The sequence below is a fragment of the Pseudophryne corroboree genome, chromosome 6 (assembly GCF_028390025.1).
Source record: "Pseudophryne corroboree isolate aPseCor3 chromosome 6, aPseCor3.hap2, whole genome shotgun sequence".
NCBI classification, from domain to species: domain Eukaryota; kingdom Metazoa; phylum Chordata; class Amphibia; order Anura; family Myobatrachidae; genus Pseudophryne; species Pseudophryne corroboree.
Genome location: NC_086449.1, coordinates 65,703,402 through 65,847,580, shown reverse-complemented (window position 1 = coordinate 65,847,580; position 144,179 = coordinate 65,703,402). Strand labels below are relative to the sequence as shown.

Sequence of the window (144,179 nt, the reverse complement as noted above, 5' to 3'; positions counted from 1 at the left end):
AGAAGCTTTGATTTACATGTAAAGCTTCTGTCACACTCAGAGCACAGATGTGGTTTATCTCCTGTGAGACTCATCATGTATTAGATGATAAACAAATTAGCTGCAGAAGGTTCTTTCTAATCAGAAAATGAAAATATTTTTTGTAAATTCTCCAAAAGTATAAGAAGAAATGATGCCTGTACAGTAGTTGTCTTGATCAGCGATCAATGTCCCTTTCCACAATGTACTGTAATATTCTTAGTGGAAATCATGCACATTTGTCCTGTAAGAAAAAAGTTTATATTAAAAAGCATAATGGTTACTGTGGTAATTCTACTTTTACAGTAATAGTTTTTTTTTTATCTGATTCAGCTTCAGTTGCAGTTATGCAGTTATGCTAAATTAGCAAAACTGCAACTGCTTGTGATCACATGCTGGGGGCTGCCTAGGACAGGGCGAGGACGGCCAGTATGCAGATGGCCATCAGCGATGTGATCACATATCAGAAATGATCCATACTGAATAGGGCCCATGATCCAGTCATTTAGCATTGTTTTTATATTTGTGTATTTTGCCAAATTGCGATATCCTTATTTCCAGTCAGATGACGCACAGAGTAATGTGGAGGAGTCTGTGGTGGAGCTGTCACATAGTTACTTCATTATAAATACTTACCTGATATAAAGAATAATATGTATCTTTAAAGGAGCTGCTACCTAGATACCCATTTATATATACTAACCTGATGCACAGTGTATTATGTAAGGTACTACACATGCAGACAACAAGACGGACACAGAAAAACAGAGACAGAACCTGCAAATTGTCCCCTTTAAATGACTATATGTGGAAAGCTGAACAAATTACTGAAAAACTCGGAGAAAGAGGTTGAGCCGGAAATTTCCCTTGTCTGTATTGTAGTGTAAGAGGGTATTTGTGAGCAAAAATCCAGACTGGGCCAGGGTTGAAAATCCCAGGTCTTACAAAGCAAAATGTTGGGACATATGTCAAAAAGTTGCATAAATTAATAGATAATACAAAATATAGAATATAAAGATAACTGTAATATATCCTTTTACCTATAATTAAATGGTTATAGTATTTAACCATATTTACGTTAAAATGTTTTAATTTTAGATAACAAGACAATATCTACATATGTTTTTTTCCTGTATCAGTATATACTTATGTATAATATATTTAACTTACTCTGGAGATTCTTCCTCAGTCTCTTTCTTACTCTTTCATCCTCCCAGCTCTCCAACCAGCAACTCATCCAGCAGCTCCTCCATCAGCTATCAGTGGCCTGATACAGCCTATTTATAGTCACTCCTCCTCATCTCTCCACATTTGTTCCCAGGATGGGCAGAAGGAATTGTTACACTGAGAGGTGACATGTAAATGAGGGTCTCATAGCATTAGTTTATATTCATTCAACACATCAGCTTCTCGTGCCCAGCTCCTTGTCTTGTAAAATAGGTGGATATATTCCAATGGTTACTGACTACAATGGTAAATGTTAATTACACCCTGGCAGGGTAACACCTTGCATTCTAATTATATCACAGCAGCCGCTGGCCTCCTGTTATGTCACCAAAGGAACCTTTTGTTTAGGAGTCACCTATTGTCTAGGCAGAGTATCAGCAGAAAGAGCTGTTCTACATATCAGCAGGAATGTTACAATGATTCAGTACAAAACTCTTTAATAAAAAAGCAAATAATTATATTTGTACAGACTAATGTTTGTACAGCCATGAAATAATTTTGTTTCTCATAATATTGAAGAAATTCTGATATAAACGATGATGAAAAGATAGAGGATATGGGAACCTGAAGGTACAGCCTGCAACTGTATACACTTGATCCAACCCAGTAACTCACATGGCACTCCTTTGTTTATATATATATATATATGTAGAGATTATGTTCTTTTAGAGAGAGGTATTCCTCCACCCACTTTCAATTCTGAAAGAACAAACATGTGGCATAACTGCACCAATGTTTCAGCACCACGCAGGGCACTTTTATGCAAGTGTCAGCCTTAATAAAAGTGCCCTGCATGGCGCTGAAACATTGGCGCAATTATGCCACCTGTTTGATTTTTTTTTGCAGAATACACTCATTTGCATCAAGTACTTGGAGTGCCGCCTGTTCTTTCAGAATTGAGAGTGGGTGGAGGAATACCCCTCTCTCAAGACCAACCGGTGGCTCACCACTTTAGTGACTTTAAACACCCCTTAGCCACAATGAGGCATAAGATTATAAACCATATCCCTATTAACATCAGGGGAGGTGATCGGAGTACACAATTATTACAGATGGATCCACTATCTCCGGACAGTGGCACCCCTGGGCCTCAATGAGACCAACAAGCTGGGATGTATTCTTTGAAGATCCATTCTCTTTTACAGATTAACATTTTACATTCTTGCCAATTAACCATTTGTCTTTTTAGGTTTAAAGTAAGGTGGTTGGCTGGGGCATTATAGCCTTTAGAACAGTTAGCCATATATAATTTACTGCATTTGGACTAATAGAGAGTTTTGTCTCTTTATACTTAGCACCAGTCTACTTTTCAGATTGCTTACTGGATATGTTTTTTTGTAACACTATTCTTATACTCTACTGCCATCTTGTGGTTCTAAATAAGTATGCACCTTTTCTGTAGGGTGTTTTCTTTCTGTGCAGGAGCGCACGCTGTGCGGGATCCCATGGTAACGACACTGGTAGGTGCACATTGTGGGATTGTGATGACATTGGTTCCCTATGTCATGGGCACAGCGCTGGGTGATAGTTCTGGTGGAGGCTTCTATCTCTTCTCTTGTTATATAATGTAAGATTTTTATGTTATTGTGTATGTCCTGGCAAAATTTTGTTGATTAAAATGAGACATTGACCAGCATTTTGTACATCACGCTGATGTTTTGAGCCAGTCTTCTGGAGACATGAAGCCCTAGGAAAGCTGTAGGGCTAACATTTGCTGCAATGCTTCCTTCCTAAAGGCACCCAGGCATTCACTAACATTTTCAAATGGGAGTGCAAGTCACCTACCGTGTTTATCTATATATTTATAGTCCCACAAACCGCCACTCCAATAATCAACCAGCTTCTTGTGTGCCTTTGTTAAATTAAAATAAAGCCAAGATAGGCAGGCTGACGTCTGTCTAAAAAAACACGGCACTCCAGAAATTTAGAATAAATATACTGGATTTAACACAGTGGTCCAAAGTATACAGGGCTCTATTTACCGTGATGGTAGTTTCCAGTTCTATCTGAATCTTCTTTAGCTCCTGTCCAACCTCCTCGACAGCTACGGTAATGAGATCTAATGAACATTTATTCAGAACCCGGCACCAGCGGCTACAGAACACAGGATTATTTCTACCCAAAGTAGGTACATTGGCAATACGGAAACCACGTGGTATTTGTTTCCATCTCAGATATTCAGATAGAAATTGACCATACAATGTAAGGTCAATTTCTCTTTGTCTGTGTTTTATTACCTTATAGAAGACATCGGCCGGTATTTCGGCTGAAAGTAATTCAAAGTCAAATTGTCAAATAATAGTTTTTCTATTTCATCATCTATAAAAGATACTATTCCTATTTCTGTCACAAAAGAAATTAACCAATCGTCATGTGTTCACTGTGTTAACCATATAAAATGGAAAAATTATTTCTAAATAGTTACGCTGATCTCTGTGAAGATGTCAGGTCTCTGTTAAATGGCTCCTAGAAGATGTCATACGTCTCGTCCAATCCTCCAGTTGTTTGAGTTTTGTTAAAAAACAATATGAACAAATCATGGTATAGTATGTTCAACAATAGAACAGAAATTCAAGGTTCTTCATATCCCGCTTGTAATCAAATGCGTACCCGACTTACACATCACAGATGTGAATTTCACTCATAAAGGTAACTTTAAATCACCATTATGTCGCCTGTGTCAAGATTCTATAAAGCCACCAACAATCTCAATTTATGCGTACCATACTCACTGATAAACAGGATGGTACACCTCATATAACGGTTTCTTTGATAAGTTTAGCATAACTCCGTCACTTCATCTATCCCAATATCAGGCTTGAGCAAGGGGGATAGTCAAAACAATTTATTAAAAAGGTTTTAAAAACACACTAATGACAGACAGGTTTTTATAAGTATTTACAACAGTGGTAAGAACCAAGAGATCATGTAGTGTTCACCAATTGGAAGCTATTCATGTGTGTGCATGACCCGGCGGCCAAAATCGGGACTGCCTACATAGAATGGAAACTGCAACACTTACCAACTGGAAACACTACACCGGTTTGATACACTCGCTTCCGATGTGTTTCGACCTGTTGTAGGTCTTTATCGAGGAAACGAAGTGTATCACATAGCCCCAGTATTTATTGTACAGATCCGGAAGCGTTTGTGACGTCAAGGGGTTGGTTGATTGGTCGCCACGTTGCTAAGCGATCATACATCAATGCCCGCACCATCATGAAAAATCAACGAACGACAGCGGAATCAGTACATCATTACACTGTCCAGCACCAACCAATCACTACATTTGGTTCATGGATGACGGCACCAAAACCCTACACAGCAAATGTATGCACAGAGAATGAACCAAAACAACATAGTTACGTCACCTCATAACTAGATTTAGTTGCTAGGTTACAAGGAACACACAATCCTGATCAAAGGGACTCCATGTAACCCCCACACTGCATGTATCCATTTGTATAATATAAACTTCATTACTAGGGGATGTTTTGATATTTACCCTCATAGTATATGTATTAATACTGAGATACTAAATGATAATATTGTAAAAACTTATTTAAAACTGGTTCCGTCATCCATTTACCATACATTACATCTCTATTGTTCGTGCGCCAATGTATTATTGATTTGTTTCAAGTTCATAAAAAGCGCACGAACAATAGAGATAAAAGATTGGCACAAGCAGAGATGAGGTGGATTTTTTATTTAGGTACTTTAGCGCCTAATGGTCTAAATCATAAGTTTAAATTAAGGTGGTTTTTATAATAACTTATTTAGTATGTTATATATTACTATGTAATGAATGGTAGATGGATGACGGAACCAGTTTTAAATAAGTTATAAGTCCGCATGTTGGTATGACAGTATGGATGACAATGTTGTACAAATGGCATCCCGTGAGGACACCTTAAGTGCATCTTTAGAATGTAAGCTCTCACGAGTAGGGCCTTTTTCCCTCAAGTGCTTAACCTTTTCTTACATTTAAAATTCTCAACTGCCCAAATACTGCAGTTTTATGTCCACCTTGAAACTTATCTCTATGTCCTTTACTGGTGTAGTTATGCTTAGTTACCCTGTACTTGTCCTATATTGTCTTCAACTGTAAGTCACTGTTTTCTTGTTTTGATTATGTGCATATGTACTCTGCAATTGGGCACTGTAGAACCCTTGTGGCACCATATAAATACAGGATAATAATAATAATAATAATAATAATAATCCATTCTCGGAATAGACAGAACTTGTTGCTTGACAGTTCTCAGGTGCATTGCATCGTAACCCCTGCTTATAAAGTGCATTGACTTCTCATCAATTCTAGCCTCTGCCTTAGCAGTGTTGTCAGAAATTCTTACTGCTCTGAAAAATTGTGAACAGGGGAGACTATTCCTAATGGAACTTGGATGTTTACTGTCCGCTTTCAAAATTTTATTTTATTCCTGTCGGTTGGTTTCTTGTGTAAGTCCATATATAAGTGACCATTTTCCTGGGAAAGCTCGTCATACAGATAGTTTACTTTATTTTCACTGATTTCAAAATGAGCGGGGTACTGCAAGTGGGGGGGCACAGGGGGAGTACCATGAGTTGGGGGGGTAGTTCCACAAGTGGGGGAGGGGAGTGCCGTGGGTGGAAAGGGGGGTGCCGCAGGGGGGAGAGCAGATGGGGGTTGGAGGTGTGTGTGAAAAGGGGTCAGTGGTGTAGCAGAAAGTGGGAGGGCAGAGAGAGCAGGAAAGTATGGGAAAGCAGAGGGGCCAAAGGGATAGATATCACTCACCGTCACTGTGTGTGTGCGCTGTGTGGCTGCCAGGAACTGGTGACTGGAGGAGCTCTGTCACGTGAGACGACAGCTTATCCTCACAATGCCAGAGCTCCCCAAGCTGTGGCCTCTTATAGGTGCTGGCAGCTGCCAGATATAATGTGAGTGGCGCTGATGCGGTACTGGATGCAGAGCTACATGCGGCCCCACACTGCTGTCAGCCTCCCAGGAACCTTCCCAGCAGCTTTCAAGGCCAATCCATCCCTGCAGCTTTATATGCGTCTCACACTATTTTAAATCTATCTATATCTTTGCACATTCTCCCCATAATTGTGTGGATTTCCTCGGACTGCTCTTGTTTCTTTCCATACTCCAAAAATATACTGATAGGTTAATTGGCTTCCTACACAAAAAATTAACCATAGGGTATGTGCTTGTATCTGTACCTGGGCAACTTAAGGTGTTTCCACACAGTGAGATCCTTGCTATGTCTGATTTTGACTATGAGATTTCCCTTGAACTCCCCCAGAGCCCAGATAACACAGATTGTACAGATTTTTACTATCTGTGCTAGAGATTTTGTCTATGTGTGATTTTGTCTAAGTGCTAATTCTGACTATACTTTGTACTAGATAGTACACTAGATGGCCCAAGTGGTTTTTATCTGCCATTACAATCTATGTTTCTATGCTTTAGTAAGTGACCTTAGGAATATTTATGTCTCACTCGCTGTTCTACCTGCTCTTTGCATTTAAATGAGTGATACAAATTTGCTAATTTTTTAGAGATGTAAATTTGAGACGTCTTAATGTCAGTAAATATTAATACATGGTTCTTGGCAGTACCCTAGGAACACATAGAATTTGTCGGCAGATAAGAACCACTTGGCCCATCTAGTCTGCCCCTTATTTTTATTTTTTTTTAATATTATTTTTTATCACTTACTTTATTTGATCCTTATTTCTTTGTAAGGATATCCTTATGTCTATCCCATGCATGTTTAAATTGCTCTACTGTCTTAGCCTCTACCACCTCTGATGGGAGGCTATTCTACTTGTCCACTACCCTTTCTGTGAAATAATTTTTTACATTTCCCCTGAACCTCCCCCCCTCCTGTCTCAGTGCATGTCCTCGTGTCCTATTGCTTCTCTTCATTTGGAAAATGTTTCCCTCCTGGACTTTGTTAAAACCCTTCATATATTTGAAAGTTTCTATCATGTCCCCCCTTTCCCTTCTCTGCTCCAAACTATACATATTGAGATATCTTAGTCTTTCTGGGTATGTTTTGTGATGTAGGCCATGCACCATTTAGTTGCCCGCCTTTGTACAGTTTCTAATGTATTAATATCCTTTTGAAGATATGGCCTCCAGAACTGAATACAGTATTCTAGATGAGGCCGTACCAATGACCTATACAGTGGCATTATTACTTCTTTCTTTCTGCTGCTGATTCCTCTCCCAATGCAGCCAAGCATCTGACTAGCCTTCCTCATTGCCTTGTTACATTGCTTACCTGCTTTTAAGTCATCTGAAAAAGTGACTCCTAGATCCCTTTCCTCCTCAGTAGTTTCCAGTATAGTGCCATTAATACTGTATTTAGCTTTAGGATTTTTGAGACCCAAGTGCATGATTTTGCATTTTTTGGCATTAAACTGTAATTGCCAGACTCTTGACCAATCCTCTAGTCTACCTAGATCCTCAATCATTTGTTTTACCCCACCTGGTGTGTCTACCCTGTTGCATACCTTTGTGTCATCTGCAAAAAGGCATACTTTCCCTTTAATGCTATTTGCAATGTCACCAATAAAGATATTAAAAAGCACTGGTCCAAGTACAGATCCCTGGGGTACTCCACTAGTAACATTTTCCTCCTGTGAATGCACTCCATTTACCACAACTCTCTGTTTTCTATCCTTCAACCAAGATCTATCCATTCAATAATCCTAATATCCAATCCCAAACTTTCAAGCATATCCAATCCCAAACACGCATAGCAGACACAGTAAAAAGTGACAGGACCATTTTTGTAGTTTATTAAATTCTACACACTGGAGTCCAATGCAATTCAAATTTAAATGTGATTGTCCGTTTGGACATTATCATTCACGCAATGCAAGCCACGCATGATATGAATATTCCAACCCCCTTTTCATCCCCTTAGGGGAGGTTTATTAAAATTCTAATTCTGTAGTTTCCAGTGGCGTGCAGTGAGGTCAGTGGCAGGTGAGGCACTACAGCTATAATGTCCGCCAAATCTGCTGATGACCCCTACCACTACCGAGCCAATGCCTGCTACTGCACCTGAGTCGATGCCTGCTGCCACCGCTACCGGTTTACAAACTCACCCACAATAAACTGACCCAGCCCTCCACCACTAATTTGTATCTCACTCCGATGCCACCAATGCCCGCTGCCTGCCTGCTCATCATACTTGTTATATATAGTACATTTTTATAGAAAAAAAATAGTGTTTGGGACAGGGAAGGGAGTGGGAGGAGGACATGAATGCAATTCTGTTGTCCAGGGCTTCCATTAACTTAATGGAGAAGGGTCTAAATGGGTTAAAAAATAAAAAATAAAAAAGCATGAGGTCCCCCCTCCTTAGTATAACCAGCTTCGGGCTCTTTGAGCCGGTATTGGTTTTTTAAATACTGGGGAAAAATTGGACAGGGGTTCCTCGTATTTATACAACCACAACCAGACTCTTAGTTCAGTCCTGGTTCCAAAAATATGGGGGAAAAAAGATGTAGGGGTCCCCCGTATTTTTAAAACCAGCACCGGGCTCCACTAGCCAGCGGCATAATGCCACAACCGGGGTACACATTTACGTAGGTACCTGCGGCCGTGGCATTACCCCCCCCAACTAGTCTCCCCTGGCCGGGATTCCCTGGAGGAGTGGGGACCCCTTAAATCAAAGGGTCCACCACTCCAGGCACCCAAGGGCCAGGGGTGAAGCCAGAGGCTGTCCCCAGCACCCCTGGGCGGTGGGTGCCAGGCTGGTAGTCATGAGTATTAAAAAAATAATATTGTTTTTTTGTTGTGGAACTACAAGGCCCAGCAAGCCTCCCCCACTTGCTGGTACTTGGAGGACCTCAAGTACCAGCATGCGGGGAAATAACAGGCTCACTGGTACCTGTAATTCTACAACAAAAACAATACCCAAATTAAAACACAATACACACACTGTGAAAGTAAAATTTTATTATAACACACTTACACACTCACACATACTTACCTACATTCCACACCGAGAATCACATCCACTTGTCCAGTAGAATCCAATAATGGCATCTGTAAAAGTGAATGAAAATAAATAGTTACAGAGGGGGGAACAAAAAGAAAGAGAGAGAGAGAGAGAGAGAAAGGGAGAGAGAGAGAGAGTGAGAGAGAGAGAGAGAGAGAGAGAGAGAGAGAGAGAGAGAAAGAGAGGGGAACACGCTCACTTGTCACTCCGGCCTGTTGCTTAGTAACGGGGCGGGATGCCTGGCAACAACAAGCAGTCTGAGTGGAGGCTGTAGAGACGGGATCTGGAGGCGGACGGATGCAGAGACGGATGGGATGGCCCAGTGTAGAGGTGAGCACTGCGGGGACATTTTAGACAAAACAAATAGAAAACTAACTCACCCCTCACTCCTGCTTCAGCCCCGACACTCCAACGCCGGTCACAGCCGCTGGGTCCCGCCGCCTCTTCCGCCTCCAGCATCGCGTGGGTGATTGGACAGCGGATCCAGCACTGGATCCGCTGCCCAATCACAGGTGCCTCGCTGACATAGGGTTGGTGTCCCTGTCAGCGATGCACTTCTTTCAGTGCCGCTTTCCCTATCTATTTGAATGGGCTTATACAGCCCAGTGCTTGGCCCCGCCCCCGCTCTGCCCCAGTTCCCATTATCTATGGGAGGCACCACTATCAGTGCCTCCCAAATGTATTTAAATGTATCAAATTATTACAATTAAATAAAGAAGATACTTATTACACAGACTATGTGTCATAAGTATCTTCTTTGTATGATTGTAATAATTAATCACAGGGGAGGCACTGTCTCCACTGCCTCCCCTGACTGCACGTCCCTGGTTGTTTCCTATTTCTCACCTGAAGAATACCTATGTTACATGTCAGCTTCCTAACATATCAGGAAGGAAGAGAATTAGTGATGAGTGAGTGAGTGAGTGAGTGAGTGAGTGAGTGAGGGCTTTTGCATTTATTTATAGCATTTATATATACATATAGTATTTTTAATTTTTTTCAAAATTTGTGCAACCTATTTCTTGGTGCTTTATATGTGTCATTTTGATTATATTTAGAGTGAATCATTGTGATGTTCCAGCTGCTGATACTGTATGTAGAAAAGATCTGTTTTCCTAAACTCTGCCTGAACAAAAGGTGACTCCTAAACAATGGACTCTTTAGTGGCATAACATAGGATGCTGTGATCTAATTAGAATGCAAGGTGTTACCCCTGACAGGGTGTAATTAGCAATTCCCATTGTAGTAAGGGACTTTAGGAATATTTACACTTCATTTACAAGACAAGGAGCTGGGCACGAGAAGCTGATGTGCTGAATGACTATATACTAATGTTATGACACCCTAATTTACATGTCACCTCTCAGTGTAAGAATTCCTTCTGGCCATCCTGGGAATTACTGGGGAGAGATGGGGGAGGAGTGACTATAAATCGGCTGTATCAGGCCACTGATAGCTGATGGAGGAGCTGCTGGATGAGTTACTGGTTGGAGAGCTGGGCAGACGGTACAGTAAGAGAAAGAAAGGATCTCTAGAGTAAGGTGATTATATTATACACATGAATATATTGATATATACATAAATATTTGTAGATGTTATTTTGTAGATCTTGACCTGTTGTCAATACTTAAAAAGTTTTATTTAAAAAATTGTTATATAGTTAGTATTACTATATAATAGAATTATATTTCATAGGTCAAACTATTGCAAACCTTATATTCTATATTTGGAATTATCAAATAAATATTTTAAAAGAAAAATATGAAGATAACACGCTGTATATGACACAGAATTATCATATAAGTCGTAGTGTAGGTAGATATTCATGAATCACTATGTAACTGAATGTAAGTCAATAATAAATGTGTAAGTATATTTATGGGCACTTACAGTCTGTCACTTATGTGTATGGGCCAGATACGTAGCAGCAGGAATAATTTAGTTGTCCCTTAATCGTGACGACCAACTTTTGGTTGAACATTTGCTTAAATTTAGTCCAAAACTGTTTAATACTCAGTAAACTCAAACTTTAAATTGTATAAACTGTAGAAAAATTATAGTGTCATGTATATATGATTATCTATATAGTCTCTATTAGGTGCTACATAATTATCACTTATTATAATTATGTTTTAAACTCAATGCAAGTTTAAAAAAGCTTTCAGGGACTATCATCATGTCTCTAACAAATGTATCATTTATGGAAAATTGCTCTTTCTGCTGAGACAGCTTTCAGAGGTGAGAGACTTTTCTCCTGCTTCCATGGTTCTTGTCATATTTATACCCACATCAGTGGATCCGGTCACCGTGACTTCATTGCCCCTTCACCCTACCCACACAGCCAACAGCTGTGCCCCTACAACCCTGGGCACACAGCTCTCTCCTTGCTCTCGACTGCTATGTTCTCATTGTGCCTGCACCCCGAGGTGGGCACGCAGCCAATAGCTAGGCACCCCTACTTCCCCTACAACCTGGACACACAGCCCTCTCTCTGCTGCCATATGCTCCCTTTGCCTGCACCCCAAGCTGGACACACAGCCAACAGATGGGCACTTTGGCACACAGCTATCTTCACGCTTGCTGCTGCCATATGCTCCCTGTGCCTGCACCTAAGCTTGACACATAGCCAATAGATGGGCACCCCCACTTCTCCCACAACTCCGGGCGCATAGCTGCCTGTGCATCAATGCTCATTCTGAAAATGTTAATTATCACCTGCTTTTGTTGAAAATAAGTGATGAATAGACTACTTATTACTGTGGGATTATGTGTGTATTAAATAAATATATATACTCTCTCAGTATATTGGTCTCATGTGAACTACTATTTTTTGTATATCAGTAGTGTGGTATAATATGTGCAATATGGACCTCATTCAGTAAAGAGTGCAGAGTCTGCTCTGATACCACTTCCCCCATAATGCTGTTTCATACATCTACACCTGTGTATTATATTAAGTATCAGTAGCTGCTACAGGAAAATAGAGTTATACATTCTGCAAAATACACAAATATAAAAACAATGGTAAATGACTGGGTTATATTTGTTAGTGTATATAAAAATATATAAAGTTCATTATATATAGTCACACTGATACTGTAAAAGTAGAATTACCCCAGTAACCTTTATGCTGTTAAATATATTTTTTTTCTTGCAGGACAACAAATTTACAGGATTTTAACCTAGAAGTTATTGTAGAAAGGGACATTTTCTCTGATCAAACCAACTACAGGCATCATTTCTCCTTATACCTCTGAGGAATCACACAAGCTGTTCTCATTTTCTGGATAGAAGAAACATTCTACAGCTAATTTGTTTCTCATCTAATACATGATGAGTCTCCCAGGAGAGAAACCACATCTGTGCTCTGAATGTGACAAAAGCTTTACATATAAATCATATCTTCTCAGACATCAGAGGCAACACACAGGAGAGAGACCATTTCCATGTCCTGAGTGCAGCAAATGTTTTACCCAAAACTCATATCTTGTCACACAGGAGAGAAACCATTTCAATGCTCTGAATGTAGCAAGTGTTTTACCCACAAGCAAGGCCTTGTTAGTCATCAGATGAGTCACACAGAAGAGAAACCATTTCAATGCTCTGAATGTAGCAAGTGTTTTACCCACAAGCGAAACCTTGTTAGTCATCAAAGGACTCACACAGGAGAGAAACCATTTACATGTTCTGAATGCAGCAAATGTTTTTCCCAAAAGCGAGACCTTGTTAGTCATCAGAGGACTCACACAGGAGAGAAACCTTTTCAATGTTCTGAATGTAGCAAGTGTTTTACCCACAAGCAAGAACTTGTTAGTCATCAAAGGACTCACACAGGAGAGAAACCATTTCAATGCTCTGAATGTAGCAAGTGTTTTACCCACAAGCGAGGCCTTGTTAGTCATCAGATGACTCACACAGGAGAGAAACCATTTCAATGCTCTGAATGTAGCAAATGTTTTACCCACAAGCAAGACCTTGTTAGTCATCAAAGGACTCACACAGGAGAGAAACCATTTCAATGCTCTGAATGTAGCAAGTGTTTTACCCACAAGCGAGACCTTGTTAGTCATCAGAGGACTCACACAGGAGAGAAACCATTTCAATGCTCTGAATGTAGCAAATGTTTTACCCACAAGCAAGACCTTGTTAGTCATCAAAGGACTCACACAGGAGAGAAACCATTTCAATGCTCTGAATGTAGCAAGTGTTTTACCAAGAAGCAAAGCCTTGTTATTCATCAGATGACCCACACAGGAGAGAAACCATTTACATGTTCTGAATGCAGCAAATGTTTTACCCAAAACTCACATCTTGTTAGACATCAGAAAATTCACACAGGAGATAAACTATTTCAATGCTCTGAATGTAGCAAGTGTTTTACCCACAAGCGAGACCTTGTTAGTCATCAGAGAACTCCCACAGGAGAGAAACCATTTACATATTTTGAATGCAGCAAGAATTTTTCCCAGAAGTCACATCTTGTTTTACATCAGAGAGCTCACACAGGAGAGAAATCATATACTGTAAATGTGCTCAATGCAGCAAGAGTTTTATAGATAAGCAATATCTTGTTATATATCAGAGGATTCATACAGGAGAGAAGCCTTTTATTTGCTTTGAATGTAACAAGTGTTTTACTAGAAATATATCACTTATTAATCATGTGAGGAGTCACACTGAGGGCCTGATTGTATCCTGTGTTTCTTAAGTAAGTTAGCTTGTATCAATTCAATATGGTTATAATTGACGTCATTTTTATTTTGTGAATGTAACTTATGTTTTATAGAAATTAATCTTGTTAAAGAATAGAGAGGAGAAACATCAATAGTTGATCCTCTGCACCAATGTGTGTAAAAAACAATGTGTAGGGTGAAACCCCCCAAAATTGCCTGATTTGATTAGTTATTTGTAAATATATATCTTCACTACCATGGCATAAGAGGCGCTACTACTGACACCTAATACAAAAGTATACAACACACAAGAGAGAGAACAGCAGTTTCTTGGTGTAGGGATCTGGATCAAAACATAACTTTAATTGTATTTTTATAAAAAGTAGATAATTCATATTAAAATATAATAGTGAAATATTAGAAAATAAATACATGATAAAGTGATAAAAAAATATCACTGGGGTGCACCATTTATCCTTTTTTATTATATATTTATTTCCTATATTAAAATTGTACTGGTCTTCCCATTTTTCTTGCCCTACAGTGACTAGTACACCAACACACATATGCCTAATTGTTATAGTGACATGAGGTTTAGTTTTTCTCATTTTGGGGCTGTTTATACTCCTGCTATTGTATGTTTAACTTTACCTTATTGTTTATTTTTGCTGTAAGCCTACTTAAAGTCAATAAAACAGATATTTAAAAATAAAATATTAATGGGGCTGGTGCAAGTGTCCTAAATAATGTGGATTGGATATATATAAAGTCTTTAACACAGTTTCAGCTTAGCAAATGTTGCAACAATTGTAAGTAAAAGTCCCAGTTTCTAAAGTAATGGCATCTAGCTGGAGCCTCACCCATGCAGAGGTGGAACTGAAATTGTTGAAGCAGGTGAATTTAACCTGGCCCCTGAGATCTAAGGGGCCCACTGCTGGCCAGACCAGCAATGAGTTATCCCCTGGAAGCGACTCCCCCATACACAATGTTTTGAGCATTTTTTTATTTATGGTCCAATGCAGTTAGCAGGGTGGGCCCCACTACCTGAGGGACTTGCCCCTTATCTTAGGTAGGCAGAGCTGACCTTGTGTGTGCTGTACAGAGTAATAGAGGAGTCCTGCCACCTATCAGTGCTGTTGATCCCAGCCACATGTACAATTTTTCTGATTCTCTGATGTCTATGAATTAAAGGCAGCTCACAACCAGTGTATCTGGCACTGCCAGAGTCTCACATATATACATATATAAGAGAGCGCATTAAGTTTTTAGAACAGTTTATTACACTTGAAAACACTAAAAAAATACTTCATCACAAGTTTAATTGATTAAAACATTGGTAAAGTGGAAATACAAGAGGCACAAATGAGGAGAAGCTGGGCGGTGTGTAGCGGCAGTCGGCTGCTGCTCTCCTTACGGAAAGACTGCTGACCGCGGTCGGGGTGAGAACATTTTATTGTTCCGGTAATCAAGCAACTCCAGCAAAGGAAAAATCCAGCAGCGCGCTGCCGCAGCCGGGCACAGCTTTTTCTGGAACTTGGTACCATCGATCCTGGTCGCAGTTTGGTGAGACCTAGTTCTCCATTAATTCACCCACTACTGGCAGGAACTTATAACACACTGTGCCATTAAGAGGATAAAGCCTAAGTGATTTATCAGCTGCCGTCCAGCGCACAAAATTGGCATACAGTCTATACCATTTAAAACTGGATTCAGACTCATAAAGTTTTGTATAGACACACGATACATATTCCATCAATATAAGTGGCATATATACAAGTTTCCCTTGTGGATAATTATCCAGAACACAGTATTGCTGGACATTATCAACTTTTGCCACACTAGTGAAAAGTAAAAGGAGCCAAAGGTGTCTATAATCTGCCAGCGGTAGCTGGGAATAGATGTGTAATAAGGACTGATATGCATATATATGAAAGGTTAATTCATTTGTACAACTGAATAGGAATATACATTGCAGTGTTTCTAATAGCTCCTTGGTGTTTTTATGTATTTAAAGGAGCAATCAATCAATTAAACTTGTGATAAAGTAATTTTTTTGTGTTTTAAAGTGTAATAAACTGTTCTAAAAACTTATTGCGCTCTCTTATATATGTATATGTGTGTAACCGTTTTATAGTATAACTTCAGATTACTATGTTGGAGCTGCTTTTAGGTTTTTTATATATAGAATTTCTGTGGTGACCAGCTTATAGTTAGGAATCTTTTTGCAAGATATCTATAGTAATTAAATATAATTTATTATTGCGCCTGAAATTATACTCACATACGGACGCATATTTAAATTTCCAATCCTTTTGTTGATTAATTGGTCCGTCTGTGTGTATATATAGTAGAGATGAGCGCCTGAAATTTTTCGGGTTTTGTGTTTTGGTTTTGGGTTCGGTTCCGCGGACGTGTTTTGGGTTCGACCGCGTTTTGGCAAAACCTCACCGAATTTTTTTTGTCGGATTCGGGTGTGTTTTGGATTCGGGTATTTTTTTCAAAAAACACTAAAAAACAGCTTAAATCATAGAATTTGGGGGTCATTTTGATCCCAAAGTATTATTAACCTCAAAAACCATAATTTACACTCATTTTTAGTCTATTCTGAACACCTCACACCTCACAATATTATTTTTAGTCCTAAAATTTGCACCGAGGTCGCTGTGTGAGTAAGATAAGCGACCCTAGTGGCCGACACAAACACCGTGCCCATCTAGGAGTGGCACTGCAGTGTCACGCAGGATGTCCCTTCCAAAAAACCCTCCCCAAACAGCACATGACGCAAAGAAAAAAAGAGGCGCAATGAGGTAGCTGACTGTGTGAGTAAGATAAGCGACCCTAGTGGCCGACACAAACACCGTGCCCATCTAGGAGTGGCACTGCAGTGTCACGCAGGATGTCCCTTCCAAAAAACCCTCCCCAAACAGCACATGACGCAAAGAAAAAAAGAGGCGCAATGAGGTAGCTGACTGTGTGAGTAAGATAAGCGACCCTAGTGGCCGACACAAACACCGGGCCCATCTAGGAGTGGCACTGCAGTGTCACGCAGGATGTCCCTTCCAAAAAACCCTCCCCAAACAGCACATGACGCAAAGAAAAAAAGAGGCGCAATGAGGTAGCTGACTGTGTGAGTAAGATTAGCGACCCTAGTGGCCGACACAAACACCGTGCCCATCTAGGAGTGGCACTGCAGTGTCACGCAGGATGTCCCTTCCAAAAAACCCTCCCCAAACAGCACATGACGCAAAGAAAAAAAGAGGCGCAATGAGGTAGCTGACTGTGTGAGTAAGATAAGCGACCCTAGTGGCCGACACAAACACCGGGCCCATCTAGGAGTGGCACTGCAGTGTCACGCAGGATGTCCCTTCCAAAAAACCCTCCCCAAACAGCACATGACGCAAAGAAAAAAAGAGGCGCAATGAGGTAGCTGACTGTGTGAGTAAGATTAGCGACCCTAGTGGCCGACACAAACACCGTGCCCATCTAGGAGTGGCACTGCAGTGTCACGCAGGATGTCCCTTCCAAAAAACCCTCCCCAAACAGCACATGACGCAAAGAAAAAAAGAGGCGCAATGAGGTAGCTGTGTGAGTAAGATTAGCGACCCTAGTGGCCGACACAAACACCGTGCCCATCTAGGAGTGGCACTGCAGTGTCACGCAGGATGTCCCTTCCAAAAAACCCTCCCCAAACAGCACATGACGCAAAGAAAAAAAGAGGCGCAATGAGGTAGCTGACTGTGTGAGTAAGATAAGCGACCCTAGTGGCCGACACAAACACCGGGCCCATCTAGGAGTGGCACTGCAGTGTCACGCAGGATGTCCCTTCCAAAAAACCCTCCCCAAACAGCACATGACGCAAAGGAAAAAAGAGGCGCAATGAGGTAGCTGACTGTGTGAGTAAGATAAGCGACCCTAGTGGCCGACACAAACACCGGGCCCATCTAGGAGTGGCACTGCAGTGTCACGCAGGATGTCCCTTCAAAAAAACCCTCCCCAAACAGCACATGACGCAAAGAAAAATAAAAGAAAAAAGAGGTGCAAGATGGAATTGTCCTTGGGCCCTCCCACCCACCCTTATGTTGTATAAACAGGACATGCACACTTTAACCAACCCATCATTTCAGTGACAGGGTCTGCCACACGACTGTGACTGAAATGACGGGTTGGTTTGGACCCCCACCAAAAAAGAAGCAATTAATCTCTCCTTGCACAAACTGGCTCTACAGAGGCAAGATGTCCACCTCATCATCATCCTCCGATATATCACCGTGTTGTACATCCCCCTCCTCACAGATTATCAATTCGTCCCCACTGGAATCCACCATCTCAGCTCCCTGTGTACTTTGTGGAGGCAATTGCTGCTGGTCAATGTCTCCGCGGAGGAATTGATTATAATTCATTTTAATGAACATCATCTTCTCCACATTTTCTGGATGTAACCTCGTACGCCGATTGCTGACAAGGTGAGCGGCGGCACTAAACACTCTTTCGGAGTACACACTTGTGGGAGGGCAACTTAGGTAGAATAAAGCCAGTTTGTGCAAGGGCCTCCAAATTGCCTCTTTTTCCTGCCAGTATAAGTACGGACTGTGTGACGTGCCTACTTGGATGCGGTCACTCATATAATCCTCCACCATTCTATCAATGGTGAGAGAATCATATGCAGTGACAGTAGACGACATGTCCGTAATGGTTGTCAGGTCCTTCAGTCCGGACCAGATGTCAGCATCAGCAGTCGCTCCAGACTGCCCTGCATCACCGCCAGCGGGTGGGCTCGGAATTCTGAGCCTTTTCCTCGCACCCCCGGTTGCGGGAGAATGTGAAGGAGGAGATGTTGACAGGTCGCGTTCCGCTTGACTTGACAATTTTCTCACCAGCAGGTCTTTGAAACCCAGCAGACTTGTGTGCGCCAGAAAGAGAGATCCAAGGTAGGTTTTAAATCTAGGATCGAGCACGGTGGCCAAAATGTAGTGCTCTGATTTCAACAGATTGACCACCCGTGAATCCTTGTTAAGCGAATTAAGGGCTCCATCCACAAGTCCCACATGCCTAGCGGAATCGCTCTGTCTTAGCTCCTCCTTCAATGTCTCCAGCTTCTTCTGCAAAAGCCTGATGAGGGGAATGACCTGACTCAGGCTGGCAGTGTCTGAACTGACTTCACGTGTGGCAAGTTCAAAGGGCATCAGAACCTTGCACAACGTTGAAATCATTCTCCACTGCGCTTGAGACAGGTGCATTCCACCTCCTATATCGTGCTCAGTTGTATAGGCTTGAATGGCCTTTTGCTGCTCCTCCAACCTCTGAAGCATATAGAGGGTTGAATTCCACCTCGTTACCACCTCCTGCTTCAGATGATGGCAGGGCAGGTTCAGGCGTTTTTGGTGGTGCTCCAGTCTTCTGTACGTGCTGCCTGTACGCCGAAAGTGTCCCGCAATTTTTCTGGCCACCGCCAGCATCTCTTGCACGCCCCTGTTGTTTTTTAAAAAATTCTGCACCACCAAATTCAAGGTATGTGCAAAACATGGGACGTGCTGGAATTTGCCCAGATTTAATGCACGCACAATATTGCTGGCGTTGTCCGATGCCACAAATCCACAGGAGAGTCCAATTGGGGTAAGCCATTCCGCGATGATCTTCCTCAGTTGCCGTAAGAGGTTTTAAGCTGTGTGCGTATTCTGGAAACCGGTGATACAAAGCGTAGCCTGCCTAGGAAAGAGTTGGCGTTTGCGAGATGCTGCTACTGGTGCCGCCGCTGCTGTTCTTGCGGCGGTAGTCCATACATCTACCCAGTGGGCTGTCACAGTCATATAGTCCTGACCCTGCCCTGCTCCACTTGTCCACATGTCCGTGGTTAAGTGGACATTGGGTACAACTGAATTTTTTAGGACACTGGTGAGTCTTTTTCTGAGGTCCGTGTACATTTTCGGTATCGCCTGCCTAGAGAAGTGGAACCTAGATGGTATTTGGTAACGGGGGCACACTGCCTCAATAAAATGTCTAGTTCCCTGTGAACTAACGGCGGATACCGGACGCACGTCTAACACCAACATAGTTGTCAAGGCCTCAGTTATCCGCTTTGCAGCAGGATGACTGCTGTGATATTTCATCTTCCTCGCAAAGGACTGTTGAACAGTCAATTGCTTACTGGAAGTAGTACAAGCGGGCTTACGACTTCCCCTCTGGGATGACCATCGACTCCCAGCAGCAACAACAGCAGCGCCAGCAGCAGTAGGCGTTACACGCAAGGATGCATCAGAGGAATCCCAGGCAGGAGAGGAATCGTCAGAATTGCCAGTGACATGGCCTGCAGGACTATTGGCATTCCTGGGGAAGGAGGAAATTGACACTGAGGGAGTTGGTGGGGTGGTTTGCGTGAGCTTGGTTACAAGAGGAAGGGATTTACTGGTCAGTGGACTGCTTCCGCTGTCGGCCCAAGTTTTTGAACTTGTCACTGACTTATTATGAATGCGCTGCAGGTGACGTATAAGGGAGGATGTTCCGAGGAGGTTAACATCCTTACCCCTACTTATTACAGCTTGACAAAGGGAACACACGGCTTGACACCTGTTGTCCGCATTTCTGGTGAAATACTTCCACACCAAAGAGCTGATTTTTTTGGTATTTTCACCAGGCATGTCAACGGCCATATTCCTCCCACGGACAACAGGTGTCTCCCCGGGTGCCTGACTTAAACAAACCACCTCACCATCAGAATCCTCCTGGTCAATTTCCTCCCCAGCGCCAGCAACACCCATATCCTCCTCATCCTGGTGTACTTCAACACTGACATCTTCAATCTGACTATCAGGAACTGGACTGCGGGTGCTCCTTCCAGCACTTGCGGGGGGCGTGCAAATGGTGGAAGGCGCATGCTCTTCACGTCCAGTGTTGGGAAGGTCAGGCATCACAACCGACACAATTGGACTCTCCTTGTGGATTTGGGATTTCGAAGAATGCACAGTTCTTTGCTGTGCTGCTTTTGCCAGCTTGAGTCTTTTCATTTTTCTAGCGAGAGGCTGAGTGCTTCCATCCTCATGTGAAGCTGAACCACTAGCCATGAACATAGGCCAGGGCCTCAGCCGTTCCTTGCCACTCCGTGTGGTAAATGGCATATTGGCAAGTTTACGCTTCTCCTCCGACAATTTTATTTTAGGTTTTGGAGTCCTTTTTTTTCTGATATTTGGTGTTTTGGATTTGACATGCTCTGTACTATGACATTGGGCATCGGCCTTGGCAGACGACGTTGCTGGCATTTCATCGTCTCGGCCATGACTAGTGGCAGCAGCTTCAGCACGAGGTGGAAGTGGATCTTGATCTTTCCCTAATTTTGGAACCTCAACATTTTTGTTCTCCATATTTTATAGGCAGAACTAAAAGGCACCTCAGGTAAACAATGGAGATGGATGGATTGGATACTAGTATACAATTATGGACGGACTGCCACGGTTAGGTGGTATAAAAAAACCACGGTTAGGTGGTATATAATACAATTATGGATGGACGGACTGCCTGCCGAGTTCCGACACAGAGGTAGCCACAGCCGTGAACTACCGCACTGTACACTGGTTGATAAAGAGATAGTAGTATACTCGTAACTAGTATGACGACGGTAAAAAGAAAGAAAAAAAAACCACGGTTAGGTGGTATATAATACAATTATGGATGGACGGACTGCCTGCCGAGTGCCGACACAGAGGTAGCCACAGCCGTGAACTACCGCACTGTACACTGGTTGATAAAGAGATAGTAGTATACTCGTAACTAGTATGACGACGGTATAAAGAAAGAAAAAAAAACCACGGTTAGGTGGTATATAATACAATTATGGATGGACGGACTGCCTGCCGAGTTCCGACACAGAGGTAGCCACAGCCGTGAACTACCGCACTGTACACTGGTTGATAAAGAGATAGTAGTATACTCGTAACTAGTATGACGACAGGATAAAGAAAGAAAAAAAAAACCACGGTTAGGTGGTATATAATACAATTATGGATGGACGGACTGCCTGCCGAGTGCCGACACAGAGGTAGCCACAGCCGTGAACTACCGCACTGTACACTGGTTGATAAAGAGATAGTAGTATACTCGTAACTAGTATGATGACGGTATAAAGAAAGAAAAAAAAACCACGGTTAGGTGGTATATAATACAATTATGGATGGACGGACTGCCTGCCGAGTTCCGACACAGAGGTAGCCACAGCCGTGAACTACCGCACTGTACACTGGTTGATAAAGAGATAGTAGTATACTCGTAACTAGTATGACGACGGTATAAAGAAAGAAAAAAAAACCACGGTTAGGTGGTATATAATACAATTATGGATGGACGGACTGCCTGCCGAGTGCCGACACAGAGGTAGCCACAGCCGTGAACTACCGCACTGTACACTGGTTGATAAAGAGATAGTAGTATACTCGTAACTAGTATGACGACGGTATAAAGAAAGAAAAAAAAAACACGGTTAGGTGGTATATACAATTATGGATGGACGGACTGCCTGCCGAGTGCCGACACAGAGGTAGCCACAGCCGTGAACTACCGCACTGTACTGTGTCTGCTGCTAATATAGACTGGTTGATAAAGAGATAGTATACAATACTACTGTACTAATATTATATATACTGGTGGTCAGGTCACTGGTCACTAGTCACACTGGCAGTGGCACTCCTGCAGCAAAAGTGTGCACTGTTTAATTTTAATATAATATTATCATGTACTCCTGGCTCCTGCTATAACAACCTGCAGTGCTCCCCAGTCTCCCCCACAATTATAAGCTTTATATAGTATATACATTGATGTGCAGCACACTGGGCTGAGCAGTGCACACAGACTGAGTCACTGTGTGTATCGTTTTTTTCAGGCAGAGAACGGATATATTAAATAAAACAAACAACTGCACTGTCTCTAAACTCTGTCTGCACTCTCTTCTACAGTACAGTATCACAGCAATCTCTCTCTCTCTCTCTCAACCCTAATCTAAATGGAGAGGACGCCAGCCACGTCCTCTCCCTATCAATCTCAATGCACGTGTGAAAATGGCGGCGACGCGCGGCTCCTTATATAGAATCCGAGTCTCGCGAGAATCCGACAGCGTCATGATGACGTTCGGGCGCGCTCGGGTTAACTGAGCAAGGCGGGAGGATCCGAGTCTGCTCGGACCCGTGAAAAAAAACATGAAGTTCTGGCGGGTTCGGATTCAAAGAAACCGAACCCGCTCATCTCTAATATATAGTGCCTGTAAAAAGGGAAATCTATATTACTGTCAGAGTCTTCCTGACCTAGAGCTAAACTAAGGAAAGCACAAGGGGTGGTCACAGACAGAGCAGAGGCTACTGTGTTCCATGCCCCCTTTTCTCCACATTACACAGGACATTGTGCTTGTGCCCCTGTCACCCACTCTCTCTCTGCATCACTCACTGACCCCCCTTATAATGCCCCAGCCAACCACCTTACTTTAAACCTAAAAAGACAAATGGTTAATTGGCCAGAATGTAAAATGTTAATCTGTAAAAGAGAATGGATCTTCAAAGGATACATCCCAGCTTGTTGGTCTCATTGACATTGCCACTGTCCGGAGATAGTGGATCCATCTGTAATAATTGTGTACTCCGATCACCTCCCCTGATGTTAATAGGGATATGGTTTATAATCTTATGCCTCATTGTGGCTAAGGGGTGTTTAAAGTCCCTAAAGTGGTGAGCCACCGGTTGGTCTTGACATTTTCTTTCCTATGCTGCTTTAATTTTCTGCTGATGCAGAGCCTTTCTCTCACAGAATTGCCTGATAGTCTTTCCAACATATAAAAGTCCACGTGGGCAACTTATGTAGTAGATAACAAAATGGTGTATGGCCTACATCACAATACATTCCCAGAAAGACTAAAAAATCTCAATATGCATAGTTTGGAGCAGAGAAGGGAAAGGGGGACATGATCTAAACGTGCAAATATATCAAGTGTTTTAAAAAAAGTCCAGGAGGGAAACATTCTCCAAATGAAGAGAAGCAATAGGACACAAGGACATGCACTGATACTGGATGAGGGGGAGGTTCAGGGGAAATTTGAGGAAAAATTACTTCACAGAAATTGTAGTGGACAAGTGGAATAGTCCCATCAGAAGTGGTAGAGGTTAAGACAGTAGAGCAATTTAAACATGCCTGGGATAGACATAAGGATATCCTGACAAAGAAAAATGGATCAAATAAGGTTTGAGATAAAAATATGGTAAAAAAGGGGCAGACTAGATTGGCCAAGTGGTTATCTGCCGTCAAATTCCATGTTTCTATGTTTCAATGACCCGAGACAAGATATCACGTGTTAAATCTTACTTGAATACCCGAATGCAGGTGCGAGAATGTGGGCCCACATTCCATGTATCGGTAAGTAGTACAATCGAGACACTTGTAACTTCCCGGTTGAGGAAAGTGTTTTACCCAAGCCCGAGATGTTAATATGGACCAGGATGTCACATAGATTTTTAGTCCTCCTGTAGCTAGGCATCAGTTTTGAATCATTTACTGCGTCAACTCCAGGGCAACCTGCAATAATAGGCCACAGTTCTTTACCAGTCCGCATGTTGGTATGACAGTATGGATGACATTTTTGTACAAATTGCATCCCTTGAGGACACCAAGTGCATGTTTAGAATGTAAGCTCTCACGAGTAGGGCCTTTTTCCCTCATGTGCTTAACCTTTTCTTACATTAAAAATCCTCAACTGCCCAAATACTGCAGTGTTTTGTCAACCTTAAAACTTATCTCTATGTCCTTTACTGGTGTAGTTATGCTTAGTTACCCTGTACTTGTCCTATATTGTCTTCAACTGTAAGTCACTGTTTTCTTGTTTTGATTATGTGCATATGTACTCTGCAATTGAGCACTGCGGAACCCTTGTGGCACCATATAAATACAGGATAATAATAATAATAATAATAATAATAATACATTCTCGGAATAGACAGAACTTGTTGCTTGACAGTTCTCAGGTGCATTGCATCGTAACCCCTGCTTATAAAGTGCATTGACTTCTCATCAATTCTAGCCTCTGCCTTAGCAGTGTTGTCAGAAATTCTTACTGCTCGGAAAAATTGTGAACAGGGGAGACAATTCCTAATGGAACTTGGATGTTTACTGTCCAATTTCAAAATGTTATTTTATTCCTGTTGGTTGGTTTCTTGTATAAGTCCATATATAAGTGAGCATTTTCCTGGGAGAGCTCGACATCCAGATAGTGTACTTTATTTTCACTGATTTCAAAATGAGTGGGGGTACTGCAAATGGAGGGGCACAGGGGGAGTACCATGAGTTGGGGAGGGTAGTTCCACAAGTGGGGGAGGGGAGTGCCGTGGGTAGAAAGGGGGGTGCCACAGGGGGGGGGGGCGAGCAGATGGGGGTTTGGAGGTGTTTGTGAAAAGGGGTCAGTGGTGTAGCAGAAAGTGGGAGGGCAGAGAGAGCAGGAGAGCAGGGGAAAGCAGTGGGGCCAAAGGGATAGATATCACTCACCGTCACTGTGTGTGTGTGCTGTGTGGCTGCCAAGAACTGGTGACTGGAGGAGCTGTGTCACATGAGATGACAGCTTATCCTCACAATGCCGGAGCTCCCCAAGCTGTGGCCTCTTATAGGTGCTGGCAGCTGTCAGATATAATGTGAGTGGTGCTGATGCAGTACTGGATGCAGAGCTACATGTGGCCCCACACTGCTGTCGGCCTCCCAGGAACCTTCCCAGCAGCTTTCAAGCCAATCCGTCCCTGCAGCTTTATATGCGTCTCACACTATTTTAGATTTATCTATATCTTTGCACATTCTCCCCATCCTTGTGTGGATTTCCTCGGACTGCGCTTGTTTCTTTCCATACTCCAAAAATATACTGATAGGATAATTGGCTTCTTGCACAAAAAATTAACCATAGGGTGTGTGCTTGTATCTGTACCTGGGCAACTTAAGGTGTGTACACACAGTGAGATCCTTGCTATGTCTGATTTTGACTATGCGATTTCCCTTGAACTCCCCCAGAGCCCAGATAACACAGATTGTACAGATTTTTACTATCTGTGCTTGAGATTTTGTCTATGTGTGATTTTGTCTAAGTGCTAATTTTGACTATACTTTGTACTAGATAGTACACTAGATGGCCCAAGTGTTTTTTTATCTGGCATTAAAATCTATGTTTCTATGCTTTAGTAAGTGACCTTCGGAATATTTACGTCTCACTCGCTGTTCTACCTGCTCTTTGTATTTAAATGAGTGATACAAATTTGGTAATTTTTAGACATGTAAATTTGAGACATCTAAATGTCAGTAAATATTAATACGTGGTTCTTGGCAGTACCCTAGGAACACGCGTAGCAGACACAGTAAAAAGTGACAGGACCATTTTTGTAGTTTATTAAATTCTACACACTGCAGTCCAATGCAATTCAAATTTAAATGTGATTGTCCATTTGGACATTATCATTCACGCAATGCAAGCCACACATTATATCAATATTCCAACCCCCTTTTCATCCCGTTAGGGGAGGTTTATTAAAATTCTAATTATGTAGCTTCCAGTGGCGTACGGTGAGGTCAGTGGCTGGTAATGCACTACAGCCATAATGTCCACCAAATCTGCCAATGACCCCTACTACTAACGAGCCAATGCCCGCTACTGCCCCTGAGTCGATACCCGCTGCCACCGCCACCGGCTTACAAACTCGCCCAACATAAACTGACCAAGCCCTACGCCAATAATTTGTATCTCACTCCGATGCCGCCAATGCCCGCTGCCTGCCTGCTCATTATACATTTTATATATTGTAATTTTTTTAGAAAATTTTAGAGTGTTTGGGACAGGAAGGGAGTGAGAGGAAGACATGAATGCAATTCTGTTGTCCAGGGCTTCCATTAACTTAATGGAGAAGGGTCTGAATGGGTTAAAAAATAAAAATGCGTGAGGTGCCCCCTCCTTAGTATAACCAGCCTCGGGCTCTTTGAGTCGGTCTTGGTTTTTTAAATACTGGGGAAAAATTGTACAGGGGTTCTTCATATTTAGACAATCAAAACCGGGCTCTTAGTCTGGTCCTGGTTCCAAAAAAATGTGGGACAAAAGATGTAGGGGTCCCCCGTATTTTTAAAACCAGCACCGGGATCCACTTGCCAGGGACATAATGCCACAGCCGGGGGACACATTTACGTAGGCCGTGGCATTACCCCAACTAGTCACCCCTGACCGGGGTTCCCTGGAGGAGTGGGGACCCCATAAATCAAAGGGTCCCCCCCCTCCAGGCACCCAAGGGCCATTGGTGAAGCCCGAGGCTGTCCCCAGCACCCCTGGGCGGTGGGTGCCAGGCGGATAGTCATGAGTGTTAAAAAAAGAATATTGTTTTTTTTGTTGTGGAACTACAAGGCCCAGCAAGCACCCCCCTCTTGCTGGTACTTGGAGGACCTCAAGTACCAGCATGTGGGCAAATAACGGGCTCACTGGTACCTGTAGTTCTACAACAAAAACAATACCCAAATAAAAACACAACGCACACACTGTGAAAGTAAAATTTTATTATAACACACTTACACACTCACACATACTTACCTACATCCCACGCCGAGAATTACGTCCACTTGTCAAGTAGAATCCAATAGTGGCACCTGTAAAAGTGAATAAAAATAAATAGTTACAGGGGGGGGAACAAAAAGAGAGAGAGAAAGAGAGGGGAACATGCTCACTTGTCACTCCGGCCCATTGCTTAGTAACGGGACGAGACGCCTGGCAACAACAAGCAGTCTGAGTGGAGGCTGTAGAGACGGGATCTGGAGGCGGACGGCTGCAGAGACGGATGGGATGGCCCAGTGTAGAAGTGAGCACTGCGGGGACATTTTAGACAAACCAAATAGAAAACTAATTCACACCTCTCTCCTGCTTCAGCCCCGACACTCCCAACGCCGGTCACAGCCCCCGGGTCCCGCACCTCTTCCGCCTCCAGCATCGCGTGGGTGACTGGACAGCGGATCCAGCACTGGATCCGCTGCCCAATCACAGGTGTCTCACTGACATGGGGGTGGTGTCCCTGTCAGCGAGGCAACTCTTTCAGTGACGCTTTCCCTCTCTTTTTGAATGGGCTTATACAGCCCAGTGCTTGGCCCCGCCCTCCGCTCTGCCCCAGTTCCCATTATCTATAGGAGGCACCACTATCATTGCCTCCCAAATGCATTTGAATGCATCAAATTATTACAATTAAATAAAGAAGATACTTATGACACAGACTATGTGTAATAAGTATCTTCTTTGTATGATTGTAATAATTAATCACAAGGGAGGCACAACCTCCCCTGCCTCCCCTGACTGCACGTCCCTGGTAGTTTCCTATTTCTCACCTGAAGAATACCTATGTTACATTTCAGCTTCCTAACATATCATGAAGGAAGAGAATTAGTGATGAGTGAGTGAGTGAGTGAGTGAGTGAGTGAGTGAGTGAGTGAGTGAGTGAGGGCTTTCGCAATTATATATAGCATTTATATATACATATAGTATTTTTAATTTTTTTCAAAATTTGTGCAAACTTTTTCTTGGTGCTTTATATGTGTCATTTTGATTATATTTACAGTGAATCATTGTGATGTTCCTGCTGCTGATACTGTATGTAGAAAAGATCTGTCTTCCTAAACTCTGCCTGAACAATAGGTGACTCATAAACAATGGACTCTTTAGTGGCATAACAGAGGATGCTGTGATCTAATTAGAATGCAACGTGTTACCCCTGACAGGGTGTAATTAACAATTCCCATTGTAGTAAGGGACTTTAGGAATATTTACACTTCATTTACAAGACAAGGAGCTGGGCACGAGAAGCTGATGTGCTGAATGACTATATACTAATGTTATGACACCCTAATTTACATGTCACCTCTAAGTGTAAGAATTCCTTCTGGCCATCCTGGGAACTACTGGGGAGAGATGGGGGAGGAGTGACTATAAATAGGCTGTATCAGGCCACTGATAGCTGATGGAGGAGCTGCTGGATGAGTTACTGGTTGGAGAGCTGGGCAGATGGTACAGTAAGAGAAAGAAAGGATCTCTAGAGTAAGGTGATTATATTATACATATGAATATATTGATATATACATAAATATTTGTAGATGTTATTTTGTAGATCTTGTCCTGTTGTCAATACTTAAAAAGTTTTATTTAAAAAATTGTTATATAGTTAGTATTACAATATAATAGAATTATATTTCATAGGGCAAACTACTGTGAACTTTATATTCTATATTTGGAATTATCATATAAATATTTTAAAAGAAAAATATGAAGATAACACGCTGTATATGACACAGAATTATCATATAAGTCGTAGTGTAGGTAGATATTCATGAATCACTATGTAACTGAATGTAAGTCCATAATAAATGTGTAAGTATATTTATGGGCACTTACAGTCTGTCACTTATGTGTATGGGCCACATACGTAGCAGCAGGAATAATTTAGTTGTCCCTTAATCGTGACGACCAACTTTTGGTTGAACATTTGCTAAAATTTAGTCCAAAACTGTTTAATACTCAGCAATCTCAAACTTTAAATTGTATATACTGTAGTAAAATTATAGTGTCATGTATATATGATTATCTACATAGTCTCTATTAGGTACTACATAATTATCACTTATTATAATTATGTTTTAAACTCAATGCAAGTTTAAAAAAGCTTTCAGGGACTATCATCATGTCTCTAACAAATGTATCATTTATGGAAAACTGCTCTTTCTGCTGAGACAGCTTTCAGAGGTGAGAGACTTTTCTCCTGCTTCCATGGTTCTTGTCATATTTATACCCACATCAGTGGATCCGGTCACCGTGACTTCATTGCCCCTTCACCCTACCCACACAGCCAACAGCTGTGCCCCTACAACCCTGGGCACACAGCTCTCTCCTTGTTCTCGACTGCTATGTTCTCATTGTGCCTGCACCCCGAGGTGGGCACGCAGCCAATAGCTAGGCACCCCTACTTCCCCTAAAACCTGGACACACAACCCTCTCTCTGCTGCCATATGCTCCCTTTGCCTGCACCCCAAGCTGGACACACAGCCAACAGATGGGCACTTGGGCACACAGCTATCTTCACGCTTGCTGCTGCCATATGCTCCCTGTGCCTGCACCTAAGCTTGACACATAGCCAATAGATGGGCACCCCCACTTCTCCCACAACTCCGGGCGCATAGCTACCTGTGCATCAATGCTCATTCTGAAAATGTTAATTATCACCTGCTTTTGTTGAAAATAAGTGATGAGTAGACTACTTATTACTGTGGGATTATGTGTGTATTAAATAAATATATATATACTCTCTCAGTATATTGGACTCATGTGAACGACTATTTTTTTGTATATCAGTAGTCTGGTATAATATGTGCAATATGGACCTCATTCAGTAAAGAGTGCAGAGTCTGCTCTGATACCACTTCCCCCATAATACTGTTTCATACATCTACACCTGTGTATTATATTAAGTATCAATAGCTGCTACAGGAAAATAGAGTTATACATTCTGCAAAATACACAAATATAAAAACAATGGTAAATGACTGAGTTATATTTGTTAGTGTATATAAAAATATATAAAGTTCATTATATATAGTCACACTGATACTGTAAAAGTAGAATTACCCCAGTAACCTTTATGCTGTTAAATATTTTTTTTTTCTTGCAGGACAACAAATTTACAGGATTTTAACCAAGAAGTTATTGTAGAAAGGGACATTTTTCTCTGATCAAACCAACTACAGGCATCATTTCTCCTTACACCTCTGAGGAATCACACAAGCTGTTCTCATTTTCTGGATAGAAGAAACATTCTACAGCTAATTTGTTTCTCATCTAATACATGATGAGTCTCCCAGGAGAGAAACCACATCTGTGCTCTGAATGTGACAAAAGCTTTACATATAAATCACATCTTCTCAGACATCAGAGGCAACACACAGGAGAGAGACCATTTCCATGTCCTGAGTGCAGCAAATGTTTTACCCAAAACTCATATCTTGTTTTACATCAGAGGAGTCACACAGAAGAGAAACCATTTCAATGCTCTGAATGTAGCAAGTGTTTTACCCACAAGCGAAACCTTGTTATTCATCAGATGACTCACACAGGAGAGAAACCATTTACATGTTCTGAATGCAGCAAGCGTTTTACCCAAAAGCAAGACCTTGTTAGTCATCAGAGGACTCACACAGGAGAGAAACCATTTCAATGCTCTGAATGTAGCAAGTGTTTTACCCACAAGCATGAACTTGTTAGTCATCAAAGGACTCACACAGGAGAGAAACCATTTCAATGCTCTGAATGTAGCAAGTGTTTTACCCACAAGCAAGGCCTTGTTAGTCATCAGATGACTCACACAGGAGAGAAACCATTTCAATGCTCTGAATGCAGCAAGTGTTTTACCCACAAGCGAGACCTTGTTAGTCATCAGAGGACTCACACAGGAGAGAAACCATTTCAATGCTCTGAATGTAGCAAGTGTTTTACCCACAAGCAAGACCTTGTTAGTCATCAATGGACTCACACAGGAGAGAAACCATTTCAATGCTCTGAATGTAGCAAGTGTTTTACCCACAAGCAAGGCCTTGTTAGTCATCAGATGACTCACACAGGAGAGAAACCATTTCAATGCTCTGAATGCAGCAAGTGTTTTACCCACAAGCGAGACCTTGTTAGTCATCAGAGGACTCACACAGGAGAGAAACCATTTCAATGCTCTGAATGTAGCTAGTGTTTTACCCACAAGCAAGACCTTGTTAGTCATCAATGGACTCACACAGGAGAGAAACCATTTCAATGCTCTGAATGTAGCAAGTGTTTTACCAGGAAGCAAAACCTTGTTATTCATCAGATGACCCACACAGGAGAGAAACCATTTACATGTTCTGAATGCAGCAAATGTTTTACCCAAAAGTCACATCTTGTTAGACATCAGAAAATTCACACAAGAGATAAACTATTTCAATGCTCTGAATGTAGCAAGTGTTTTACCCACAAGCGAGACCTTGTTAGTCATCAGAGAACTCCCACAGGAGAGAAAGCATTTACATATTTTGAATGCAGCAAGAATTTTTCCCAGAAGTCACATCTTGTTTTACATCAGAGAGCTCACACAGGAGAGAAATCATTTACTGTAAATGTGCTCAATGCAGCAAGAGTTTTATAGATATGCAATATCTTGTTATACATCAGAGGATTCATACAGGAGAGAAGCCTTTTATTTGCTTTGAATGTAACAAGTGTTTTACTAGAAATATATCACTTATTAATCATGTGAGGAGTCACACTGAGGGCCTGATTGTATCCTGTGTTTCTTAAGTAAGTTAGCTTGTATCAATTCAATATGGTTATAATTGAGGTCATTTTTATTTTGTGAATGTAACTTATGTTTTATAGAAATTAATCTTGTTAAAGAATAGAGAGGAGAAACATCAATAGTTGATCCTCTGCACCAATGTGTGTAAAAAACAATGTGTAGGGTGAAACCCCCCAAAATTGCCTGATTTGATTAGTTATTTGTAAATATATATCTTCACTACCATGGTATAAGAGGCGCTACTACTGACACCTAATACAAAAGTATACAACACACAAGAGAGAGAACAGCAGTTTCTTGGTGTAGGGATCTGGATCAAAACATAACTTTAATTGTATTTTTATAAAAAGTAGATAATTCATATTAAAATATAATAGTGAAATATTAGAAAAGAAATACATGATAAAGTGATAAAAAATATCACTGGGGTGCACCATTTATCCTTTTTTATTATATATTTATTTCCTATATTAAAATTGTACTGGTCTTCCCATTTTTCTTGCCCTACAGTGACTAGTACACCAACACACATATGCCTAATTGTTATAGTGACATGAGGTTTAGTTTTTTTCATTTTGGGGCTGTTTATACTCCTGCTATTGTATGTTTAACTTTACCTTATTGTTTATTTTTGCTGTAAGCCTACTTATAGTCAATAAAACAGATATTTAAAAATAAAATATTAATGGGGCTGGTGCAAGTGTCCTAAATAATGTGGATTGGATATATATAAAGTCTTTAACACAGTTTCAGCTTAGCAAATGTTGCAACAATTGTAACTAAAAGTCCCAGTTTCTAAAGTAATGATATCTAGCTGGAGCCTCACCCATGCAGAGGTGGAACTGCAATTGTTGAAGCAGGTGAATTTAACCTGGCCCCTGAGATCTAAGGGGCCCACTGCTGGCCAGATTTGCAATGAGACATCCCCTGGAAGCGACTCCCCCATACACAATGTTTTGAGCATTTTTTTATTTATGGTCCAATGCAGGGAGCAGGGTGGGCCCCACTACCTGAGGGACTTGCCCCTTACCTTGGGTAGGCAGAACTGACCTTGTGTGTGCTGTACAGAGTAATAGAGGAGTCCTGCCACCTATCAGTGCTGTTGATCCCAGCCACATGTACAATTTTTCTGATTCTCTGATGTCTATGAATTAAAGGCAGCTCACAACCAGTGTATCTGGCACTGCCAGAGTCTCACATATATACATATATAAGAGAGCGCATTAAGTTTTTAGAACAGTTTATTACACTTGAAAACACTAAAAAAATACTTCATCACAAGTTTAATTGATTAAAACATTGGTAAAGTGGAAATACAAGCGGCACAAATGAGGAGAAGCTGGGCGGTGTGTAGCGGCAGTCGGCTGCTGCTCTCCTTACGGAAAGACTGCTGACCACGGTTGGGGTGAGAACATTTTATTGTTCCGGTAATCAAGCAACTCCAGCAAAGGAAAAATCCAGCAGCGCGCTGCCGCAGCCGGGCACTGCTTTTTCTGGAACTTGGTACCATCGATCCTGGTCGCAGTTAGGTGAGACCTAGTTCTCCATTAATTCACCCACTACTGGCAGGAACTTATAACACACTGTGCCATTAAGGTGATAAAGCCTAAGTGATTTATCAGCTGCCGCGCACAAAATTGGCATACAGTCTATACCATTTAAAACTGGATTCAGACTCATAAAGTTTTGTATAGACACACGATACATATTCCATCAATATAAGTGGCATATATACAAGTTTCCCTTGTGGATAATTATCCAGAACACAGTATTGCAGGACATTATCAACATTTGCCACACTAGTGAAAAGTAAAAGGAGCCAAAGGTGTCTATAATCTGCCAGCGGTAGCTGGGAATAGATGTGTAATAAGGACTGATATGCATATATATGAAAGGTTAATTCATTTGTACAACTGAATAGGAATATACATTGCAGTGTTTCTAATAGCTCCTTGGTGTTTTTATGTATTTAAAGGAGCAATCAATCAATTAAACTTGTGATAAAGTAATTTTTTTGTGTTTTAAAGTGTAATAAACTGTTCTAAAAACTTATTGCGCTCTCTTATATATGTATATGTGTGTAACCGTTTTATAGTATAACTTCAGATTACTATGTTGGAGCTGCTTTTAGGTTTTTTATATATAGAATTTCTGTGGTGACCAGCTTATAGTTAGAAATCTTTTTGCAAGATATCTATAGTAATTAAATATAATTTATTATTGCGCCTGAAATTATACTCACATACGGACGCATATTTAAATTTCCAATCCTTTGGTTGATTAATTGGTCCGTCTGTGTGTATATATAGTGCCTGTAAAAAGGGAAATCTATATTACTGTCAGAGTCTTCCTAGTGCTAAACTAAGGAAAGCACAAGGGGTCGTCACAGACAGAGCAGAGGCTACTGTGTTCCATGCCCCCTTTTCTCCACATTACACAGGACATTGTGCTTGTGCCCCTGTCACCCACTCTCTCTCTGCATCAGTCACTGACCCCCCCTTATCAGGGCCGGTACAAGGGTGTTCGGCACCCCCCTGCAAGCTATAAATTTGTGCCCTCCCAAACTTTACAAAGGTACAGCACACGTCGAAAAAGGGTTGTGGTCTCACAAGGAAGGGGCATGGCCACACAATTGTACCCCCATTTAAAACGCCCCCAGTAGTGGCACTGCTTACACATAACACCACAGTTGTTGCACAGCATACATATAACGCCACAGTAGTAGCACCACTTACACATAACAACCTCAGTAGAAGCACAGCTTACACGTAATGACCCAGTAGTAGAACCGCTTAAACATAATAAACCCAGTAGTAGCGCAGTTTACACATAATTCCTCCAGTAGTAGCGCCACTTACACATAATGCCCCAGTAGTAGTGCAGCTTACACATAACACCCCAGTAGTAGCGCAGCTTACATGTAACGCTCCAGTAGTAGCGTAGCTTACATGTAAAGCCCCAGTAGTAGCGCAACTTACATGTAATGCACCAGTAGTAACACCTCAGTAGTAGCGCAGCTTACACATAACGCCCCAGTATTAATGCAGCTTACATGTAATGCCCCAGTAATAGCGCAGATTGAACATAATGCCCCTGTACCAATGCCCCAGTAGTAACGTCCCAGTAGTAATGCAGCTTATATGTAAGGCCCCAGTAGTAGAGCAGCTTGCATATAACGCTCCAGTAGTAACGCCCCAGTAGTAGCACAGCTTACATGTAATGCCCCAGTAGTAACACCCCAGTAGTAGCACAGTTTACACGTAACGCCCCAGTAGTAACGCCCCATGAGTAACGCCCCAGTAGTAGCACAGCTTACAGGTAACTCCCCAGAAGTAGTGCATCTTACACATAACACCCCAGTATTAATGCAGATTACACGTAAAGCCCCAGTAGTAATGCCCCAGTAGTAGCGCAGCTTGCACATAATTTCCCAGTAGTAACACCCCAGTAGTAGCGCAGCTTACACATAACGCCCCAGTAGTAACGCCTCAGTAGTAGCACAGCTTATCCGTAACGCCCCAGTAGTAGTGCATCTTACACATAACGCCCACAGCAGTAACGCCTCAGTAGTAGCACAGCTTACACGTAACACCCCAGTAGTAGTGCATCTTACACATAACACCCCAGTATTAATGTAGATTACACGTAAAACCCCAGTAGTAACTCCCCAGTGGTAGTGTATCTTACACATAAAGCACCAGTAGTAATGCAGCTTACATGTAATGCTCCAGTAGTAAAGCCCCAGTAGTAGCGCAGCTTACACATAACGCCCCAGTAGTAATGCCTCAGTAGTAGCACAGCTTATACGTAACGCCCCAGTAGTAGCACAGCTTACATGTAACGTCCCAGTAGTAATGCAGCTTACATGTAGCGCCCCAGTAGTAGCGCAGCTTGCACGTAACACCCCAGTAGTAACGCCCCAATAGTAGCGCAGCTTACATACAATGCCTCCACAGAAGTGCAGTTTATTCACCCCCCTCCCCTGCACACATACACATACATAAATACACATACATACATATACACACACACATACACACAAGCATGCAGGTAAAGTAATCACAGCGGCAGATGGTAATAGACTTAAATATCAGCAATCGGATAACCCAATGGAATCACACAGAGTAGCTATCACAAAGTAAGTAATAGTCCTCAATGCACAGAAGTCAGATAAATGCTTTTTGTAATATTAGGCATAAATATGGTGGCAATCATGGAAGATGCATTGCTGATAATGGAAGTTCATAGATGCAGTCAGCTAACAACTTGTACAGATGTAATGAGCTGATACTGACCAGAGAGACGTAATACTGGTGGTGCAGAGTTGATGGCGAATTACCCATGATGCTGATTCGATGGTGAAACACAGATGATGAGGGATCAATGATTGAACATCAATAGTGGTAGGAATTGTTGATGGCACACCAATGGTGACAAAAATCAATGATAGCACAACGACGGTAACAGGAATTGATGATGTCACACTGAAAGTAACCAGAATCAATGATGGGTCACTGATTTTATCAGGAATGATTTTGGAGCATTGATGGAATCAGGTGGCACAACTGGATGGAAATTGATGCATGTCTCTTTAAGTGGATAGAATCACAGTGCCTGACAAAGCCGCCCAGGTGAAACGTGCACGTCAGACCGACAGCGCATGTACACGCTGCCACCGTGATCATGATTGCGAGTATAGGTGCTGCCTAACATGAATGGATACCAGACGGGGAAGCCACATCAGATAAGTCCCGCTGGAAGTGGCAGCGCTAGTTAACAGTGAATGAATAGACACTGCAGCATTTATTGTATTCACTTGTGCTGCAGCTTTCGAACATTCAACAGACTCTGTATAGCATCCATAAAAAACAAGGCGCTATGGCAAATTTGATGCTTACATATTATCGCTTCAAGCACCTAACTTAGGGGTAATTCAGAGTTGATTTCAAAGCTGCGTTTTCTCACAGCTTGCAATCAGGTATAAACTGCGCATACGTATACACCGCAATGCGCAGGCGCGCCGGACGAATACACAGGGCATTGGGCACAGCGGCGGGCTGGTGCGAAAAAAATTGTCGCACAGGCGATCGCAAGGTGATGGACAGGAAGAAGGTATTTGTGGGTGGCAACTGACCATTTTTAGGGAGTGTCTGGAGAAACGCAGGCGTGTCCAAGTGTTTGCAGGGTGGGTGTCTGACATCAATTCTGGTCCCAAACAAGCAGAAGCGATCGCAGTGGGTGAGTACATTTTAGACTACTCAGAAACTGCACAAAATCTGTTTGTGCAGCTCTGGTACACATACGATCGCACACTTGCACAACTAAAATACACTCCCCTGTGGGCGACGACTATGCAAATGCAGGACTGAAAAAAAAACCCTACCGAGTGATCAATTCTGAATGAGGCCCTTAATCACATTTATACCATATGTCTCCATCTACATGTATATATGTATAGACTATTTTTAGGCAATAGGTAATACAAGGTTTCTGTAGCGATTTATAGGCATTATTACTACATGGTGTTCAGTAGGGTATCCCCTATCACAGACAATAGTGATCCTTTTCCACTATACACATCTGTAAATTACTGCATTTAATAGTAATAGTAATAGTAATAGTCCTCAATGCACAGAAGTCAGATAAATGCTTTTTGTAATATTAGGCATCAATATGGTGGCAATCATGGAAGATGCCTTGCTGATAATGGAAGTTCATAGATGCAGTCAGCTAACAACTTGTACAGATGTAATGAGCTGATACTGACCAGAGAGACGTAATACTGGTGGTGCAGAGTTGATGGCGAATTACCCATGATGCTGATTCGATGGTGAAACACAGATGATGAGGGATCAATGATTGAACATCAATAGTGGTAGGAATTGTTGATGGCACACCAATGGTGACAAAAATCAATGATAGCACAACGATGGTAACAGGAATTGATGATGTCACACTGAAAGTAACCAGAATCAATGATGGGTCACTGATTTTATCAGGAATGATTTTGGAGCATTGATGGAATCAGGTGGCACAACTGGATGGAAATTGATGCATGTCTCTTTAAGTGGATAGAATCACAGTGCCTGACAAAGCCGCCCAGGTGAAACGTGCACGTCAGACGGACAGCGGATGTACACGCTGCCACCGTGATCATGATTGCGAGTATAGGTGCTGCCTAACATGAATGGATACCAGACGGGGAAGCCACATCAGATAAGTCCCGCTGGAAGTGGCAGCGCTAGTTAACAGTGAATGAATAGACACTGCAGAATTTATTGTATTCACTTGTGCTGCAGCTTTCGAACATTCAACAGACTCTGTATAGCATCCATAAAAAACAAGGCGCTATGGCAAATTTGATGCTTACATATTATCGCTTCAAGCACCTAACTTAGGGGTAATTCAGAGTTGATTTCAAAGCTGCGTTTTCTCACAGCTTGCGATCAGGTCTAAACTGCGCATACGTATACACCGCAATGCGCAGGCGCGCCGGACGAATACACAGGGCATTGGGCACAGCGGCGGGCTGGTGCGAAAAAAATTGTCGCACAGGCGATCGCAAGGTGATGGACAGGAAGAAGGTATTTGTGGGTGGCAACTGACCATTTTTAGGGAGTGTCTGGAGAAACGCAGGCGTGTCCAAGTGTTTGCAGGGTGGGTGTCTGACATCAATTCTGGTCCCAAACAAGCAGAAGCGATCGCAGTGGGTGAGTACATTTTAGACTACTCAGAAACTGCACAAAATCTGTTTGTGCAGCTCTGGTACACATACGATCGCACACTTGCACAACTAAAATACACTCCCCTGTGGGCGACGACTATGCAAATGCAGGACTGAAAGAAAACCCCTACCGAGTGATCAATTCTGAATGAGGCCCTTAATCACATTTATACCATATGTCTCCATCTACATGTATATATGTATGTATAGACTAATTTTAGGCAATAGGTAATACAAGGTTTCTGTAGCGATTTATAGGCATGATTACTACATGGTGTACAGTAGGGTATCCCCTATCACAGACAATAGTGATCCTTTTCCACTATACACATCTGTAAATTACTGCATTTTTCATAGAAAATCTTTCAGACACCCAGTGATTTTTAATTCTTCACTCAATTTCTGTGCTCTCTCATCAGTTGCCTAGTTACTAGGACACCATCAGCAGAAGCACACCTTATTCCATGTAGAAACACCTGTGGGTTCTCTCATCTACAATTCAGTTTCCTATTATATGATTGTGGACAGCAGAAATCCTGGGTGTTTCCTACCTGTGAAACTTTCTCAATATCTGTCACTTTAAATGGGCTGTCTAATATAATCTAAGAGTGGAATTCTTTATGACTAGAGTCCTATTTGGATAATTATCCTTACTTTATTGCTATCCATGAAATAAATTATTATTTAATTTCAAACCAAAGTACCATTTTTCTACACAAATGTAATATTACCAATTTTCATTATCAACATTTCATTAAGCTTATACGTATTAAGCATTAATAAAAACTAATTGCACATATGACCCTCTCCCCTGTACTCTCATTAACCAGTGCCAATCTATGGGCACATCAAGAGTTAAAAGCAGATACAGGTCTTTGAAGCACAAGTGTGTACTATGTGGTTCTCTCATTGTAAATGTGATGCTTATGTTGCAGATTTCCAAATGCAGAAACCCAGTACAAGTTACATGTGTCCTTCGTCCTTCTGACATTTCCTTCTAGGATTACGACGAGACTAAGGGGGTAATTCAGACCTGATTGTAGCAGCAAATTTTTTAGCAGTTGGGCAAAACAATGTTCCAGTGCAGGTGGGGCAGATATAACATGTGCAGAGAGAGTTAGATTTGGGTGGGGGGTGTTCAAGCTGAAATCTAAATTGCAGTGTAAAAATAAAGCATTCAGAAATAACTCTGCACAGAAACAAAATAACCCACCCAAAATCTAACTCTCTCCCAAATATTATAGCTGCCACACCTGCAGTGCACATGGGCCCTCATTCCGAGTTGTTCGCTCGCAAGCTGCTTTTAGCAGCTTTGCACACGCTAAGCCGCCGCCTACTGGGAGTGAATCTTAGCTTAATAAAATTGCCAACAAAAGATTAGCAAAATTGCGAATAGACACTTCATAGCAGTTTCTGAGTAGCTCCACACTTACTCGGCATCTGCGATCAGTTCAGTGCTTGTCGTTCCTGGTTTGACGTCACAAACACACACAGCGTTCGCCCAGACACTCCCCCATTTCTCCAGCCACTCCCGCGTTTTTCCCAGAAACGGTAGCGTTTTTCCGCACACTCCCATAAAACGGCCAGTTTCCGCCCAGAAACACCCACTTCCTGTCAATCACATTGCGATCACCAGAACGAAGAAAAAACCTTGTAATGCCGTGAGTAAAATACCAAACTTCATAGCAAATTTACTTGGCGCAGTCGCACTGCGGACACTGCGCATTAGCGACTAATCGCTCTGTTGCGAGAAAAAATATAATGAGCGAACAACTTGGAATGACCCCCATGGTTTTGCCCAACTGCTAACAAATGTGCTGCTACGATCAGGTCTCAATTTCCCCCTTAAACCGTCTGAAAACGACATACAGTAGAAGGGACTCTCTATACATACCCTTACTTAATATACCAAGAGTGTCAAAACTTACCACATCCAGAGTTAATATCACATGTATATCTAACCACATTGCTTTTTGTTATACATTATCTCTAGCAGAAATGTGTATGGCAGTACATGTGTCAAAACTGAAGGCTGAGGCTAACTTAGAGAGGCCTCAGTTGTAGGGGCTGGCATGTACATGAAGTCTAAGAACCGGTAGCTCAAAGGCATGACCATAACAATGGAGTTTGAAAAAACAAAGTTAGTTTATTGACACAGGTGCACAGAGGTTGAAGTGTTACTAAAGTTGATGAAAGAACACAAGTTAGTTTATTGACACAGGTGCTCAGAGGTTGAAGTGGTACTGAAGATGATGAAGGAACACTGATGGAGCTAGACATCAATGGAGGAACACCGATGGAGCTAGAGATCGATGGCAGAACACTAATGGAGCTAGAGATTGATGGCGGAACACCGATGGAGCTAGAGATCGATGGCAAAAAACCAATGTAGCTGGAGATCGATGACGGAACACCGATGTAGCTGGAGATAGATGGCGGAACACCAATGTAGCTGGAGATCGATGGCGGACACCGATGTAGCTGGGGATCGATAGCGGAACACCAATGGTGCCAGGCAGGGCTGCAAGCAGGATGGAACTCAGGTGTCAGGGCAGAATGGAATCTCCTGGAGCAATGTAACCTGGAAGCAGCTGAGAGCTATACCAAAGCACCGCTGGAAGCTGGAAGCAAAGCGGGAAGCTGGAAGCCAGTGACGGATCACTGCAGATCGCAGAATGCAAAGCTGGAACACTGCGGAGTCAGGCTGCACCGCAGGATGGTAACTGGTGCGGGTCTCTTAGTGGAGCTGGATCACAGGAGCTGGAATACATTGAAGAACAAGCTGGAGAAACCACAGACAAGAGAGACATGTATCACTGGGTTAGACAACCAAAGCACTGACAATTAGGCATCCTTAATGCAGGATATTTATACCAGCTGGGAAGCAGGTATTGGCTGGGTAATTAGGCAGAGTCCAGAGTGCAGCTGCTGGGTAATTAGGCAGAGACCAGAGTGCAGCTGATGAGAAATTACCCAGATATTGAAAGCATACCCCCTTTTAGAAGTGGCCCCAGGACACTTCTTAGGCTCGAGAGGAAATCTGGCATGGAAAGCCTGAACTAACTTGGGAGCATGGGCATCCGATGCATTAGTCCAGGAGTGTTCCTCAGGGCCATAGCCCTTCCAATCAATCAGGTACTGAAGATGACCATACCGGAAGCGTGAGTCCAGAATCTTGGTGACCTGATACTCAGCACCATGTTGAGTATGGACCTTAGGTACGATGGGGAGCGCAGAATGAAAACAATTCAGGATGACTGGCTTGAGGAGAGAGATATGAAATGTCCTGGGAATCTTGAGCTTGTAAGCAACTGTATTGACAACTTGATCAATCTGGAAAGGTCCAACATAGCGAGGAGCAAACTTCATACTTGGGACTTTCAAGCTTAGATTTTTGGTAGACAGGTAACCAAAATCACCAGGCTTGAGGGCCGGAATTGCCCTATGCTTCTTATCCGCAAACTTCTTGTATCTTGAGGAAGCTTCTAGGAGAACTGCCCAGACATTCTTCCAGTTTTGGGAAAACTGACGATGGGTAATATCAACTTCAGGCACAGATGTTGCTGGAAGCGATTGAAACTCTGGAACCTTTGGATGGAACCCGTAGTTGGTAAAAAATGGTGTGGAAGAAGATGAAGAATGGTACTGATTGTTGTGACAAAATTTGGCCCATGGAAGGAGATGAACGCAGTCGTCTTGAGAAGAGGATACATAGATCCGGAGGAAGGCCTCCAAGTCCTGATTCACCCTCTTTGTTTTTCCCATTGGTTTGAGAGTGATAAACAGTAGAGAATTTTAACTTGACTTGGAGTGCCAAACATAGACTTCGCCAGAATTTGGCTACAAATTGGACACCTCTGTCGGAAATGATCTCTTTAGAGAGACCATTTAGTCTGAAGATCTCTTGGATGAAGATTTGAGCCAACTTGGGAGCTGAAGGAAGACCGGAGAAAGGAATAAAGTGAGCCATCTTGGTGAACCGGTCAACTACCACCCAGATTGCATTGTACTTGTTACACTCACAAAGATCTGTAATAAAGTCCATTGATAAATGGGTCCAAGGATGGTGAGGAATAGACAGAGGTACCAATTGTCCAGCATGCGACTGGCGAGGTACCTTGTGCTTCGCACACGTAGGACAGGATGCAATAAATTCAGTAATGTCCCTCTTCAGGGTCGGCCACCAGAATGATCTGGAAACTAAATAGAAAGTTTTATGATCGATGGCGTAACACCGATGGTGCCAGACAGGGCTGCAAGCAGGATGGAACTCAGGTCTCAGGGCAGAATTGAATCTCCTGGAGCAAGATAACCTGGAAGCAGCTGAGAGCTATACAGGAAGAAACCACTGAAGCTGGAAGATGAAAGCCAGTGACGGATCACTGCAGATCGCAGAATGCAAAGCTGGAACACTGCGGAGTCAGGCTGCACCACAGGATGGTAACTGGTGTGGGTCTCTTAGTGGAGCTGGATCACAGGAGCTGGAATACCTGGAAGAACAAGTTGGAGAAACCACGGACAAGAGAGACATGTATCACTAGGTTAGACAACAAAAGCACTGACAATTAGGCAGCCTTAATGCAGGATATTTATACCAGCTGGGAAGCAGGTATTGGCTGGGTAATTAGGCAGAGTCCAGAGTGCAGCTGCTGGGTAATTAGGCAGAGAAATCCGGCAACAAGAAACAGAAAAAAAATCTGCACTCTCAAATTTCATAAAGAAATAATTTATGGAGACCCCAATTAACATATCTGGGAAAATCCTGTAATTTCATGTCGGGGGTGCCACCTAAGACAACCATAAACAACACATGATACACAAAAAGAAAATGGGGTTGTACTGCTAGGTGCACAAGAAATAGGTAAAAATTGTACTTTTATTGTTATATTAAGAGACCGATAATCGGACAGCATGCAAAATATAGGGTTACAATTGGATAAGAAATCCAAGAATGTGCTTTAAGATAGAAAAGTGATAAGAATAAAATTATGTTCGCTCCTTTGAATGAATACTTGGTACTGCAGGTATTTATATCCAAACCCAGGACACAGGACCTGGAACCAAAGTATTATTTTCTATCTCAGATTTTGAAATGTATATCTTACCAATTATCAGTGTGGAGCCCGGCTTATCAGACTGAATAATACCCCTTCCTTCCGCTATATTGTTATTTTCATTATAAGTATAGTTCATTTTTTCGGAAGAAGGCAATATATATATATATTATTTATTCTTTCTAACATCAGAGACACACATATAATTTCGCCCAATAGAGCTATCAAGTTTGATTTGTATCACCAAATCTAATCAATCATATTTTATTCGGATAGACAAACCCTATGACAATTGCTGTTATCATTACTATTACTTTGTCTTTTGCCTTATAGCCATTTTGTTTATAGAGGATTACTAATAACAGTTACATTTTAAATATTACAAGGCCACATATTTCACACAAAAGTGTGCCCCAGAAGAGACTCATAGTCTTTCTTTCCCTTTTTGGCTCCTGTACTATACAAGAACCATACACTTTCCTTTGACTAGTTTACTGAACTATCTCAGGGAGCATCGCCAACCCAGTGCCAAATACTAATTATTAGTTTGCTTTATGGCCATATGTTGGTTTATGTTAGAGCTATAGCTTTAACTTACATCATTTAAAGTACCAAGCATTTAGATTGAGAGATCCTGAGCAGACTCCACCAACCCTTTTCTGGAATTCACCCTCAACCATAACTAATATCTTCCTGTTTGAAGATAAGTTCTTCAGACAGACGACGGGTTGTGCGATGGGGTCGGCGGTGGCACTGGCCTTTGCCAACATGTACATGTGTGAGGTGGAAAAGGGTCTGTTTTTTGAAAACTCGAATACAGATATATTGATGATCTGTTGGTCTTTTGGACTGGTAGTGAACAGATGCTCTGTGAAGTGATTGCGGCACAGAACAACTCCTCCAGTCCTATTAAACTTACGATGAAGTGCACCAATACACAGATTTAATTTTTGGATAAATCCATTAACATTCTGGAAAGAAAGATCAGTACAAGTCTATATACCAAACCCACAGACAGGAACACCATTCTCAGTTATAGTAGCTTCCATTTGGCTCCTACTGTTTTAGGCTTACCTTATTCCCAGTTCCTGAGGGTGTGCAGGATTACTAGTTCCATTGTTGAACGTGATAGACAACTTGATACCATTGAAAGCAAATTCCTACAGAGGGGGTACCCAAGACCACTGATAAAAACAGCTCGGGCCAAAGCAGTGGCCCTCAACATGTGCACTCTGTTATCTAACAAAACCCCCCAAAGGGTAAAGGATAGGATTCCATGGGTGAACACGTTTGACACAAATAGCCACCATACCAGCAAAAGGGCCAGAGCATTATGGCCCATGGTTACTTCAGATCCTGATCTGAAATCGCTGAAACACACTAGGATTCTGCCCAGCTACAGAAGAGGGAGAAATATCAAGGACTTGGTGGTCAAAACAGATCTTAGTAAATTCAAGAGTGACCAACCAGTGGCAGGCCACTTCTTAGAGTTTAAACATGGGATAGCAACTCTCAAATATTGGGTTATAGATCAGGTACCGGAGTCGATCCGAGGAGAGAATAGTCCCCTTAAACTGCTCCAACTTGAGGCCGTTGGATCTTCAGGCTTGACACCTTCCGACCGAAGGGACTCAACGAAACATTGGGCCTTAGTTACATTTTATAAATATGTTGGAACTGAAGGATCAGGGTTTAGCAAGTAGTGCCTTAAGTATACTTTGGTTGTAAATGAATTTATGCTATGCTTAAATGGGCTGCATTACGCTGCTTTGTTCATCTGTGTAGAGTTTACATGTATTTCACACATGTCTATTATTTTAGAATATATTGTTTTTAACAAAGGATATGTTGGTTGGTTTAGGGGTAAGTGGCAGGAAAGCCAGGGATAAATATGTCTCGTAGGTATATACATGTTCGTGACACTTTGGGTTTTATGAGGTTTATGGAAATGGACATTTTAATGTTATCTCGCGTGCTACTGGTCAAACAGCAGGTTGTCTGGCACTATACACATATATACATGATATGGTAACTTTATATGATGGTATTTCCCGCTTTGATTATAGTGGGTTCTGGTAGGGTTCACAGTTATTAAGACAGGGTATAATGTTTCAGGTTGAGGTGTGTTATTGTTTATTTTTCAGCAACACGTTTTGATGTTATTTCGTCCACCATGGGCGCTGGGCGCTCTCTTATTTAGTTTGCTGCGTGACAGCAGGAGTAGATTATTTACAGAGTGTTTGTGCCTCACCTGCTGTAAGATGACCAGCGGCACGTAGATAAATGTATTTGTTTTCGTTTTTCAGTGGCACCATGGCAACGTGACCGGGACCCCCAACGTCATCAGACGACGTCACTTCCGGCGGAAGTGGTCACTCCGGATGAACGGATCCTGGGCCCGGAACGGCGTGGCCATCGGGACCCAGGCATGGGGGCATTTTAGGGGGTGAGTGTACCTATTAATTGTGGTTGTTTTTGCACTGTATGTTATCCTGAAGAAGGGGTCTAATACCCCGAAAAGTCGATTCAGCACTTTATGCACTAAAGTCACTTTGGTTTTCAAAGTCTCTGAGTGCCGCCTTATTTGTTTGCCTTATGGATATGGGGAATCTACCCTAGTGGAGGGCACCGGAGAAAGTCAGCCCCGGGGGCAGTCCGAGTGCCGGCGGTGTGTGTGTGTATATATATATATATATATATATATATTGCGTAGAAGAGCTGGCACTCACCCTATAGTACTTGGCTCCTGTGCCATTTGGAATAATAAATATACGATGAACCGAGACATGCAGCGGCATTCAGAGTCTGATCCCAAATCAATAACGTGCAAACGGTAAATTTAATCCATAGGAAACAAACTGAGGTGACCCCACTTTGTTTCCGATGGATTAAATTTACCGTTTGCACGTTATTGATTTGGGATCAGTCTCTGAGTGCCGCTGCATGTCTCTCTTCATCGTATATATATATATATATAAATATATATAAAAGCAGTCAGGCGGCACTTGGCAGAATAATAACACAGAGGCAGGGAAGTGGTTCAACGTTTTGAGACTTTAATATCTCTTCATCAGGAGACATTAATGTCTCGAAACTTTGAATCACTTACCTGCCTCTGTGTGATTTTGCTGCTGAGTGCCACCTGACTGCTTCTATTTATTGGGTCAAAGCCGCGGACATCTAGGAGGGCACTCTACCGCATACTATTGGAGTGCTGCCTGTCAACCTAATCATACAATCATACAAAACCATTCATCACACAACACAATAGAGATTCTAATACGATAAGAAAAGTTTTAAATAAACATTGGGATATTTTGTTAAAAGACCCGGTATTGGGTCCTAATCTCCCCGAAAAACCACCTGTGGTATATAAAAGGGCACTGAATTTATAATAGATACTAGCCCCAAGTAGACTGATACCCAATAATGGTAAAGATGACTCTGTTTCTTTCCTTACAAAAACAAATGGATGATTTCCATGCAGGAAATGTATATGTTGCAAACATATGGAGAAAAAACCTTTTCAGTGGCAACTTGATGGGGGGTTTAAATATACCCTAAAGGATATGGTATCATGTAACACTGCATATGTAATATTTCGGATCAAATGTAAATGCGGTTTGGCCTATATAAAAAAAAAAAAAAAAGCCTTTAAAACTCTGAATACAGGAACATTTATGAAACATAAAGAATAATATTAAGACACATAGCCTGCCTCGACATTTTTCGGAGTTACATGGATCAGAAATAGGGGACCTCACTTTTACCCTTTTGGAACATATAAAACCGAATGTTCGAGGAGGAAATAGAGAAATTCTATTGTCAAAATGAGAGTCTTTCTGGATCTATACCCTAAATACATTAGTGCCAGGTGGATTAAACGAGGGAATAGACATAGGCCCTCATTCCGAGTTGATCGCTCGCAAGGCGAATGTAGCAGAGTTACACACGCTAAGCCTACGCCTACTGGGAGTGTATCTTAGCTTCTTAAAAGTGCGACCGATGTATTCGCAATATTGCGATCACAAACCTCGTAGCAGTTTTAGAGTAGCTTCAGACTTTCTCTGCCTGTGCGATCAGTTCAGTGCTTGTCGTTCCAGGTTGACGTCACAAACACACCCAGCGTTCGCCCAACCACTCCCACCGTTTCTCCGGCCACTCCTGCGTTTTTTCCGGAAACGGTAGCGTTTTCAGCCACACGCCCCTAAAACGCCGTGCTTCCGCCCAGTAACACCCATTTCCTGTCAATCACATTACGATCGCCGGAGCGTTGAAAAAGCCGTGAGTAAAAATACTTTCTTCATAGCAAAATTACTTGGCGCAGTCGCAGTGCGAATATTGCGCATGCGTACTAAGCGGATTTTCACTGCGATGTGATGAAAAATACCGAGCGATCAACTCGGAATGAGGGCCATAGTTTCATTCCTTTAGAGGTTTCCCCCTTCTCTGGTTTATTTTTTGTTTTCTTGGTTTCCCTTCTCTAAATTCACACTTTTGTTTATCTAAATGTGTATGAAACCTAATATGTTTCTCCATTATATCAATGCAATTTGATTATTGTAAACAATGAGGACAGTTGATGAATTCCATATATGAAATTAATTAGAATATATCAAAGTATTTTTTTTTTAAATACACTGTATCATTTAGCACTAATACATTTATGAGTGAGGATAATCGATAAATTCCCCCAAATTAATATTATAAATATATACACAGTAACACTTTATATAAATAAAATAATAAAAATTAAAATATTAATACACCATATTACTTAGCACTAATAAGTTCTCACTGGCAGTATCAGTAATTGATAAATCTTTCCTAAAGGATAAATTAGTCACATATTAGCATTAAGCACTATAATTAAGATAAGAAAGTTATGAATAAAATATATTTTATAAATGTATAATATATTGAATATTATTAATTAAATGTATTTATGAATTTATATAGAACAAAGTTATGTATTTTGGATAAAGATTAAATTTATGAGGTCCCACAACAGAAAAAAACACTAATATATATGAATATTAGGGGTATATTCAATTAGCAGTGATAACAGACTTTTCACGCTAAAAGTCCAGTTTTCGCGCAAAAAATCGGACTTTTCCCGCGAAACGCAATTACAGCCTATTCAATTTTCCAGGGAAAAAGTTTTTCACTAATTTCACTTCACCTACTCTGAAGGAGGTGAAAAGTTGGGAAAAGTCACTATTTTAAGGTAAAAATGTTTGGATATGGTACAGAACTCCTGGGACACCCCTCTTAATGACTAATTAGGCATGTTGAAGTTTTTAATTATTTTTAATTGGCCAATAATGACATGTCATTTTTGGGGTGAAAAAGTACAAAGTGATGGAAATTGGGGTTCAAGGTATGGGACAGGTATATTGGGGTGCTTTATGAGTGGGACAGGTGTTTTTAGGCTTGCAGATGGGAGTAATCGGTCTGTTTCCACTTTTTTTAAAGTACCCTAAAATGATCCAAATATATACTTATACCCATTTTCGTGTACCCCAAATTTAATGAGATCATTTATTTTGCTCAAAAAATCTTGCTTTCTATCATTTTTTTAATTAAAAAAAATGCATATAACAGCTATTTCACACAATTTAAGTCCCCAAAAACTCTCCAATGTGATCTCTAACACACTTCTCTTCGGTTTTCCGATGTTAGTTTAGCATTTTTGGGGGTACAGGCTTATTTCCCCATTTTCACCTGCACTTTTCACTGCAAGAATTTTCACATGAAACCCGTTTGGAATTAAATAGGTCGAAAAACTGAGCTTTTTCGCTGCAATTTTCGCCCGATTGCCACGAAAAAAATTTGGGTGAAAAATTGCTGCAAATTTGGAGATAATTTGCAGATAATTGAATACCCTAGAAAGTTTGCACAATCCTGCATGAAATTATGTTTTCCATTTTCTTAAAAACAACTTCCATACAGTCACATTGTATTGGGGCTTAATTAGAAGCAGCTGCTGAAATGTTCATGTCCAGCTGCATGGCTCATTTATGTTGTGCTAAATAAAAGAAGTTAGGAGTAAAGATCACACGTTATTGTACATGTTACCATGCTTTTGGCACATGTGGATATATATAATTTCATTCTTGAACATTCACATGTGATAATAAGACCATGAAGAGTAATTTCATCTCTTTTTTTTTTGTAGCAGAATGACAACTTTTATGACTGACTTATATCTATGATGCTGTTATCTGAGCATGGCACATCATATATCAAATTAAACCTCTTGGTCAGTAGATTTGCAGAATTATATTGGTGTTGTAATTAGTTGCTTCATTTTAAATTTATTTGGCATGAATTCTTGCTGCCATTTACAGTGCATCACCATTGTGCTCTTGGAAAATGTGACAGTTGGTGAACTCTCCCTGTGCACCTTCTGGGTGACTTGGAAGATGTGACCTACTGGGTGGTCTGGAAACCGTGACAGTTATTTGCAGCCACCCACTTAGCAAGGATTTTTTGACTCCTAAGGGGGTGAAAAGGGATAAAATGTTCCATCCAGCAAACCATTGCCAGGTTGTAACCGGGCACATCAGCTAGTGTCATTTCATTATTAAACAGTTACATGTGATAATAATACCATTAGGAGTAATCTCACCTGCATATCCTATATGTGTGCCTTCCTGCATGATACAGTTTATCATTGGCTGTGATGCTTCAGTCATCATTTTTATCATGTTCTGAGTGAGCCCTGAGCTATGCAATATAGTTTCACAGAATAAGTGTGTTTTCCCTATGGAAATCTGCAGTACTTCCACTGAGTACATCCATGTAACACCAATGTTTGCAGATTAAGGAGTATATTTACTAAAGTCCCATTTTCATCAAAATTAAATCATCAGAAATCAATCTAAATCAATGTTGTACTTGCTGGGCTAAAAGACACATTTACTTTCATTTAAAAATGTATATTAAAAAAATCAGTCAGTAAATATGTGTTTCAGAACCTTAAACCCAACATCTATGGAAATCTACCATTAGTATATAAACCCCTTAGTGCAGTGTTTTTCAACCACTGTAACGTGGCACACTAGTGTGCCCTGAGCAGTCTCCAGGTGTGCCGCCATAGAAGCAGAGCCAGGCCCGACAGTGTTTTGCCGCTAGTGAGGCCCTGGAGCGATCAATACTGGTGGGTTTAGCGGCTGCAGAGCCAGTTTAATTTTGGGCCCAGGCAGTATTGGCCTCTTCTGGCTTTTTCAGATGTGGATCAGGCATTACATATGGAGAAGCTGCGACATGACATCCTAGGACACGCAGCTGCACCATGTATCACCGTTATATTTAAGTGTGCCTTGGCAATATTTAAATCTTTATCAGTGTGCCGCGAGATGTAAAAGGATGAAAATCTCTGCCTTAGTGTTTAAATGGTTCAGTTACTACCAATATATGACCACTTATCTCTTTCCTTGGTATAGGTTGGTGCTATTTATTTAGTGACCGCAATGGGATACATACGATCTGGCATCAATTTGTATATGTGTGCACAGTTCTTCTCTCAGGACTGGACATACATAGTTTGCAAATGATAACTTCTAGCATAAATTCTTGTCATCTCTAAATCAGGCCCAATATCTGAATTGCAAGGTAATAGTCCCTCCATTGCTATATCATTGTGCAGTCTTCTGCTGTAAAACCAATGTATCTATCCTCCTGTTTTCAGTAACGGATTAGTTTACACAAGAAGAGCAAAACATTTTTGGGGAAAGTGTAATAAAGAACATTCCAAATCCAAACAAGACAATCTTCAGATGGAGTAAACTCATTTTATCCTATGTAGGCATGGTAGCAGGAGATATCTTTTGATCTCCCTCCCGCAACCTCTGTCTGGTGCCGGCCCCAATCCTGGACATTAAGAAGGTGCGCATGTGCAGTGCAGATTCTCCTGAGTAGTTACGCAAGTGTGAGAGAGTCCTACAAAATGTGGTGGAAGTAACTCACAGGAACAGCGTTTATCTCTACCACTGTCCCTGCAGGTCTCCCTATGTACATAGCATGGAAATTATCATTGTTATTGAAAATATCCACCATGATACAGAGTGTTAATAGTCACGGCAGTTCCGCAATTATTAATACTTATACCCCTCAATTTATACATTTGTGGTCAGTGGCCTACTGTATGTAAAGCCACCGATAAAATTGTAGCATTCTCCTCAATCTCTATACCAACAAGAACAAAGTAGCCAGGCAAGGGAACATATCTTCCACACCTGTGTTTCCCTATTTGGAATGCCTGATGATGAGGTGGTGCATAGATTTAGGCTCCCACCTATATTATCCTGAAAACACTACACATAGTGGAAAGTGACCTGAAATCACATACTGACATTGCTACAGCAATACCACAACTCACACAGTTACTTCTGTTCCACTTTTGCTCTACAGATGCCAGAATGTCTGCACTGATTGGAATACCGACTCTGGCATCCTGACATAAATAAAAAAGCTGGGACTCCTGCCTGATAAGCCTTGGGGGGGACTTAGGTTTAGGCTGCAGGGAGAGGGTTAGGCTGTGGGGGTAAGAGGGCTAGGATGCTTGGAGTGGGGGTTAGGATTAGGCACTCCAGGGGAGAGTTAGGATTAGGTTGCATGGGTGGGTGGGTTAGGTTTAGGCTGTGGGTAGGGTAGGTGAGGTTTAGGCACCAGCACGGAGGGTTAGGGTTAAACTGCAGGAGGAGGGAGGTTAGGGGTAGGTTGCCCTAAAGGAGGGTTAGTGTTAGAGGGCATACTTCTGAGGAAACAGCCACAGTCACAAGGCCGAGAAACGCTTTAAGTGTGACCCCTGCTCATGTGGACACAATTATCCTGAAAGCAGCCTCCATCTCTCCCAGTGCCTGTGAAGCTCTGTGGTATTCCGCTTACCACGGGCCAGCATCCAGCAGTCAGTAGAGTCTTCAAACCACTGACCGGAAAATCTTCTTACATCCCCAGCTATACAGCTATTTCTACACACTTTCTCCAGTGGGAGATCCCCGGCACTGGTGTCAGCGGTGAAGCCGCAGAGCGCTGTGTGGGATGAGAACGAATGCACAGCTGGAGGTGTGGCAGCAGAATGGCACTGGTGAGCTAAGCTTTGAATTTGATATGGCCGCAGTGGACACATGCTAAATTGTGAATCACGGCACATTCTCACTGAGATCTTTTACTTGCACCATTTGCTCAAAGACGGGGACGCCCATCAGAAGCTATACAGCTGGTACTAGTAGTCTCTGTTAGGAGACTTATATGACTGTTAGTCAATCTGATTCAATTTCATACAATCCAGCGTGCTTATTATCAGAGACATTGTTTATTCATTACATCACAACGCTGTCCCAGCGGGAGAATACAAGCATTCTTGAATCTATGTGCTAATTCATTCCTCTAGATATGTTAGGGCTGTGAAGTAATTGAATATTATTTGAGTATATACAAATGTGCATTGTGGAGAAATTTGTATTACACATGTCATGAGACATTGTCTCAATTAGATTAGAAGCAATTCATGTGCTAGGGTAACCACTGTGGGAGCTGAGTAAAGCAATACAATTATTGCAGGAGATCTGGATAGAGGTCCATATGAATATTGGTAATAATTAGGTGTTGTAATATTTTTATAATTTATTTTTTACATGATATATGTGATAATGTTTTTATAATATATTTTTTAATAAAAAGCCTTTATTTCGGACGGCGCTTTCAATTATTTCTATGTTAGTGTTAGAGGGGTAGGGTAAATATGCTTACCCAACCCCTGTTGAGATTCTCTTCTTCAGGATGCCAGTGTCAGTCATATGACCGCAGTCATCCCATCCACCAGGATTTTATATGTATCCTGTTGGCTAACAACAGTATATTGTCAGTTGTGCTTTAGAAGTACAGTATATGTTGCTATTGTTATGTTTGTGTAAAAACTTATAATGTTTGTAGGAGATAATACCTACCCCTGTTGGCAATGGTTCCTGACTCCATTATCATAACCTGTCCCAGGTGCAGAATTTGATTTCAGCTCCACATATACCACCACCAGGTAGGTCATAGAATATTGTTTGGGCCTTTGTTAAGTGTTTGGTGCAGTCTGTTTGCACCCTCATTTATTCAATGGAACTAGTGGTTCAAATAATTGCTCTGTGTGTGGTGTTCCCCAACAATGTAATAAGGAACCAGGTATCCTGGGACCAACCTACTGTCAAGTCAGAGGATGAGTGGGTTTGTGTCCAGAACAGCAGTTCTAGTCATATAGCCACGCTCAAAGAATCTGAGAGGCTTGGAGAAGTCCTCAGGATACTTAAATATTTGGACTACTTTTGTTTGATTAATGATCCGTAAGTTACAGCTTATAGAATAATGGATCTTATACATATTACTGATAGTATTTGGAACACTCATGTTGCTTTCTTTTATACTTTAGACACATGCTGGCAGTCCTGGTTGTCTTTGATGATATTATCTATTCCCGGAGTGGAATACTTAGAGATGTCTTCATAGTGATGAGTAGGGCTATTTTTTTTCTTGTGCGCTCAAGGGTGCTAACTAATTAAATATGATCACTTATTATGGTGAAGGTGGTATATCTGATTATTGATGAAGCATGCTATAAGGTAGCCTGACAGGCTTGTTTTATTATGTTATGTTTTGTCCTTTCTTAGAAGTTGGAATACTTTGAATTTGATATGTTGCATCATGAGACTATTTCTGAATTATGTTAGCCATTCCTGATGAAAATTCATATTTTTGGATCGAACCATTGAGAACATTTAGGCTACTTGGATTAAATAGATGACTCCTTAAGGAAATCGTGCCTTATGATCTTTTCTGGAGAGTGTACCCTCCCCCTTTGGAATACTTTGAATTTGATATGTTGCATCATGAGCCTATTTATGAATTATGTTAGCTATTCCTGAAGAATATTCATATTTTTGGATCAAAACGTTGAGAACATTTAGGCTACTTGGATTAAACAGATGACTCCTTAAGGAAATCATGCCTGATGATCTTTTCTGGAGAGTGTACCCTCCCCCTTCCAAGATGGAACTGTGCATACATATATAAAGATTCCTTAATGTGCTATTAAATATATAACCTCAAACATATATAATAAATACACCTGAACTGCAGCATGAACAGAGCTGCTACAAAACTATTGGATAATAGGACATATTACTAAAATATCTTCAAGTATAATTCATTATTTAAAGGCAAAGTCATTTCCTCTATTCTATACAGTATGAACTAAGGCAAAAACTCACCTTCATTAAGAAGTCACATAAGATCATTATATATACTATAACACACTTATTTGCAATTGCTTTTGGTGCACTAATATTACCAGTCATCTATGAATGAAAACTATGTTTAATGTGTAAAAGTCACCTTAGATTAAACGCGTTGGTTGAAAAAGCTCTGTCTATTATTTATGTGCTGAACAAAAGATAATTGACAAAAAAGGCCTATAAATTGATGTAAATCTGGTGAAAATATGTCTGTAAGAATTAATTCTTAATTGTTTATTAATTGTTTTAATTACATTTTAATAAAATAATTTTAATAGTAAATTGAAAATATATTGGGTGTATTTGTGTATAACAGGGCTGGCCAAACCGGTCCTCGAGATCTACCAACAGTTCACATTTTCCAGACTACCTAGCTGGTGCACAGGTGTAGTCATTACTAATTAAGATGTGCTGCATTCATTCCTATCTGACAATTCTACAGATCTCCAGGAGGCCTGGAAAACATGCACTGTTGGTAGATCTCGAGGACTGGTTTGGCCAGCCCTGGTGTATAAGGTGGTATTAGTCTATCCTAAGTTCATATAATTGCTAAGGTCTAGCAATAAGCCTGAGAGAATTCTAATTAAAGTGCTCCTCAAAAAACCTTTTTTGAGATATATATATATATATATATATATACAAACGCTCGGCTCCGGCACTCCAATGACAATTAACCTGCTAGGGTGCCTTCCCTGTGGGACAAACCCACATAAACATGCAGACAGGATCAAGGCGGCACTCAAAGACTTGCACAGATGGTGAAAAGGCATCCGGACCAGGATGCTGTTTTTAATAAGTGTTACGTTTCGGAGATGTATCACCTTCCTCAGACAGTGATACACTGCATTGAACAGATATAAATACAAGAATCAATTAGTGCCACTTACCCCCTTCCCCACAGGGAAGGCACCCTAGCAGGTTAATTGTTATTGGAGTGCCAGAGCCGAGCGTTTGTATATTGGGCACCACGCACCGCTGCGGCGGATAAGTTCGTTGTGGCAGCTCAGGGCACCCAATATTGGACCATTTCCCTCCTTCTGAAGATCTCTTCACGGGTCACAGCACTACAGCACTTTACACTTGATTGCACTGGACTGCATGTGGTTATTTAAACCTGTGTGATATACAAGCATTTTGCACAGTGCCATAAGCTGACATGGCTACAATGGATGGTGAAGGGGATTTCACAGCATTCTTAATTGAATGCGATAACTACGAGACGCTCAGTTTTTCAGATGTTGATGCAGAGAAAATACTGCACAAAGATATAACCTTATCGGATGATCCAGTTGATTCATGTGCGGGTATTTACCGTGAGTTGTTTAAACTAAAGAAGAGGGAATTAGATTTTCTCTATCATAGTAGAACTCTATCTGATTATTTTTGGGCAAAGCATATACCCAGGGGGTTTCGGGTACACAATACCCCGACTATCGGCCGATACAACACCACTTTCTGCAAGCGGTGGATTTCCATTCTGAACAAATGTTCGATGGACCTGATCTTACTTGTGATCGAGGAATCCACAAGAGAACTAAAACTCACTACAGATAACATTAAGCCGTTTGAATGTAAACATCTCACCAAAATCAAGGCAGATTCTTCAACTGACTGGCTTGCCAAATTTCAGGAACAATTTGATGCTTATAAAAACGATTTACTGAAGTATAAAAGGGAAAAGCATAAGAAAGTCATTGCCGATTACGCACAACATCGGGTATATACGTGGTTGAACCAGACGTCTTCATTCAATAGGAGGGGGAGAGGAGCATATACGCACAGACGCCCTCAACGTGTACATTTTTCCAGCACATCCGCAAGTGAAAATGATGATCTAGTTGAAAATAAAGCTGGAAGTAGACAGGCAACCCCTTTAGGGGTGGATACCCGGGCAGGTCCCACCGCTCGGGGATGAGGTACAATACTCAAGCAGATATTTAGCGAAATTTTCATGTATGTCATGTTTTGGTCTTAATCACTATGGTTTTTAACATAATGCACTATATTTATCTAGCATCTAGATGGTTTTATTTTATACATTGCTTATGCTTTGTTGTTTTTTACCTGACAGCTAATGGCGCGTCGTCATGGCAACCGGCCGGCCCATGTACAACACTTCCTGGCCTGTGGTGACGCAGAGACCGGAAGTGTTGGACGGGGGAAGTCTGGAACACCGCGATGTATGCAGCTGTGAGCGGGGGTAGGGGGTTAGTGGCACTAATTGATTCTTGTATTTATATCTGTTCAATGCACTGTATCACTGTCTGAGGAAGGAGATACGTCCCCGAAACGTAACACTTATTAAAAACAGCATCCTGGTCCGGATGCCTTTTCACCATCTGTGCAAGTCTTTGAGTGTCGCCTTGATCCTGTCTGCATATATATATATATATATAAAACATCCAAGAATAACGGCACTGGAGACTGTCAGCAAATATAAATACTGTATTGAGAGGTAGACGTTTCGGAGTATATACTCCGTCCTCAGTACCACATACAATCAACTAACAAAACAAATACAAACATTTAAATACCTGTGCATTGCCGCGCTGTCCTCGCCACCTCACGCCGGGTCCTCTCTTCCGGTCTTCACATCCAACATCCCCTGTTTCCGCTGATGTCACCGTTGCCATGGTCACGCACAGCGTGCATGTCATCAGCCCCGCCGCCCGGAATTACAGGGGGTTGGATGCGCGTCCGGCTATAGGAAACCCTGCGAGTTGGGTAATCGAGGGCAACTGCAGCAAAAAAAACATAAACATACAAACAAATTATATAATACACATATAGAAAGTAAACAAAAAAGATTTTAAAACAGAATCACAAGCAGCATCAGGAAACATACTGGCCGAAGGTGCCTGTATGGGGGGAACTCATGACAGCGCTCCAATGTATACACCCTAACTGGCTCACTACTAATCTCAAAAATAGCTAAATATAAATACATGTATTATAACTACTGTAGTGCCAAGGCTATAACGCATTCCAATTAATTTTGTCATTAAGCCCACCTGGGGCAAAAGTATTGAGTCGCATAATCCATCTGGACTCCCTTTCCAAAAGTGCCCCAGCCCCTTCCCCTCCTCTAAGTGACAAAGGGATATGGTCTATTCCAAAATACCTAAGATCATCAAGGGTATGCCTTGCCAACTTAAAGTGGCGAGCCACTGGTTGGTCAATGACCTTGCCCTCCAAAGTTAACTTAATGGCAGATCTGTGCACCGCCATTCTCTCACTCAACTTACATGTAGTCTGACCAACGTAAAAAAGACCGCACGGACAGACTACAACATAAACGACAAAAGAAGTACACGTAAATTGAGCTATTTTTGAGATTAGTAGTGATCCAGTTAGGGTGTATACATCGGAGCGCTGTGATGAGTTCCCCCCATACAGGCACCTTCGGCCAGTATGTTTCCTGATGCTGCTTGTGATTCTGTTTTAAAATCTTTTTTGTTTACTTTCTATATGTGTATTATATAATTTGTTTGTATGTTTATGTTTTTTTTGCTGCAGTTGCCCTCGATTACCCAACTCGCAGGGTTTCCTATAGCCGGACGCGCATCCAACCCCCTGTAGTTCCGGGCGGTGGGGCTGATGACACGCACGCTGTGCGTGACCATGGCAATGGTAACATCAGCGGAAACAGGGGATCTGTGATGTGAAGACCAGAAGAGAGGACCCGGCGTGCGGCGGCGAGGACAGCGCGGCAATGCACAGGTATTTAAATGTTTGTATTTGTTTAGTTAGTTGATTGTATGTGGTACTGAGGACGCAGAATATACTCCGAAACGTCTACCTCTCAATACAGTATTTATATTTGCTGACAGTCTCCTGTGCCGTTATTCTTGGATGTTATGTCATTGCTTTCATCTGGCACGGGGAGAAGTTGCTACATTTGTTGCGGAGTGCCGGCTGCTATGGACTGTTTGCATTGGTGTCGTTTGGACACCATTTGCAGGGCACCCACATATACTATTTCTACAAGCCTTCAGATACCTGTTCTTTTACAGAAGCAGCACAGGTCTGGTGTGTGCGAAGGTTGCCAAGTGGTGAGCATTCATCATAATCCTTTTGGTATATAGTGCTGTATTTTTGCAAGAAAACATTGACAGACTATATTGACCATCAGCAACAGTGGTATATACGAGCTGGTGATCACTTTGGCTTAGTGGACATCATGGAAAGACAATCCATTGCAGCTCTCAACCCCACAGGATGCAATATTATGCAAGCAATGACCCCTGGTGAAACCTTTGGCTATACGCCAGCCCAAATTGAAAATATTTTATTTAAAGACACACCATCAACCATGGACCATACCATGAAAGCGGATGATTATTTCTTCCAGCTGATGAAGCTTAAACGCTGTGAGATCGATTTTTTTCTACATGACACATCCCTGTCTGAATATTACATGGAACACAAGATACCACGTGGATTTAGGGTATGGAATGTCCCCACAATTGGGAGACATAATCCTGATTTTGTGAGAAAGTGGATTGGGATATTGAATCGGTGCGGATTTGACCTTATGATTCTGGTCATTGAAGAATCGTATCGAGAATTAGAGCTGACGCAGAACAAAATTGCAGCTCTGGAGAGGGAAAAATCCATATTGGAGAAAGATACCTCCCAAGATTGGATACAAAGATTGGAGAAACAGTGTGTCCAATATAGATGTGAACTGTTGAAATTCAAACGCAACAAAAAATCTTTAGTGGACCAAGATTATGAAGAGAACAAAGTCTACCATTGGCTTATGGGTACTGAACCCACTGGAAAAACAAGACCCACGGGTAGACGAAGGCCGTGGCAAAACCCTAGAAAGAAGGGTGATAAGGGTGGAGGCTCTAGTAGTGACAGTGAATTCATCTTCTCTGAATCAGAGGATAATACCCACCAGAGAGCGGTCCCTTTAGATCAGAGTGGCCGAGATGGGGCCCTGTGCACAACAAGCCTCCCACGCGCAGGGGTGGCCAGAACAAAAGGGGTAAGAGCCGTAACGCTCAAGAAGAACCCCTAGTCTTCAATTTATCTAAAAGATCATTTTCAGCCCTTGAGATGCAGGTTCTCAATAAGGGCCTTAGTTTTGTTCCTACTAACACACATGATTCCTTCAATTGGTCTTGCGATTTACATAAGTTCACACGCAAACTACGTCTTAAAGAACATTTCCAAAACTCTGTGTCAACCAATTGTTCTTCAATTTTTGCCCCATTTCTTGGCAAGGTCTCCAGGTCTAAGTTTGATCCCAGCTCACAGAATGCATCAATAAAGACGTTTAGTCGATTAATGGATGATTCGGTTACGAGATTCCTGGCAGCGACAGGTAAAATTAGGTTTAATCTTTCTCAAAGTGAAAGGGCGGCATTGGATCAACTTTCTTCATACCAGGACATAGTTATCAGGCCCGCCGACAAGGGCGGGGCCATAGTGATCCTTGATCTAGAGTATTACAGAAATGAAATTAGATCACAATTGTCTGAGGTTGGGGTATATAAGAAACTAAAGGTGAATCCCGTTTTGGAATATCAAAAGGAGCTGTTTGGGATCCTTAAACAAGCTTCTGATAAGAACTTACTCCCTGAGAAAATATTAAAGATTCTGTGCGTGAGTCATCCAAAAAATCTTATACTCTATACGCTCCCTAAGCTCCACAAACATGAAACGCTTCCACCTGGGAGACCGATCATCTCCGTAAGAGACTCCCTATACCAACCAGTGGCTCAACTCCTGGATAGTATATTACAGCCCTTGTTGGTCAATCAAAGGACATTCCTTAAAGACACTACTTCCTTTCTTATAAAGTTACAGGAATTTGGAGAAATTTCAGCCCATACCCTTCTCTGTTGTCTGGACGTGTGTAGTTTATACACGTCGATACCACATGAGGAGGGGTTGCGGGCTATGAAGGCCTTTTTGAATTCGAATTTGTCTCCACAATTATTCGACCACAAATTGTTTCTGACTTTGCTTGAACTCACACTGTGTAGAAATTACTTCCTGTTTGATGGTGATTTTTTTCTTCAGCTACGAGGGTGCGCGATGGGATCATCAGTCGCACCCTCGTATGCAAATGTGTTCATGTTTGAACAAGAGAACAGGATGTTTTTTAGCAACCCAACAGTCAGTGCCAACATCTTAATGTATACGAGGTACATAGACAATGTGTTCCTGTTGTGGGTTGGAGGACAGGAATCCTTTGAGTCTCTTATGTCATAGATCAATGGTTTGGCGTCTCCTATCAAGTTCACATATACTTGTAGCAGCTGTGAAATTAACTACCTTGACGTCAAAATTAGATTAAAAAATTGTAGGATTCAGACTGAGATCTACTCCAAACCCACAGACAGGAACACACTTCTTTTAGCCTCTACTCACCATCCAGAGCCCTTAAAGAGGGGGCTACCAGCATCTCACATGATGCGGGTGGCGCGTATTACTAGTGAGAGTGCAGACGTACCTGGATTACTTGACAATATGATTGCTAAATTTGTGTGTCGAGGCTATGATAAAACGCTATTAGAAGAGCAGAAACAGCGGATTTTGCACATGCCCAGAGCAGATTTATTGCAATCTAGATCCAAGAGTAATAGGAACATCTTGCCTCGGGCTTGTGACTATACCACGGCAAGTCCCATAGTCCGCAGAGCATCTAAGGGTTTGTGGCCTATTGTAGCCTCGGATCCAGATCTACCAGTGTTTAAGGATACCAGGCCTATAATAGCGTTTAGGCGTGGTTGTAATCTTAGAGACCGTTTAGTGAAGTTGGATATTACTGGGATGGGTGGCAGCGCCATTCCAAATGTGCATTATAAGGCGCCAGGGTGTTATAGATGCCCTAAATGTGCCACATATCGATATATGGTAGTATGTAAAGAGTTTAAGCACCCACATATTGATAAAATGTACACCATTAGACATGTTATTACATGCAGTACTTCTTTTGTCGTTTATGTTGTAGTCTGTCCGTGCGGTCTTTTTTACGTTGGTCAGACTACACGTAAGTTGAGTGAGAGAATGGCGGCGCACAGATCTGCCATTAAGTTAACTTTGGAGGGCAAGGTCATTGACCAACCAGTGGCTCGCCACTTTAAGTTGGCAAGGCATACCATTGATGATCTTAGGTATTTTGGAATAGACCATATCCCTTTGTCACTTAGAGGAGGGGATAGGGCTGGGGCACTTTTGGAAAGGGAGTCCAGATGGATTATGCGACTCAATACTTTTGCCCCAGGTGGGCTTAATGACAAAATTAATTGGAATGCGTTATAGCCTTGGCACTACAGTAGTTATAATACATGTATTTATATTTAGCTATTTTTGAGATTAGTAGTGATCCAGTTAGGGTGTATACATCGGAGCGCTGTGATGAGCTCCCCCCATACAGGCACCTTCGGCCAGTATGTTTCCTGATGCTGCTTGTGATTCTGTTTTAAAATCTTTTTTGTTTACTTTCTATATGTGTATTATATAATTTGTTTGCATGTTTATGTTTTTTTTGCTGCAGTTGCCCTCGATTACCCAACTTGCAGGGTTTCCTATAGCCGGACGCGCATCCAACCCCCTGTAGTTCCGGACGGCGGGGCTGATGACACGCACGCTGTGCGTGACCATGGCAACGGTGACGTCAGCGGAAACAGGGGATGTGTGATGTGAAGACCGAAAGAGAGGACCCGGCGTGCGGCGGCGAGGACAGCGCGGCAATGCACAGGTATTTAAATGTTTGTATTTGTTTTGTTAGTTGATTGTATGTGGTACTGAGGACGGAGTATATACTCCGAAACGTCTACCTCTCAATACAGTATTTATATTTGCTGACAGTCTCCAGTGCCATTATTCTTGGATGTTATGTCATTGCTTTCATCTGGCACGGAGAGAAGTTGCTACATTTGTTGCGGAGTGCCGGCTACTATGGACTGTGTGTGTGTATATATATATATATATATATATATATATATAACAACCAAAATGCTCCGGCACTCCAGAAATCCCGCAGGACCGACTTGCTCAGGTGCCCTCCCCTGGGGGGTCACCCCAGGATACACACAAAGACAAAAGAGGCGGCACTCAGAGTCTTGAAAGCAGTGTCAAACTTGTATTAAGTGCGATCTACGTTTCGGGGACCATCTCCCCTTCGTCAGGATAACTGCACAAGTGATTCAAACAGACATAAATAACAGTGAACTTACCCCCGTGTCAGATTCCCCACGCCCGTTCTCCCCTGGCCACGCCACTCAGGCATCCCGTCCGGCGTCACTGCTCACTCCGGCGAAACCGGAAGTGACGTCGCGGCTCCCTCCTGTGTGACCATGGAGACGCTAAACAACAACAACAAAAGCAGGTGTAAAAAACATCGTGTCTAGCAATAAGACTGTAGCATTAGCAGCAATACAGATAAAGTGCATCCAAATAATAACATGACAATACATTAATCGTGTTAAACAATCTAAAAATATCTGGTCATGAATGATCTTTACGATTATTTAAAAAGAGCAGTGTCACTATTTCCATGTGAACACCTTCATGTGTATAGTAGATTAAAACTCAGCAAATGTAGATAACGACATCACGGTGCGCCTAGATCATTGGATATGAATACTCAATGCCACTTAGGAACTTCCATATAATTAATTAATTGGTAAAGTAACATCCTGCAAGGGCTTCCTGAGGGCCAGACTTACCAGGAAGCCCTTGTAGGTGTCAGTGCAGGATGTTACTTTACCAATTAATTAATTATATGGAAGTTCCTAAGTGGCATTGAGTATTCATATCCAATGATCTAGGCGCACCGTGATGTCGTTATCTACCTTTGCTGAGTTTTAATCTACTATACACATGAAGGTGTTCACATGGAAATAGTGACACTGCTCTTTTTAAATAATCGTAAAGATCATTCATGACCAGATATTTTTAGATTGTTTAACACGATTAATGTATTGTCATGTTATTATTTGGATGCACTTTATCTGTATTGCTGCTAATGCTACAGTCTTATTGCTAGACACGATGTTTTTTACACCTGCTTTTGTTGTTGTTGTTTAGCGTCTCCATGGTCACACAGGAGGGAGCCGCGACGTCACTTCCGGTTTCGCCGGAGTGAGCAGTGACGCCGGACGGGATGCCTGAGTGGCGTGGCCAGGGGAGAACGGGCGTGGGGAATCTGACACGGGGGTAAGTTCACTGTTATTTAAGTCTGTTTGAATCACTTGTGCAGTTATCCTGACGAAGGGGAGATGGTCCCCGAAACGTAGATCGCACTTTATACAAGTTTGACACTGCTTTCAAGACTCTGAGTGCCGCCTCTTTTGTCTTTGTGTATATATATATATATATATATATATATATATAAAATTTCAATTGCATACACACGGTGCGATTTTCCATGCGATATGGACTATATGGTCCATATTGCATGGAAACAGTGCATATCGCACTGTGTGTATAAGCTTGCAATGCTGATTCACGGTCCCGTGGGATCAGCATCGCAATAAAATATAGTGGGTGCAGGCAGGGCCGATACTTAATACATGCCTCCGGGCACAATATTGCCAGTATCATCAGTTAGCCTGCATCACACCATGTGTACCCACCTCAATCTTAAAGTGGGTACACACTAGGCAATGTGCTCCATGAGCGACATCACTTAGTGTGTCCCCCTCCCTGCTCGTGCCACCCAAGTGGGCATACACACTGTGCAATATTGCTAGCTATATCACACAGTGACGTTATGCCGTGGACGTCCCAAGCATGCTAATTTGGATCATGAGTCCAAATTGAGCTGCCTGGCCAGGCAACAGTGAGCCTTGTAAATGAGGCGCAGGGCCGCTCATCATTCATCATTTACTGTGTACAAACAGGGTCAAAATGAGCGACTTCATGTACTATATTGACTAGTGTGTACAGGCCTTCAGTCTTAATCTAATTTTATTTTGAAGAAAGGTTCTAGAAATTTAGGTTTAGTGTTTGATGTAGCTAAAGAGCAAAGTGTGTCGCGCAAAAATCAGGACTACTTGCCACAATTTGACAATATAAATGTGAAATATTAACTGACAAAGCCACAGGTTCCCAAACATGTTCCTCACGTGGACACTTGCAATCTATGCCTACTTTTTCCCATTCGCTTCCTGGATCTGGGACAGCAGACATACTCTGATATTCTGTCTAATGATAAACATATCTGGGAACATGCACAGACCTCTGTAAGCTCTGGCAGCAGTGTGCAAAGTACATGGACCACTGTAGACCTTAGCAAGCTGCTGCCACATACCATTGTCTGTTATTCCAGGCAATGACCTCTGACCATGGGTGCATAATGTACCATCTTCTGATAACTTACCAGGACATGTGACTTCTGACCTCTGAGTGCATATCTCCTGTGCAGTAATGTTTTGTGGGTTTCCTGAAAGGTGACACTTGCAGGTTGGGACTGGCCTGTCTCCGCAGCAGGTATCAATATGAAGTAACATTGTTCTTTTACAACAACATTGTTTATTTGGTAACATATTTTCATTTGACTGTCTGTACAATCTTTGTAATTATTGTGTTCTGCAAAGTGTATTATTTCTAACAGAATTATCTTGGATGAGACTGCCCTGCATGGTCTCTGTGTGCAATTGTCTGGTATCTGTAAATGCATTAAAATCCACAAACTTTCATTCATACACACAGAGGAAGTTATACAAATTGGGGCTCTGGTAAAAGGTATGAAAAACTTTTGTGGATGGCTGTGGGAATATTTGGAACAATGTAGGCATGATATAGTGTGAAATGATCTTTACCACCTATAGTTGTTGATTTCTAAACCTGTCCCGCTTAGTGTGATGTATCGCCGGCGTTACGCTGCTCTATTTGTTATAGACTATATAATCAGCGCGGTAATTGTGCTTTGCAGTGGCATATGGTGTATAGCGTTGGTGGTTGCCTGGTAACGGGCGGTGCCGTAGTATACACTTTCTCTTATGGATAGTGGCATTTTTGGATCATGTATATCTCCCTGCTATGGGTCATTGGATGAGGTTATTTCTCGGCTGTATATTCTAATGTGGTCGGACGGTAACACATTTCCTCTGTGCATTCCACTGACTTCTGTCTTCCGGCTGTGTGCGTTCTACCTCGCGGAAGTGCCAGTAATAACAGCACGGCGGTGGCTCTGCAATACATTTACTGCCGCAATGGTTATGTGAAGCTCGGATGTGTTTATACTTGATAAGAGGAGCCACTATTTGATGTTATCACATATGTCTTATGTCCCTGACATGCTGTTTGTACGCAGTAATGTTTTTAATTGTTTTCATTTACTGATTGGTTAATTGTGGTAGGAGTGGTTTCCTTCTAGTATTTGTAGTGCCACATGGGTGACTCCATTTGCTTGTGACCCCAGTGGCTGCATGACCAGGTATTGAAAAAGGTCCATGCTAGGTGAAGAGTTAAATGGCATCGCCCAGGCTTACCTGTTTACACTACACTAAGACCTGGGTCCTTCCCGGAACCAACCCTGCGGGCTTGCTGGTTGGAGTCCCAAGTCTCTTGACCCGTGTTAACCCTTTCCTACTGAGCCACTCCAGGGTTATAACTTTTTCATACCTCTTTGTCAGTTTCCTTATTACATTTTACCGTATGTTCTTATAGTTTACTGATATCATTTAACATGGATGAATTTCCTTTTAATGAAAATGAGAAAATATTTTTTAAACCACCAAGATAACTGCTATTATCTCTCCTGTGTGTTGTATACCAGTGTATTAGGTGTCAGTAGTACCACCCCTTATACCATGATAGTGACAACTTATAATAAGAAATAAATAATAATGTCAGGCTATTTTAGGGCATTTCATCAGACACACTGTTTATTACATTGCACTGGTACATATGATCAGCTACAGATGTTTCTCCTCATTAACATGACAGATTTATATTAAACACATCTCAAAATCCAAAAAAATACACATAACCTTACTTGTAACCATATTGGAGTGATACAAGGTAACTTACTTATGAAACACAGGCTACATTCAGGCCCTCAGAGTTACTACTCATGTGATTAATACGTGTTATATTTCTAGTAAAACACTTGTTGCATTCAGTAGGTGATTCAGATGTGTAAGGAATTACACAGCCGCAGGGAAGTGGATGTGCAATTCTGTACAAATATAATGCAAACACAGCAGGAGGCATCTGTAAGAGATAGACACCTACTGCATGCATCTGCAAGACCCAAGTGCTGTATCTGAGGTACTGTATCGAGATTCAATATAGAAAAATGTAAAGTTATGCACCTTGTGACTGAGAACAATCGTGCAGCCTATAAAAGAAATGGGGAAATTGTAGGGGAGACAGTAGTGAAAAAAGATTTGAGGGTGCTCATTGATAATAGACTTAGTAGCTGATCCCAATGTCAAAGTGCAGCAACAAAAGCAAATAAGGTATTAGGATGCATAAAACGGGGAATTGAGACAAGGGATGTGAGTATAATCCTGCCACTGTACAAATCATTGGTACGGCCACACCTTGAATATTGTGTACAGTTCTGGGCACCACTCTATATAAAAGATATCTTAGAACTAGAAAGGGTTCAGAGGTCGAGCATCTAAACTGATAAAGGGGTTAGAGGCACTGGACTATGAGGAAAGGCTTACTAGGTTAGATATGTTTATACTCAAAAAGAGGCCTCTAAGAGGAGACATTATTAATATTTACAAGTATATAAATGGAAAATACAAGGATCTATTGGGTGATTTGTTTATCAAAAAGGCTTGTTTCAAACAAACATAGAAAATGGTTTGGAATTCTCTGCCAGAGAAGGTAGTAATGGCGGACTCAGTTAATATGTTTAAAAATGGATTAGGTAAATTCTTAGATAAACAAAATATCAAAGGATATAGCATTTAAAAGGAAGAGAATGTTAGTAAAAGCATGAATTATAGCTGTTATTTAGACCTATAAACATAACTTAATCTGGGTCATTAAAGGTAACAAGTTATATACTGAGTAGTGTAAGTATTATAATACAGGTTGAACTCGATGGACATTTTGTCTATGACAATTGCAATCACTGGTCAAGACTCACAATGTTTGCAGACCATAGTCAGTCTGTATAAGCTGAAGCTTCCTCAGACTGGTCATAGGATACAGAAACTCAGGTCCATGAAGTCTGCGTCCAAAGAAGCAGACCCTAAACCACCCCCATTGTAAAAAAGAGTGCCAGTTGCTGCCCCCTAAATTCTACAGCATGTCATCCTGCTGTGGTGCCAGGGGGTTGTGAGCTATATCACAAATCCCAGTCTGCACATACATAAAACAGGTCTTGTGCCTGTGCAGACTCCCAAACATCTGATTTGTCTATAAACCACAGGGTTTATGTACAAAGCTGAATTAGGTCCTCAGAGCATTTATATGCTTCCTAATCTGATGTCTAACAAGACTTGACTTACATAGAAAACACTTGCTGCATTCAGAACATGTAAATGGTTTCTCTCCTGTGTGACTCCTCTGATGTATAACAAGTTGTGACTTTCGGGAAAAACATTTGCTGCATTCAGAACATGTAAACGGCTTCTCTCCTGTGTGACTCCTCTGATGTGCGAGAAGATGTGACTTCTGGGTAAAACATATTTTGCATTCAGAACATGTAAATGGTTTCTCTCCTGTGTGACTCCTCTGATGTATAACAAGATGTGCCTTGCAGAGAAAACATTGGCGGCATTCAGAACATGTAAATGGTTTCTCTCCTGTGTGACTCCTCTGATGTATAACAAGTTGTGACTTTCGGGAAAAACATTTGCTGCATTCAGAACATGTAAACGGCTTCTCTCCTGTGTGACTCCTCTGATGTGCGAGAAGATGTGACTTCTGGGTAAAACATTTGCTGCATTCAGAACATGTAAACGGCTTCTCTCCTTTGTGACTCCTCTGATGTGCGAGAAGATGTGACTTCTGGGTAAAACATATTTTGCATTCAGAACATGTAAATGGTTTCTCTCCTGTGTGACTCCTCTGATGTATAACAAGATGTGCCTTGCAGAGAAAACATTGGCGGCATTCAGAACATGTAAATGGTTTCTCTCCTGTGTGACTCCTCTGATGTATAACAAGTTGTGACTTTCGGGAAAAACATTTGCTGCATTCAGAACATGTAAACGGCTTCTCTCCTGTGTGACTCCTCTGATGTGCGAGAAGATGTGACTTCTGGGTAAAACATTTGTTGCATTCAGAACATGTAAATGGTCTCTCTCCTGTGTGACTCCTATGATGCTTGAGAAGCTTTGATTTATATGTAAAGCTTATGTCACACTCAGAGCACAGATGTGGTTTCTCTCCTGTGAGACTCATCATGTATTAGATGATTAAAAAATTAGCTGCAGAAGGTTTTTGCTTATCAGGAAATTAAAATAGTTTTTGTAAATTCTCCAAAGGTATAAGAAGAAATGATGCCTGTAGTTGTCTTGATCAGCGATAAATGTCCCTTTCCACAATGTATTGTAATATTCTTAGTGGAAATCGTGAACATTTGTCCTGTAAGAAAAAAGTTTATATTAAAAAGCATAATGGTTACTGGGGTAATTCTACTTTTACAGTAATAGTTTTTTTTTTTTTTGTATTTGGACCATGATATATATTTCTATAGACTAACAAACATGGGACCTGATTCATCTTCAGTTGCAGATATGCTAAATTAGCAAAACTGCAACTGCTTCTGATCACATGCTGGGGGCTGCGTAGCACAGGGCAAGGACGCTCAGTATGCAAATGGCCATCAGCTATGCGAACACATATCAGAAATGATCCATACTGAACAGGGCCCATGATACAGTCATTTACCTTTGTTTTTGTATTTGTGTATTTTGCCAAATTGCTATTCCAGTCAGATGACGCACAGAGTAATGTGTAGGAGTCTGTGGTGGAGCTGCCACATTATAAATAGTTTCCAGATATAAAGAATTATATGTATCTTTAAAGGAGCTGCCACATAGATCCCTTTATATATACTAACCTGATTCACAGAGTATTATATAAGATATTATGATGGAGCTGCCACCTAGATACCCCTTTATATTTACTATCCTGATGTACAGGGTAATATGTAAGATACTACATATGTAGACAGCAAGCCAGACACAGAAAAGCAGAGGAAGAACCAGCAAATTGTCCCCTTTAAATGACTATATGTGGAAAGTTTAACAAATTACTGAAAAACCCAGCTTATGTCTGAAAGAGGTTGACCCGGGAATTTCCCTTGTCTATGTTGTAGTGTAAGAGGGTGTTTCTGAGCAAAAACTCAATTGGGCACGGGTTAAAAATTCCAGTTCTGACAAGGCAAAATCTTGGGTCATATGTCAAAAAGGTGCATAAATTAATAGATAATACAAAATATAGAATATAAAGATAACAGTAATATATCCTTTTGCATATAATGAAATGGTTATACTATTTAACCATATTTACATTAAAATGTTTTAATTTTAAATAACAAGAAAATATCTATAAATGTTTTTCATGTATCAGTATATACTTATGTGTAATATATTTAACTTACTCTGGAGAATCTTCCTCTGCCTTTTTCTTACTCTTTCAACCTCCCAGCTCTCCAACCAGCAACTGATCCAGCAGCTCCTCCATCAGCTATTAGTGGCCTGATACAGCCTATTTATAGACACTCCTCCCCCATCTCTCCCAGGATGGGCAGAAGGAATTCTTACACTGAGAGGTGACATGTAAATTAGGGTCACATAACATTAGTATATAGTCATTCAGCACATCAGCTTCTCGTGCCCAGCTCCTTGTCTTGTAAAGGAAGTGCAAATATTCCTATGGTTACTGACTACAATGGGAAATGGTAATTACACCCTGACAGGGTAACACCTTGCATTCTAATTAGATCACAGCAGCCTCTGACCTCATACTATGTCACCAAAGGAACCTTTTGTTTAGGAGTCACCTATTGTCCTGGCAGAGTATCAGCAGAAAGAGCTGTTCTACATATCAGCAGGAATGTCACAATGATTCAGTACAAAACTATTTCATAAAGAAGCAAATAATTATATTTGTACAGACTAATGTTTGTACAGCCATGAAATAATTTTGTTTCTCGTGATCTTTAAGACATTCTGATATAAATGAGGATGAAAAGATAGAGGACATGGGAACCTCAAGGTACAGCCTGCAGCTGTATACACTGGATCCAACCCAGTAACTCTTTGTTAAAAATGAGTGTGGATATGTCACAAGGCACTCCTTTGTATATATATATATATATATATATATATATATATATATATATAAAACTCCAAATAACATGTTTGCACTCTTGATGTCCCTACTTATCAGGACCAAACATAACAAAGAAAAACAGGTGGCACTCTCCAATGTTGTAACATAAAATTTAGAATTATTTTAATTTCACTTCCCTATAAGAGGAGGATCCATTAATTAGGTCACAATATTTCACAAATGACCAGCAAACACATATTTCAGGTTTATGTAACCATACATTCACAACTGGTATAGTTACCAACAGCCCAGCAAGTTTTAGTGCCTTAATTAGAATTTATAGTCCATAGCAATATTTGTTAATGTCCATCTGTAATGACACATATCTTGTGTTGCTGAATCAAAAATTACATTTATACATTAAGGTCAGTATTCATCAGTCGGTGTCTTTGGTCGACTTTGGCTGCCTGTTGCGCCATTCAGGACATTATATCTAAAAGCACAAACAACATACAATATCCCAATAAGAATATATTTTTTAAGCCACTGTGTAGGGACTATCCGCTCCCAATTCCACCATGTGCCAATGTCCACATACCTGTAGAGCCTGACCTCTGGCGCACGTTCCACACCATTGCACATGTCTGCTCTCATCAATCAACTTCCTACAGGGTTTAACTTCCCCTCTGACCGGAACTGGGAAGCGTCACTTGAGTCCAACTGTAGTTCACTTCCTACTCCAGGAAGCGACTACAGCTCCCAGACTCCCTAGAGCCGTACAGCGCCCTCCAACTTCCTACTATCTATGCGTGTCACAGTGCATTCCACCAATGTTTGTTGCTTCCTATTAGACCATCTATATCAGTGATGGCTAACCTTGACACTCCAGCTGTTGTTGAACTACATATCTCAGCATGCCCTGCTACGGTTTTGTTATTTGGCCATGCTAAAACTGATGCAGGGCATGCTGGCATGTGTAATTCAACAACAGCTGGAGTGTCAAGGTTAGCCATCACTGATCTATATCCATAGACATCATTTACATCTAGCAGGCTAATACTAGCCAATGTAACTTAATCTTGCAACTCCGTGACATCAATAATTATAGGGGACTTGTAGTAACCTTATTGTTTACTTATAGCACAAAACATTCTTCATGACTGTTCTCATTTTTAACACCTATAGTTGGGTTTTACCAGTGTGTCCCCTCACAGTGGCCTTTACAATGCATATTCACATATACAAAAAAATAAAAAACTGTTTTTACTTACACGAACACAAAAAGTACAAAGAAAAATGTAGAAAAAATATTTTCTCAATATGCACTTCACCCTAAAGCATACACAATACAAATATTATAAAGATGTTATAAATCCGAACCATTGCCAAAGTTATGATGGATTGATCTTGCCCAATATTTTTGCCACAAGGACGAATACCACGTCTAAAATTTCATTCAAAGGGGAAATATTGACACTTGTATTTAAATTATATACACCACAACAAATTAGTATTTTTTGAATTTGATTAAATAAAAGCTTAGTTTTAATTGAAAATAAATATACCATTTTACATATATACACAAAAGAGTGCTCCAAACAGAGGAATATTCTCTCTCCCGGAGTGCTGTGGGTCACCACACACATCGGATAGTCATGTTGCAGGAACTGCTCTGCTGCTTCCCGCACTGCCGCAGTATAGAGAAGAGATGAGGGGCTGAGTGGGAGGTACAGGCGCCGACCCTACCATTAAACTGGATACGCGGCTGATAAGGAGCCACAGTAAGAAGGGCATTGGTCAGTCTGGACCATGCTCCCAGCCTACCCAAAAGCTCATGTGCATCCCTGAAAGTATTCCTTTTCCAGCAGCAGCTCACTCTATATGCTCGGTGGGCTGATCGTGGCTGTACGGTGATTGGCAGCTGCAGAAAGCCGAGCCTTCAGTGTTGCTATAAGAGTGTGTGGTACTAGTAGGTCAGGTCACCCCTGCCTCCCCAGTCATCCACTATCTCCAGTACTGCTGTCTCCCCAGTCACCTACTATCTCCATGTTGCCGACTATTTCCCTGTACTCTTGGCCATGCCCCTTGCTTGTGAGACAACATCCTTTTTTGTGGCACAAACAGTCCCTTTAAAGAGTTTTTCTCATTAAGGAGTGCAAATACATATATTTGCTTACCAAAAACAAGAAGCTTGGGCACCTCTTAAGAGTCAGAGGGAGGACAGAATATAGAAAGGGAGGGATGGTTTCTTAGAGGAACGCGGATCAGTTGTGTCTGGTCTCTAGTGAGAGGCCAGCCATTGGAAAGCAGAGCGATGACTGATATAAATTCCAGTATAGCCAATAGAAGGGCCCCTTGCAGCAACAAAACCAGGGCATTACTTAAAGAGTAGTGCACATGCTTGGCCTTTTGATGCATGTGCAACTCAGGAGGATCCACAGCTTCCATAATACAGGGCTTTGAAATCAGGTGCAAAATGTAAGTTTAATAACAGATCTATCTAGAAATCTATATTTGACACACACATAACTGTTGTTCTCTGGAACTCACTATTATTCTGGGTATGTATGTATATATGTATGTATGTATGTATGTATGTATGTATGTATATAAGTATTTATTTTGTACTTTTTTCATTCCCTTTCCTCCCATCTCACCCTGTTATTTTCTCTGTGTTCCACCTTTCTCTCTGGTTGTGTCTATACCCCTTTCAGTTAGTGTACCTGGATGTGACGTCTAGTGAGGGCAGTAGTGGGGTTTCATGCCCTTAAAGGGGGTCATTCTGAGTTGTTTGCTCATTGACGATTTTCACAACGGAGAGATTAATGCAAAAATGCGCATGCACATGGTACGCAGCACGCATGTGCTAAGTATTTTAGCACAAAACTCAGTAGATTTACTCACGTCCGAACAAAGAATTTTCATAGTTGAAGTGATCGGAGTGTGATTGACAGGAAGTGGGTGTTTCTGGGAGGAAACTGACCATTTTCTGGGAGTGTGCGGAAAAACGCAGGCGTGCCAGGATAAAAAGCAGGAGTGTCTGGAGAAATGGGGGAGTGTCTGGCCGAACGCAAGGCGTGTTTGTGACGTCAAACCAGGAACGAAACGGGCTGAGCTGATCGCAGTGTAGGAGTAAGTCTCGAGCTACTCAGAAACTGGTAAGAATTATTTATTCGCAATTCTGCTAATCTTTTGTTCGCAAATCTGCTCATTTAAGATAAACTCCCAGAGGGTGGCAGCCTAGCGTGTGCAATGCTGCTAAAAGAAGCTAGCGAGTGAACAATTCGGAATGAGGGCTAAAGTGCTGTTATTTTGTCACAAATTTACTTTTTTTACTGTTATCTGGACACCAAGAGTAGAAAATTGTATTATCCCATCTACCTCCCATCTAGCCCCTGTTATTCCTCATGTCTTCCTCCCATCTTCCACTGTTCTTCCCCTATTTTCCGCCCATGTTAATAAAATAATTAATGTAATATAATAAATTAAGCGCTTATATTTTTCTGATTCCAACACACATACATAAATACGTACATATACACAAACACAACAATGTATATACAACACTGACCACACACTAGTGATGAGCGCCTGAAATTTTTCGGGTTTTGTGTTTTGGTTTTGGGTTCGGTTCCGCGGCCGTGTTTTGGGTTCGACCGTGTTTTGGCAAAACCTCACTGAATTTTTTTTGTCGGATTCGGGTGTGTTTTGGATTCGGGTGTTTTTTTCAAAAAAACCCTAAAAAACAGCTTAAATCATAGAATTTGGGGGTCATTTTGATCCCAAAGTATTATTAACCTCAAAAACCATAATTTCCACTCATTTTCAGTCTATTCTGAATACATCACACCTCACAATATTATTTTTAGTCCTAAAATTTGCACCGAGGTCGCTGTGTGAGTAAGATAAGCGACCCTAGTGGCCGACACAAACACCGGGCCCATCTAGGAGTGGCACTGCAGTGTCACGCAGGATGGCCCTTCCAAAAAACCCTCCCCAAACAGCACATGACGCAAAGAAAAAAAGAGGCGCAATGAGGTAGCTGACTGTGTGAGTAAGATAAGCGACCCTAGTGGCCGACACAAACACCGGGCCCATCTAGGAGTGGCACTGCAGTGTCACGCAGGATGGCCCTTCCAAAAAACCCTCCCCAAACAGCACATGGCGCAAAGAAAAAAAGAGGCGCAATGAGGTAGCTGACTGTGTGAGTAAGATAAGCGACCCTAGTGGCCGACACAAACACCGGGCCCATCTAGGAGTGGCACTGCAATGTCACGCAGGATGGCCCTTCCAAAAAACCCTCCCCAAACAGCACATGACGCAAAGAAAAAAAGAGGCGCAATGAGGTAGCTGACTGTGTGAGTAAGATAAGCGACCCTAGTGGCCGACACAAACACCGGGCCCATCTAGGAGTGGCACTGCATTGTCACGCAGGATGGCCCTTCCAAAAAACCCTCCCCAAACAGCACATGACGCAAAGAAAAATAAAAGAAAAAAGAGGTGCAAGATGGAATTGTCCTTGGGCCCTCCCACCCACCCTTATGTTGTATAAACAAAACAGGACATGCACACTTTAACCAACCCATCATTTCAGTGACAGGGTCTGCCAAACGACTGTGACTGATATGACGGGTTGGTTTGGACCCCCCCCCCAAAAAGAAGCAATTAATCTCTCCTTGCACAAACTGGCTCTACAGAGGCAAGATGTCCACCTCATCATCATCCTCCGATATATCACCGTGTACATCCCCCTCCTCACAGATTATCAATTCGTCCCCACTGGAATCCACCATCTCAGCTCCCTGTGTACTTTGTGGAGGCAATTGCTGCTGGTCAATGTCTCCGCGGAGGAATTGATTATAATTCATTTTAATGAACATCATCTTCTCCACATTTTCTGGATGTAACCTCGTACGCCGATTGCTGACAAGGTGAGCGGCGGCACTAAACACTCTTTCGGAGTACACACTTGTGGGAGGGCAACTTAGGTAGAATAAAGCCAGTTTGTGCAAGGGCCTCCAAATTGCCTCTTTTTCCTGCCAGTATAAGTATGGACTGTGTGACGTGCCTACTTGGATGCGGTCACTCATATAATCCTCCACCATTCTTTCAATGGTGAGAGAATCATATGCAGTGACAGTAGACGACATGTCCGTAATCGTTGTCAGGTCCTTCAGTCCGGACCAGATGTCAGCATCAGCAGTCGCTCCAGACTGCCCTGCATCACCGCCAGCGGGTGGGCTCGGAATTCTGAGCCTTTTCCTCGCACCCCCAGTTGCGGGAGAATGTGAAGGAGGAGATGTTGACAGGTCGCGTTCCGCTTGACTTGACAATTTTCTCACCAGCAGGTCTTTCAACCCCAGCAGACTTGTGTCTGCCGGAAAGAGAGATCCAAGGTAGGCTTTAAATCTAGGATCGAGCATGGTGGCCAAAATGTAGTGCTCTGATTTCAACAGATTGACCACCCGTGAATCCTTGTTAAGCGAATTAAGGGCTCCATCCACAAGTCCCACATGCCTAGCGGAATCGCTCCGTGTTAGCTCCTCCTTCAATGTCTCCAGCTTCTTCTGCAAAAGCCTGATGAGGGGAATGACCTGACTCAGGCTGGCAGTGTCTGAACTGACTTCACGTGTGGCAAGTTCAAAGGGCATCAGAACCTTGCACAACGTTGAAATCATTCTCCACTGCGCTTGAGACAGGTGCATTCCACCTCCTATATCGTGCTCAATTGTATAGGCTTGAATGGCCTTTTGCTGCTCCTCCAACCTCTGAAGCATATAGAGGGTTGAATTCCACCTCGTTACCACTTCTTGCTTCAGATGATGGCAGGGCAGGTTCAGTAGTTTTTGGTGGTGCTCCAGTCTTCTGTACGTGGTGACTGTACGCCGAAAGTGTCCCGCAATTCTTCTGGCCACCGACAGCATCTCTTGCACGCCCCTGTCTTTTTTTTTTAAATTCTGCACCACCAAATTCAAGGTATGTGCAAAACATGGGACGTGCTGGAATTTGCCCATATTTAATGCACACACAATATTGCTGGCGTTGTCCGATGCCACAAATCCACAGGAGAATCCAATTGGGGTAAGCCATTCCGCGATGATCTTCCTCAGTTGCCGTAAGAGGTTTTCAGCTGTGTGCGTATTCTGGAAACCGGTGATACAAAGCGTAGCCTGCCTAGGAAAGAGTTGGCGTTTGCGAGATGCTGCTACTGGTGCCGCTGCTGCTGTTCTTGCGGCGGGAGTCCATACATCTACCCAGTGGGCTGTCACAGTCATATAGTCCTGACCCTGCCCTGCTCCACTTGTCCACATGTCCGTGGTTAAGTGGACATTGGGTACAGCTGCATTTTTTAGGACACTGGTGACTCTTTTTCTGAGGTCTGTGTACATTTTCGGTATCGCCTGCCTAGAGAAATGGAACCTAGATGGTATTTGGTACCGGGGACACAGTACCTCCAACAAGTCTCTAGTTGGCTCTGCAGTAATGATGGATACCGGAACCACGTTTCTCACCACCCAGGATGCCAAGGCCTCAGTTATCCGCTTTGCAGTAGGATGACTGCTGTGATATTTCATCTTCCTCGCAAAGGACTGTTGGACAGTCAATTGCTTGGTGGAAGTAGTACAAGTGGTCTTACGACTTCCCCTCTGGGATGACCATCGACTCCCAGCAGCAACAACAGCAGCGCCAGCAGCAGCAGGCGTTACACTCTTAGATGCATCGGAGGAATCCCAGGCAGGAGAGGAATCGTCAGAATTGCCAGTGACATGGCCTGCAGGACTATTGGCATTCCTGGGGAAGGAGGAAAATGACACTGAGGGAGTTGGTGGGGTGGTTTGCGTGAGCTTGGTTACAAGAGGAAGGGATTTACTGGTCAGTGGACTGCTTCCGCTGTCACCCAAAGTTTTTGAACTTGTCACTGACTTATTATGAATGCGCTGCAGGTGACGTATAAGGGAGGGTGTTCCGAGGTGGTTAACGTCCTTACCCCTACTTATTACAGCTTGACAAAGGGAACACACGGCTTGACACCTGTTGTCCGCATTTCTGTTGAAATAGTTCCACACCGAAGAGCTGATTTTTTTGGTATTTTCACCAGGCATGTCAACGGCCATATTCCTCCCACGGACAACAGGTGTCTCCCCGGGTGCCTGACTTAAACAAACCACCTCACCATCAGAATCCTCCTGGTCAATTTCCTCCCCAGCGCCAGCAACACCCATATCCTCCTCATCCTGGTGTACTTCAACACTGACATCTTCAATCTGACTATCAGGAACTGGACTGCGGGTGCTCCTTCCAGCACTTGCAGGGGGCGTGCAAATGGTGGAAGGCGCATGCTCTTCACGTCCAGTGTTGGGAAGGTCAGGCATCGCAACCGACACAATTGGACTCTCCTTGTGGATTTGGGATTTCGAAGAACGCACAGTTCTTTGCGGTGCTACTGCTTTTGCCAGCTTGAGTCTTTTCATTTTTCTAGCGAGAGGCTGAGTGCCTCCATCCTCATGTGAAGCTGAACCACTAGCCATGAACATAGGCCAGGGCCTCAGCCGTTCCTTGCCACTCCGTGTGGTAAATGGCATATTGGCAAGTTTACGCTTCTCCTCCGACAATTTTATTTTAGGTTTTGGAGTCCTTTTTTTACTGATATTTGGTGTTTTGGATTTGACATGCTCTGTACTATGACATTGGGCATCGGCCTTGGCAGACGACGTTGCTGGCATTTCATCGTCTCGGCCATGACTAGTGGCAGCAGCTTCAGCACGATGTTAGGCGCCGGGGTCCGCTCGTCGGTGCGGCCCGGCGCCTAGCAACCAGGGACGCCGTGCACGTACAGCCGCCGGCTCCCTGGCAACGCTAGACGCCGGGCGCACGGAGCCGCTCAGACCCTAGCAACGGGGACGCCACGTTCGGGCCGCGTTCCCCGTTGCTGGGTCTTTTCTAATTTGTATAAATGGTGTGCTGGCCGTGCAGCATGCAAGCTGCACGGCATTACTTGTGATTACTCAGTCTGGCTCCTGATTGGGGAGCTCACAGTTATAAGCACCCTTTGGACTTCTCACAGACGCCGGTGATAGCTTCCTGTTTGCCTGTGTCAGTTACAGAGAGTTTCCAGTCCTGGTCAATCCGGTTGTTCCTGTCCTCAGTGATCCTGTACTCGGAAGTTTGTCATCTATTCCTGGAGTCTGACCGAGCACCTTTAACATCCTGTGGTGTTCGTGAGTCGCGGCGTAGCCGTGTGTTGCGGCTTGACCGCTTACTGTTTATTATTTTGTATCTTTGTGTTCTGGAGCTTTTGCGGAGGATTCCGCTCCCCCTGGTCCACTCTGGTATCCAGCGGTGCTGGATAGGAGTGACGGATCAGTGGATCTTTGGTTGTCCTTTTCCCTGGCGGCTAGTCCGCACATACTTCTTTGGTTAAGTTAGTTAGCTTGTAACCCCTGGCCTGGTTGCTTAGTCAGAGGGCCCCTTGTTATCACCCTGTCTCGGATTTCCCTTTGTCTCCCATTAAGACCTGAGGGGGCATCGGGGTTGGGCAGACATAATCCGCCCTTCGAACGCGGCTGCCATGGGCTCAAGCAACCATAGTCTCGCAGGGGATTTCTGATAACACGGGCGAGACAACGGAGTTAGGGCGCCAGGGGTTACTAGGCTCTCCTGCTCCCACAACCAGTATATCTTTCCAGTACTCAGACCTCTGCCATAAGATCTCCTCTGGTCTGGAGTACGGGAATCATAACATTATCACCGGCCAGACTAAAATTTAAAATTAAACAGGAGTTAATTTTTTCCCTTGTTCAGTTGGGAGATTTGTCGGCCTCATGAATCCCACCGGTGTCGGGCCAAATCCTGGCCAGCTTCTAGTTAGCCAGATTCAAGAACTTACTCAGATGGTTCAGGATCTGTCCCTTCGGGTGAGGTCACAGGAAGATCTGTTACGGACTTCCCCAAGGGTCATTCCTGAACCAAAAATGCATCTGCCTGACCGTTTTTCTGGGGATAGAAAACAGTTTTTTAATTTTAAAGAGTCTTGTAAACTTTATTTTCGTTTGAGACCAGTCTCCTCAGGTACGGAGGCTCAGCGGGTTGGAATTATTATTTCTCTGCTACAGGGGGATCCTCAGACCTGGGCTTTTGGTTTAAAGACAGACGATCCGGCTTTATTTTCTGTAGACGCCTTTCTGAAGTCTTTAGGACTGTTATATGACGACCCTGATAGAGAGGCATCCGCCGAGACTCAGTTGCGTGCTCTCAAACAGGGTAGGGATCCCGCAGAGAATTATTGTACGGAGTTTCGCCGTTGGTCGAACGACTGTGGATGGAATGACCCAGCCCTGCGCAGTCAGTTTCGCCTCGGCTTATCTGAGTCTATAAAAGACAGTCTCCTTCAGTATCCCACTCCTGAGACTCTCGATAAACTCATGGAGCTCTCTATTAAGATTGATCGTCGGCTCAGAGAGCGGAGGGCTGAAAAAGGAGCATCTGTCGGGTCAACTCCTTGTGTTTTTTCCATCCCTGTGGACATAGAGGAGCCTATGCAGATAGGTCTCTCCAAACTGTCTTCTGAAGAAAGAACCAGAAGGCAAAATTCTGGTCTTTGTTTATACTGTGGAGGTAAGGGACATTTTGCCCGTAGTTGTCCGAACAAGTCGGGAAACGTCTCGACCAAGTGAATTGTGAGGGGGTTCACTTTGGTCTGCAGCTTATCTCCTCAAATAATTCACTGTTAGTCCCAGCTAAAGTTTCCTTTGGCAGCCTCTGTTCCTCGGTCTCTGTTTTTGTGGACAGTGGAGCTGCAGGGAACTTTATGGATTTAACATGGGCCAAGACCTTAGGTATTCCTCAGTTAGCCTTGGGTAGGTGTATCACCATGCATAGTTTAGATGGGAGTCCCTTGTCCAATGGGGTTATTTCTCTCTGTACACCTCCTGTTCTACTCTCGGTAGGAGCTCTGCATTCTGAAAAAATTGAGTTTTTCCTCACCCATTGCCCAGCAGTTCCAGTGGTTCTGGGTCACCCTTGGCTGGCCTTTCATAATCCCATCATTGATTGGCAGTCGGGGGAGATCTCACAATGGGGTACCATCTGTAATAAAGAATGTATTACGCTTCCCATCAGAATAGCTGCTGCCATTCCCGCACCCATTCCTGTGGAATACCAGGATTTTGTTGATGTTTTTTCCAAGGGCAATGCGGATATTCTGCCTCCCCATAGGCCTTATGATTGTGCTATTGAGCTAATTCCTGGTGCCACTTTGCCTAAGGGAAGGTTATATGCATTGTCCGGACCTGAAACTGTGGCCATGAATGAGTATATTAAAGAAAGCCTAGGGAAAGGATTTATCAGGCCATCTAAATCCCCTTTAAGTGCAGGCTTCTTCTTCGTAGAGAAGAAGGATGGTTCACTCAGACCCTGCATTGACTTTAGAGCCTTGAATAAAATCTCAGTAAAAAATACTTACCCTCTGCCACTGATCTCTGTCCTCTTTGATCAGCTACGTTCGGCTGTGATTTTTTCTAAGATTGACCTGAGAGGAGCATATAACCTTATCAGAATCAAGTCAGGGGATGAGTGGAAAAAGGCATTCAGTACTCAGTCGGGCCACTATGAGTATCTGGTTATGCCATTCGGCCTGTCTAACGCTCCGGCAGTTTTCCAGGATCTCATTAACGATGTGCTCCATGAATTTCTTGGAAAATTCGTTGTAGTCTACTTAGACGATATTTTGATTTATTCTGACTCTGTAGAACAACATGTTACCCAGGTGCGTCAGGTTCTAAAAAAATTACGTGAAAATCACCTATATGCCAAGCTGGAGAAGTGTGAATTTCATGTCACGGAGGTATCCTTTTTAGGATACATTATTTCCCCTCGGAAATTCCGTATGGAACCAAAGAAGCTCCAAGCCATCCTCAGTTGGGCGCAACCCACCAACTTAAAAGCAATTCAGCGCTTTTTAGGGTTTGCGAACTACTATAGAAGATTTATTCACTCTTTCTCTGACCTAGTTGCTCCCATTGTGGCACTGACTAAGAAGGGAGCAGATCCTACCAATTGGTCACGTGAAGCTGAGTTTTCTTTTCAGGCCTTGAAACAAGCCTTTGTCTCAGTCCCTGTCCTCGGACACCCCAACCCAGAATTGCCTTTCATTGTTGAGGTTGATGCCTCAGATGTGGGAGTAGGGGCTATCCTGTCTCAGAAGGATCCGGATTCCCTTGAATTACATCCTTGTGCCTTTATGTCCAGGAAATTCTCTTCTGCTGAATCCAACTACGATGTTGGTAACCGGGAATTGCTGGCTATTAAATGGGCTTTCGAGGAGTGGAGGCATTGGCTTGAGGGAGCGACTCATATCATTTCAGTTTTGACTGATCACAAAAATCTTCAATACATTGAATCAGCTAAACGACTGAATGCCCGGCAGGCTCGTTGGGCTTTATTTTTTACTCGTTTCAAATTCATTATCACCTTCAGGCCAGGTTCCAAGAATACCAAGGCAGATGCCCTGTCACGCAGTTTTCTTCCAGTTCAAGACAACAGTCCTGTTACGCCCATACTTCCGTCTTCAGTCATTCGGGCAGGCCTCACACAGGATTTATTTACCCAGTTAAAGCTGCTTCAACATCAAGCTCCTGGAAATACTCCTGCTGGTCGTCTTTTTGTCCCTGAGTTTTTGAGAGCAACTGTTTTGACGGAGTTTCATGATAGCAAAGTTGCCGGGCATCCGGGAATCGCTAAGACTTTGGAATTAGTCTCCCGCTCAGTATGGTGGCCTGGTCTTTCCAAAGACATTAAGGAGTTTGTTTTTTTCGTGTCAGGTTTGTGCACAGCATAAAGTTCCCCGTTCTTTGCCTATCGGTCAGCTTATGCCCTTGAATGTTCCTCTTAGGCCATGGTCTCATATCTCCATGGATTTTGTGGTGGACCTCCCTCTGTCAGCCGGATGCCGAGTCATATGGGTGGTAGTGGACCGTTTTAGCAAAATGGCCCATTTCATTGCTCTTCCCCGATTGCCATCTGCCCAGGGATTGGCAGTCTTGTTCCTCCGCCATGTTTTCAGACTCCATGGGTTACCCACTGATATTGTTTCTGATCGGGGTCCACAATTCATTGCACAGTTTTGGAAATCTTTTTGTGTCTCATTGAAGATGAAATTATCTTTAACGTCAGGCTACCATCCCCAATCCAACGGGCAGACTGAGCGAGTTAATCAATCACTAAAACAATATTTGCGTTTGTACTCGGCCAAACTCCAAAATGACTGGTCTGAGTTTCTTCCATTGGCAGAGTTCGCTTACAATAATGCCTGTCATTCCTCCACCAATGTGTCTCCATTTTTTGCAGTTTTTGGTTTTCACCCCAGAGCTAATTCCTTTTTTCAACATTCCTCTGTCTCCTCACTGACCTTGACCTCTCATCTTAGGCTCATTTGGAGAAAAGTGCACCTGGCTCTCAGAAAAGCGGCATTTCAGGAAAAGAGATTTTCTGACAGGCTCCGGCGGCCGTGCACTTTTAAAGTAGGAGATAGGGTATGGTTGTCGACTCGCAACATTAAACTTCGACAAACCTCAGCCAGATTGGGTCCTAAATTTATTGGACCATTTCACATTATCAAAAAAGTCAATCCAGTTGCCTTCCGGTTACGTTTACCAAAAACTTTACGGATCGGAAATACTTTCCATTGCTCATTGCTGAAACCATATGTTTCGTCCAGTAGATTTCCTCATAAGATATCTCAGGGGAGATCACCAATAGATGTACAGGGTCAGCAGGAGTTCTTGGTGGAGAAGGTTCTCGATTCCAAGTTGTCCCGGGGTCGGCTTTATTTTTTGGTGCATTGGAGAGGTTATGGTCCAGAAGAAAGGTCTTGGGTCCTGGATAAGGATCTCCATGCCCCGAGGCTCAAGAGGGCATTTTTTCGAGAATTTCCTCGGAAACCTGGCTTTAGGGGTTCCTTGACCCCTCCTCAAGGGGGGGGTACTATTAGGCGCCGGGGTCCGCTCGTCGGTGCGGCCCGGCGCCTAGCAACCAGGGACGCCGTGCACGTACAGCCGCCGGCTCCCTGGCAATGCTAGACGCCGGGCGCACGGAGCCGCTCAGACCCTAGCAACGGGGACGCCACGTTCGGGCCGCGTTCCCCATTGCTGGGTCTTTTCTAATTTGTATAAATGGTGTGCTGGCCGTGCAGCATGCAAGCTGCACGGCATTACTTGTGATTACTCAGTCTGGCTCCTGATTGGGGAGCTCACAGTTATAAGCACCCTTTGGACTTCTCACAGACGCCGGTGATAGCTTCCTGTTTGCCTGTGTCAGTTACAGAGAGTTTCCAGTCCTGCTCAATCCGGTTGTTCCTGTCCTCAGTGATCCTGTACTCGGAAGTTTGTCATCTATTCCTGGAGTCTGACCGAGCACCTTTAACATCCTGTGGTGTTCGTGAGTCGCGGCGTAGCCGTGTGTTGCGGCTTGACCGCTTACTGTTTATTATTTTGTATCTTTGTGTTCTGGAGCTTTTGCGGTGGATTCCGCTCCCCCTGGTCCACTCTGGTATCCAGCGGTGCTGGATAGGAGTGACGGATCAGTGGATCTTTGGTTGTCCTTTTCCCTGGCGGCTAGTCCGCACATACTTCTTTGGTTAAGTTAGTTAGCTTGTAACCCCTGGCCTGGTTGCTTAGTCAGAGGGCCCCTTGTTATCACCCTGTCTCGGATTTCCCTTTGTCTCCCATTAAGACCTGAGGGGGCATCGGGGTTGGGCAGACATAATCCGCCCTTCGAACGCGGCTGCCATGGGCTCAAGCAACCATAGTCTCGCAGGGGATTTCTGATAACACGGGCGAGACAACGGAGTTAGGGCGCCAGGGGTTACTAGGCTCCCCTGCTCCCACAACCAGTATATCTTTCCAGTACTCAGACCTCTGCCATAAGATCTCCTCTGGTCTGGAGTACGGGAATCATAACACACGAGGTGGAAGTGGATCTTGATCTTTCCCTAATTTTGGAACCTCAACATTTTTGTTCTCCATATTTTAATAGGCACAACTAAAAGGCACCTCAGGTAAACAATAGAGATGGATGGATACTAGTATACAATTATGGATGGACTGCCGAGTGCCGACACAGAGGTAGCTACAGCCGTGGACTACCGTACTGTGTCTGCTGCTAATATAGACTGGTTGATAAAGAGATGTAGTATGTATGTATAAAGAAGAAAGAAAAAAAAACCACGGGTAGGTGGTATACAATTATGGACGGACTGCCGAGTGCCGACACAGAGGTAGCTACAGCCGTGGACTACCGTACTGTACTGTGTCTGCTGCTAATATAGACTGGATGATAATGAGATGTAGTATGTATGTATAAAGAAGAAAGAAAAAAAAAACACGGGTAGGTGGTATACAATTATGGACGGACTGCCGAGTGCCGACCCAGAGGTAGCTACAGCCGTGGACTACCGTACTGTACTGTGTCTGCTGCTAATATAGACTGGTTGATAATGAGATGTAGTATGTATGTATAAAGAAGAAAGAAAAAAAAACCACGGGTAGGTGGTATACAATTATGGACGGACTGCCGATTGCCGACACAGAGGTAGCTACAGCCGTGGACTACCGTACTGTGTCTGCTGCTAATATAGACTGGTTGATAAAGAGATGTAGTATGTATGTATAAAGAAGAAAGAAAAAAAAAACACGGGTAGGTGGTATACAATTATGGACGGACTGCCGAGTGCCGACACAGAGGTAGCTACAGCCGTGGACTACCGTACTGTGTCTGCTGCTAATATAGACTGGTTGATAAAGAGATGTAGTATGTATGTATAAAGAAGAAAGAAAAAAAAACCACGGGTAGGTGGTATACAATTATGGACGGACTGCCGAGTGCCGACACAGAGGTAGCTACAGCCGTGGACTACCGTACTGTGTCTGCTGCTAATATAGACTGGTTGATAAAGAGATGTAGTATGTATGTATAAAGAAGAAAGAAAAAAAAACCACGGGTAGGTGGTATACAATTGTGGATGGACTGCCGAGTGCCGACACAGAGGTAGCTACAGCCGTGGACTACCGTACTGTACTGTGTCTGCTGCTAATATAGACTGGATAATAATGAGATGTAGTATGTATGTATAAAGAAGAAAGAAAAAAAAACCACGGGTAGGTGGTATACAATTATGGACGGACTGCCGAGTGCCGACACAGAGGTAGCTACAGCCGTGGACTACCGTACTGTACTGTGTATGCTGCTAATATAGACTGGTTGATAATGAGATGTAGTATGAATGTATAAAGAAGAAAGAAAAAAAAACCACGGGTAGGTGGTATACAATTATGGACGGACTGCCGAGTGCCGACACAGAGGTAGCTACAGCCGTGGACTACCGTACTGTACTGTGTCTGCTGCTAATATAGACTGGATGATGATAATGAGATGTAGTATGTATAAAGAAGAAAGAAAAAAAAACCACGGGTAGGTGGTATACAATTATGGATGGACTGCCGAGTGCCGACACAGAGGTAGCTACAGCCGTGAACTACCGTACTGTGTCTGCTGCGACTGGATGATAAATAATGATATAAAAAATATATATATATCACTACTGCAGCCGGACAGGTATATATTATATAATGACGGACCTGCTGGACACTGTCTGTCAGCAGAATGAGTTTTTTATAGAATTAAAAAAAAAACACCACACAAGTCACACGACGAGTTTTTAACTTTTTCAGGCAATCACAATATAGTATACTAACTATACTGGTGGTCAGTGTGGTCAGGTCACTGGTCAGTCACACTGGCAGTGGCACTCCTGCAGCAAAAGTGTGCACTGTTTAATTTTAATAATATGTACTCCTGGCTCCTGCTATAACCTATAACTGCTCCCCAGTCTCCCCCACAATTATAAGCTGTGTGAGCACAGTCAGATATATACATAGATGATGCAGCACACTGGGCTGAGCACACAGATATGGTATGTGACTGAGTCACTGTGTATCGTTTTTTTCAGGCAGAGAACGGATTATATTAAATAAAACTGCACTGTCTGGTGGTCACTGTGGTCAGTGGTCAGTCACTAGTAAACTCTGCACTCTCTACAGTACTCCTAAGCTCCAATAAATCAAGTGTCTCTGTCTCAAATCAATCTCACTCTCTCTCTTCTAATCTAAATGGAGAGGACGCCAGCCACGTCCTCTCCCTATCAATCTCAATGCACGTGTGAAAATGGCGGCGACGCGAGGCTCCTTATATAGAATCCGAATCTCGCGATAGAGTCCGAGCCTCGCGAGAATCCGACAGCGTCATGATGACGTTCGGGCGCGATCGGGTTAACCGAGCAAGGCGGGAAGATCCGAGTCGCTCGGACCCGTGAAAAAAAACATGAAGTTCGGGCGGGTTCGGATTCAGAGGAACCGAACCCGCTCATCTCTACCACACACCCATATCAGTAGGTACACCCCCACCTTCTTCATCCCAACATTGCACCTGTTGCTTAAAAATTATCCCATCTTCTGGCTGCAGTGTGCTACTCCATGCTCACTGCTCCTACCTCCAAAGCAGAGGATACAGGGTCAGACTTATGTGTAAGAGTTGTGGAGGGATGAGAAGCTGATAGAGGGTGGGACATGAACTTTTACATATGCACCTGACCATTGGTAGCCTGCTACACTTTAGATCCTCTCCGGACTCCAAACGGGGGCTCTGTAACAAATATGGCAAAGACAGGAAGGGCAATGGAGGAGGTTGCTCTATTCATGGCATGCACCTGGAGGTGACCACCTCTATTGTCTCTAGTAGTTCCTTCACATTTACCCTGAGATGATCACGTTTTCCACATTCCCATGGTGTGTGCAGAGATAATGGCAGCATCCTGGTGCATCAGCTGACAGTAGGTGTTACAGGATCAGTAGCATGTGTTACCCATCTATGGTCAGTGTGGCTGGTGAGAAATGTATTATATGCCCATACCGAGGTCAGAGTATGGGGATTATACAATTTTTATAAAAACATTAATAGACCATATGGTGTATATTAAGTATTGTTATTAGCTGCATAATGTAGAGGCCTCTGTGCTGCACATGTAACTGGAATTGGAGATAAAGCAATTTGACAATATAGAATTTTTTTTAAAGAATAGTAAAAGACTAGATCATAAATGTTAGTGTAAATATATATACATCATGTTCCTTATACAATATAACATTATTACTGTACAAGTAGATCTACACAAGTAATCTTTAAGCTTTTAAATGTGATCTTTTCTTTCTTACAGGATAAAATACTGGACAAAAATGGAGCAGGATTCCCACTAAGAATAAGAGACATAATGGAAAGGGAAACTGTTCTCTGATCAAGCCAACTAAAGATTTCATTTCTTTATAAAATTCTGAGGGATTCACAAAAAAACTATTTTCATTTTCTTGGTAGGAGAAACCTTGAAAATAGTAGTTTGACAAAACCAATTTACTAAACCATCAATCCTGATGGCTAACTACCTGTTTGTTGGAGGTGCTCCTGGAATTATGTAGTTAGTACATGACTTTCTGATGTGTGTGGTGAACCGCAGAACTCTGGGAGAGATAAAATTCCTTTGTTTGGAGCACTCTTTTGTGTATATATGTAAAATGGTATATTTATTTTCAATTAAAAATTAGCTATTAATAAATCAAATTAAAAAAAATACTAATTTGTTGGGCTATATAATTTAAATACAAGTGTCAATATTTCCCCTTTGAATTAAATATTTGAAGTGGTATTCGTCCTTGTGGCAAAAATATTGGGCGAGATCAATCCATCATACTGGACAAAAATGGAGCAGGATTCGCACTAATTATAACTTGCTAACAATATCGCACAGTGACGTTATGCCGCGTCCGGGCCTTGCATGCAAATTTGCTGCCTGGCCAGGTGACAGTGAGCCTCATTAATGAGGCGTGGGGTTGCTCATCATTCATCGTTTACTGCGTACACACTGGGCAATATAGTAAAATATATCGCTCAGGAAGGGTCAAAATAAACAACATAATTTACTATATCGACTAGTGTGTACAGGCCTTCAGTTTTAATCTACTTTTAGTTTGAAGAAAGGTTCTAGAAATGTAGGTTTAGTGTTTTGATGTAGCTAAGGACAAAGTGTGTAGTGCAAAAATCAGGACTACTTGCCACAATTTGACAATATAAATGTGAAATATTACCTGTCAAAGTCACAGGTTCCCAAACACGTTCCTCAAGTGGACACTTACTGCCAATCTATGCCTACTTTTTCCCATTCGCTTCCTGGCTTTGGGACAGCAGACATACTCTGCTATTCTGTCTACTGATAAAGACATCTGGAAACTTGTACAGACCTCTGTAAGCTCTGGCAGCAGGGTGCAAAGAACATGGACCACTGTAGACTTTAGCAATCTGCTGCTGCATACCATTGTCTGTTATTCCAGGCAATCTTTAGCACATGTGACCTCTGACAATGGATGTATAATGTACCATCTTCTGATAACTTACCAGGACATGTGACTTCTGACCTCCGAGTGCATATCTCCTGTGCAGTAATGTTTTGTGGGTTTCCTGAAAGGTGGCACTTGCAGGTTGGGACTGGCCTGTCTCCGCAGCAGGTATCAATATGAAGTAGCATTGTTCTTTTACAACATTGTTTATTTAGTAACATATTTTCAACTGACTATCTGTACAATCTTTGTAATTATTGTATTTTGCAAAGTGTATAATTTTTAACAGCATTAACTTGAGTGAAGCTGCCCTGCATGGTCACTGTGTGCAATTGTCTGTTATCTGTAAATGCATTAAAAATCCACAAACTCTTATTTATACAGATAGGGGTCAATTCTATTCGGCAACTAAAGAATAGCGCCGGGAATTAGCTCCCGACGCTATTCAATTCTGCTACTAGTTGCCCGCAATTGTCGGGAATTCTTCTCTCATCCCCGGGGGATGAGAGAAGAAACCCGACAAAAGTCCTGCCTCGCGGCCGGCGCGAGGCTGATTCTGTCGGGAATCAGCCTCGCGCCGGGTAGTTAAGTCGGAGAATGCCCGTTCTCCCGGCAAAACTACCTGTTAAGTCGGCGAGAACGGGACATCGCCGACTTAACTTTAGCTGAATTGAATAGCGTCGGGAGCTAATTCCCGGCGCTATTCTTTAGTTGCCGAATAGAATTGACCCCATAGAGGAAGTTATACAAATTGGTGCTGTGGTAAAGGGTTGAAAAACTGTCATATTGGTGAAAAGTTATATGACATTGACCAGGCTTACCCGTTTACACTACACTGAGACCTGGGTCCTTCCCAGGACCAACCCTGCGAGCTAACCAGGTTGGATTCCCGAGTCACATGACCCATGTTAACCCTTTCTTACTGAGCCACTCCCGGGTTATCACAGCAATAACCAAAGTTTTTAGTGCCAGTGGAATAGGGGTATTATAGTGTGTATCCAGCTTAACGGGCTAAGAATTATTGGGTATACAATGCAAATTATTGCACCACTTGCCCCAGCTCCATTCATTTATTTGTATAACTTTTTCATACCTATTTGTCAGTTTCCTTACTGCATTTTACAGTATGTTCTAATAGTTTACTGATATCATTTAACATGGATGAATTTCCTTTTATGAAAATGAGAAAATATTTTTTAAACCAATGCACTACACCAAGACAACTGCTATTATCTCTCCTGTGTGTTGTATACCAGTGTATTAGGTGTCAGTAGTACCACCCCTTATACCATGATAGTGACAAATTATATTCACAAATAAATAATAACTTCAGGCTGTTTAGGGAGTTTCATTATACAAATTGTTTATTACATTGCACTGGTACATACGATCAGCTACAGATGTTTCTCCTCCCCGGTCTGTAACAAGACTGGTTTATATAAAACACTTCTCACATTCAAAAAAAATACACATAACCTTACTTGTAACCATATTGCAGTGATACAAGGTAACTTACTTATGAAACACAGGCTACATTCAGGCCCTCAGAGTTACTACTCATGTGATTAATACACGTTATATTTCTAGTAAAACACTTGATGCATTCAGTGGCTGATTCAGATGTGTAAGGAATTACACAGCCGCAGGGAAGTGGATGTGCAATTCTGTACAAATAACACTGAAACACAGCAGGAGTCATCTGTAAGAGATAGACACCTCCTGCATGCATCTGCAAGATCCAAGTGCTGTATCTGAGGTGATGTATCGAGATTCAATATAGAAAAATGTAAGTTTATGCACCTTGGGACTAAGAACAATCAGGCAGCCTATAAATTAAATGGGAAAATTGTAGGTGAGACAGTAGTGGAAAGAGATTTGAGGGTGCTCATTGATAATAGACTTAGTAGCCGATCCTAATGTCAAAGTGCAGCAACAAAAGCAAATAAGGTATTAGGGGGTCAATTCAATTCAGTGACAGTTTGTCTTCAAATTCCTGACTATACAAACTCCCGTGCATCACGGGAATTTAATTGTCAGGAATGTAATTTTTAGTCGGCAATTCAATTCAGAGAGAGATATTGTAATTAGTCTGACTTAAATATGATTGTCGGGAATTTGCAAACTCACGGGAATTCAATTGTCAGGAATGTGTTTGTTTGTTTTTTTTAGTCTGAAATTCACTTCAGGGAGGGATATTGTATTTAGTCTGACTTAAATATGCAAGTTGGGGGAAGGGACAGGGAGGAGACTTATTTTCCCTCCTTTTACTCACAGGAATGTAATGTTAAGGCAAGACTTTGGAGTAGAAGCCACAACCATTTTGGTACTGACATGATAGGAATGGTAGCAGCAGTGGGAAGCAGTAAATTGTTATTTGGAAGTGTTGAAAAACATTAATCATCGCTTTATAATGTGACTTAATTGTTGTTGGCACCAGTAGGGTAAGCTTGCTGGCACTGTGACAGCCAAAGGCAGGGAATCTCTAATAATCACACTTACTTAGATTGGTTTAGGGCGGCTTGCTTGGCATCATCAATATGGAAGTGTAATGGTTGAAGATCTTGGGCAATCGACTTTAGCCATGTTTTCTTTAGCGTATCACTTACTATTTTCCATTCCTCAGGAATGTGTTACAGTATTTAGGCACTAGTATGGTATTCTTTTAGGCTCCATTCTGCAGACATGTCCAAACCACTTTAAACTAGAGATGAGCGGGTTCGTTTATTACTCAGATTAACTCGGTTCTCAAAACAGCATCTTATTGGCTCACGGATGTCACATGTTTTGTATAGCCAATAGAAAAAATCCGGATAAAACCGAACTGGCGTTAATTCTGGCGTTAAATCCGAACCTCCTCATCTGTACTTTAAACGCTGTCTTTTAATATAGGATTCAACTGTGGGTTGGTCTTTGAATAGTTTTCGGATGTTTTAATTTCTCCGTTGTTAGGCCGTTTTTAAGTATTGCCATTATTCTGAACCATAAAGTAAATTTATTCTAACTGATATGTTGAATACCCTAATTTTTGTGCCAATGGTAATTTCCTTTTGGTCCCCGAGGCCTTTTTCCAGAGTTGCAAAGGCAGCTGTGGCACTCGTGATGTCACTTGTAGCAGCTATCTGTTGACCGTTCATAGTTGAACCCAGGTATTTAAAGGTATCCACTTGTTCGGCGGTAGTATGCAGGGGAGGGTGTGTACAGTGAGAAGTAGTGAAGTGTGTGCATTGAGAGGGTGCAGGGTAGCTGCAGTTGTGTTTGCGGGGAGGGGTATGCAGAGTAATAGGTAGTGTACCGTGTGTGGGGAAGGGAGTGTTGGGGGGATGTTTTCATGTGATCGGCGGTCAGGAGACGGACAATCACATGACCTCCCCCTACATCCCGCACCTTCACTATCCCGGCGGGCCGCATGCCAACCAACAGTGACTATTCCCATTCCTGGGTGTCCGTGACACCCATAGAGTGGGAATAGAAGCCGTGGTGAGCGCAGGGCACCACCGAGCCCTCAGCGCAGTGAGCCCTCAAGGTTCCGCTGCTGGTATGCTTACCACCTGTCAGCCATTCCGCACCCGAGTGTTGGTTGAGAGGTAGGCATGCACAGGTCAAATGTGGATATTTCACTATGCAAATGGGTATGTACCCAACTCCAAATTACTTCTAAAGTTGCAAAAATACTGACCTGCAGTACATTTCTCCATGCATATGTGTTTGCCCTTTTCACTTTGGGAATTGCCCCTGTGCAAATGTCTTATGTTCTCATATAGTTAATATTCAGGGGTCAATGTACACTAAGAGTAGGTTACTAATATGGTAGCATGAACTGTCGATCAACCGATTGTCCAGCCTAGTTTACTAGGTGCAGGGTAGTGGGGTGCAGGGTAGTGGCTGTAGTATAGTGTTTGTGGGGATGGGGGTGCAAGATAGTGTGTGCAGGGAGGGGGGTGCAGTGCAGGGTAGTGACGGATTATGCAGGGAAGGGAGTGAAGTAGTGTATTGGGTGAGAGGTAAGGGGGGTACACATAGAGATCAGTACTTAAATTCTAAGCAATCTGCCTAGATTGCTTAGAAGTTAAGCAAGGATCTCTCCATGTGTACCCCACAGCGATAGCAATGCGCAGCCCCGCGCTTCACTATCCCTGGTGCTAGATTGAGCCTGCATGCTGGCTCAATCTAGCACATCACTCATTTCACCGCTGGGTGACATGAGCGACTCCCCCCTCCTCACTCAGTACACATCTCTGGGGAAATCTCCCTGTGTGTATGGGGCTATAGTGTACTGTAGGTGGGGCCGGGAGTAGAGATTAGCAGCAGTACTGTAGTGTGTGCAGGGTGAGCGGTGTAGAGTAGCAGCAGTAGAAAAGTGTTTTTTTATTTTATTTAGTAGTGTAGTGCAGTGGTTTTCCAAACTTTTTTGTATCGCCACCTGAGTATCAGAATTTTTTTCACAGCACCGCAAGTCCAAAAGTTTATTTAAAAATTCTGAAAATAATATTAAATTAAGTAAAATGTTTTTCGAAGGCTAAATTCAGTTTCAGAACGGATTGAATAGTGCCAGTAGGGGGCTCTTGCAGCTAGTCAATTTAACGCTCCGTAAATCAGAGAATGCCGGTTCTCGCAACTTAAACCTGCTGTTTTGTAGGGAAAACCAGCATTCTCTGACATAACTGCCCTGCTGCAATGTTGTTTGCGGTGCACTGCGGCACAAAACACATCGCTGTCCTAGTTGGGTAATTATGTACTATACGATAAGATTTGATCGGTGTCCTCTTAAAACTCCAATCAGGTGCATGCAGTCCTTCCCCCTTCAGATGAAATCCTCTACTGCAGCAAGATTATTAGTTGAAACAACTAAGAAGGGAGAGGGAAAAACCATTTGTAAAACTAGCCAGTGGGAATATAAATGTGCTGGATTGAAAAATGAGACCTATTTACACTATTTCTAATAGCTTAGTATTAAATTCAAAACAAAAATTGGTCAACTGTCACCCCTTGGGGGATGAGAGAAAAAAAGGGAGAGTTTAAGTCTAAAATTGTCGGGAATTTGAACTCTCTCCCCACCCGCGAGTTCATTGAATTGGTCTGACCATTATAACCTATAGGGAGAACAAATTGTCAGGAATTGTATATACATCGCCGACTAAACAGTCACATTGGCGACAATTGAATAGGTGGGAATTCCAATTGTCAACAAAACTAAAGTAAACTAGTGGAATTGGCAACTAGACATTGAATCGAATTGACCCCTAGGATGCATAAAACGGGGAATTGAGACAAGTGATGTGAGTGTAATCCTGCCACTGTACAAATCATTGGTACGGCCACACCTTGAATATTGTGTACAGTTCTGGGCGCCGCACTATATAAAAAAAATATTGTAACTAGAAAGGGTTCAGAGGTTGAGCCACTAAACTGAGCAAGGGGTTAGAGGCACTGGACTGTGAGGAAAGGCTAACTGGTTTAGATATGTTTAGACTTGAAAAGAGGCCTCTAAGAGTAGACATTATTAATATTTCTAAGTATATAAAGGGACAATACAAGGATCTATCAGATGATTTGTTTATCAAAAAGGCTCTACATAGTACACGAGGGCACTCTCTGAGGTTGGAGGAGAGAAAGTTTCAAACCGAACGTAGAAAATGGTTCTAAGGGCAGTAAGGGCAGTAAACATTTGGAATACTCTGCCAGAGAAGGTAGTAATGGCAGACTCATTTAATATGTTTAAAAATGGATTAGAGAAATTCCTAGATGAACAAAATATCCAAGGATATAGCATTTATAGGAAGAGAATGTTAGAAAAAGCATGAATTATAGCTCTTATTTTGATCTATAAACATAATTTAATCTGGGTCATTATAGTTAACAAGTTATATACTGATTAGTGTAAGAATTATAATACAGGTTGAACTCGATGGACATTTTGTATTTTTTTAACCTAATCTACTATGTTACTATATTACTATGACAATTGCAATCAGTGGTCAAGACTCACAATGTTTGCAGACCATGGTCAGTCTACATAATCTGAAGCTTCCTCAGACTGGCCGTAGGATACGGAAATCCAGGTCCATGAAGTCTGCATCCAAAGAAGCAGACCCTAAACTACAGCATTGTAAAACATCGCCTTTGCTGCCCCATAAATTCCACAGCATGTCATCCTGCTGTGGTGCAAGGGGGCTGCGAGCTATATCACAAGACCCAGTCTGCACATACATAGAAATGGTCTTGTGCCTGTGCAGACCCCCAAACATCAGATTTGTCTATAAACCATAGAGTTTATGTACAAAGCTGAATTAGGTCCTCAGAGCATTTATATGTTTCCTAATCTGATGTCTAACAAGACTTGACTTACATAGAAAACATTAGCTGCATTCAGAACATGTAAATGGTTTCTCTCCTGTGTGACTCCTCTGATGTCTAACAAGATGTGACTTCTGGGAAAACATTTTTTTGCATTCAGTACATGTAAATGGTTTCTCTCCTGTGTGACTCCTCTGATGTATAACAAGAGATGACTTTCGGGAAAAACATATCTCGCATTCAGAACATTTAAATGGATTCTCTCCTGTGTGAATCCTCTGATGTATATCAAGAGATGACTTTCGGGAAAAACATTTGCTGCATTCAGAACATGTAAATGGTTTCTCTCCTGTGTGACTCATCTGATGTTTCACAAGATGTGACTTGCAGAGAAAACATTGGCTGCATTCTGAACATGTAAATGGTTTCTCTCCTGTGTGACTCCTCTGATGTCTAACAAGAATTGACTTCTGGGAAAACATTTTTTTGCATTCAGTACATGTAAATGGTTTCTCTCCTGTGTGACTCCTCTGATGTATAACAAGAGATGACTTTCGGGAAAAACATATCTCGCATTCAGTACATGTAAATGGTTTATCTCCTGTATGACTCCTCTGATGTATAACAAGAGATGACTTTCGGGAAAAACATTTGCTGCATTCAGAACATGTAAATGGTTTCTCTCCTGTGTGACTCATCTGATGTTTCACAAGATGTGACTTGCAGAGAAAACATTGGCTGCATTCTGAACATGTAAATGGTTTCTCTCCTGTGTGACTCCTCTGATGTATAACAAGAGATGGCTTTCGGGAAAAACATATGTCGCATTCAGAACATTTAAATGGTTTCTCTACTGTATGAATCCTCTGATGTATAACAAGAGATGACTTTCGGGATAAACACTTTATGCATACAGAACATGTAAATGGTTTCTCTCCTGTATGACTCCTTTGATGTGTGAGAAGATGTGATTTACATGTAAAGCTTATGTCACACTCAGAGCACAGATGTGGTTTCTCTCCTGTGAGACTCATCATGTATTAGATAATAAACAAATTAGCGGCATAAGGTTTTTGCTTATCAGAAAATTAAAATGGTTTTTGTAAATTCTCCAAAGGTATGAGAAGAAATGATGCCTGTAGTTGTCTTGATCATCGATCAATGTCCCTTTCCACAATGTACTGTAATATTCTTAGTGGAAATCGTGCATATTTGTCCTGTAAGAAAAGTTTATATTAAAAAGCATATTGGTTACTGGGGTAATTCTACTTTTACAGTAATAGGTTTTTTGCACTTGGACCATGTTTATATCGACTAACAAACATGGGAACTGATTCAGCTTCAGTTGCAGTTATGTTAAATTAGCAAAACTACAACTGCTTGTGAGCGCATGCTGGGGGCTGCCTAGAACAGGGCAAGGACGCCCAGTATGCTAATGGCCATCAGCGATGTGATCACATATCAGAAATGATCCATACTGAATAGGCCTATGATCCAGTCATTTACCATTGTTTTTATATTTGTGTATTTTGCCAAATTGCTATATCCTCATTTCCAGTCAGATGACGCACAGAGTAATGTGGAGGAGTCTATGGTGGAGCTTTCACATAGATACTTCATTATAAATACTTACCAGATATAAAGAATTATATGTATCTTTAAAGGAGCTGCCACGTAGATACCCCTTTCTATATACTAACCTGATGTACAGAGTAATTTCTAAGATACTATGATGGAGCTGCCACATAGATCCCTTAATATATACTAACCTGATGCACAGAGTAATATGTAAGATACTATGATGGAGCTGCCACCTAGATACCCCTTTATATATACTAACCTGATGCACAGAGTAATATGTAAGATACTATGAAGGAGCTGCCACTTAGATACCCCTTTATATTTACTAACCTGATGCAGAGGGTAATATGTAAGATACTACACATGCAGACAGCAAGCCAGACACAGAAAAGCAGAGGCAGAACCAGAAATGTGTCCCCTTTAAATGACTATATGTGGAAAGCTGAACAAATTACTGAAAAAACAGGCTTATGTCTGAAAGAGGTTGACCCAGGAATTTCCCTTGTCTATATTGTAGTGTAAGAGGGTGTTTGTGAGCAAAAACCCGGATTGGGCCCGGGTTTAAAATCCCTGGTCTGACAATGCAAAATCTTGGGTCATATGTCAAAAAGGTGCATAAATGAATAGTTAATACAAAATATAGAATATAAAGATAACAATAATATATCCTTTTACATATAATTAAATTATTAAACTATTTCACCATATTTACATTTAAACGTTTTAATTTTAGAAAACAAGACAATATCTACAAATGTTTTTCATGTATCAGTATATACTTATGTATAATATATTTAACTTACTCTGAATTTTCTTCCTCTGTGTCTCTCTTACTGATTCATCCTCCCAGCTCTCCAACCAGTAACTCATCCAGCAGCTCCTCCATCAGCTATCAGTGGCCTGATACATCCTATTTATAGTCACTTCTCCCCATCTCTCCCCAGTAGTTCCCAGGATGGGCAGAAGGAATCCTTACACTGAGAGGTGACATGTAAATTAGGGTCTCATAACATTAGTATATAGTCATTGAGCACATCAGCTTCTCCTGCCCAGCTCCCTGTCTTGTAAATGAGGTGTAAATATTCCTATGGTTACTGACTACAATGGTAAATGTTAATTACACCCTGGCAGGGTAACACCTAGCATTCTAATTAGATCACAGCAGCCTCTGGCCTCCTGTTATGTCACCAAAGGAACCTTTTGTTTTGGAGTCACCTATTGTCCAGGCAGAGTATCAGCAGAAAGAGCTGTTCTACATATCAGCAGGAATGTAACAATGATTCAGTACAAAACTCTTTCATAAAGAAGCAAACAATTATATTTGTACAGACTAATGTTTGTACAGCTATGATATAATTTTGTTTCTCATGATCTAAAAGACATTCTGATATAAATGATGATGAAAAGATAGAGAATATCGGAACCTCAAGGTACAGCCTGCAACTGTATACACTGGATCCAACCCAGTAACTGTATTGTTAACAAATAGGGTGTGGATATATCACATGGTGCACCTTTGTATATATATATATATATATATATATATATATATATATATATATATATAGTCCCGCAATGGTGTGGCACTCGGCTTTGATGAATAAGCAATAAACCAGTCAGGTCTTACAACCTTTGGTAAAAAAACATAAGAACTTTTTGCTGGACACAACTATGTTCTTGAATGAACTTATTACTATGCGGGAGATTCCTGAAGGGGCATGGATGATCTGTGCAGATGTTGTAAGCTTATATACAGTGATACCACAGGAGGCATGCTTACAAATGGTTAAAGAGTTTTTGGTTACCAGTGGTGTATATGCTGAGCATTTTGTGGAATTTTGTATTAGTTTATTGGAATTTGTTTTGAAAAAAAATTATTTTTTATTTGATAATAAGTATTACATTCAATTGAGCGGATGCTCAATGGGTTCTGCTGTTGCTCTGATGATAGCTAATATTTTTATGTTTAACATAGAACAGAAAATCTTTTTCTCTAATCCAGATTTTTAATCTAACATTATATTGTACAAACGATTTATAGATGATTTATTTATTGTTTGGAGTGGTACTGAGACATCTTTCATGGAATTAATAGAAATTAATAATAACAGTCATTGTCCCATTAAATTTACCATCAGAATGAGCCAAGAAAAAATTGATTTTCTTGATGTGGATATTAAGATTGAGGCTCAAAAATTTGTGACATCAGTACACACAAAATTAACTGATCGTAACACACTCCTTCAATACACTAGTTGTCATCCGCCTAGTTTAAAGAAATCACTACCTTATTCACAGATGCTGAGAATTAGGAGAATTAATTCTGACAGTGACTTAGCTAGAACACAGATGGAGTCTTTAATTGAGAAACTTGTCATAAGAGGTTATCATAGACAAGATTTGATGAAAACTAGGGACCGAGTAATGACAATTGAAAGAATGCTATTATTAGAAAAATCGGAGACAAAAAAGAATGAGAAGACACGATTCCCGGTAATTAATCGATTTAATACTCAATCTAAAAATGTCAATGCGGTAATTAAAAAGCATTGGCATGTTATTAAAACGGACCGTCAATTGCCCTTTCAGAATATGAATCCCATGCCATGTTTTACAAGAGGTCGTAATTTAAGAGATCTGTTGGTGCACGCCGACATCAGTGCCATTAACAAGGATAAACCATCACATTTTTTGTCTAATAAAAGCTTAGGCTGTTTTAAATGTGGTTGTACCACCTGTGGTTATCTGATTCCTGGTGATACCTTTTGTCACCCTCATACAGGAAAAGAGTATCGTATTAGACATCATTTAACCTGCAATTCAACCTATGTGGTGTATCAGATTATCTGTCCCTGTGGTCTTTCCTATATAGGTAAGACCCAGGGCAGATTTAAAGATCGCATGTCGGCGCACCGATCGGCCATTAGAGGGGCTTTGGTCAGTAAGAGCAAATCTGACCAACCTGTAGCTCAGCATTTTGCCGAATTTAACCACAGCGTTGCTAGTATTAAATACAGGATGATCGATTTTGTTAAGAAGCCTCTAAGGGGTGGCGATCGTAATCGATTATTGCTGCAACGTGAGACAGAATGGATTTACCGTCTGGGAGTATTATCACCCAGAGGGCTAAATGAATATCTGAGCTTTAGTTGCTTTTAGAAACTACTCCTTTGAAGTATATGGATACTTTTTTCAGAACCGTAGATGTGATGATTTATTGTTGGTTGTCATGGTGATGGGAGTCACTAACGTGATGATGTATTACGTGTTGGACGCTAGGGGGAAGTTCAAACGGACCTCCTGGCGCGAATTCACTCTGGGTGCATGATTATAAAGGTATGTAATGTCATTTATATGCATTGTATCCAGACGATAGTGCAATAAAGCACTGAAACGTTGTAAGACCTGACTGGTTTATTGCTTATTCATCAAAGCCGAGTGCCACACCATTGCAGGACTATATTTATACATGTGTATATGTGGAGGCACCGGCGCAGCTATTTGTATTCTCCGTGGAGTGCCGGTCTGAAAATTGCTATATATATATATATATATATATATATATATATATATATAGCAAAGACGATGTAGGCGGCACTCAGAATATACTGCACAGCTCAAGCAGGTTAGATAGTGACGTTTCGAAGTTTAATCACCTCTTCTTCAGATTACAAACAAGAAGCATAAAACACATACCTTTATAGTATCTCCCCACAACGTGCACTGAGCTCAGTCACAGGTCCGTCCGGAAATGCCCACTGATGACGTCACCGTACTGAGCCACAACACCTGAGCACTCAATATACACACACCCACAATAAAACAGGAATGAATAACAAAAACTTTAAAATATATACAGATAAAGACATCAGTATATAGTATAAGTGACACTGGCATAGCATAAACTTATACAAGAATTGTGAACATAAAAATGGCACACTGAATAAATCCTCTATATCAATCTCTTCATAAATAGACTGAAAAACAGAGAAGTGAAAATAAATTCTTCATAATAGCAAATCTACTACTATTAAATTGAGGCACACTTCCTATACCCCCATTACTTATAAAAAGCAACAAAGCCCTAGCGTCTCGGGTTCAAAGTTTGAAGTTCAAAAATTCAAAGGGATTCTTTCCTAAGTAGACAAGCAGACCTGTTACCTCCTCGAAGTTTCTCTGGTGCATGATCTATAGTCATATACTTAAGCATAGCTACGCTATGATGCACCTGAGCAAAATGACGGGCAACAGGTTGATCGCTATTCCCGGACAATAGTGCATTCCTAATGGCTAATTTATGGTTCCCTCAAAGTGCGGTCAGTTTTGCCAACATAGCAAAGCACGCATGGACACGTGATAAGGTAAATAATGAATCTAGTGGTACAAGTAACCCGATGCTCAATCGAGTATTTACGTCCACTATGAGGGTGAGAAAAACATGAGCCTGTGGTCAGAGAATGACATGTGTTGCAATTCAAGCAGCGAAAGCAGCCCTTTCTTAGTGACATACAATTTTGTTCGCTATTAGCCGAATGTTGTCCGGTAATATCAGTTCTCATAACCCAGTCCCTAATGTTTTTTCCTCTAGTGTATGTTGGCACAATGGACACAGTACTCAGATTTAAATCCTTATCCGTGCCTACAATAGGCCACAGTGTTTTGGATGTTTTAGAAATGGACTGGCTGTATGTATTAAAATGATTTACCCAAGGCAACCGATCACTCTCACGTTTCTTATGTTTACCTGTTAGCAATATGTCTCTATCCATATTTAAAGCTCTATATTTAGCCAACAACAATGTCTCCATAGGGTATCCCCTTTGACTGAATTTGATCATCATTTCATCTATATGCCTGCATGCTACTGTCTTATCACTGCAACTACATTCTGCCCGTATAAGCTGAGAATACGGTAGTCCGTACTTAAGTGGTTTAGGATGAAAGCTTTCTGCGTGTAGTAACGTGTTCCGATCTGTGGGTTTATGGTACAATTCAGTATGTAATGCTCTATCACGAACAGAACAGTTACATTAAGATAGTTAACACATTCCTTACTTGTGCTACAAGTAAACTTAATGGGATGATCGGACTTATTGTGTTTATCAATGAAAGAAACAAATTCTTCCTCAGTTTTAAGCCAGATGATAAAGAGATCATCTATATACCGTTTGTAAACTAGAATCGATTCAGCCACACAACTATCAAAAAAGATATCTTTTTCAGCACAAAACATGTATGCATTAGCATACAATGGGGCCACAGGGGACCCCATCGCACACCCAGCTGTCTGCATGTAAAACCTGCCATCAAATATAAAATAGTTGTTTGTCAAAATCAATTCAAGTAAATTCACCACAAAATTGACATCTGGTCCAACGTATGCGCTATTATCGGTCAATAGCTTACGAACGCCTGCCAAACCCATATTATTAGGCATGACAGTATAAAGGCTGGAAATATTCACACTGCACAAAACACTATTCGGAGGGACATTCCCCAACAACCTAATGCAATTAATAAACAAAGTAGTATCAAGTAAATATTGTTCATTATTAACGATGCAAGGTTGCAATAATGTGTCAATGTAAGTCGCTGCCTTTTGAAACGAAACATCACGGGCAGCGATGATAGGCCGACCCGGAGGGTTAACTAAACTCTTGTGGATTTTAGGTAGGGAATAAAGAACAGGTACCACCAGATGATCAGTAATGAGAGCCTTCATTAACACACTAGAAATTATGTTGTTATCCACTGCCAGCTGCAATTGCTCAATAAGTAGTTGAGAAAATGTCCTAGTAGGTTCACCTGGTAATAATCTATATACCTTACTATCACTGAGCTGTCTCTGCAATTCACTTCTATACACATGTAAATCCTGTATCACAATGCCCCTGCCTTTGTCGGCGGGGCGTATTGTGATATCAGAATAGCTAGCAAGATCTTTAAGAGCCTGAAACTCTGATTTATTCAAGTTATTATCATTAAGTTATTATTATCAAGTTGTTTCTCAAGCATTTCAAATAGGACAGTAATCTGTCACGGTTGCAGCAGGCAGTGACTGTCTATATGAAAATAAATAAATAAATGTTATAAACAATTACTATAGCCAAAATTCTATTCGGTATACTTCTCATTAGTCTCCTATGTATGCTTGATGCGATTAATAAATTGAAATGGTCTTCATATTGTTTCCTTCCATGATCATAAATACCTCCTCATAAAACTCACCTCACCATTGATAAAATGAAGAATCATGTATCCACATGTATATACTCTTTATAGATCATATAGAATAAATATCATCAGAGAAAAGTAATTGTGAGAAACATATCCAGTTATGATGGATTGATCTCGCCCAATATTTTTGCCACAAGGATGAATACCACTTCTAATATTTAATTAAAAGGGAAATATTGACACTTGTATTTAAATTATATACCCCAACAAATTTGTATTTTTTGAATTTGACTAAATAAAAGATAAGTTTTAATTGAAAATAAATATACCATTTTACATATATACACAATAGAGTGCTTCAAACAAAGGAATTTTCTCTCTCCCGGAGTGCTGTGGGTCACCACACACATCGGATAGTCATGTTGCAGGAACTGCTCTGCTGCTTCCTGCACTGCCGCAGTATAGAGAAGAGATGAGGGGCTGAGTGGGAGGTACCAGGGCCGACCCTACCATTAAAGTGGATACGCGGCTGATAAGGTACCACAGTAAGAAGGGCATTGGGCATCCTGGACCATGCCCCCAGCCTACCCAAAACCCCATGTGCATCCCTGAAAGTGTTCCTTTTCCAGCAGCAGCTCTCTCTAGATGCTGGGTGGGCCGCCATGGCTGTGTGGTTATTGTCGACCGCAGAAAGCCGGGCCTTCAGTGTTACTATAACTGTGTCTGGTGCTAGTAGGTCAGGTCACCCCTCCTCCCCAGTCACCCACTATCTCCAATACCGCTGTCTCCCCAGTCTCCTACTATTTCCCTGTCGCCGATGATCTCCCTGTACTCTTGGCCATGCCCCTTCCTCGTGAGGACAAACTGTCCCTTTAAAGAGTTTTTAATCATTAAGGAGTGCAAATATATATATTTGCTTACCAAAAACATAAAGCTTGGGCCGGCCCTTAAGGGGACAGAGGGAGGACAGGATATAGAAAGGGAGGGATGGTTTCTTAGAGGAACACGGATCAGTTGTGTCTGGTCTCGAATGAGAGGCCAGCCATTGGAAAGCAGTGCGATGACTGATATAAATTCCAGAATAGCCAATAGAAGGGCCCCTTGCAGTAACTAATCCAGGGCATAAACTAAAGAGTAGTGCACATGCTTGGCCTTTTGATGCATGTGCAACTCAGGAGGATACTCGGCTTCCACAATACAGGGCTGTGAAATTAGATGCAAAATGTAAGTTTAATAACAGATCTATCTAGCAATCTATATTTGACACACACATAACTATTCTCTGGAACTCACTATTATTCTGGGTATGTGTGTATATAATATGTATTTTGTACTTTTTTCATTCCCTTTCCTCCCATCTCATCCTGTTTCTGAGGGATTCACAAAAAAACTATTTTAATTTTCTTGGTAGGAGAAACCTTCTACTGCTAATTTGTTCTTATCTAATTAACAGAATGAGTATCACGGGCGAGAAACCACATCTCTGCTCTGAGTGTGACAAAAGCTTTACACGTAAATTACATCTTCTCACACATCAGAGGAGTCAGACAGGAGAGAAACTATTTACATGTTCAGAATGCAGCAAGTACTTTACCCAAAACTCACAACTTGTTATACATCAGAGGAGTCACACAGGAGAGAAACCATTTCAATGCTCAGAATGCAGCAAAGGTTTTACCAATAGGCAACAACTTTTTAGACATCAAAGGATTCATACAGGAGAGAGATCCTTTAAATGTTCAGAATGTGGCAAGTGTTTTGTCAACAAGCAACAACTTGTTATACAGCAAAGGATTCATACAGGAGAGAACCCATTTAAATGTTCAGAATGTGGTAAGTGTTTTGTCAACAAGCAATATCTTGTTATATATCAGAGGAGTCACACAGGAGAGAAACCATTTCAATGCTCTGAATGCAGCAAGTGCTTTACCCACAGGAATAAACTTGTTATACATCAAAGGATTCACACAGGAGAGAAACCATTTAAATCTTCTGAATGCAGTAAGTGTTTTACCCACAAGGACCAACTTGTGATACATCAAAGGGTTCACACAGGAAAGAAACTATTTCAATGCTTTGAATGCAGAAAATGTTTTACCCACTGGAACCAACTTGTTAGACATCAGGCGGGAGAGAAACCATATCAATTATCTGAATACAGCAAGTGTTTTATTTGTAAGATTTGTAAGATAACACTTAGTAATGACATAAGGAGTTCCACTGATATACTGGACGTAGCCTGTGTTAAGTAAGTTGCCATGTATTACTTCAATAAAACTTCAAATTAGGAATTTTTTTTCTGAATGTGACTTTTTTATATAAATCAATTTTGTTAAAGACTGGAGAATAGAAACATCTATAGTTGAATCTCTGTTCCAGTGTAATGTAATATACAATGTGTATGGTAAAACTCCCTAAAAATGACCTGAGTGGTATTAGCACACTTTTCTGTCAAACAAAAAGTGACAGATGCCACACCTCCAAATCTTAACATAAATGCCCAGTTTCCACCTACAACCCACCTCCAAATACACCCCGAAATGCCCACAAAACCTCCCATAACACCCCCTGACACTCCCTGATTTACGCCCATTTTTTATATAATTTTATCTAAATATCATCATTTGATATCATTTGATATAAAAAAAAATATTAGTCTTAGGGCGATCACAAAAGTGTCTTACAAGATGTGTTTTGTCAGATAAGTCTCATAGGGTTCAAAAAAGCCACAGTATGTAACACAGTACAGCTAATCAAAACAATTGCTAAAAAAAGGTATTTCACAGTGTTAAACCCAGGCACTTATTGTGGCTTTGATAAATATTATAAGTCTAATAAAGGAGTGTTTAAAAGATCGGAAACTAAGAAATGGCTTCAAGATAAAGATGCCTATAGGTTGGATAAGATGGACTTCAGAATTTTTAAAACACAAAACTTTTCTCATAGAAAAAGGGTTGCACAATCTAACCATAATTTCAAAATAATTACATTATTCATGCTGGACATGCTCAGACATGTATATATCTCTATTATTTAAAAAATAATATTGTTGTTATTTTTTGCAAACATATGTAGAAACATAGCGTATTTGTGTTTATGTAGTAGATTTTTTTTAAATATTTTAATTTTTGTTACATCAATAATGCAAGTTGATTTAATGTTTATAATATATTACACAAGCTTCCTTGTTATTCATCACCAGAAGCAAATCCAAAGAAAATCCACTGATTCTGTGATTTTTACCAATTTAAATAAAAGTTATATTTTATTTTAACTCAGTGCTTAAGATACCTTATTTTTCACCAAGTCACGGGGGGGGGGGGGAGGGGGGGGGCTCTTACAAAAGACTCTAATAAGACATGAGCTGTGCCAGATAAGACTTTACTTACAATTCTATTACAGGACATCTCTAATCTACAAAATGCTAACAATTGTTTATTATCACATTCATGTCTTACCTTAAAATGTAAGTATACATTGTACTTATTGTAATCTCTTTTCATTTTCTGAACATGCTTTTCAAAATGGTCTTTCACAAATTTCTGCAAGTGCTGCTCACTAATTGTATACTGCAACTCGAGTAGTAGTATAAGAACTTGTTCACTGCTGGTTAATAAAGTGCATTTTTGTAATAAAAAAGTATATTTGCATTTTTGTTACACCAATAATACAAGTGTGTTAAATGTTTATGATATAGTAAAGAAGCCTCCTTGTTACCCATCACAAGAAGCAAATCAAATAAGTTATTTACACATATATTATATTACATTGTTCTTATGTCAGCACAGCTATTATATATTTGGTGCCACAGTAACTAAACAGGAAAGGAGAACAGTGTTATTGTGAGGCTGGACATGACAGGGCAGAAAGCAGCCAGTGGTGATACAGTATGTATCAGAGATGGGTCAATCTGCTGAAAAGCTCTTAGAGGTATGAATTTCAGTAGACTGTATTTGGATTCATGTTTTTCTGTAAAATGTATGGTGTTATTGAGTATAGCTGGTGTTAGAAAGTGTTCAGTGAATGTAAATAAACATATTAATGTGTCCACAGCAAGAAATACAGTTTCTAAAATGTTGTTGCTTTGATGTAGCATATAGATAATCATTTATAAGATATTATTATGTTAATGTACATGTGATAGAAAAAAAATATAAAGTAAAAAATGAGGGTCCATTCAGAAATAGTAAAATGTAGAAATATATGTAGGTTTGGTGCTTCCATTTTTTTAGATGTTGGATTGCCAGAAATAGGCAAACTTTCCTCAGTTTTCTGTTCATTATACAGTCAGTAACATGTTTATATGTTTTGTGTGCAGTCTACTTTATAAATACAGTACAATAGTCTTGTATTAGAAAATAACAGAACAGTGAAAAAGGTGCAGCCGAGCTGTAAAAACAAAGATGCTAAGTCTTTAAATGCTGCAAAAACTAGTAGATGTAAGTGAATCAGCCCTGGCACATCTACTGATTATATGTATTCATGACAAAATATACAGTAAGAGGGGGAAAACCACATACCATAGCCAATAACAGTCCAAACACTCTCACGGGCAGAGTAATAATTATGGAGTAGTGATACTATAATACGGGATGTGTTCAGCATCTCCTTACACTAAATACTGTTTACTGTCTGCATATCAATAAATCCACTTGAAGGAACAATTCATATTTTCCAGTTTTCTTTAAGGATACATAAAAAAGACAAACGCACATGCAACATGATGGCACTGTGTGACCAAGTATACAGACATCTACTCACATGTACTAAAGCCATTTAATACATAATATAATAAGCCACCATATAGCATGTTACCCCTTTTTGTGTAGGATTCCTACAGGATGTAAAGATGGTAATAAGCACTTCAAAGCCATAATGCCCCAATCACATTAGACACAGCAGGAAAATCCTACAGTCAGCAAAAATGACAGATATTGCTGATCCAGGGGAGCTGGTCCCGGTAGTACACTTGATGTGTATGTCCTGTCTAATGAGTCTGTGGCACAGTATGCATATAGTCCTTTATATACAGTGCATAAAACAGCTTCAAATAGTTACATAACAACCCTGCTAATTGTCTAAAATCTCTGTGAAGTTTTCAGAAAACCAGAAGTAACATGGCCGCCAACCAGTACTGCAAGTATTCCAGTAAGCGTTGCAAGTGCTCCGAACAGAAAGTAATATTGTTCCCATTCTCACACTGCATTCTAAATACTTAGGGGGTCATTCAGACCTGATCGGTCAATAGCATTTTTTGCAGTGCTGGGCTCCAGTCAGAACTGCGCATGCATAGAGGCACTGTAATTCGCAGGCGCGTTACATGGGTACAAAGCGGATCATTGCTATGTGATGGGTTTTATGAAGAAGCAATTCGCACAGCCAATCGCAAGCAGATTGACAGGAAGAGGGCGTTTGTGGGTGATAACTGACCATTTTCAGGGAGTGGTTGGAAAAACACAGGCGTGTCCATACATTTGCAGGGAGGGTTCCTGATGTCAATTCCGGCCCTGAACAGTCTGAAGTGATCACAGCGGATGAGTAAGTCCTGGGCCACTCAGAGACTGCACAAAGTTTTTTTGTAACGCTCGGCTGCACATGCGTTCACACACTTGCAGAGCAAAAATACACTCCCCTATGGGCGGCGACTATCTGCTCGCAGCAGCGCAAAAAACCCTAGTGAGCGATCAGGTCTGAATTAGGCCATTAAACAGGAAGTATATGCGGCCAATCATGCGTTCCTCACCATTCCTAATTCAGGAGTTGCAGGGTACAGTGTGTTAATATTAACATAATACATAAATACGTTTTTTTCTTCTCCAAGTCATAGGGCAATCACAAAAGTCTCTTACAAGATGAGTTGTTTGAGATAAGAGCTTGGCTACACCACCACACCTTTGTGTAAAATTAACCCTTAAATGGTGCAAATTAGAGGAAGAATGATAAAGTCCCCATTTACATTATCCCAATATGATACATTACTACTCTATGCCAATATTGTTTACAAGCCAGCATACAACTGCTATGGAATGGATCATGTTGTGCAGTAACTAACATTTGCAACTTAGAGGAATAATTATGTATTTTTAACCAAGAGAGTCATTGGCCACAGATACGCAGAGGAATGGCAAATTAGGTTTAAATTAAATATTTGTTTTCTACAAAGGGCGTGGTATCTGCAGCTCCCACACACCGCTGTGGTTTAGCCTTATGGGATCATCCATGTTGATAGACCCATTTGAATTTGCTAACAGTATTAGCACTGGAAGCCCTAAAATAAATTAACAATTGTTGCAGTAAGGAGTTTACCTATAAATCTGGAATTGGAAATGTACAGCTGATGAAATGTAGTACATAGGGGTTTTATTCTTTTCCTACTTTTTCAGATTTCAGATGGCATTTGTGGTTTATCTGTATGGGCATAAAATTAGTTCTTCTTGTTGTATAAGGCAGTGGTACTGTATAATAGAATTCCCCAACCTGGTATGGTTGCTGGGAAAGAGGAAGAGATTAGCAGGGACAAGCTTTGCAATAGATATCACTTGCCTCCTTAAAACTCACTGCCTCATGAAAATGTTATAGTGGATGCTGAAAGTTCCATTATAACTTTCTAAGGTGTGTAAATGTTTTCCCTTTCTTTTACTTCAGGCGTTCAGTTATACAGGTGGTTTACATTTATCTCATCTTTGCGCTGGATTTTTTTTTCTGTTATTTTTATTTCCAAATGCTTTTAATGAAATGGTGTGATCTGTCGGCCTTGTCAGCATGTCATTAATATTTTTCTACAATGTTCCTTTCTGAGAATATAATTAAACGTATAAAGACAACTAGATCACTTTTACCACTATTATAATATACAAGTCAAGTTAACCTATAAACGCCTGTGAATTATACAGTATCTGCATGTTATCCATTGTAATTGTTGAAGTCTGATAGATATAACGGCCACCATCATACATAGTTATGGATATTAGAAGTCACTTTCGATCTCCTTACTGCCTTCTCATTGACTTTTATACCATGCTCAGAAAAAATAACTCAGGCCCTCATTCCGAGTTGATCGGTCGCAAGGCGAATTTAGCAGAGTTACACACGCTAAGCCTACGCCTACTGGGAGTGTATCTTAGCATCCTAAAATTGAGACCGATGTATTCGCAATATTGCGATCACAAACTACTTGGCAGTTTTAGAGTAGCTCCACACTTACTCTGCCTGTGCGATCAGTTCAGTGCTTGTCGTTCCTGGTTTGACGTCACAAACACACCCAGCGTTCGCTCAGACACTCCCTCGTTTCTCCGGCCACTCCTGCGTTTTTTCCGGAAACGGTAGCGTTTTCAATCACACGCCCCTAAAACGCCGTGTTTCCGCCCAGTAACACCCATTTTCTGTCAATCACACTACGATCGCCGGAGCGAAGAAAAAGCCGTGAGTAAAAATCCTATCTTCATAGCAAAGTTACTTGGCGCAGTCGCAGTGCGAATATTGCGCATGCGCACTAAGCGAAATTTCACTGCGATGCGATGAAAAATAACGAGCGAACAACTCGGAATGAGGGCCTCAGTACTCTGATAACCTAAGGTTGCAAGTTGGGGCAAGATTTACAGCTGGTTCCACTCTAAAGAATTAAAATGACTCAAAAAAAAGGGGTTAATACTGTGTCCAACTGAGTGCCATCAAAAACAGCATTGCTGTAACTATTCCTGTCATTTCCAATAGTGGTTAAATAGACTTTAATCTGGGTTACCCCATGGATATTCACATATGTATAAATTTTAATACTTATAGCACATTAATTGTCAGTTATTGATTTATGATTATTTGTATATCTACAGCTACTGTCATTTATATATGATAAATCCATGTTCTCCATCTGGAAATAGTAACCATTTCTTACAATTGTTATCATAGGATATATAGTGTAGAGTGCCTATTAAATCTTCCCTCAATATTTGCATTTAGGGGGTAATTCCAAGTTGATCGCAGCAGGATTTTTTTTTAGCAATTGGGCAAAACCATGTGCACTGCAGGGGAGGCAGTTATAACATGTGCAGAAAGAGTTAGATTTGGGTGTGTTATTTTATTTCTGTGCAGGGTAAATCCTGGCTGCTTTATTTTTACACTGCAAATTAGATTGCAGATTGAACACACCCCACCCAAATCTAACTCTCTCTGCACATGTTAAATCTGCCTCCCCTGCAGTGCACATGGTTTTGCCCAATTGCTAAAAAAAATCCTGCTGCAATCAACTTGGAATTACCCCCCTAGTAATAATACTGGACTATGAAAGTGATGTTAAATAATTTAGAAAATTAGATTACTTACATTTAAAAATAAATAATTTGTGAATTAATCATCTCATTCATGAAAGTATTGAATTTAATATTTGCATAATGTTATTTTACAGATTTTTCCAGTAAAACTTAATGTTAGCGTTGTAAACGTGTGCTGTCCAATAGGCACACAGACATTTGTCCTCAGGGTTTACCTTCCCTGAGGGTCTCCACAGAGGGTTGTATGACTTTCTTTCATTATACTGTGTGTATTCAGAATTTATATTGACTGTGCTTGTATAGACTGTTATTATATTAATGTGTGTGTTAACATCAGGTTCTACTTAATCACAGTCCTAACATGGGCAAAGTTGATGACTATTTCCCTCCTGTATTTTAAATGGTACTGAAGAGGCCGGTGCAGGCAGACACTCCTGGAGCTTAAATTGGGAGGAATGGCTGTAGCTGTTTATGGTAGAGAGAGAAGAAAGCCCACTACCACCTAGAAAATTATTTTACTATAGGGCCTCTCCCTATACCAGAGCATTGAGGGCAACATGTAGCAGTATTCCCTGATGCTGGCTCCTCTTGTAGGCTTAGATGAAACCCATGGGGACTGTCAATGGAAGGAACAACCAAATCGCAGCCTGTGCTTATTATTCCTGCTCACTTATCCCCTGTTCCCTCTGATGCCATATAAAGTTTGTCAATTAACTAGATTTGATGTAATTATGGAAATAACTCCATTCAAAATGTAAATCTGAATGAAGAAAGTTTCTGTTTACATTGCAAGTACCAGATATACACCATCAGTCCCTCTAATGGTCTTGAAGGGGCTGCGCAGGGGATGTAGTTATGTGACTGGTGGTCAGGAGATCGCCAGTCACAATACCAATCTCTACATCCCACCCCCTCACAATCCAAGACACCACACATAGTCCACAACATCCATAGAGTGGGAATAGAACCTGCCCGCAGCGTGACGAGCGCACCAAGCCCACAAGGGTCATGTTGCACTCAACCCCCGCTGGCATTTAGCTGCCGGAATACCAGGGTTGGTATGCTGACCGGCCATCTCCTGACCACCAGTCACACATACCACACCTCATCCCACACCCAGATTGGTATATGAAATCTTTATTTACAAAATATGGTACTACCAATCACATTAAAGGTAAACATCTTACTACATATGTTGTTAATTGCTTCATTAAAGCAATAATATCAAATGTAATTTTAATGTAATGCAAAAGTCCCCAGCAAGGCAGAAACTGTGATGTTTATGTCACATATGGTAGAAAGAATTGGGTGTACAACCGCAATGTTGCGCAATAAATATAAGCCGCCTTGCTTCTACACACCAAGGAAAAAACACATAAATTCCATAAAATACGAGAATGCAAGTGGGATGGTGTAGTTAGCACTGGCGCTCAAAATTTTTTAAAAGGATGTATCTCTTTTTGTTTGGAGGGATATGGCGGCCGCCAAAGCAATTAGGCCAATTGAAATACAAATATAAAATATAAAGGCTTTTATTTATGACATAAAATGATACTGACATCAACATACATAAAGTGCATCTGTGGGGCTGGACCAGTTTATGGGTGAATATACAAATTGGAAAAGATGTCTCTCACCATGAATCAGTGCTGCGGTGGGCTAGCTTTTGAATAAGCAACAGGGTCCCAGGCTGAAATAGCCTAGGCACCACCGCAACAGATTTTGTTCAGCTTGTGAGTCCTTTGTGTCCACCACTGGTCCTCTCCCCTCTATGGTACTACCAATCACATTAAAGGTAAACATCTTACTACATATGTTGTTAATTGCTTCATTAAAGCAATAATATCAAATGTAATTTTAATGTAATGCAAAAGTCCCCAGCAAGGCAGAAACTGTGATGTTTATGTCACATAGTCAGGGCCGGCGCTACCCGCTCAGCAAGGTCTGCAAAGCGGGGAGGCGCTGGGCTAGAGAGGCGCTCTCCCTGCTCCGCAACCATACTGACGAGCAGCGCCTGCCTCACCGGCCGTACAGAGGAACTTCATCACGGATCTCCTCCTGCAATAGGGCCCTCCCCCCATCCTGCTCACTCTCCTGGAGACACAGCACAGCAATCTCCAGCACGCCCGCTCCCTCCCCTCCCTCTCCATCACGTGATACACACTGACCTGTGTGTACTGTGTAGTGGAGGAGGAAGCAGCATGAGGAGAGGAGCAGCACTAAGTGCCAGCCACACGAGGAGCAGTGGCTCAGGTTAGTGCAGCTGCTGCAGATAAACAAAGGGGGAGACTGTCCTTTTACTGTGTGCTGGGAGGGGGGGTCCTTTTACTGTGTGCTGGGAGGGGGAGGGGGAGACTGTCCTTTTACTGTGTGCTGGGAGGGGGAGGGGGGGTCCTTTTACTGTGTGCTGGGAGGGGGAGGGGGTCCTTTTACTGTGTGCTGGGAGGGGAAGGGGGTCATTTTACTGTGTGCTGGGAGGAGGAGGGGGTCCTTTTACTGTGTGCTGGGAGGGGGAGGGGGTCCTTTTACTGTGTGCTGGGGAGGGGGGGGGGCTCCTATTACTGTGTGCTGGGAGGGGGGTCCTATTACTGTGTGCTGGGAGGGGGGGGGGTCCTATTACTGTGTGCTGGGAGGGGGAGGGGGAGACTGTCCTTTTACTGTGTGCTGGGAGGGGGAGGGGGGGTCCTTTTACTGTGTGCTGGGAGGGGGAGGGGGTCCTTTTACTGTGTGCTGGGAGGGGAAGGGGGTCATTTTACTGTGTGCTGGGAGGAGGAGGGGGTCCTTTTACTGTGTGCTGGGAGGGGGAGGGGGTCCTTTTACTGTGTGCTGGGGAGGGGGGGGGCTCCTATTACTGTGTGCTGGGAGGGGGAGGGGGGTCCTATTACTGTGTGCTGGGAGGGGGGGGGGTCCTATTACTGTGTGCTGGGAGGGGGGGGGGTCCTATTACTGTGTGCTGGGAGGGGGGGGGTCCTATTACTGTGTGCTGGGAGGGTGAGGAGGTCCTATTACTGTGTGCTGGGGAGGGGGGTCCTATTACTGTGTGCTGGGGAGGGGGGTCCTATTACTGTGTGCTGGGAGAGGGGTCCTATTACTGTGTGCTGGGAGGGTGAGGAGGTCCTATTACTGTGTGCTGGGGAGGGGGGTCCTATTACTGTGTGCTGGGAGGGGGGTCCTATTACTGTGTGCTGTGGAGGGTAAGGAGGTCCTATTACTGTGTGCTGGGGAGGGGGGGGGGAATCCTGTTACTGTGTGCTGTGGAGGGTGAGGAAGTCCTATTGTGTGCTGGGGGGGTCCTATTACTGTGTGCTGGGGGTGTCCAATTAATGTATGCTTGGCGAGGGGGGTCATTAATCTACTTGTGGAGGGGGGTCCTATTACTCTGCGCTTGGGGAGGGGTGTCCAATTAATCTGCTTGGGGGGATCCTATTAATGTGGGAGGGGGAGGGGTGCCCTATTCTGTGCTTGAGGAGGGGGGTCATACTAATGTGTGCTGGGGGAGGGGGTGTGTCCTATGAATGTGTGCTTGGGGTGAGGGTTCATATTAATGTGTGCAGGGAGGCGGATGCAGGGTAGCGGTGATGTAGTATGTGGGGAGTGTGGTTCAGGGTTGCAGCTGCAGTGTAGTATGCGTGGAAGGGGGGCAGGGATAGTACCAGGGCCGGCGCTACCCGCTCACCAAGGTCTGCAATGCAGGGAAGCGCCGTGCTGGATAACGGCCAGCAACTATGTCAGCGTCTTATAATGAGTCAAATTAACTCATTACAAGCCGCCTGTGCTGTGTGCGCCACCGGAGGAGAAAAGGAGCAGTGTCAGGGGAGGTCCCGGAGGAGAAGGAGGGAGTGGGACTGGAGCCACAGCAGCGCTATGTAATTGGTAGCGGTGCCGCTGCAGCAGTCCCTCTCCTTCCGCATTGGCTGGCTGGTGCTGCTGTGAATGCTAGGATGCGCTTCCCTCATCCCAGCATTCACAGCGGCGGCAGCCAGCCAATGCGGAAGGAGAGGGGACTGCTGCAGCGGCGCCACTACCAATTACATAGCGCTGCTGTGGCTCCAGTCCCCCTCCCTCCTCCTCCTTCTCCCATACCCGGGATCTGCCAGCACGAGGAACCTGACTGCCTGAGCCAGCGCGGAGAGATGGTAAGTATCATCTATTCTGTCTGCCTCTCTCTCTATCTATCCCTGTGTATCTATCTATTCTGTCTGCCGTAATGTGTAAAAAGGGGATGCTGTCTGCCGTACTGTTTAAAAAGGGGGACGTTGTCTGCCCTAATGTGTAAAAAGGTGCTGTCGCACAAAGTTGCATCCAGGCATTGCCCCTGGACGCACCTGTGTGATTTGTGGGTCCACCTGAAAATGGTGGAAAGAATGAAAAACAAATCTGATTTATTCTCACTTTGGGACCTCTTCTTTAACTGTTAACATTCGGTTGAACTCGATATTGAGAGTTGGGTACATCATGATGTGTTTGCATTGGTGCAGGTGTGCGCAGAAATCTGCTTATCAAGTGCAATTGGAAAGTGCAGTATACATCCAGTTACTAGTATGGTGATAGGGCCTCTTCCACCTCAAGGGATCAGAGCATTTGTGCAAATACTAGCGCTCAGTTTGGTCGTAAATGACTTTTATTAACTCAGCAATTAATTTTATTGTATAAGTAACACTGTGTAATGTGACTGATGGACACTATATTGTGCGTTGTAATGTGAATTGGTACTATTCTTTGGTCACGCCCCTTCCCAATTAAGCCACGGCCCTAAATTTTTGGTGCGTGCCTTAGGCGCGCATCTGTCCCTTTTACGTGTGTGAGAAAGGGCGCAAATTCATTTTTTGCAGGAGGGCGCCAAACACCCTAGCACCGGCCCTGCACATAGTGCTACATAGTGCTCAGTGCACCGCTGTAACCAAACCATGGTAGCACAATAGGTGAGAAAGCAGCTGTAAGCCTGACACACTTAGTCTGCAAATACACAAACCTGGCAACAGAAAATGTTCAAACAGAAACTCCTACCAGACATTTATACTAATACCTGTGAACCACACGGCTTCCAGCTTCCATTAGAATAAGCATGAAACTGTGACAGGAGACTCTGTATTACAGAACTGGCAGAGCCCTGGAAATGATGGCTGCATGCACTATTTCATTGCTCTGTAGTTGGTTTTGTCTGAGTCCTACTCACTAGTGAAGTGGTCCCCAAACCCAGTCCTCAAGGCACCCTGCAAGACAGGTTTTAGGGATTTCCATATGTGGATTTCTTTTATTTATTTATTTTGTCATATATTGTGCCTGAGGAGGAGGGCATCTATATGTTTCTGCAGGCAACGGCATAGTTTAACATGTGGAATAGGATGGCCTCCCAGCTCTTTTAGAACTACAAGGCACAGCAAGCATCACAGCTCCTTCTCTACTCACAATAGACACTTGATAATTTACTTCCCTAGTTCCATGTGGCCCCTAATCTGACCCTGATTTAGATGTCATAGAAAGTGACCACAATCCACATAGAAGTAATCAATAGTTGTAGTGTCAGGATCTATCATTGTACCAGTCTCTGCTCTTCTGCTGTGATTATTTCTCACCTGTGATGTGCACTATGTCAGGTTCTGTCATTAAATGAGAACTTGCAAAAATACAGATGGTGAAGGGTCACTGCACTAGTGAATGGCTGCAACGAGAGGTATATAGGAGAAGTCACTCTTTCTCCAGAAATTAATGTACAAAAAACAAAAATATACTCTCAATTTGCGCTAAACATAGGTCCATAGATGAAAGTATATATCTTTTGGTCCCAAATAATCCTATGAGTCCTTCAGATCTGTACTGGATGTGGAACCCCAAAATGACACACATACTGTACTCACAAGTGCAGTGCGTGTGAGATGCTCATAAAGGTGTCTTTATCCCTTGGTCCTCGAAGTTCATAATAAAGATGTTCTCCTCTGTGAGCTGGGCCTCATGGGTCCCAGGAAGAGAAAGGGGAAACAGAAAACCAATGGTATAGTACGTCCAAATGGTATAGTGTCCCCCCACAAAATGATCAATGTTGTCACCATGGAGGTCATTCCGAGTTGATCGCTCGTTGTTTTTTTTTTCGCAACAGAGCGATTAGTCGCTAATGCGCATGCGCAATGTCTGCAATGCGACTGCGCCAAGTAAATTTGCTATTAAGTTAGGTATTTTACTCACGGCATTACGAGGATTTTTCTTCGTTCTGGTTATCGTAATGTGATTGACAGGAAGTGGGTGTTTCTGGGCGGAAACTGGCCGTTTTATGGGTGTGTGTGGAAAAACGCTACCGTTTCTGGGAAAAACGCGGGAGTGGCTGGAGAAATGGGGGGAGTGCCTGGGCGAACGCTGGGTGTGTGTGTGATGTCAAACCAGGAACAAAACTGACTGAACTGATCGCAGTGGCAGAGTAAGTCTCAAGCTACTCAGAAACTGCCAAGAAATTTCTATTCGCAATTATGCGAATCTTTCGTTCACAATTCTGCTATGCTAAGATTCACTCCCAGTAGGCGGCGGCTTAGCATGTGCAAAGCTGCTAAAAGCAGCTTGCGAGCGAACAACTCGGAATGCCCTCCCATATACGTGAAACGTACCGTACTTACATAAGTACGTAAAATTGATTCTTATAAAGGTATCTTTAAGTACGAATAAATGAGGCGTACCCCAACTCACTTTCAGCAGGATATGGGTTATGCACTTCAAAGTTTCTTTTATCCTCCTCCTCTTCTTCTTCCTGCAGCTGCTCCAGCCTCTGTGTCCTCCTTGTTCAAAGCTCTACCACCCACAGCTGCAGCCTCTGCACACTTGACGTGAAATAGAGATTAAGGTAATCTAGTTCTCAGGACCTCAATGTACGACGCTGTTGTGTGAAAACGCACAGCAGCGATTGGGTTTGAATGACCCCCATGGTGCAGTGAGTGACTGTACAAGAATGCTTAAAAAACAAAACATTTTGTTTAAAGATTAACCAATAGTATAATTTGGATTTTACATGATATTGAGAGCCAATACCTGAATTGCATGATAGCAATCCTTCTTTTGCTTATAGCACTGTGCAATCACCTGTTGTAAAATCAAGTATATTTACTCATGTGGACAATCATGGATCAGTCTATAGAACAGTAGTGTCTCAGTTCCCAGTACTATCACATCAAGTAGTAGCACTTTTTGACCTGAACTAGTCATAAGATATTCTTTAAATTGTAATAAAGGATATTCCAAATCCAAACAGTGGGGCAGATGTATTAACCTGGAGAAGGCATAAGGAAGTGATAAACTAGTGATAAATGCAAGGTGATAAACACACCAGCCAATCAGCTCCCATATGTAAATTAACAGTTAGGAGCTGATTGGCTGGGGCATTATCACCTTGCACTTAACACTACTTCATCACTGGTTTATCACTTCCTTATGCTTTATACAGGTTAATACATCTACCCCAGTGTTTGCTAATCTCAAAGAATATCTCTTCATTTAAATAGTCAGGTAGAAAGTTACTGGTTAATGAGTTGCTTTATTACCATATGTGCAGCCATCACACTCCATGTAGGTCAAGATGTCAACCGTGGCACTCTAAATTAACAAGACACCTATAAAAGCTCTCACGCAAAGCTGAACATCAGTGGCTTAAATATCGTATTCCTAGCGACTTTCTTACATCTAAGACTGTCTACCACTCTTATCATAATGCCCTGGACTCTGCCAAACAAACATATTTCCAAACTCTCATCTCTGCTCAAGCCTCTAACCCCAAATGACTTTTTAATGCATTTAAATCAATTTTGAACCCTCCCTCACCAAACCCACCAGCCACTATCAAGGCGCAAGATCTTACCTCCTTCTTCAAGGACAAGATTGATGAGATCTGAGATGAAATGGTATGCTCTTCTTCAGCCAGTGACCTGCTCAATTCTATACCTGAACCCTCTAGCACTTTATCCTCATTTGATCCCACAACTGTAGATGAAGTATCAACACTCTTCTCAGCCTGCTACTCCACTACCTCTCCTCTTGAGCCTATACCCTCACAAGTAAGTAAATCTCTGTCTTCTGTGCTCATACGAACCTTAACTAACATCTGTAATCTCTCTCTCTCTCTCTTGGTATCTTTCCTTCACTGTTAAAGCATGCACTGATTACTCCCATTCTGAAAAAACAAAATTCTAACCCTAACACTCTCTCAAACTACCGTCCCATCTCTCAGCTGCAATGCCTCTCCTAGCTACTTGAGAGATTTGTTTACATTAGCCTCACACACTTTCTTAAAACACACAATTTATTTGACCCACTTCAGTCAGACTTTCATTCCCAGCACTCCACAGAGACAGCACTGACTAAAGTAGCGAATGATCTAGTCACTGCAAAGTAAAACGGCCATTACTCACTTCTTATTCTCTCTGCTGCTTTTGACACTGTTGACCATTTTCTTCTCATACAAACACTACAATCCCTAGGTCTTAAAGACACAGTCCTCTCTTGGTTCCTATCCTACCTATCTAATAGCTCCTTCTGTGTTCGCTTCTCTGAATCCACCTCCTCTTCGCTACCTCTTTCAGTTGGAGTACCACAAGGCTCGGTCTTAGGTCCTCAGCTTTTCTCAGCCTATACCTAATCTCTTGGTAAATTTATCAGCTCTTTTGGATTTCACTATCATCTGTATGCAGATGATACTCAAATCTACCTATCCTCCCCAGATTTGTCACCATCTGTATTGGTCAGGGTCACTGAAAGCCTTTCTGCTGATTCATCTTGGATGTCATCATGCCACCTCAAACTCAATATTTCCAAAACAGAGCTACTTATATTTCTACTAGTAGTTACTAACCCGTTATCTCTATCACTGTTGAGAACTCAACAATCAATCCTACCCCACTAACTCGCTGCCTAGTTGTCATACTTCACTCAGAACTGACCTTTGCTCCCACATTCAATCTGTCTCAAGATCATGTTACATGCATCTAAAAAACATATCCAAAATACAAGCATACCTTACACAAGACACTGCAAAAACGCTAATCCATGCTCTCATTATCTCCCGCATTGATTATTGCAATAGTCATCTTAGTGGTCTTACCAAAAAGAGACTCTCACCACTACAATCCATTCTGAATGCAGCTGCGAGGCTAATCTTCCTTCTAGAAAGGTCATCGTCTGCAGATCCACTCTGTCAGTCCCTCCATTGGTTACCTGTATTCTACCGTATTCAATATAAAATACTTTTACTCACACATAAGGCCATTAACCATACTACACCAATGTACATCTCTTTGCTCATCTCAAAATATCTCCCAACCCGACCATTCCGATCTTTACAAGATCTGCATCTCTCATCCACACTCATTACTTGCTCCAATGCACGACTGCAGGACTTCCTTCGCGCTGCACCCACTCTGTGGAATGCACTATCATGCACAATAAGCCTCTCTTCTAGTCTCCAAACCTTCAAACGTTCCCTGAAAACTCACCTTTTCAGGCTAACTTATCACATTCCAGAACCTCTCACTCAACCTTCATAAGCTTTCCTATCTGATTATATCCCCAGTGTACATATCCTCCACATATTTTCTCCTTCTTCACTTTCCCTTCTTTCTGACCAGGGTTCATCATTGCTGTGATGTGATATCATGCAACCCACCTAGAGCCTTTGCAATCCGGTGGACAAATATGCAATATATAATGCCTTTCCTTGTGTATCAATGCCTATTTCCCTATAGATTGTAAACTTGCGAGCAGGCTGTCTGTTTGTTAATTACCCAGTTTTGTGGTATCATTGTGTCCAATTGTAAAGCGCAACAGAATTTGCTGCGCTATATAAGAAACTGTTAATAAATAAATAAATAAATAAATATGGAAAATAGCTAACTCTCTTACACCCCCGGCTGTGGCAGGAAATGGCAGTTGGAATCCAAAATATAAAATGTGGAACTGGTATGATGTCCACAACATGTGCTCCTTGGCTCAAACAAGTCACTTCTTATTTCTCTCCTATTGTAGAGTTTTCTTTGCAACAATTCTACAATGAAGACCTGATCAATGTCTCTTCCAAACAGTGGATGGAGAGACGTGAATGCTTGATCTCAATTTAGCATTTAATTGGTTGTAAGATGCTATTACAATCTCTGTGGTTGCTAAGTCTGGTTCCATCATAGAGTCTAATTCAGACCTGATAGCTGCTGTGTGTTTTTGCACAGCGGGCAATCAGGTCTGAACTGTGAATGCACAGGCGCCGCAGTGTGCAGGCACATGATAGTGATGCGAATGGCATCTAAGCCCAGTGATCGCCACTGCCTGATTGACAGGCAGAGGCGTTCAGCTGGGCGAGAGGGGTCAGGCCAGCGGCAGTCGGCCGCGGTTTTAGTTGCATTGTCTGAGCAATGCAGGCGTGCCCGGACCATGGGGGGGGGGGGTCCACGGTGGCTGCATGATGTCACACGCAGCCGCTGTGACCCGGAGAGCGATGGGTAGCTCCCTGTCAGCGCGCAGGAGCTGCACTGGTATGGAGCTACTCTACAGGTACAAAAACATCAAGCATTGCCGCCATGTCATACCTTTGTACCTGTGTGGGGGGAATAGGGGTGCATAGCCAGACATGCTGGGTGGACTAGTTCTGTGCTGTGGGGCATCCCCCCGCATGTCTGTGAAAGTTATCATAGATGTGCTAAGTCTGAATTACCCCCATAGATCTGTATGTTTTTCACTGCTGAGCTAAATTAAACTTTCAAAGTTGTTGGATTATTCCACCTTCCTATCTTAAAATAGTGATAAGATGTCATTTATATTTGCCTACTTGATCTGTTAGTGACATACTATGGACATCTACATCATAAAAAGAGGGTTTTACACCAATTTAAGACTCCCCATATCCTTGATTGACATTAGACATTACCAAGCAAAACTCATGATTAACTCATTGTGACTTAACATTTTATACCTATAAAAATGTACTCGAGTTATAAATGAAAACTACTTGTTGGGAGTGCATCTAATAAAAAAAAATCAAGAAAAATATTCCTTTCGAAAAGATTCATTCATAGGCAATAAATTCACGATGCACATATGTCTAAGAAACTAATATTAAGCCTTTATAGCACAATGCAATGTCTTGATCATGAGAAACATAATTTCATTCAGGTTTGTACAGACTTTTCACTGATACGCTCTCTCTTTTCCCTCTCTCGCCCTTTTCCCTATCTATCTATCTATCTATCTATCTATCTATCTATCTATCTATCTATCTATCTATCTATCTATCTATCTATCACAGTATCCAATGGTACAAATACCTGGTGCCCTCACAACAGTGCAAAACTGTTATATAGCATTCGTAGGTGCAGCACTCATGGGATGAAGAAAAGGAAACACAGCCATGTAATATCCACGTTTCAGTATGTATTTACCATCTTCAGGATATAAAACACACAACAAACAGCTTACCTGAAATACATCTACCACCAAGTGAGTGTGAGAGCAGCATGGAGCGGGCACCAGCATCATCCATCCTTCCGGAAGCTGATGCGTCCAGCTTCCGGAAGGACAGATGATGCTGGCGCCCGCTCTACGCTGCTCTCACTCTCACTCAGTTGTAGATGTATTTAAGTTAAGCTGTTTGTTGTGTGTTTTATATCCTGAGTTTCCTTTTCTTCATCCCATGAGTGCCGCACCTATGAACGCTATATAACAGTTTTGCACTGCTGTGAGGGCACCGGGTATTTGCACCATTGGATACTGTGAGTGCCGGGTACTGCGATCTCCTATATTGAATATTGTTCAGTCGGTTATGAACATATTCTGACCAAGGCATCCCTCCTGATTTTGTACTACTTATATCGCCACCTTTAGGATTTTTTCACTTATGTGATTGTTTTTAATTCATTTATGTTGGACAGTTTTGCAGCCACAACTCAATATTTACTGCGGGCTATATGCATGTTTCTGGAACTTCTAGATTGCTTGTGCATTGAATGTTTATTGATTCTGATTGAATTCTGTGTTCTCCTGTATTGATTTACTGCCTGATCTAAGATGGCTGAACTGAATAATGATATTGCATTTAAGCCCCTGTTATTTCCTATTGGGGATACCTTTGGATTTTCCGATGCTGAGGCTGATAATATTTTACATATAGATTGCCTTAAGATTGCTCCTGAGGCAGTTACTGCAGAGATTGTCTATTGTGATCTATTACGACCTAAAAAGAGAGAAATTGATGTCCAGCGTCATTCAATTACTTTGAGTGATTACTACAGATACAAGAAAATACCTTGCGGCTTCAGGGTCAAAAAATGTCCAACAATTGGATGGAATGACCCTAGCTTCTGCAAGAAGTGGATCGGCATTTTAAATAAATGCTCATATGATCTCATTATTTCTGTGATTGATTAGTTTAATAAAGAACTGACTGCTGTTAAAGAAAACATTGATTCCTTTAAAAATATCCATTTGCCAACACTTACCACTGACACTGATATGGAGTGGATTGCTAAACTGGAGAACCAGATTGCAGTCTATAAAAGAAATCTTACCAAGTATAAAAAGGAAAAATCTCAAAAAGTCGACTTGTACTATGAATATTATAAAGTTTACAGGTGGATGTCAGGGGGTAATGATAATGGTAATACACAATTTTTTCAGAATTGCAGATACCCTAAAACAATGTATGACACAGCAACATCAGAGGAACAATCCAGTAGTGCTAATGACACTGGTAACAGGAAACCTGGTAGAACTCAAAGACAAATGATCCCTTTAGGGGTAATGACACGCTGAAAATACGCCATGCAGGTAACTGCTTCACATGAAGAGGAGGACAAAACATCAGGAGGGAGACGTGGAAAAAACTCCCCTCCAACAGAAGAAATAGTATTTAATCTTTCTTCTTATGTCTTGTCCAATGCAGAAAAAAGCCTATTACAGAAAGGCTTATCGTTTTTTCCATCAAATTCATTTAATAAATTGCAATGCCACATTGACAAAAACAGATTCCAGAGGCAGCTTAAGCTTAGATAATTTTTTGGTGACAAAAAGAAAAACCCAGGTGTTGAGAAGGAACCTATTCCTGTACATCTGAAACAATTTGCCAAACGGTCCACTTTTGAACCTGCTTCAATGAATGCCTCAATTAAAACCTTCATGAGAGTTTTGGAACATGATATTGGTGAATTACAGCAGCATCAGGATTTTTCACATCCTAATCTTACCCCATTTTATCATAGAGCTTTGCAAACATTGTCAGCAAATAACTTATCTGCCCTGAGGATAAGGGGGGCGGAATTGTTTTACAGGACTTGATGGACTATCGAGCTGAAATACAGTGGCAATTACAGGATGATGTTACGTATCTTCATCATCAAGGGGATCCTACTAATATATTTTGACAAGAACTTAGGGAATTAATTATGTTGGCTAGGGATCAGAATATTATCAGCGAAACCATTGGTGATATCTTGTTTCCAGATTTTCCTATAAAGGGGTACCCTCCCGCTGGTAGATCGATTATTTCGGCCCATGGGTCTCTTTCACAACCTTCAGCAGTATTTATTGATTCATTTCTACAACCTTTAGTTCAGCAACATGACAATTTTCTTTTAGATATAACTATGTTTCTTAATATGTTGTCTAAGCTTGGTTCTCTGCCAGCGATATTTGGCTTGTGACAGCAGATGTCACAAGTCTACTGTATATACCATAATACATCATGTAGTAGGCTTAGCAGCATCCAAGAAACTGTTATTATCTAATGAATTATTAACACCAGCGTTTATCGAATTTATGTTACAGTTGCTTTGTCATGCTCGGCTTGAGTTGGGGATCTGACGACTGATCATTTACTGAGGGAGCTACTATCGGCAAAGGAAGGAAACGAGGTGGCTGTATGTAGTTCTTACTCATGTATTAAAGACTTAGGCCCAAATATGTAGAGGGGTAGGCAAATGAGGACAATGACCGAGAACGATACATTGATGAAAGATTAATTCAGTTTTAATGAGACCTCACTCATATACAATGACTAGGAGATAAGTCTGAATGAATTCTGAAAGATGAAATGTTCGAGACTTGTAAACAATGCTAAATAATTCTGAATGAAGAAGTGACTTGTGATTTGTAAATGATGCTAAAGAACACTGAATAAATAGATGTCTTGTGATTTGTAAACAATGCTGAAGAACACTGAATGAAGAGATGACTTGTGCTACGATGTTGAAGAGAGGATGTTGAATAGAGGACCCTCTACCAGATAGAGGACCCAGTGGTTAAACTGAAAGAGCAGGTGGACTGGGAGCAAATGACTGCAATAACAGAACTGACCACTGGGTGGCCACAACAGAACCAAGAAACCAAGGGTTAACCTGGGTGCACAGAGCTTGAGCACCTTATAGCAGCAAGTAACTTGAAACACTGGCACCATAGCTAGGCATCAACCTTTTTTTATAAGGGAAGACTGCACCGGATTGGCTGGACGCGAACTGGGATACCTATTGGCTTGGCTTGGTCTCCAACATGGTGTTTCCCTGCACATAGGACACATGTGGAACCAGCACACAGCCACAACCTCTGGCCTCACCCTCCCAAATGCCGCACTCCAGCAACAGGACAGTTGGAAATGGACACCTCCGGCTGCTATGCTCCGCTCCTCTTGACCTGGAACCCGGCCGGCAGTTGCACGGCAGTCACACTGGAGGACCTCTCTGCCACAGCTCCTATCTGCCGCAGCTACACCAGCCAGCTAACAGGAAGGCCGCTGGGACCAGAATTAGAGGTAAGACTCCGGATGCTGACATGCTTGAGTTTGTGTTGATAAAAATAAGATTTTACTCACCGGTAAATCTATTTCTCGTAGTCCGTAGTGGATGCTGGGAACTCCGTAAGGACCATGGGGATTAGCGGCTCCGCAGGAGACTGGGCACAAAAGTAAAGCTTTAGGACTATCTGGTGTGCACTGGCTCCTCCCCCTATGACCCTCCTCCAAGCCTCAGTTAGGATACTGTGCCCGGACGAGCGTACACAATAAGGAAGGATTTATGAATCCCGGGTAAGACTCATACCAGCCACACCAATCACACCGTACAACTTGTGATCTGAACCCAGTTAACAGTATGATAACAGAGGAGCCTCTCGAAAAGATGGCTCACTACAACAATAACCCGATTATTTTACAATAACTATGCACAAGTATTGCAGATAATCCGCACTTGGGATGGGCGCCCAGCATCCACTACGGACTACGAGAAATAGATTTACCGGTGAGTAAAATCTTATTTTCTCTGACGTCCTAGTGGATGCTGGGAACTCCGTAAGGACCATGGGGAATATACCAAAGCTCCCAAACGGGCGGGAGAGTGCGGATGACTCTGCAGCACCAAATGAGAGAACTCCAGGTCCTCCTCAGCCAGGGTATCAAATTTGAAAAGCCGAGACCCCTCAGGCAGCCGCCCAAGATGAGCCCACCTTCCTTGTGGAGTGGGCATTTACAGATTTTGGCTGTGGCAGGCCTGCCACAGAGTGTGCAAGCTGAATTGTACTACAAATCCAACGAGCAATTGTCTGCTTAGAAGCAGGAGCACCCAGCTTGTTGGGTGCATACAGGATAAACAGCGAGTCAGATTTTCTGACTCCAGCCGTTCTGGACACCTAAATGTTCAGGGCCCTGACAACGTCTAGCAACTTAGAGTCCTCCAAGTCCCTAGTAGCCGCAGGCACCACAATAGGTTGGTTCAGGTGAAACGCTGAAACCACCTTAAGGAGAAATTGAGGACGAATCCTCAATTCCGCCCTGTCCGAATGGAAAATCAGATAAGGGCTTTTACAGGATAAAGCCGCCAACTCTGACTCGCGCCTGGCTGAGGCCAGGGCCAATAGCATGACCACATTCCATGTGAGATATTTTAACTCCACAGATTTGAGTGGTTCAAACCAATGTTACTTTAGGAACCTCAAAACTACATTGAGATCCCAAGGTGCCACTGGAGGCACTGGAGGCACAAGAGGAGGCTGTATATGCAGTACCATTTTTACAAACGTCTGAACTTCAGGGACTGAAGCTAGTTCTTTCTGGAAGAAAATCGACAGGGCCGAAATTTGAACCTTAATGGACCCCAATTTCAGGCCCATAAACACTCCTGTTTGCAGGAAATGTAGGAATCGACCTAGTTGAAATTCCTCCGTCGGGACCTTCCTGGCCTCGCACCACACAACATATTTTCGCCAAATGCAGTGATAATGTTTTGCGGTTACATCCTTCCTGACTTTGATCAGGGTAGGGATGACTTCATCCGGAATGCCCTTTTCCTTCAGGATCCAGATCCTCCGTGAGCATCTCTTGAAGTTCCGGGTACCAAGTCCTTCTTGGCCAATCCGGAACCACGAATATAGTTCTTACTCCTCTCCGTCTTATAATTATCAGTACCTTGGGTATGAGAGGCAGAGGAGGGAACACATACACTGACTGGTACACCCACGGTGTTACCAGAGCATCCCCAGCTATTGCCTGAGGGTCCCTTGACCTGGCGCAATACCTGTCCAGTTTTTTGTTGAGGCGTGACGCCAACATGTCCACCTTTGGTTTTTCACAACGGTTTATAATCATGTGGAAGACTTCTGGATGAAGTCCCCACTCTCCCGGGTGGAGGTCATGCCTGCTGAGGAAGTCTGCTTCCCAGTTGTCCACTCCCGGAATGAACACTGCTGACAGTGCTATCACATGATTTTCCGCCCAGCGAAGAATCTATGCAGCTTCTGCCATTGCCCTCCTGCTTCTTGTGCCGCCATGTCTGTTTACGTGGGCGACTGCCTTGATGTTGTCCGACTGGATCAACACCGGCTGACCTTGAAGCAGAGGTCTTGCTAAGCTTAGAGCATTGTAAATGGCCCTTAGCTCCAGGATATTTATGTGAAGTGATGTCTCCAGGCTTGACCATAAGCCCTGGAAATTCCTTCCCTGTGTGACTGCTCCCCAGCCTCGAAGGCTGGCATCCGTGGTCACCAGGACCCAGTCCTGAATGCCGAATCTCCAGCCCTCTAGAAGATGAGCACTCTGCAACCACCACAGAAGAGACACCCTTGTCCTTGGTGACAGGGTTATCCGCTGATGCATCTGAAGATGCGACCCGGACCATTTGTCCAGCCGGTCCCACTGAAAAGTTCTTGCGTGGAATCTGCCTAATGGGATTGCTTCGTAGGAAGCCACCATTTTTCCCGGGACTCTTGTGCATTGATGCACTGAGACTTGGCTCGATTTTAGGAGGTTCCTGACTAGCTCGGATAACTCCCTGGCTTTCTCCTCCGGGAGAAACACCTATTTCTGGACTGTGTCCAGGATCATCCCTAGGAACAGAAGACGAGTCGTCGGAATCAGCTGCGATTTTGGAATATTGAGAATCCAACCGTGCTGCCGCAACACTACCTGAGATAGTGCTACACCGACCTCCAACTGTTCCCTGGATCTTGCCCTTATCAGGAGATCGTCCAAGTAAGGGATAACTAAAACTCCCTTCCTTCGAATGAGTATCATACCTTGGTAAAGACCCGGGGTGCCGTGGACCATCCAAACGGCAGCGTCTGAAACTGATAGTGACAGTTCTGTACCACAAACCTGAGGTACCCTTGGTGAGAAGGGTAAATTGGGACATGAAGGTAAGCATCCTTGAAGTCCAGAGACACCATGTAGTCCCCTTCTTCCAGGTTCGCAATCACTGCTCTGAGTGAATCCATCTTGAATTTGAACCTCTGTATGTAAGTGTTCAAAGATTTAAGATTTAAAATCGGTCTCACCGAGCCGTCCGGCTTCGGTACCACAACAGTGTGGAATAATACCCCTTTCCCTGTTGCAGGAGGGGTACCTTGATTATCACCTGCTGGGAATACAGCTTGTGAATGGCTTCCAAAACTGCCTCCCTGTCGGAGGGAGACGTCGGTAAAGCTGACTTTAGGAAACGGCAAGGGGGAGACGTCTCGAATTCCAATTTGTACCCCTGAGATACCACCTGAAGGATCCAGGGGTCTACTTGCGAGTGAGCCCACTGCGCGCTGAAATTCTTGAGACGGGCCCCCACCGTGCCTGAGTCCGCTTGTAAAGCCCCAGCGTCATGCTGAGGGCTTGGCAGAGGCGGGAGAGGGCTTCTGTTCCTGGGAACTGGCTGATTGCTGCAGCCTTTTTCCTCTCCCTCTGTCACGGGGAAGAAATGAGGAACCTTTTGCCCGCTTGCCCTTATGGAAACTAAAGGACTGCACCTGATAATACGGCGTCTTCTTATGTTGAGAGGCAACCTGGGGTAAAAAAATGTGGATTTCCCAGCTGTTGCCGTTGCCACCAGGTCTGAAAGACTGACCCCAAATAACTCCTCCCCTTTATAAAGAAATACTTCCATATGCCGTTTGGAATCCGCATCACCTGACCACTGTCGTGTCCATAACCCTCTTCTAGCAGAAATGGACAGCGCACTTACTCTTGATGCCAGTCGGCAAATATCCTGCTGTGCATTACGCATATATAGAAATGCATCTTTTAAATGCTCTATAGGCAATAATATACTGTCCCTATCTAGGGTATCAATATTTTCAGTCAGGGAATCCGACCACGCCAACCCAGCACTGCACATCCAGGCTGAGGCGATTGCTGGTCGCAGTATAACACCAGTATGTGTGTAAATACATTTTAGGATACCCTCCTGCTTTCTATCAGCAGGATCCTTAAGGACGGCCGTCTCAGGAGAGGGTAGAGCCCTTGTTTTGACAAGCGTGTGAGCACTTTATCCACCCTAGGGGGTGTTCCCCAACGCACCCTAACCTCTGGCGGGAAAGGATATAATGCCAATAACTTTTTTAGAAATTATCAGTTTTTATCGGGGGAAACCCACGCTTCATCACACACCTCATTTAATTCCTCAGATTCAGGAAAACTACAGGTAGTATTTCCTCACCGAACATAATACCCCTTTTGGTGGTACTCGTATTATCAGAAATGTGTAAAACATTTTTCATTGCCTCAATCATGTAACGTGTGGCCCTACTGGAAGTCACATTTGTCTCTTCACCGTCGACACTGGAGTCAGTATCCGTGTCGGCGTCTGTATCTGCCATCTGAGGTAACGGGCGCTTTAGAGCCCCTGACGGCCTATGAGACGTCTGGACAGGCACAAGCTGAGTAGCCGGCTGTCTCATGTCAACCACTGTCTTTTGTAAAGAGCTGACACTGCCACGTAATTTATTCCAACAGTACATCCACACAGGTGTCGACCCCCTAGGGGGTGACATCACTATTACAGGCAATTGCTCCGCCTCCACATAATTTTCCTCCTCATACATGTCGACACAAACGTACCGACACACAGCACACACACAGGGAATGCTCTGATAGAGGACAGGACCCCACTAGCCCTTTGGGGAGACAGAGGGAGAGTTTGCCAGCACACACCAGAGCGCTATATATATATACAGGGATAACCTTATATAAGTGTTTTTCCCCTTATAGCTGCTGTTTTGTTAATACTGCGCCTAATTAGTGCCCCCCTCTCTTTTTTAACCCTTTATGTAGTGTAGTGACTGCAGGGGAGAGCCAGGGAGCCAACCTCCAATGGAGCTGTGAGGGAAAATGGCGCCAGTGTGCTGAGGAGATAGGCTCCGCCCCTTTTTCGCGGACCTTTTCTCCTGCATTTTTATGGATTCTGGCAGGGGTTAAAATTCATCCATATAGCCCTGGGGGCTATATGTGATGTATTTTCGCCAGCCAAGGTGTTTTTATTGCTGCTCAGGGCACCCCCCACCCCCAGCGCCCTGCACCCTCAGTGACCGAAGTGTGAAGTGTGCTGAGAAGCAATGGCGCACAGCTGCAGTGCTGTGCGCTACCTTGGTGAAGACAGGATGTCTTCTGCCGCCGATTTTCCGGACCTCTTCTAGCTTCTGGCTCTGTAAGGGGGGCGGCGGCGCGGCTCTGGGACCGGACTCCATGGCTGGGCCTGTGTTCGATCCCTCTGGAGCTAATGGTGTCCAGTAGCCTAAGAAGCCCAATCCACTCTGCAAGCAGGTGAGTTCGCTTCTTCTCCCCTTAGTCCCTCGATGCAGTGAGCCTGTTGCCAGCAGGTCTCACTGAAAATAAAAAACCTAAAACTAAACTTTCACTAAGAAGCTCAGGAGAGCTCCTAGTGTGCACCCTTCTCGTTCGGGCACAAAAATCTAACTGAGGCTTGGAGGAGGGTCATAGGGGGAGGAGCCAGTGCACACCAGGTAGTCCTAAAGCTTTACTTTTGTGCCCAGTCTCCTGCGGAGCCGCTAATCCCCATGGTCCTTACGGAGTTCCCAGCATCCACTAGGACGTCAGAGAAAAAAAAAATATTTGATGTGGCCTACTATCTACAAAAATAAGGTTATTCTATGGAGTCCTCTGTGGCCCCTGCCTACTCCAACTGTTATATGTTTGGGATCGGACAAGACCGGTTTTTTTAGTAAGCAAATCATTAGTTCTCAGATTATGTGTTACATGCAGACAATAGTGAAGGAGGCATCAAGCCTAATAGACTATGCACTATGTAGTGCATATGTAGGTATGTAGTGTATAATAATGTATTTTTTATTTTTCAACCAACCAATATAAAGAATACATTTTCATGGATAAGAATCCAGGATTACTCTTTAGTTTAGGTTGGAGGTGTGCCTGAAAGCAAAGTACAATATCAAGTTTGGGGCCAAAGCCAGAGAAGGCTTCCTTTGTGGCACAATCTTTTTTAGTAGTAAATACTATAAATATTAAAACTTAACATTTATTCTAATATGTTAACAAGGGGAGTAGGGAAATTTCTTAATGAGCTGGACATAAGAAAAATGTTTGTCCACCTGGGATGTGTGTTAAATCAATTTAAATTCTAGCCCAAATTGCATTCCTATTTCATTCCGCTTTAATAGCTATCAGAGTGAGACAATCTAAACTTAGAACAATAACCGTCAAAATATACCTATCTGAACTTTGATATAGGAATGCCAATAGTTGTGTACTCCCTTTATCTTTTTATCCCAAGAGAGGTTTATAATACCTCTATTAGGCAAGAATTGATATATAAAGGGGACACGTTTAAATAAAAAACAAGAGTGAACAATATAGGAAAATTAGTATAAAAATCTATGTACAGGCTGTATTTAACTAATTACTAAGACCTTTCTAAATAATTTATGGTCCTTAATCAGCCTATCATATGCAGCTCCTTGCTTAGCACCCATCTAGCGTGCACTAATTATTGGCGTCAAGTCTTATTATAACCTTCTCTGCAATGTGATTTCACAACAATGAGCTCTCATTGTCTCCATTCACTGCCCGAAGGCACATGGGACAAAAGTAGAAGGGGAATCCCATATCAACACCGGGACATCCTTTTTCCTTTATCTGAATATATTTCATTTATGTTACCTGCTACCACTGTGGTGTTATTATATATTATTACTGGAGGCATATTACACAACAAAAATATTTTTTTCCTGCTGTAAACTTTTGAGGTGTTTAGTCTGAATGATATAGCACATTCAGACATATATATATATATATATATATATTGTTATATATATATATTGTTATATATATATATTGTTATATATATATATTGTTTTATATATATTTATATATATATATATATATATATATTGTTATATATATATATTGTTATATATAAATATATTGTTATATGATGTAGACATTTATAAAGGTATGAGAACCCTGTAATGATAACTACTGCTACCGAAAATCTAAATAGAGACACTTTAATAATTTATGTTTAAGTGTTGCCTGAAATGATACAGTGTTAAACCTACTTTTATATATTTTTTGCTTAGCATTGTAGTTAGAGGGGGAATGTCTCCAAGTGCTGCTGTAAAGTTTTTGAGGATTTTGGAGTTTGAATTATATAGCACATTCAGACATATATCTGTATATATGATTTATACATCAATAGAGGTATGAGAACTCTGCACCGGTAACTACTGATGTCGATAATCCACGTAGAGACACTTTAAATAATTTATGTTTTAGTATTGCTGGAATGATACAGTGTTACATCTACCTGCTTATAATGTCTGCTCTGCATTTCAGCTAGAGAGGAGGTGTCTCTAAGTGTAACAAATTGAATGGGAACTAGGTTACAGAAATGTTTCTTTATAACCTATCCAATGGAAACTATGTTCCAAAAGCTGGGATCAGCAGCACTAAACTAAAATTGTGATATAATAGCACACGTGTTCTAGTTTGGAATTCAATTTATGCACTAATCTCACTTAAAGTGGTCCTAACAGCAATCATCTCAAAAGTAGATGCTATTATTCCTAATAATTGAGAAAAATCAGTTTCAATTAAAGAGGTTTGACAGTCTCAATAATGGAGGAATTTTGGTGTAGAAATGTCAGAGCCTCAATTATTCCCAGAAATAGAACTTTCCCAGGTACCACTTACTTCTCCAGGTTTGACTGTATAAACATAATTTATATATATATATATATATATATAGAGGAAGCAGGTGGTGCGGCACTCCAATGACTGACACAGAGACAATATTGTAAATATTGTCTCTGTGTCAGTCATTGGAGTGCCGCACCACCTGCTTCCTCTGTCTATTATTGTGAGGGCACCCAATGCTTTATTATGTTTAAGCGGCTGTGCCGGACCCCTGCCTTTTTCTATATATATATATATATATATAAACTGTTTGGAATAGGCGGCACTCATAGGACTTTTCAATAATGTAGAAAATCAGACTCAGCAGTCAATGTTGTCAACGTTTCAATTTAGTAAATAAATTTTCGTCAGGACATAAATATAAACATATACCAACTCACCTTATAAAGCTTCACCCAGTGCACAGTTCATGCCGCCGCGTCCCGCGCTGGTCACGTCTGACGTCATCACTACGCGTCCGTCCCGGATCTCCTGACGCCAGGTTGCCAGGTTACAGGGAAACACAGCGGCCAGTGTAAACAAACCCCTCACCATCAGATACTGTAAAGAAATTGCGGCAGTATTAAGGATTTTCTTAATCAAATCCATGTATAATCAATTAAATCAGTAAGGCAGTAATATATATACACATATATTTCTGATGATTATCACAATACCAACATCCACCAGAATTATATGAAGCAATGGAGACTAAGCTGATCATTCAGTCCATGGGGTTTTACTGTATCTAACTCGTAAATCCATCGTGCCTCACGTTGTAGTAGTATTCTAGCTCGATCACCTCCTCTGGGACTTTCAGGAACAAAGTCAATCATTTTATAACGTAATGTTGAAAGATTATGCTTAAACTCCTTGAAGTGTTTAGCGACTGGTTGATCGATTTGTTTCCTTTCCAATGCTTGACGAATGGCACTCCTATGTTGTGCCATGCGTTCACGTAAAGTGCAAATCGTTTTGCCTATATAAAATAAGCCGCAAGGGCAGCGTATATAGTATACGACAAAACGGCTAGTGCAGGTCAGGACATGGTGAATTTTAAATTTCTTTCCCGTTCTGGGATGTGCAAATGTATCTCCTGGTTCAAGAAAGCTGCATGTGGTGCAGCCAGTACAACGATAGTTCCCCGGCTTCTTAGTTAAAAAGTGCTGTGACTTGCTGTTCTTTGCAGATACTAGTGCCGTGATATCCGTGTGTACCACCCAATCACGGATATTTTTAGATCTTTTATAACAGGGTAATAGCTTGGTATTCTGCAGTAGAGGAAGGTTTTTATCACTTGTGATGATTGGCCAATGTCTCTTAGCTACTCCAGTGATCTCTATACTGGATGTTGAGTATTCATTTATAAATGTGATTCTATCCTCTACATTCATCTTTTTGTTCTTTTTCTTTAATAATTCAGATCTTGGAATAGACATGGCTCTATTCATAGCCATACGCAAGGTCTGTGCTGAATACCCTTTTTGTAAGAATCTCCTCGTCATAAGATTCAACTGTTCACTTTCGAACAGTTAAATCTTATGACGAGGAGATTCTTAAAGAAAAAGAACAAAAAGATGAATGTAGAGGATAGAATCACATTTATAAATGAATACTCAACATCCAGTATAGAGATCACTGGAGTAGCTAAGAGACATTGGCCAATCATCACAAGTGATAAAAACCTTCCTCTACTGCAGAATACCAAGCTATTACCCTGTTATAAAAGATCTAAAAATATCCGTGATTGGGTGGTACACACGGATATCACGGCACTAGTATCTGCAAAGAACAGCAAGTCACAGCACTTTTTAACTAAGAAGCCGGGGAACTATCGTTGTACTGGCTGCACCACATGCAGCTTTCTTGAACCAGGAGATACATTTGCACATCCCAGAACGGGAAAGAAATTTAAAATTCACCATGTCCTGACCTGCACTAGCCGTTTTGTCGTATACTATATACGCTGCCCTTGCGGCTTATTTTATATAGGCAAAACGATTTGCACTTTACGTGAACGCATGGCACAACATAGGAGTGCCATTCGTCAAGCATTGGAAGGGAAACAAATCGATCAACCAGTCGCTAAACACTTCAAGGAGTTTAAGCATAATCTTTCAACATTACGTTATAAAATGATTGACTTTGTTCCTGAAAGTCCCAGAGGAGGTGATCGAGCTAGAATACTACTACAACGTGAGGCACGATGGATTTACGAGTTAGATACAGTAAAACCCCATGGACTGAATGATCAGCTTAGTCTCCATTGCTTCATATAATTCTGGTGGATGTTGGTATTGTGATAATCATCAGAAATATATGTGTATATATATTACTGCCTTACTGATTTAATTGATTATACATGGATTTGATTAAGAAAATCCTTAATACTGCCGCAATTTCTTTACAGTATCTGATGGTGAGGGGTTTGTTTACACTGGCCGCTGTGTTTCCCAGTAACCTGGCAACCTGACGTCAGGAGATCCGGGACGGACGCGTAGTGATGACGTCAGACGTGACCAGCGCGGGACGAGGCGGCATGAACTGTGCACTGGGTGAAGCTTTATAAGGTGAGTTGGTATATGTTTATATTTATGTCCAGACGAAAATTTATTTACTAAATTGAAACGTTGACAACATTGACTGCTGAGTCTGATTTTCTACATTATTGAAAAGTCCTATGAGTGCCGCCTATTCCAAACAGTTTATGCATTGCTTTTTTGGAGGGCACCTGGGTTGATGCAGCTTCTAAGGTGGAGTGCCGGGCAATAGACTGTATATATATATATATATATATATATATATATATATGTCTGTTTATGTTATGTTATAATATACAGTATATATAATGTGAATATGTTATAATTTATCAGTGAATCATTGTGAAGTTCCTGCTGATATGTAGAACAGGTCTTTCTGCTGATACTCTGCCTGGACAATAGGTGACTCCTAAACAAAAGGTCCCTTTGGTGACATAAGAAGAGGTCAGAGGCTGCTGTGATCTAATTAGAATACAAGGTGTTACCCTGCCAGGGTGTAATTACCATTTCCCATTGTAGTAAGTGACTTTAGGAATATTTAAACCTCATTTACAAGACAGGGAGCTGGGCACGAGAAGCTGATGTGCTGAATGACTATATACTAATGTAATGAGACCCTAATTTACATGTCACCTCTCAGTGTAAGAATTCCTTCTGGCCATCCTGGGAACTACTGGGGAGAGATGGGGGAGGAGTGACTATAAATAGGCTGTATCAGGCCACTGATAGCTGATGGAGGAGCTGCTGGATGAGTTACTGGTTGGAGAGCTGGATGGATGGAGCAGTAAGAGAGAGAGACAGAGGAAGGATCTTCAGAGTAAGGTAATTGTACTATAGATTAGGATATATTTATATGTATACAACATTTATAGATATTATATTGTAGATATTGTCTTGTTATCAATACTTAAAAATGTTTACCGTAGCAATGGTTATATAGTTAGTAAAGCAATATAAATAGTTTCTACTTAAAAAGGATATACAGGTTGAGTATCCCATATCCAAAAGTTTTCATATACACCTTATACACGCAGCCTGAAGGTCAATTAATACAATATTTTTAATAACTGTGTATTAAACAAAGCTTGTGTACATTGAGCCATCAGAAAACAAAGGTTTCACTATATCAGTCTCACTAAAAAAATCTGTATTTGGGAATATTCCGTATTTTGGAATATTTGTATATGGGATGCACAACCTGTACTACTATAAGCTTTAGATTTTATATTATGCATTTTTTATTAATATTGTTTTGCAAAAACAACCCCACAAAAATAATGGAATATAACATTTATATTACATAATCTACATGTTTCTATGGGTCACAGTGTAGTTAGATATTCATGAAGCATTATACAAATGAATGTAAGCTCATATAATATATTATTATTATATATCATATAATATATTGATGGACATTTATAGTTTGTCTCATAAAACCTGCAGAAACAATCTAGTTGTCCCATAATCTTATAAACAAACAATCTGCTGAGCAATTATTACAATTTAGGCCCAAATCATTGGATCATTTGGGTGACACCAATACATTGTTTATCAGTCATGTATCATTTGTGTATAATACAGCTGTATATACTCTGTCAGACACCCAGTGTGTTACACAGAAATTCCCTTTTTACCCTTTAAAAATCAGGCATTTCCTGTGACAATTATCACTGGTTCCTCTGCAGACATCACAGAGCAGAATAACTGCATACACACTGAGCGATTTTCACCTGGCCCAGCGATATTCACGGAATTGAACTACTTGCCACTTGCCATCACCGCTCACTGCTCATCACTCGTCCATACACATACTAGGAGGTTTGTAGCTCTAAAGCGCCTAGTGTGATATGGGCATTAAGTATTGGCATCTGCTGCAGGAATGTAAAGGCCTCTGTGCGGCACATGTAACTGGAATTGGGGATATAGCAATTAGACAACTTACAAATATTTTAAAAGAATGGTAAAAGACTGGATCAAGTTTCTCAGTGTACATAAATATAATGTATAATGTCATGTTTCTTACACAATATAACATTATTACAGTACAAACAGATTTATAACAGTAACCTTTATGCTTTTAAGTGTGATCTTTTTCTTGCAGGACAATAAGGAGCAAGATTCCCTCTAAGAATATAATAAGATATAATGGAAAGGGACATTGTTCTCTGGTCAAGCCAACTACAGACATCATTTCTTTAGAAACCTCTTAAGAATTCTCAAAAACATTATTTATTTTGTTAAGGAGAAGCCCTATGAGGCTAAATTTTATCTTATCTAATACATGATGAGTCTCACAGGAGAGAAACCACATCTGTGCTCTGAGTGTGACAAATGCTTTACATATGTATCAGAGCTTCTCAGACATCAGAGGATTCACACAGGAGAGAGACCATTTACATGTTCTGAATGCAGTAAGTGTTTTTCCCTGAAGTCACATCTTGTTGTACATCAGAGGAGTCACACAGGAGAGATACCATTTACATGTTCTGAATGTAGCAAATGTTTTACCTATAAGTCATGCCTTGTTATACATCAGAGGAGTCACACAGGAGACAAATTATTTAAATGCTCTGAATGCAGCAAGTGTTTTTCCCGAAAGTCACATTTTGTTACACATCAGAGGAGTCACACAGGAGAGAGACCATTTCAATGCTCCGAATGCAGCAAGTGTTTTTTCCGAAAGTCACTTCTTGTTACACATCAGAGGAGTCACACAGGAGAGAAACCATATAAATGCTCTGAATGCAGCAAGTGTTTTACCCAAAGGCCACATCTTGTTATACATCAGAGGAGTCACACTGGAGAGAAACCATATAAATGCTCTGAATGCAGCAAGTGTTTTACCCAAAGACCACATCTTGTTACACATCAGGGGTATCACATTAGAGGAACCATATAAATGATGTGAATGCAGCAAGTTTTTAACTAAAAAGATAACACTTACGAGTATTAATCACATGGGGAGTCACTCTGAGGGCCTGACTGTAGGATATGTATGATAAATATGTTATCTTATATCACTTCAATATAGTTACAAGTGAGGACATTTTATTTTCTGAATGTGACAAGTGTTTTATATATAAATCAATGTTGTTAAAGACCAGAGAAGAGAACCATTTATAGTTGTACCTCTGCACCAATATAATGTAATAAACAATGTGCATGGTAAAACTCCCCAAAATTACTGAAACGATTATTTATATATTTGTAATTATAATTCTTACACTCTCATCACATAAGGAGCGCTACTACTGACACCTTATACATTAGTATATAAAAAGAGCTGAGAGGAGTTTTTTCGGTGCAGTGCACTGGATTAAAACATTTTTGGTATTTTCATAAAAATAAGATTATCCATATTAAACAATATCATCAAACAATTAGAACAATTAGAACATAAGATGAAGTAACTAAAGTGATAAATAGGGTATAAATGACATAAAAAAGAACAACGTATCTGGTGTAAGTGTTGATGGTGCATCTGATAGTGCCACTGATCTCTGTAATATACAGATGTTCTGCTCATGTAGGTGCTGGGACTAGTAGAGGAAAGAGGTCTCTATCCAGTAGAGAATTCCAGCAGCTCCTCTCAGTTTCTTTCTATAGGATCACTTCAATTACCTGCAAATTTCTCATGTCCACAAGTAAGTGTGACTGTATGTGCCAGTTACAGTACAGCTGGACTCAAGGATGTGTCCATACACACAGGGGCAAAGCCAGAACTTTGTGGCCCCAATAGCAACATATTGAAGGGGCCACTGTCCCAATGCTTGTATAGAGACACCTCTCTGCAGCAGGTGTTAATTTTATGCCCCATAGTAGATCCCTACTTTATTTCCTGAGCCATAGTAGTGCCCCAGTTCATGTCATGTCACATTGTAGAGCTGCCAGTATATATTATTCATCACAGGACCCCCAATCCACATTATTGGGTTGATCCTATTAACTGCAAAGAGTGCGATGTGCCATTGCTGCAGTGTTTAAATGCGAGCAATGGCACCTGATCTCACACCCTTCGTGGGCTGAATTTGCACAAAAGTGCTTGGAGCCCTATGGGGCAGAGAGCACTTTTGTGCATATTCAGGCTGCCATAAAGTGCGGCCGCTGCCACGATGATTTGAACCCGCAATATCATCACAACTAATGATATCAAGCCCTATGACTACAGTGTTCCCAGTTCATATTATGTCACATTACAGTGCCTTATGCCACACTAGTGTCTCGACTTCATCATGTGACACATCACAGTGCCCCAGTTCATATTATATAACATTATAATTTCATCGAGTTTATGTTATACCACACTACAATAAGGTCCAGGGACATAATTACATATATAATTGGATATATTGCAGACCCCAAGGCAAAGTTGTAAGGGCTGAAGTATATACCAGGGGTTCTCAAAGTCGGTCCTCAGGACCCCACACAGTGCATGTTTTGCAGGTAACCCAGCAAGTGCACAGGTGTATTAATTACTCACAGACACATTTTAAAAGGTCCACAGGTGGAGCTAATTATTTCACTTGTGATTCTGTGAGGAGACCTGCAACACATGCACTGTGTGGGGTCCTGAGGACCGAGTTTGAGAACCTGTGGTATATACCATTCAATGGGCAAACATGTATGTATCTCATGTAAATTTGACAGGGAAAGTGAGGCCCTCTCTGCTATTGGCCCTATAGCAGCTGCACTCCCTACACCTATGGTAACTACACCCTTGCACATACACCTATCCTCCATTTGCACCAAGTAGCACCATTTATTGTGCCACAGACTTTGCTACAGATGTGTCACATACAGATTACTGAAGTTGGTGCCATGGCACTCAATTTGGCCTGACAATAATGGTCATTTCGAGTTGATCGCTAGCTGTTTTCAGTCGATGTGCAGTGATGAGGCAAAAAAACGGCACTTCTGCACATGCGTATGCCGCGCAATGCGCTCACATGACTTACTATTACAATGAACGATGTCGTTTCACACAAGGTCTAGCGAAGCTTTTCAGTCGCACTGCTGGCTGCAGAGTGATTGTCATGAAGTGGGCGTTTCTGGGTGTCAACTGACCGTTTTCAGGGAGTGTTCGAAAAAACACAGGCAAGCCAGGGAAAATGCAGGCATGGCTGGGCAAACACAGGGCGTGCTTGTGATGTCAAAACAGGAACTGAACAGTCTGAAGTGATCACAAGCACTGAGTAGGTTTTGAGCTACTCTAAAACTGCCCAAAAAACTTTGTAGCTGCTCTGCGATCATTTTGTTGGCACTTCTGCTAAGCTAACATACACTCCCAGTGGGAGGTGGCATAGCATTTGCACGGCTGCTAAAAACTGCTAGCGAGTGATCAACTCGGAATGACCACAATGGCCTGACATGGGCCCTCATTCCGAGTTGTTCGCTCGCAAGCTGCTTTTAGCAGCTCTGCACACGCTAAGCCGCCGCCTACTGGGAGTGAATCTTAGCATAGTAAAATTGCGAACAAAAGATTAGCAGAATTGCGAATACCGGTAGATACTTCTTAGCAGTTTCTGCGTAGCTCGAGACTTATTCTGCCACTGCGATCAGTTCAGTCAGTTTCGTTCCTGGTTTGACGTCACAAACAGACCCAGCGTTCACCCAGACACTCCCCCATTTCTTCAGACACTCCCGCGTTTTTCCCAGGAACGGCAGCGTTTTTTCGCACACACCCATAAAACGGACAGTTTCCGCCCAGAAACACCCACTTCCTGTCAATCACATTACGATCACCAGAACGAAGAAAAAACCTTGTAATGCCGTGAGTAAAAAACCTTACTTCATAGCAAAATTACTTGGCGCAGTCGCACTGCGAACATTGCGCATGCGAATTAGCGACTAATCGCTCCATTGCGAGAAAAAACAACGAGCGAACAACTCGGAATGACCACCATGATGTGTTCCTGCCGTGCAGTCTGCTGGGTAGCAAAGTTGCAATTCTGAGTTTCACCACTGGGTGGCCAGTGTAATATACAAATAAGAGCTTTGCAGACCACGGGGGTTATTCTGACCCATTCGCACGCAGCAGTTTCTCGCAACAGTGCGAACGGGTCATTATGGCGCATGCACAGCAGCCGCAATGCGCAAGCGCGTCGTTACCCGGCAATGGCTATCACTAGGCAGCGACGCTGCTTATGAAGAAAGCGATTGCATTGGCGATCGCAAGAAGATTGACAGGTGGAAGGTGTTCCGGGGCGTCAACTCACCGTTTTCTCGGAGTGGTGAGTCCAACGCAGGCATATCCATGCGTTTGCAGGGCAGGTGTCTGACATCCATTCCGGGACCAAACAGGCTAAAGAAATCGCAGCAGTTAAGTGAGTCTAGAGCTACTTAGAAACTGCACAAGATATTTTTGCATAGCAGGGCTGCACAAGCAATCACAGCCTTGCTATGCAAAAATCCCTCCCCCTTAGGCAGCGACTAATTGATCACACAGGCTGCAAAAAGTAGCTTCTTGCGATCAACTCGGAATGACCCCCCCATGGACTGACTACTTCATGCTGTATGAAAGGATATTAAGACATAAAAAAAAGAAGAACTATAAGTCTAATCTGGGGCACACTTTAAGATAAATTAGTTTAAAAAAACTTTTATTCATTTATTTAAAATCCTAGGCATTGTGCGACATAATGGATTAAGACTAAACAATGTGATTAAGTTTACATCCAATTACTTATATCATAGATAGCGAAAATATGTTCGTTATCCTGAAAATCTCCCAAAATATTTATCACCTCATAGATTTAATATGTGGGGATATGGCTTCCCCCCTCAAGCACTCATTCTATACATGTCCAATGTGAATCATTTCAGTTTTTTCTAAGTAGAGCGATTTGTTGGAGTTTTTATGTACTCTCTATGCAATAAATATAAAAAATAAAAACGTATGCGTATTCAAAAAATGAGGCATCTATAAACAGTCTCTGTGGAATCATAGA

At 41.9% G+C, this 144,179-nt stretch overlaps 3 protein-coding genes and 1 pseudogene across 3 annotated transcripts; 2 read left to right on the top strand and 2 right to left on the bottom strand.

Moving 5' to 3' along the window:
* Positions 1–77, bottom strand: part of LOC134934288 (gastrula zinc finger protein XlCGF71.1-like) — a 639-nt pseudogene extending 562 nt beyond the window's left edge.
* A 12,635-nt stretch (positions 78–12,712) lies between these two features.
* On the top strand, positions 12,713–13,804 carry LOC134934287 (gastrula zinc finger protein XlCGF17.1-like). Its single transcript, XM_063929753.1, has one exon. The coding sequence runs from the start codon at positions 12,713–12,715 to the stop codon at positions 13,802–13,804; it is 1,092 nt and encodes a 363-aa protein (XP_063785823.1).
* Positions 13,805–30,780: 16,976 nt separating this feature from the next.
* LOC134934286 (gastrula zinc finger protein XlCGF17.1-like) lies at positions 30,781–31,668 on the top strand. The gene has a single exon (XM_063929752.1). It carries the CDS (start codon positions 30,781–30,783, stop codon positions 31,666–31,668), a length of 888 nt encoding a protein of 295 aa, XP_063785822.1.
* Positions 31,669–68,690: 37,022 nt separating this feature from the next.
* On the bottom strand, positions 68,691–97,290 carry LOC134934284 (oocyte zinc finger protein XlCOF7.1-like). Its single transcript, XM_063929751.1, has 2 exons — positions 96,422–97,290; positions 68,691–69,534 (listed from the first exon to the last, which is right to left on the bottom strand). The coding sequence occupies exons 1-2, from the start codon at positions 97,288–97,290 to the stop codon at positions 68,691–68,693; spliced, it is 1,713 nt and encodes a 570-aa protein (XP_063785821.1).
* Between the last annotated feature and the right edge of the window lie 46,889 nt (positions 97,291–144,179).

Excerpts from the sequence above, each read along its gene's own strand:
- LOC134934286 (XM_063929752.1), top strand. The coding sequence starts at position 30,781 with ATGAGTCTCCCAGGAGAGAAACCACATCTGTGCTCTGAATGTGACAAA.
- LOC134934284 (XM_063929751.1), bottom strand. The coding sequence starts at position 97,290 with ATGAGTCTCACAGGAGAGAAACCACATCTGTGCTCTGAGTGTGACATA. Across the intron at positions 69,535-96,421 it reads ACAGGAGAGAAACCATTTAC|ATGTTCTGAATGCAACAAAT; the intron begins ATGTACTGAATG and ends GAGACCATTTAC.
- LOC134934287 (XM_063929753.1), top strand. The coding sequence starts at position 12,713 with ATGTTTTACCCAAAACTCATATCTTGTCACACAGGAGAGAAACCATTT.